Source organism: Furipterus horrens, unplaced genomic scaffold (genome assembly GCF_987537825.1).
Source record: "Furipterus horrens unplaced genomic scaffold, mFurHor1.1.pri manual_scaffold_13, whole genome shotgun sequence".
NCBI classification, from domain to species: Eukaryota; Metazoa; Chordata; class Mammalia; order Chiroptera; family Furipteridae; genus Furipterus; species Furipterus horrens.
In genome coordinates, this window is record NW_028327183.1 from 58,126,632 (window position 1) to 58,239,541 (window position 112,910).

The 112,910-nt window shown below is 46.3% G+C and overlaps 5 protein-coding genes and 2 long non-coding RNA genes across 20 annotated transcripts; 5 read left to right on the forward strand and 2 right to left on the reverse strand.

The window, feature by feature from the left end:
* Positions 1-3,017: 3,017 nt before the first annotated feature.
* LOC149995621 (uncharacterized) lies at positions 3,018-15,406 on the forward strand. The gene is made up of 4 exons (XM_090261470.1): positions 3,018-3,116; positions 5,036-5,162; positions 11,702-12,113; positions 12,366-15,406. The coding sequence occupies exons 1-4, from the start codon at positions 3,018-3,020 to the stop codon at positions 14,083-14,085; spliced, it is 2,358 nt and encodes a 785-aa protein (XP_090117596.1). The 3' UTR covers positions 14,086-15,406.
* A 7,474-nt stretch (positions 15,407-22,880) lies between these two features.
* On the reverse strand, positions 22,881-28,014 carry LOC149995622 (uncharacterized). 4 transcript variants are annotated; one of them, XR_016507797.1, is made up of 4 exons: positions 27,861-28,013; positions 27,160-27,528; positions 23,853-24,081; positions 22,881-23,444 (listed from the first exon to the last, which is right to left on the reverse strand). It is a non-coding gene; the product is annotated as an uncharacterized LOC149995622 (long non-coding RNA). The 4 variants fall into 4 exon arrangements; XR_016507796.1 differs by having other exon boundaries at positions 27,147-27,528; positions 27,861-28,012; XR_016507799.1 differs by having other exon boundaries at positions 22,882-23,444; positions 23,853-23,949; positions 27,147-27,528; positions 27,861-28,014.
* Positions 27,063-42,010, forward strand: LOC149995623 (uncharacterized). The gene is given in 5 exon segments (XM_090260777.1): positions 27,063-27,278; positions 30,471-30,539; positions 32,416-32,542; positions 40,049-41,605; positions 41,608-42,010. Coding segments are annotated over 4 exon segments (1,806 nt in total). The 5' UTR covers positions 27,063-27,278; positions 30,471-30,491; the 3' UTR covers positions 41,682-42,010.
* Positions 42,011-43,160: 1,150 nt separating this feature from the next.
* On the reverse strand, positions 43,161-44,592 carry LOC149995624 (uncharacterized). Of its 2 annotated transcripts, XR_016507800.1 has the most exons (4): positions 44,482-44,592; positions 44,281-44,389; positions 43,464-43,748; positions 43,161-43,308 (listed from the first exon to the last, which is right to left on the reverse strand). It is a non-coding gene; the product is annotated as an uncharacterized LOC149995624 (long non-coding RNA). The 2 variants fall into 2 exon arrangements; XR_016507801.1 differs by lacking the exon at positions 43,464-43,748.
* Positions 44,593-45,270: 678 nt separating this feature from the next.
* Positions 45,271-62,812, forward strand: LOC149995625 (zinc finger protein 382-like). 10 transcript variants are annotated; one of them, XR_016507806.1, is made up of 6 exons: positions 45,364-45,439; positions 46,372-46,544; positions 47,921-47,989; positions 54,924-55,089; positions 55,498-55,624; positions 61,367-62,812. XR_016507806.1 is itself a non-coding variant. In XM_090260778.1 (4 exons), the coding sequence occupies exons 1-4, from the start codon at positions 45,507-45,509 to the stop codon at positions 55,675-55,677; spliced, it is 309 nt and encodes a 102-aa protein (XP_090116904.1). In that variant the 5' UTR covers positions 45,271-45,506; the 3' UTR covers positions 55,678-55,707. The 10 variants fall into 10 exon arrangements, 1 of the variants encoding a protein (XP_090116904.1); XR_016507802.1 differs by lacking the exon at positions 46,372-46,544 and having other exon boundaries at positions 45,365-45,439; XR_016507807.1 differs by lacking the exon at positions 46,372-46,544 and having other exon boundaries at positions 45,365-45,439; positions 54,947-55,089.
* Positions 62,813-80,703: 17,891 nt separating this feature from the next.
* On the forward strand, positions 80,704-94,070 carry LOC149995626 (uncharacterized). The gene is given in 5 exon segments (XM_090260010.1): positions 80,704-80,726; positions 82,864-82,932; positions 84,904-85,030; positions 90,937-92,402; positions 92,404-94,070. Coding segments are annotated over 4 exon segments (1,902 nt in total). The 5' UTR covers positions 80,704-80,726; positions 82,864-82,884; the 3' UTR covers positions 92,665-94,070.
* A 2,603-nt stretch (positions 94,071-96,673) lies between these two features.
* LOC149995627 (uncharacterized) lies at positions 96,674-109,598 on the forward strand. The gene is made up of 4 exons (XM_090260009.1): positions 96,674-96,730; positions 99,093-99,161; positions 101,084-101,210; positions 106,717-109,598. Exons 2-4 carry the CDS (start codon positions 99,114-99,116, stop codon positions 108,189-108,191), a joined length of 1,650 nt encoding a protein of 549 aa, XP_090116135.1. The 5' UTR covers positions 96,674-96,730; positions 99,093-99,113; the 3' UTR covers positions 108,192-109,598.
* Positions 109,599-112,910: the final 3,312 nt, after the last annotated feature.

A 112,910-nucleotide genomic window follows, 5' to 3' on the forward strand; every position in this document is an offset into this window, starting at 1 on the left:
ACCTGTGGCTCTGAAAGGGGCTTCGGGGACGTGGCGCCAGTGGGTTCCAGGAGGGAGCTTCAAACGACAGCGTGGGGAGCGAGCTGAGTAGCCCGGGTGACTGCACAGCGTCCACTTGCTCCTCCAAATTACGGTACTTTGAAGGGGAGCAACAGCTCTGGAAACTGCCTCCTGTTGCGGTCTGGATGCGGATGGCTGAGTTTTTCCCTCCGTTTTCCGGAGCGGGTGGGCTTTCAGACAAGAGGCTGCTGTTGTCCCCGAGCCTCAGCGTCGGAATGAAAAACTTATTTCCTTTCTCACCAGCCTCTTCCTCTAGAGCTTCCTAATAGGGGCAGTGGGAGTGGAACCCCCTCTTTGGTTTTGTAACATTAAAGTGCACTTAATAGGAGCCGGCACCTAACGGGAAGAGCTGATACTTGTTTTCCTGCGTCTCTCACGCTTTACAACTTTTCTGCAAGTCAGCATGGCGATTAGGGTCGGTGCTGGACGCCGAACGTCTGCTGAGGGGCCGCCGCGTCTTCTCCCGCCTCCACCGAGACCCCGCCTCCTCTGGGATTCCCTCTCACCCCGCCCCTCGCTCTGCTCCCCAGCCGCCTTCGCTTCTCCCTGCACCGCCGTCTCCCACTCCCCTTCCGTGGCCGCCACCCCCTCCGCCCTCCCTGCTGCTCTGTCGTCCTCCTCCCGCTCCGCTCCACTGCGCGACCTTCCCCCGATGCCGCTGAGCTCCCCACAACCGCGGCTTCCGGACGTGAGGGCCGCGCCCGCCTCTCAGACGCACGTCACGTTACCGTCGCTGGCTCTGAGGGGAGGCTGGGATGAGAGTGATTGCGGCGCGCGAAGGCTTCTGGGAAGTGTAGTCGCCCGGTTCGCGCAGGCGCATCTGCCAAAGGGTGGGGGCGTGACCTAGAGGACGCCGGGCAATTTCGTAAGGGAGCCTCGTGGGGGATCCGGCTGCGTCGGCCGTGGGCCTGAGGAGACCTGGTGGGGCCCTGGGAGGGGGCGTGTGGATGCGGGAGGGGGTGCGGTGGTGCGGGTGACGGTGGCCAGTGTGAGTGTGTCTGTGCGTGCGGGTGCGTCTGTCCTGTCCGAGGCTCCCACTGCGTGTGCCCCTGCGCTCTGTCTGCGGGCATGGCTGCCGTGTGTGCGGTGCGTGTGGGGGACCCTCCTGCACAGGGGGCCTGGCGGAGCTGCCTCCTGCCGTCCCGAGCTCACCTGCTTCCTACCCTCAGAGCCTCACCTGGCCGTGGGGGGGGCGGGGCTGAGTAAGAGGTCAGAGACCCCGCCCCATGCTGACGGGGTGGGTTGTTGAGGGCGCGTGTGGGGTGCTCAGGGTGTGGCTCTGGGCATGTTACAGGCCTCCCAGTAACTGTGAGGTCGGGACCCTCACCAGCCTCAATATGCAGATGGGGAAACTGAGGAAGAGACTAAGTGAATCCCCCAACTCCACACCCAGGCATTCGGATTCCTGAGTCCCCACACCCACCACCTCACAGGTGGCAAATCCTTGTTTCCCCTTAGAAACAAAGGATGGAAGGAAATGTCAGAGAGCTTGGGCAAAGGAGTAGGAGCCGCTGCCACACCAGGCTCTGTATCCATGGCTTTGAGGCCACACTGGGTCTGATTCACAGGCCCCATGCACATGTCAGTTCCAGGGCCACTGAGACTTCATGGCGTCCTTTGTATTAATAACATAAAAATTAGAGTTGTGGTTGCACTGCTGTAAGGACAAGTGTAGTCCAGGCTGGATTAGATTTCGCTTTTTTCCTTATAATATGTGAAGAAATGATGACAGTTTGAAGGATACCTACAAGTGTCAGGGGCCTGAGCTGACTGCCTCCTGGGTAAGTCAGCCATGGTCGCTTCCTTGTCCTTCCGTTAGTGCCCATGTTGTTGACCTCCTGCTGTAGGGATAGGAGTCAGGAACTACAAGTTCAGATAGACTACATCAATGAAATTAAATTCTGTTTTAACCCCTGGCTGGTGTGGCATCATGGATTGGGCACCGACCTGTGAAGCAGAAGGTTGCTGGTTCAATTCCCCATTGGAACTCGTGCCTGAGTTGTGGGAATGGTCCAGGCTGCAGTTTTACAAGAGGCAACCGGTTGGTGTGTCTCTCGCTCAACAATGTTTTTCTCCCTCATTTTTCTCCCTTCCTGTTTCTCTCTAAAAGTAAATAAAATCCTTTTTAAAATTTCTACATAAAGACTCATGAAGTCATTACCCCCAGGAACATAACAGAACTGCTTGTAAGAGGGGACCTAGAATTTCACACTGGACGCCCACCATGTATCGTATATCCAGGGTTGGGTGTTGGTTTTTGGTTCTAGCAACAGTGCTATAATAAACATCATATGTTTATTGATTAGAGAGAGAGAAAAAGAGGATGAAACTTGGATCAGTTGCTTCAAACTGTCACCCCAACCCTGACCAGGGTTGAAACCCATGACCTAGGCCTGAGACATCACCAGGAACTGAACCAGATCATTTGTGTTTGGGACGATGCTCCAACCAATGAAGTCACACAACTCCAGACTTCCTACATATAGCTGAACATTGAGCCTCACAGTAACCCCAGGAGACCAGGGGTGACCCAGAAGGTAGGGGTGGTGCTGAGTGTGTTTTCTGGTTACCAGGGCCAGCAGTTAGTCAGGGGCAGAGGGTCTTATTCCTCTCTCCAAACTGTGGGACTGGCTGTGTGTGCATGTGTGTTTTGGGGGCGTGTCAGTATTTTTTTGTGGAGTGAACACCAAGCACATAGACCTGGATGTGCTCAGCCCAAGTCTAATGCCAGCCTTGTGCTTCTGGATGGATGGATGGCTCATCTTTTTGTCTTCAGTTACTTCATCTGTAACATGAGATGAGTGGAAATAGCCCCCAGCTAGTAGGGTGTCAGGAGAATTTAATCGCGGATGTTTGTAGGATGCCTCGGATGCTATGGGCCCCCTGCACGTGTTCACTATTTTGTGTGTTCATGTCCCTGTTTGCATTTGGCTCAGGGCTTGATGTGGTCTGTCACAATGCCTTTCTCTTTCTCTCCCTGTGCTCAGCTTGCCCAACCCCCAGTCACCATGGACATTGGAAGGATGGCCATCCAGCCGCTGACCAAGAAGGCCCTGGTGAGTCATGTAACACTCTCGCACCTTCTTCCTTAGGATCAAGGTTCTGTACAAGGATGACCCTCTGGATTTTTTAATAAAGAAATTATTTCCTTGTGCATGTGTCAAGGTGGCTGACCCTGTGCACCAAAAGTTTGCGGGTTCATCATCGGCTCACTGTGCATGAGGGAGGCTGTTGAGGGATGTTTCTCAGATCTTGTTTCACTCTATATCTCCTCTCTCTGAAATCAATAAATGGATCTTCAGAAAAGGGTTATAAAAGAAAAATTAATCGTTGGGCTTTCCCAAAGGATGAATGGCGCAAGGAATCAAAAAAAAAATAATATAAAATAAGCATTAACAATAAGGAACATAAGAATAGATATAAGAAATGTCCAATTAATCAAATGATAGCAGTATCTGCCATTTACAAGATCTTTCTGCATGGTAGCAAGCTGTGGATTCACACTTTTGTTACCTCATTTAGCCTTGTGATGGCTATAGAGGGTCGTGTTGTCACTAGGAGGTCCATCGAACAAACAGGCTATGGAAGGTATAGACAGTTGTCCCTAGAAACAACAGTTGAGGGGATGTGGGGCAGAGCCAGAGTTTCACTGAAGGCTCCAGAGCCCAGACTGTGAACTACTAACTATCATTACAGCTCCGATATCACGTGGTGTTGGCCCCAAGACAGAGGATACAGCGTTAGCCAGGTTCCCTGACAGACACTCATAGCACAGGAGGGTTGGCAGGCAGGTACATTCTCCTTTTGGGAAGCGTGAGCCATGGTCCATGGTCCACAACAGATTGGTTCTTCCACTTGGGCCGCAGTGCTTCCCTAACTAAGCACCACAGATGAGTAGCCTTGAACAACAGGAATCTGTCTTCCCACAATTCTGGGGCCCAGAAGTCCGAGATCAAGGTGTCAGCAGGCCAGTGCCCCATCTGAGGCACTTGACAAGGATCTGTTTCCCGCATCTCTTCCATTTTCTGGTGGTCATTTGGCTTGTGGCAGCATAACTTCCGTCCACATGTGGTGTGTCCCTGCATATGTGTCTGTGCATACAAATTTTTTGTTTTTATGAGGACATCAGTCCTGTTTCCTTAGTTACCACGTTTCTCCAGTGCGACCTCATCTTAACTGTTTCAAACTGTGATGACTATTTGCAAATCAGGTCCTAGTTCAACTCAGGAAAGCCACAAAATGTCATGAAGATACATGGCTTAGACTACAACCTGGCACAGAGCAACTGCCTAGTGAGTGACAGGTGTCATTATTGCTTTGGTGATGACCTTGTCATTATGTCATCTTGTTGTCCACCAAGAGCTGAGCCACAATCGTTTCACGCACATGGTCACCATATCTGTGTCCTCAGTGCTCCAACAGCTGTTTTAGCCTCAGATTTTGTCCCACCTGCCCCCAACCAGTAACTCCCCTCAAGGACCCTACCCCACATGACATATTCCAGGTTCCCAGAATCAATCCCCCTAGAGCTGCTGCTGCTCAGGTACCTGTCACAATGGTATTGAAAAGATTGCGGGTCTGTTACGAAGGTATCTGTCTGACAGGTGTGAGATGATAGGTCATTATAGTTTAAATTTGTAGCTCTGCTGATTAGTGATGTACACTTTTTCATGTGTGTTGGCCATGTGTATGTCCTCTTTGGAAAAGTATCTATTCAGGCCCTTTGCCTATTGTTTAAGTGGGTTGTTGGTCTTCCTGGTGAACATCACCATAGTTTAGTGGTCCATCCGAGGACCATCCAATGTACTTAAGCAGCGAGGACCTGGATTGGTCAGCTCCTTCAGACCTCTGCACCTTGTTGACACCACGTCACATGCATCCTGTGTGCCCTCTTAATCCTCTTGGCCCTTCTGAGCATGTCTCCCAACCCCCGTGAGGAGCCCCTATGGTGAGTGGTGTGCGCTTCCTCTCGCAGGGCTTGGTGGCGTTCAGGGACGTGATGGTGGACTTCACCCAGGAGGAGTGGAAGCACCTGAAGCCTGCGCAGAAGGACCTGTACAGAGACGTGATGATGGAGATCTACTGGAACCTGGTCTCTCTGGGTAAGGGACTACTTCGCCGCCTTACTCAGCACTGCCTGTCACTCAGGATGACACAGAAATAGAAAAGATGGGTAGATCTGACTAGGTAGAATGTTAAAGTTACTTGAAACTATAAATAAACTTGAGCCCTGGCCAGTGTACTCAGTGGTTTGAGCACCATGATGTCAGCCCACAGGATACTTCTTTGATTCCTGGTTATGGCTTTTGCCTTTGTTGGAGGTAGGTTCCTTAGTTTGGGGCGTGCAAGATGCAACCAATAACACATTGGTGTTTCTCTCTTTCTTACTTCCTTCCCCTCTCTCTATATTTAAATAAATACAATCTTAAGAAAAACAAAATAAAAATAAAAATATAAATATAAATAGGTGATGTAGTTGGGAACAGTATTTAGCACATGTATAACAGTGAGAGGATTATAAATATATAAAGAGCTATTAGGGAAAAACAAGAAAAAGACCAAGTGAATGATACAGAGATGGAGCCAGATTCTCAGCATGCAATTCACAGATGTAGAAATACATGAAGTTAAACTATACAAAAATATATAAACCATACTGATCGTCAAAGCGTAACAGTGAAGTCACAGAAATACAATACTTGCCCTTGAGGTACACAGAGATGAAAAGGAATATCAGGCCTGCCCAGGTGTGGCTTAGTTGGTTGGAGCATCCTCCCTTACACCACAGGGTTGCAAGTGTGATTTGCTGTCAGGGCACATACCTAGGTAGGGAGTTTGATCCCCAGTCGGGGCACATAAAGGAGGCAGCTAATGGATGTTTCTTTCTCATAAATATATCTGTCTCTCCCTCTCACTCCCCACCCACTTTCTCCCTCTCTTAAACATATCTTGGTGTGAGGTATAAAAAAATAGAGTAACAGCAGCATGTAGTATGACATTGTAGAGAAAGGGACTCTTCATTTCAGAAGCATGAAGTTGTGACAACTCTTTTTGAAGACATTTTGGTGTTATGAACCATATTTCAAACAATCCCATTGCTAGAATAGGTCATTTAAATTCGTTCCTTTCAATGACCAGAGTTTTGGAAGGAAAAACTCAAGAGCAATCCCCTAGATACTCACCTATCAGACTGTTTTAACATGTCAAGATGTGTCAACATGAAGAAAATCACGTGTTCCTCAGAGATGAGGACTCTGTAGTCAGTGATGCAGAAAGATATTTCTGAACAATATTGTTCTCAAAAAATTAACTTTCAAAGTTAGTGTACGGTCCCATTTCATGAACACCTTTTGTGGACGTTGAACTGCCCTACGTTGAACTGCAAATAGTTAAAACAAATGATTTGATGGGCTTAGACACTATATTACCTGGGAAGTCATTTGTTTTAATGAAAACTATAGATGTCCATTAGCACAACGTGTTTTGTTTTTCTTTCCTTTCACACCACCCTTCACCCTGTGGTGACCACTGTGGATTACTGTGCCCTTTCTAAAATTCTATATATAGGGACTCATGCCATGTACTCCTTTTTGTTTATCTGATTTTTACACTTGGCATCATATTTTTCAGGTTCACCCATGCTGTCTATAGAATTCAATAGTTCCCTTTTCTTTTTTCTCTTTTTTTTTTTTAACTTTTATAAAAGGATATGCTCCCCCAAGGGTATGTTTATTGATTTCAAAGAGAGCTGGGATGAGAAACATCCATCTGTTGGCCTTCCTTACAGGCCCAGAATGGGATCTGACCCACAATATTCTGATGCTCGCGGCGATAACTCCCACCAAAGGCGCTTCCTGGCTGTGGCCACAACTCACTTCTTTTCATTGCAGAATTATATTTGCTTCATGGATAGACCACCATGTGTTTATCCATTCAGTTGATGATAAACATGTGGGTTGTTTCCAGTTCTGGACTATTCCCTGGAGACACTAGATGTCCTATTTATTGAGCATGGGTTGGTCATACAATGGGCATATTTAACTTTTTCAGAAATGTCAACCTTTTTCCCAAAGCACTTGTCTCATTTTTGCTTCCACCAGCAGGCGCTGGGCATTGCATTGCTCCGTGTGCTTGTCAGAACTGAGTACGCTCAGCCTTTCTCACTGCAGCCACTGTGGTTGGTGAGTGGTCTTACCACGGCCCAGCTGGCAGCTGGTGCTGAGGGCTTTCCGGGAGCTCATTTGTCGGCGGTCTGTTCTCTTTGGTAAAGTGTCTGGTTCAAGTCTGTTGCCCTTTTTTTTCATTGTGTTGTTTGCTTCATTGTCATTCACTTTTGAATGGTCCTTACATTTTCTTTTGTTGTTCATTTTAGCTTAATGAGAGATGTGCTGTGTATCTATTTCTTTCATCTTGTGGGTTGTCTTTTCCTCGGTAGCAGCTCTTCCAATACACACATTTTTAATGTTGATGGGGTCAGCTTCTTTATTTTGTTGTTGCCTGTACTTTCAATGACAAATAGAAGGGCAGTTGCCTATTTAAAGGCCATGAAGGTTCTTACTCCTGTTTTGTCTATAGGTTTTAGAATTTAGCTCTCTGTTTAGGTCTTTGTTCCATTTTGAGTTAATTGCTGTGAATGATTTAAAAGGGGCTGACATTACTGTTTCTCTTTTCTTTTTTAGGAGGAATTGATTTTGCCTAATTTGATTGTGAAGGCACCAATATGCTTAGTTTTTATTTTGTTTTGTTTTTTAAATATTTATTTATTTTTAGAGAGAAGGGAAGGTAGGGAGAAAGAGAGGTAGTAAAACAACAATCTATAGCTGCCTCTTGGGCGCCCCCAAACGGGGACCTGACCCACTACCCAGGCCTATGCCTTGACTGGGAATCGACCCAGGGACTGGTTCACAGCCCAGTGCTCTGTCCACTGAGACACACCAGCCAGGGCCTGTTTTTCTTTCTTTTTTTTTCTTTTTTAAGTGAAAATTATTTTTTGTACATTGGGTAATAAGATCTTACAGGTTTAAGTGTACATTTGTATGATAAACGATCTGTGTATCACATTGTGTGCCCACCACCCAAAGTCACATCTTGAATCACCACGTATTGTCACTCCTTTGAATGTGCACATCTAGGTGCCCAGCACCATTTCTTGATGAGCAGAGGTTTGTAATTTGAGCAAGTCCAGTTTTTCTATTACTTTCTTTGGGTATTATACATGAGACCATAGTCAGAACACACGCTCTTCTCTGTCCCATCTGTGCAGCCATAGGACTGTTAAGTCCCCAGCTATGGCGGAGGTGCCACACATACCCTAGGATCGGTTGTAAGTTGCTCTGTCCAGCAGAGGCTTCGTGACCACAGCGGAACAAACTTTTACCCAGGACACTTTATTATGTCTGGGGGAAGGAAGGTGACTACCTCTCTAGTGGAGAAAAGCAGCCAAAATCCCTCATGTCTTTTATTGAGGAGGATATACACCAGAGATACAAGGTCAAGATTCATGAATCATCAATAGCCATTAGGTGTTTGACAGTAACAGATTACACATACCAGTACAGGGGTCGCAGTGACCAGTCTGTGTCAGGGTCTATAAAACATCTTGACCAGATGGAAGGCTTAATATACTCATTGCTAGAGATTAATTATGTTACATTACTGATAAGGAAAGCAAAGCAAGTTTTAAAATATAATGAGCATAATGAGCATCCTTTGATCCAGTTCCCATGGCTACCCTCTGAGTGTCTGTCAGTCATGTTCCACAGCCTTATGTTGAGACTTAGAGGCAGGCGTGGCCAGAAAGCTGGCGGCTCGTCATGCTCAGGCTGGGGCTACAGTTCCTTAAACCATAAGGAGTGGTTGCCCACACCTAGCGTTCCTCATACCCATGGGTCCCAAACACACGCACCATCACTATCCTCCTCTCTTCCCCTGAAAAGTTACCCTCAGCCTCCATGTCCCAGGCCACCACCTGCTCTAATACCTGCCATCACTGCCAGTTCACAGAGTCACGAAACCAGTACCATTCTCCTACCTTACATACATCTCCTACTTTTCCTCCCAGATAGTGAGTCAGAGATTGAATCATATGATGGAATATGCTGGGTGACCTTTTGAGGGGCTTCATTCTAAAGCTCCAGTTTTCCCCACTATAAAAGGGGTATCATCCTACCAGCACTTTGTTCCATGCCAGTACATGGCTAAGACCCGGTGAAGGTTTCTGAGGTGCATTCTGTGTGCCGGATACTGTGGGAGCTGGGACGGGCGAAACCCTTGTCTTCATGGAGCTCACCTCCTGCTGCATAAGCTCTCAGTGTGCAGATCCTGAAAGAGTAGTGTAATGATCTAAATATCTCTTTTCTTTTTCTTTACTTTTTTACTGTTGATGTTTTTTAAAAGATTTTGTTTATATTTAGAGAGAGGAGAAGTGGGGAAGAAATAGGGAGAGAAACATCATGTGCTTGCCTCTCACACACCACCTACTGGGGACCGAGTCCCCAACCCAGGCATGTGCCCTGACTGCGAATTGAAATGGCGACGCTTTGGTCACTGGCCGGCACTCAGTCTGCTGAGCCACACCAGCAATGGCTTTTTTTTTTTTTTTTTTTTTTTTAATAAAAAATTTAATTTTTTGTCCTGGCTGGTGAGGCTCAGTAGATTAAACATTGGCCTGTGAGGGAAGGTATGCCGGTTTGATTCCCAGTTAAGACATGCCTGGGTTGCAGGCAAGATTCTTAGTTGGGGGCACGCATTAAATAAGTAATGTGTATTTCTCTCGTGACTTGATGTTTTTCTCATCTTTCTCCCTTCTATTCTCTGTCTCTAAAAATAGTAAAATATAAAACTTTTCGTAAATCTATTTCCTTTTTTTTTTTTTAATTTATTTATTTTTAGAGAGTGTAGCGGGAGACAGAACAGAGAAACATTCATGTGTGAGAAAAACATCGACTAAGTTACCTCTCGCACGGCCCATAACTGGTTACTTGGTCTGCAACCCAGGGATGTGCTCTGACTGGAAATCCAACCTACAACCTTTCCATCTACAGGCTGGCCCTCAGTCTACTGAACCACACCAGCCAGGTCAAAGTTTCTTCTTCAAGATTGCAAACCATATAAAACAACTATTTTTTGACCATTTAACTGTTTTTATGTTCACTCTTCAGTTTATGAAGGACATTACATTACATTAATGTAGTAATGATTAATGTAGTAATGATTACATTATTGTTCAGCCGTCACAAACATACAAATCCAGATTTCTTAAATGCTGCCAACTGTCGATGTGTCATTCCTAAAGAAGAGCTCACATCCCCCTCGCCGAGGCCTGGCACCCAGGTCCTACTTTCTGTCACTATCCATTTGATGGTTCTAGTTGCATCATATGAGTGGAATTATATGCTGTCCATCATTGCGTGTGTGATTTAATTTGCTACTTCTGTTTGATGGGTGTTCTTCATCTCATTTGGAACTGGAAGTTCCAAAATCACAATTTTCACATCCAATGCATTAGGAGGCAATACCAGAGAGGGGTGCCCAGTAGTCCTTGGATTATTTCTCAGGAGAGCTGAGAGAGGGGGTCTGGGTAAGGGCATCCACTTAGGAGGTGTCAGCATAGAGAGGAATCTGAAATCCAGGATGTCAGGACTCGGGGGAGGGGTCTAAAACTCAAATGTTGTGGAGCTAGTAGGGGCTTCAATGTGGGATGGGGACAGCTGCTTACCATTCCACTTTCTTTGTTGCCTCCTAGGAAGGACGGCTCTATGTAGCTGGATCTTCACTTTTTAAATAACACTTTTGGGTAAGATTTCAGTGATTAACTGTTGGGAGGAGTCCTACCCTGGCTGGTGTTGCTCAGTGGATTAAGCACCAGCCTATGAACTACAGGGTTGCCAGTTCGATTCCTAGTCAGGGTGCATGCCTGGGTTGTGGGCTGGGTCCGTGGATTGGGGCATGCAAAAGGCAACCACACGTTGATGGTTTACTCCCTCTTTCTCCTTCACTTCTCTCCAAAAATTAATGAAATCTTAAAAAAATATATATTGGGAACAATCCTGTCCATGTAAAGAGTCCTGATAGCAGTAGTGCCTGTAGGCTGAAAACAGATATTGAGGAACCCATAGGACAGACATGGCGGAACTGGAGCAGCTATGGTCATAACGGAGGGATGATTGTACAGAGGAGGGTGAGGAGTCAGCAGCCAGGGCCAGGCCGCTCCTGAGCAGCGTAGGAAGGCAGAAACTTGGCTGTGTGTTAGGGAGACAGAGGATAACCAGGCACTTGTGAGTTGGCTCTACTTTTATTATTTCTAACTAGAGTCAATCCATGGCTGGGGGTGTGCCCTATGAGGCCTGGAAGTCAGGAGCCAGGTGCCATGAATACTCACTGGGTTTGCGAGAGTCCTGGATCTGCCTTCCTCCTCTTTCTCTCCAGGGGCCTTCCCCCAGCTCTGAGCTCCCTCTTTCACTTTGCACCCACTCCCAAGGGGACCTTTCTCGCTCTCTGCTCACCTCCTTCAACCTCACCATCTCCGCTCACTGCTTCCCTTCTCCCTGTGTCCCCACGACAAGGCTGTCCTCTTGGGAAGGTCCACCCTCTCCAAGTTGTTAACTACATGTGTGTTGTCCTCTCTTTCCCCTCCCATCAGACTTGGACATTAGACCTGACCTGAAGGAATTGGACCCACAGGAAGACGTTTGGGGAGACAGACCCTCTGTTGTTGTGGTGGTGGAAGGATCTACAAAAAATGGTGCCTGGGGTTGTGCCTATGAAGCAGCAGTGACACAGGGTGACCAGGTGGAATGGTATGGGACCGGTCTGTGGCATTTGTACACATCCCAAGCATTTGCCCCTGAATGTCATGAATTTAAGGCATTTGTCCAGCAAAGCCCCATGTCAGACACACCCAGATCAGAAGGATCAAAAACAGCAGGGATACACCCATTCACCATGCATAGGAAGAACTTAGGTGCTTCAGGCTTGAGCACGCCCTCCAAACCCACTGCAGAGAAGAAGCCCTACAAGTGTGGGGAGTGTGGCAAGCCTTTCAGTTATAACTCGTCCCAGAAGGAGCAGGATCGAATCCATACTAGGGAGAGGCCCTTCTCCTGCGTCCCATTTGGGCAGCAGTTCAGTGGGCAGTCATATGTCACCACACATCAACATGTGCACTCTGGGGAGAAGCCATACACATGTGGGGAGTGCAGCAAGGCCTTCACCCAGAACAAGTACCCAAACGCACACCAGACAACACAAACTGGGTATAAGCTGTCTAATTGCCAGGACTGTGGCAAGACCTACAAGAACAACAGGAGTCTCATTATACACCAGAGAATGCACACTGGGGAACGGCCATATACGTGCAGAGAGTGTGGCAAGGCCTTCACCCAGAAAGGGAACCTCAACCAACACCAGAGGATGCACACTTGTGTAAAGCCATATGTATGTGGTGACTGTGATAAGGCCTTCAACCACAAAGAGAGCCTCATTAATCATCAGAGGATGCACACTGGAGAAAGACCGTATGCCTGCCAGGACTGTGGCAAGGCCTTTTATGCAAACAGGAATCTCATAATACATAAAAGGACCCACACTGGGGAAAAGCCGTATGTGTGTGAGGAGTGTGGCAAGGCCTTCACCCAAAAAGGGAACCTCAACCAACACCGGAGGATGCACACCTATGTAAAGCCGTATGTGTGCGGTGACTGTGGTAAGGCCTTCAAGTGCAAAGACAGACTCATTAATCACCAGAGGACACACACTGGAGAAAGGCCATATGCCTGCGAGGACTGTGGCAAGGCCTTCTCTGACAGTAGGAATCTCATAGCGCATCAGAGGACACACAGTGGGGAAAAGCCCTATGTGTGTGAGGAGTGCGGCAAGGCCTTCGCTCAGAAAGGGAATTGCAACAAACACCAGAGGACACACACCGGGGAGAAGCTGTATGTGTGCGGTGACTGCGGTAAGGCCTTCAACCACAAAGAGAGCCTCATTAATCACAAGAGGCTGCACACTGGAGAGAGGCCGTATACCTGCCAGGACTGTGGCGAGGCCTTCCGTGACAACAGGAAACTTATAGTGCATCAGTGGTCACACACAGGAAAGATACCATATGTCTGCGGTGACTGTGGCAAGGCCTTCGTTGAGAACAGGAATCTCATAGCACATCAAAGGACGCACACCGGGGAAAAGCCATACCTGTGTGGAGAGTGTGGCAAGGCCTTCAGCCGGAAGGTGCACCTCATCTTGCACCAGAGGTTACACACCGGGGAGAAGCCGTACACGTGTAGGGACTGTGGCAAGGCCTTCAGCCAGAGAGGGAACCTGAGACTACACCAGAGGACACACAATGGAGAAAAGCCTTATGTGTGTGTTGGTTGTGGCAAGGCCTTCAGCCAAAAGAGTAGCCTCGTAATACATCAGAGGACGCACACCGGGGAGAAACCATACGCATGCCAGGACTGTGGCAAGGCCTTTCATCAGAAAGGGAAACTCATAGAGCATCAAAGAACGCACACTGGGGAAAAGCCATACCTGTGTGAAGAGTGCGGCAAGGCCTTCAGCCAGAAGGGGAACCTTGTCTTGCACCAGAGGTTACACACTGGGGAGAAGCCGTACATGTGTAAAGACTGCGGCAGGGCCTTCAGCCAGAGAGGGAACCTGAGACTACACCAGAGAACGCACACCAGGGAAAAGCCTTACATGTGCGGGGAGTATGGCAAGGCCTTCAGCCACAGGACGAGTGTCATTGTGAATCAGAGGTCATACAAAGGAGAGATGCCGTATGTGTGCAGGGACTGCGGCAAGGCCTTCAGCCAGACATGGAAATTAAAAAAACACCAGAGAAAGCACAATGCGGAGAAGCCGTACACGTGTAGGGACTGTGGCAAGGCCTTCAGCGAGAAGTGGAACTTAAATCTACACCAGATGTTGCATACTGGGGAGAAGCCGTACATGTGTGGCCAGTGTGGCAAGGCCTTCAGGCAAAACTACAGGCTCAGGAAGCATCGTTGCTTGTATACCAGTGAGTAGTAGCCCTAGAACTGCTCCATCTGCCAGAGGACCTTCAGGCCATGCTTGTACCTGTAGGAGCACCTCACTGACCACACCTTAGAGAAGCTCTACAATTGCAGCCAGTGTGCCAAAGTGTTCATCAGGAACTTCCACCCTGTCCTCTGGAGGATCCACATGGGAGACAAGCCCTATGAGTGACAAGTGCATGGAAACATGCAGCAGGACCTTCAACCTTATGTGACACCAGGGGAGGAGGCACACTTTGCAGAGGGGCATGATTCTCAGAATCCACACCCAACAAGCAAGTCCTGAGCCAAGGAACCAGTGCCAGACTTGATGTGGGAGCTTAACCATAGGACACTACCAAAGTCCTGTCCATACTGGTCTTAGGAATGTGGGCACAGGGGGACAGGCTATGCACTGCTCACCATTTGCTTCTGCTTCGTCTGCAGGGCCCCGTGGAAAGCAATACCCCCTAAAGAGTAGTATTTGGGAAGGTGTCCCGAGGGACTGTGGATTCAGGACACTAAACTGTCTAATGAGCATGGACACTGCATTCAGTGTCTGTCGGTCTCCATCTCTTTGATAGTAAAGTGGAGGAGGGGGAAGTGAAAGGTAGTGGAGGAGGTGATCTCCATGGAGACATTGTCACTCTGTTACAACACCTGGATCTAATCCAAATGTTAAGTTCTCACCATCTGTGGGGGTCCATATTTTCCTTGCACCCAGCCCCCAGATCCCCTGCAACATTATAATTTGTTGAGTGGTTCAGGGTAGGAAAATATCATTTTTTTTCATCATGAAGCAGTAACATTAATTGCATTTGAGGTAATTTCTGGTAGTGGTCTATTAATTTTTAAAAAATAATAGTGGTAATCAAGGGAGACCAATGTCCTTTTAAACACTCCTTATATGCAAAAGATATATATACAGGTTATCTTGTCAAAATGAGCATCAGCGCTTAGTGGGAGGGCATACAAATCACCCACAGGGACCCAACAATACTACCCAAGATTGGAGGCCACATGCCCCTCCCAGCCCTGCAATCTAGTCTTGGGAATGGTCAGGCCAGAAGGCAGGGCCTAGACCTTCAGCAGCAGATTCAGGGAAGGCCCCCCTCCCAGCAGGGCTGTTTTAGTTACAGGAGAAAAATCCTCTCTCATTTCACAGACTTCTGACAAACCCTGTGTGCACTGGAATTTTTGTGATAATGAAGTGCCTTCAGATCGGTAGGCGCATTATTCAATCTATGCCTCACTCACAGCATTAGTCATATTTTACTTAATGTTTCATTATTGGTGATTATACCTATCTATTTCCAATAAAAAAGAACAAACGACATCAGAATATTGCTCTGTTAACAATAAAATAATAAAGCCTTTTTAATAAAGGGGTAGTTACTACTTTGTGCAAGTTGTTCTTTTTAAAAATATTTTATTTATTTATTTTTAAATAGAGGGGAAGGAAAGAAGAAAGAGACGGAGAGGAACATGAATATGCGGTTGCTTCTAGCATGACCCCATCCTGGGACCTGGCTCACAACCCAGGCATGTGCCATGACTGGGAATCAAACCAGCAACTCTCGTTTGCAGGCCAGTACTCAATCTAGTGAGCCACACCAGCCATGGCAGTTGTTAATTCTTCGACACGCTTCTGTGAACGTCAGTAAATGGCTGCTTACTGAGGCCCCTGATGCCCCTGCTTTGGGCCCTGCTACCTTGCCACCTCCTTGCGTCACCAAAATTGTAGGGAGTGGCTGGTTATTAATACTAGAGTGTCTCCCATTCCTGTACAGTTGCTAATTTCCCGATGTGCTCAAGTGGGACAGATGTAGCGCAGTGTACTTACCACCTGACCTGAGACTGAGACCCTCCTGGTAGCTCAGTGGGTGAAACACTTCCTGGATATGCCAAGGTTTCAGAGCAATGTCTGATCGGGGTACATGCGAGAAAAGCAACGATTCCTCAAGGACTGTTATAAAATAATCAATGTCTCCCTCTCAAATAAATAAATACTTAAAACAGTGAAGTACATCTCCTTTGAGGTGATACTTGCTTGGAGTATTCACTTGGTGCCACCTAGAAAACAGATGGATGGTTCAGATCACAAATTTTATTTCTATTTTATGAGATGTCCAGTTGAAGTCATCATAATGTTTTACATTTACAAGGATCTCACTTTATTCATTTAACCCTTCAGGAAAACAGTCGTAGAATAAGTGGATGCCCTGGGTGGTGTGCTCTGGATTGATGTCGGACTGAAACCTGAAAGCTTACTGGTTTGACTCCTGGTCAGGACACATACTTGGGTTGTGGGCCGGCCCCACTATTGTAGGTGTTTAAAAGGCAACCAATTGATGTTTCTCGAAGATGTCGGTGTTTCTCTCCTCTTTCCTTCCTACCTTCTAACTAAAATAAATAAAATGTTTAAATCAATAAAAAAAATCTGTGTGCCAAGAATACTTGTAAGAGGTGGAGATTAAGGGGTGCATTATAAAAATACAGTCCCAGGAACTTATAGCCAAGATGGAGTTACAGGTAAACTCGATTCTCCCCCTTTCATAAGAGTAAGAGAAAATACAACTACCTCAAAACTAAAAACAAACAGAACTACCAGAGTTGAATTGCATGTAAGTCCAGCAAACAGATATAAAGACGGGATACTCATCCAGACTGGCAAAAAGGGCAGTTACGGGGTGGAAAGAGTGTGATGTCGCTGTGTTGGTAAAGGTGGTGGCAGCAGTAGGGCCGTGACTGTAGTCAGGTAGCTGAAAGCATAGTGACATATTATAAAAGTCAGGAAGGACACCTAATCCAAATGTTAAGTTCTCACCATCTGTGGGGGTTCATGTTTTCCCCGCACCCAGCCCCCAGGTCCCCTGCAACATTATAATTTGTTGAGTGGTTCAGGGTAGGAAAATATTTATTTTTAATCATGAAGCAGTAACATTAATTGCATTTGAGGGGACTGATCCCAGTCCCAGAACTTACTGTGCAGCTCACAGTCGCAGCGTCAGGGAAAACAAAGCCTCTTTGCTGCTGACTGAAAACCAGAGGGGTTTGAAGTGGCGGAAGGAACTGCTTCTCTCAGCAGATACTTTGTTTAGAGGCTTCCATGGTTTTAAAACCCATCCACAAACAGGCCAACAGATAGGGGCTCACCAGTCTCATACAAGAAAATGCAGAAATGCCTGAAAAAGGGGCTTGTGCTGAGCAAAGGGCATTTTTCCCTCTCAGACAAGTGCCCCCACATATACTGCCACGACTTGGTGAGGAATACCTAACCCTCCGTCCCATCCAATATGACAGGTGCAACAACTGTACCTGACACACAGAGGAAAACAAACACAGGAACCTGTCAGGTTGAGTAGACAGAAAAGTATGGCCCAAAAGGGAGCAGATCAAGGTTCCAGTGGGAGAAATAAGCAACAAGGAGAGAGCCAACCTAACAGATGCAGAGTTCAAAACACTGCTTATAATGATGCTCAGAGTTGACACACATGGTTGAGTACAGCAAACACATGAGAGAAAAAGTGAAGGCTAAACTAAGTGAAACAAAAGAAAATCTACACGATACCAGTGGTGAGGGGAAGGAAGCCAGGATTCATATGAACGATTTGGAACATAAAAAAAAATAAACAGTCAACCAGTATAGAATGAAGAAACAAGAATTGAAGAATATGAGGAGAGGCTTAGGAACTTCTGGGACAACTTTAAACATGCCAACATCCAAATAATAAGGGTGCTGGAAGGCTAAGAGGAAGAAGAAATTGAAAACATGTGAAAAAATAGTGGAGAACTTCCCTAACTTGGCTAAAGAAATAGACATAGAAGTTTAGGAAGCACAGTCCCAAACAAAGTAGACCCAAAGGGGACCACATGAAAGCACACCATACTTAAAATGCCGAAGGTTCAAAATAAGCAGAGAATCTTAAAAGCACCAAGAGAAGAAAGTTGCCTATTTAAGGAACAAGGAAGCTGGTGACACTCAAACCAGTAGGAAACAATTAACAGCTAAGAGCAATTCTGTAATTATATTCTGAATTAGGGGTGGGTCTTTGAGTCAACAGTAAAACAAAGGGAGCTGGAGACAGACCTATTACCTATTACCCCACACCTATTATCTATTACCCCTAGACAATAGCGCTAGATTGCAACTGCGGAGTATTCAATTAATGAAGAAATAGGGGAGGGACTATTTTGCATTAGGGATAAAACCACTTGGCTCTTGCTGCTTCGGCACACATGTCCCTGGCTGGCTGTGCGCCAGACTCTGAAGTCTCATGAGTTAATGCCATACTTTGCTGCTGAAGTCCTGTGTCCCAGTGTTTTATTGTCAGCGTTTCTCACAATTTGGGGGCTTCTCTAGGATCCTCCACCTCTGTGCGGAAACGGGCTCTCAGCCGAGGTGTGGAGACGCATCCTACCATTTCTGGGTGGCCCGCTCAACCCAAGACCTACCCAAACCATGCCTCTTTTGGGGACAGCAATAGAACTGACGCAGGGGATGGGTGGAAGCAAGCACCGTGGTAACCAGGCAACCTCGTGCATGGTCCAAGGTAAGAATATTCAAGTTAGCTATTGCCTTGTTGGTCATCCTCAGAGGCGGAGTGAGTGTGTGGCTGAGATGTATCTCAAGATAAGAAGCGAGTGTGGAGTCCTGATCTGTGGTTTCGTTGTCCCGCAAGGGAAACAGCCGGAGATGGATGAAACAAATCTCGTACTGTGTGCAAGAGTCCTCCAATATGGGGGTTGAGCTCACGGGGTTTCTATATAGAAAAAACTTCCAGTAAGGAGGTCTGTATACAAAGAACTTCCAATACAGGGAGTTGAGTATACAGGGCGTGGTCAAGAAACTTCCAATACAGCGGATGGGGCTCACAGGTTCATGTTCAAGAAATCCATGGTAAAGGGGGTGGGGGAGTTGAGGACACAACCAACTCAGCCACAGGAATTCAGTCAACTGAAGACAGAAATAAAGTTTGTAATCCCAGAGAAGCTAAAAGAAATGAGGCAAAGATGGACAACATAGACATTCACTCAATAGTCAGTTAGGGAGAATCTTAGAGCATTGAGGAGAGGATCTCCAGACACAGAAAAAGGAAAAACAGAAAATGGTACAATATTGCTGTCTCCTTTGGCCAAAGGAATCCATGAAGAGCCCATCTGTTTTCTGGCCCCAATATGGGTCCTAATATATTTTGGTTTGTCAAGCTTTGGTCTTGGATGTGAACAATCAGGCATCAGCCTCTAAGGAAGAGAGGGAATATGCTCTCTGCTGGTAACCACCTACCAGCAGATCCACAGGTCTCTTCCCTGTTAAAAAAAAAGGAGAAAGAGAAGGAGAAGAAGAAAAAGGCTGGGACCCTCTGTCCAGTCTCTCACTGTCCTATGGCCATGGCCAATCAGTGGCCAATTGAGCAGAGGCACCGCAGACAGACAGTACAGATAGATCAGGCCAGGAACACCTAATAGGTGCCAAACCGGTAGCTATGCCCATGGCACCCACGGCATCGGCAGAAATTTACTCTGGATTAAGAAAGGAATTAGAACAATGTAAGAAAGATCCAAAGAATTTCCTCATTTCCTCAGAGCAGCTGACATTTACCCTTAGGGAGGTCTCCATGGGCCCAGGACAAATTGGATTCTTCAGTGCTCCTTTAACAAGCACGAAAGTCAGAAACTTCAAGCAGGATATGAAGTGCTTGATAGAGGACCCCTTTGGATTGACAGAACACTTATACCAGTTCCTTGGACCCAGCATATACACTTGGACGGAATTAGTGTCCATGCTAGCCGTCCTCTTCTGTGGGTAAGAGAGAGGAATAATCAGACCGGCTGCTATGAGGATATGGAAAGGGAACATCATCCTGGTCGGGGAACTGTCTCAGCCAAACAAGTAAGAGGCCGGAGAATAGGGATCAGATCAAAGACCTTAGGAGTCTTGTCATCAGGGGAAACAAGGAATCTGTTCCTAGAGCACGGAATGTCTCCAAGGCATTTGAGATACAGCTAGAAAGAGATGAGACTCCATCAGCATTCCTACAGAGGCTCAGGGACCAGATGAGAAAGTATTCTGGTCTAGATCCAGAGAACGCTGTAGGGCAGGGTGTCTTAAAAGTCACCTTTGTAACAAAAAGATGGCCAGATGTTTGTAAGAAATTGCAAAAGGTGGAATGATAGAATGATTGAGGAACTCCTCAGCGAAGCTCAGAAAGTGTATGTTAGAAGAGGAGGAGAAGCAGAAGCTGCAGGATACCTCTGCAAATTAAGAATTTTAGCTGCCATAGACCAAGTTTGAATATAGTCCTTCACAGTGTGGGAATATTAAAAGGACTAAGATTTTCCTTCATTGTTTATTTTTTTCATACGTGATCCCTCCAGAATGTGGCCTTCTGAAGAAGTAGTGACATAAGGTTCCTTTGTATAAAACTTCTAAGACCAGTTGTTAATGAAGGTTTTGTCAACCGAGACTTTGACTGGAATATCATGCCTGAAGGAGGCATGCCTAAGCTATGGTGGTTACCAGAAAGCCCTGAGGAAGTAGAATTGACTTTTGAAGCTAATAAAATCCTTGAAGAAAAAGCCTGATACCTTCATTGGTTGTGAGGTTCATTGAAATCTTTCTAGGGAAGGAATGAAGCTTACTTCCCTAAAAGATGGCTAAAAGGAACCTTAAAGCACAATAGAAAACCTGAAGGACTTGAAAGAAGCATGGATTGTACAGGCAAGGCCAGATGGCAGGTGTGTGACTCAGCTTCTGTGCCCAGAAGTGCAGACTGAAAGTCAAGCTGAAAGTTCCTTTTCCCAGCAAAGCAGACTTAAAAGATTATATGTAATCAATTGGTGCTCTTGTTGTGTTTATGCAAACTTGCAAAATTTAAAACTGGACTTAATGTAGTCCTTTAATGACAATTAGGGTGACCTTAAGGAGAAAAACTGTGATTTGAAGAAAATCATAATGCTCGTCGTGAGTGAACATTAGACTAATGCAGCCATTTTTAAAGTTCTTTTTTTCATTTAGAAGTTGAAATAGGTTTGTAACATCATAAAGATGCTCAATTTACAGGCAAGGGGGATCTGTAAAATTGCCACTGTTAAATATTCCAGGAAAAGCCCTGTGACTGGATATCTCCAGTCTTACAGACTCAGAAACTGGTTCGTGGGTTGTTGTGTGAATTAGCCATTTTGCACAAGTTTGCTCACTGCAGGTTTATCTATTCGCCTGACAAGCCCGTGCACCCGTTCCTGCCAGGGGACCTAGTCTTACTAAAGACCTGGGAAGAGGATAAGCTCCAGCCAAGCTAGGAAGGTCCTTACCAAGTGCTTCTGATCACCAAGATGGCTGTACAGACAGCGGAAAACGAGTGGATACTTAGAGGAATGCTATTGTAAATGGAGAGAAACCTTCATTCCAGCTCTGGTTTCCCTCGTAGTAGTAACAGGCACGCTTAAGGCTTTTGGCCACTGTAGTATTCCTTGCATCAGAGGTTTAGTTCAGAGATTGAGACTGCACTACTAAACAGATGCCAGTAACTTATCAATAAAATAATCTCTTCCACCTGGAGGCTGAAGGAAATCCTTACTATGAGGCAGAGTCGGGATATCCTCATGAGGTCTGAAGAGACAAATTAGAGGTTTGAGTAGTCAAATTTCCAAAACAGAAAAGGAAATTTTAAGGAAAAAGGAAGCTGTTGACTCAAGTCAGTAGAAAATAATTAACAGCTAATATCAATTCTATAATTGAATCATGATCAGGGGGTCAGTCTTTGAGTCAACAGTAAAACAAAGGGAGCTGCTGACAGACCTATTACTGATTACCCCACACCTATTAAATATTACGCCTCACCTATTACCTGTTACTTCTAGACAATCACACTAGATTAAAGTCTCAGAGTATTCAATTAATAAAGAAATGGGGAGGGACTACTTTGCGTGAGGAATAAAAGCAGTTGGCTCTTCCCACTTTGACACCCATTCCCCTTGCTGGCTGTGTGCCCAACACTGCAGACTCGTGAATAAACGCCTCACTTTGCTGCTGAAATCCACTGTCCCAGTGCTTTATTTTGAGCATTTCTCACACCTACAAAGGGGTTCCTGTAAGACTATCACCTGATTTTTCAAAACAAACTGGCCAAGAAGGGACTAGCAAGTAGTATGCAAAGAGATGAAAAGCAAGGACCTACCACCAAGATTACTCAATCGAGCAAAGCTATCATTTGGAATGGAAGAGCAGATAAAGTGCTTCCAAGACAAGGTAAAGCTAAAGGAGCTCATCATCACCAAGCCCTTACTATATGAAATGTTAAAGGGATTTATTGAGGAACAAGATCAAAACTATGAATATTAAAATGACAATAAGCTGAACTATCAACAACAGAAGCTAAGGAACAAAAACTAACACAAATGAAGCACAACCAGAAAAGGAACATAATCATAGGTATGGGGATTATTAGGGGGTTATCAGCTGGGAGGGTGAATGGGGAGAAATGGGGAAATGGTGCAGGGATTAAGAAGCATAATTGGTAGGTACAAAATAGACAGGGGTATGTTAAGAATAGTATAACAAAGGGAGAAGTCAAAGAACATACAGGCCTGACCCATGGGCATGAATGAAGGGGTGTTGGACTGTTGAAATGAATGGGTGTACTGTGTGGAGGGGAGAAAGGGAAAAAAATGGATAATTGTAACAGCATAGCCAATAAAATATAATTTAAAAATGGAAAAAATAAGGACAACTCTAATAGCCTAAAATTTCTTTTAAATATACAAGTTAAAATATATATGTATTGCCTACCATCATGGAGACCAAATACAGAAAGCATGGGAGACAGAATTAAAGAAAAAAAATTATTTTAAATCAAAAGCTTCTCTGGTTTTAATTAGCTTTTTTTCTCTTGTTAAACAGGAGTGGGATTTTATTTGTACATTTTTTGAGGGTCCCAATCTGCTTATGAAATCTTTATACTGGGGGAAGCTGTGGGGCAGAGATTCCTTAAATGACCCATTGGGAGAACTCTATCAGTGAGGAAGTAGCTGCTCCTCTGTCTACTTCTTTCCCTTCTGCTTCATGTGTACTATAAAACAGTCATTGCATGCGATGGTGAGCCCAGCAATTAGCGAAAAGCTCTGGAAGCCCACTCTGAATGTCAGCACTGTTCCAGGTCCTTCATTATTTTGTCTATGGTGAGAGGGTCTTTTTGATTATCCAAAAATCCAGGGAACTCCTCTTCCATGAGTACTCTCAGGTCCTCGTTAAGTAGCCTTTATCCCCAGCGAATTTGTGAAATGTGAACATCATGGTTTCCATGGCGTGTTCCATTTTAGATGCATTTTGGTGAGGTCTTGGCCCAAAGCGTGGCAGGATCGCTACGCTGACTCGAAAAAAAAATTTTTTTTAAAGCTTTTATTTACTTTTAGAGGGAAAAGAAGGGAAAAGGAAAGGGACAGAAATATAAACTTGCAGTTGGCTCTCACATGCCCCCAACTGGGACCTTACCCACAACCCAGGCATGTGCCATGACTGGGAATCAAACTGGTGACTGCTTGGTTACCAGGCTGCCACTCAATCCAATAAGACATACCAGTCAAGGCAATTAAGATTTTTATTATTTCAGTTTTTTTCACCGAGTTTGAAATATCAAAACCCTCTGGGCCAACACCTTTAGAAAAGTAGGGAACAGCCAGAGTTCAGTGAGTCTAGCTGATCAAAAGCTCAAATAAGCCATGGAAAGCTTCCTCCCCCTTAGAGAGGTGTGGAAATTATCTTAGGGGAAACGGACACACCTCAATTTGTATCTTGCAATATTCAGCACATAGTGGGTATTTATGATGTCTGCGTCTTGAGTGCTGGGGGCAGCTGTGGCTTCCCTGGTGATCAGATCTTCGCGAAGAACAAATATGTCCATATGTTCAGTCATCAGTTCTACAGTGGCTGGATTTTTATGCCAGAGGCTCATTCAAACCCTGCACCACTCATGGCCAACGTGAGATGATTGCCATGTGCCTTTACCCACTAGAGTGAAACCAAAATAGCACATACGGTGTACAATGCACACAATTGATCATATTAGAAAGTAAGAATTTTTAAGAAATTTTAAGCTAAAAGGCTTTTCATCATTCAAAAAAAAAAAAAAGTCATTCAATATCGTGATTTACAGTGTTTATCATTCAAGTTACCATAAAATATATCCATGCTATATTCTTATACACAATTTTCTTCTAGGACTCGACCTTGCATCGTAAAAGCTAGAACCTTGCCAATAACTCACATGTAAATATATAGCACTTTCCTAATTTGCCCAAAGAAACCATCCAGAATCCTTTCATGTATGTCTTTTTATTTTGGGGGTACACTTTTCCCTACAGAAATGTTTTTAAAGTTCTGTGTTAATAATTTCAGGTAGGTTGTAGCAAGATCCTGCCACCATAAAAGTCAAAGATGGCTCTTAAGAATGACTGTGCAGCCTAGAGGACTCTTGCCCACTCCAGCTTCCCCACTTTTCTCTCCTATGACCGCCCTTGTCTGTGTCACTGTGCTCATCTGGAAAGTAGCTTGGTTGCTAGGACTAAATTCGTTTCTACATCTTAAGGACACATATAGCAAGGCCAGACCACTGGGAGAAGTAAAGGGCAGGATGAGGAGAGAACACCCTAGTAGATCTCCATCTGCCCTGAGCAATGGCGAAGTCAGGGAGCATTGCATTGGTAACTGAGCTACCTGGAATGTGGGAGCATCCTTCCCTGGAGTTAGATACTCTGTGACAGACAGGAGGGCTGGAGGAGGTAGCACTTCACTGAGTGGGCGAATGGGAGCAAGAGGAGTGGGTAGGGGAAAAGCCCTCCTACCCCATTCTGATTCTGAAAGAGGGTGTGACTAGAAGAAGTAAGGCACTTGCACCAAAGAGTTAACAAACAGCACAGGATGGAGGCCTAGACAGGCTGCATTTCCCTTCACAACTAAGAAGGAATACAATTACCTCAAAACTAGAGACAACCAGAAATTACAGAAAATCAAGCTGCATGGAAGTCCAACAAACAAAGATATAAAGAAATACTCAGCAGACAGGTAGAGGGGAAGAGCCGGAGCAGAGAGGATGTGGTGTGGTGGTGACAGCAATTACAGCAGCTGCAGAAAAAGGCTGATGGAAAGCACAGTCACACATTTTAAAAAGTAAGGAGACACACCTGGGTAGCACTCCCTACACCAGATCAGACCGCACATCTCATGGTCCCAGTGCAGGGGAAAAAAAAGCCTCAGTGCTTCTGATTGTGCAAACAAGTGGGGGTAGGGGCAGAATAAGAAACTGCCAGACTTTCAGTAGAGGACGCTTGTTTAAAGGACCCCTACAGTCCTATAATGTCCACAGACCCACCCACACTGAAACGACGGCCAGGGCAACAGCTAGAGAGGCGCAAGTCCCATAAGGAATGAAAAGAAGTGACAGGAAAAGGGGCAAGTGCTGAGCAAGTGGCATTGTTCCTTCTCAGACCCATCCCCCACATACAGCGCCACAAGGTGGTGAAATGGGTCGTCCATACTAACAAATATCTAAGGCTCTGCCCCATACAACATAACAGGTACCACAGCTCTACCTAAGACACAGAGGCAAACATACACAGGAGCCAGTCAGGATGAGGTGACAGAGAAGTATGGCCCAAAAGAAGGAATGGATTAAGGGTCCAGTGAAAGAACTAAGCGACGAGGAAATAGCCAACTTAAGAGATGTAGAGTTCAAAACCCTAGTGATAAAGATGCTCACAGGCTTGACAGATATGTTTAAGTACAGCAAAAGCATATGGGAAGAAATGAACACTATGCCAAATGAAACAAAGGGAAATCCAGAGAAAACCAGTGGTGAAGGGAAGGAAATAAAGGTTGAGATCAATGATTAGGAACATAAGGAAGAATAAAACAGTCAACCAGTACAGGAAGAGGAATCAGGAGTTGAAAAGACTGAGGAGAGGCTTATGAACCTCTCGGAGAACTTTTAACTGTGCCAAGATCCAAATCATAGGGGTGCCAGAAGGAGAAGAAGAGCACGGAATTGAAAGCTTAAATGAAAGAATAATGAAGGAAAACGCCCCAAATTTGGTGAAGGCAATAGACATACAAGTCCAGGAAGCACAGAGAGACACAGACAAGCTAGACTCAAGGAGGACCATACCAGGACACATCATAATTGAAATGTCAAAGGTTCAAGATAAACAGAGAATCTTAAAAGCAGCAAGAGAAAACCAGAGTTACCTACAAAGGGGTGCCTATAAGACTGTCAGCTGATTTCTCAAAAGAAACTGCAAGCAAGAAGGGATTGGCAAGAAGTATCCACAGTGATGAATATAGCAAGGACCTATGACCAAGATTACTGTATCCAGCAAAGGTATCATTTAAAATGGAAGGGCATAGGAAGTGCTTCCCAGACAAGGTAAAGCTAAAGGAGTTCATCATCACCAAGCCATTATTATTTGAAATGTTAAAGGTACTTATTTAAGAAAAAGGTGAAAATTACGAACATTAAAATGACAACGAACTCACAACTATCAACAACTGAATCTAAAAAATAAAAACAAAATCCATCTAAGTAAACCAGAATAGGAGCAGAATCATAGGTATGGGGATCATTTGGAGGGTTATCAGTTGGGAGGGTTAGGGGGAAGAAATGGGAAAATGGTGCAGGGATGAAGAAGCATAATTGGTTGGTACAAAATAGGCATAGGGAAGTTAACAAAATAGAAAAGGGTGAATGAAGCCAAAGAACTTATATGCAATACCCATGGACATGCACTAAGGGGTGTGGGATTGCTGGAGGGAAGGGGGGGTACTGGGCAGAGGGGAGCAATGGGGAAAAAGATTGGGACTACTGTAACAACATAATAAAATATATTTAAAAAAAAAGAGCCAGGATAGTGGTAGCAGCAGGAAGGAAGATTAGCCTGTGTATCGTGGGGAAGGGATTGGTCGTTGGTAGACTTGGCCCCGCCTCAGTATGCGGAAATTTGGAAGGAAATTGGACGTTCAGCCCATCCCACACCTGGAACTAATATAAACCCAGGGGAAATAAGGGTCATTCTCTTATCCACCTGGCGAACATACTGTCCAGTGAGTTGGCGGGACCTTGTGGCTAAGGAAGCGGCCTCGCAGACCTGGGCGCCTGTGGATTCCGGGAGGAAGCCTGAAACTGGACAGCGGCCGGTGCGAGCTGAGCTGCCCCGGTGAGTGCTCATCGGCACCTGAGCCTCCAAATCACGGTGCTTTTAGCAGCTCAAGAAACTGCCTCCTGTGGCGGTCCGGCTGCGGACGGCTGGGTTTTCCCCTCCGATTTCCGGAGCGGGTGGGATTTCAGACAAGAGGCTGCCGTTGTCGCGGACTGCGGCATCGAAATGAAAAACGTCTTTTCCCACCTTCCTCTGCCTGTAGAGCTTCCTAATGGGGGCGGCTGGAAGCGGAACCCCCACTTAGGTTCTGTAACGATAACGTACAATGAAAAGGGGCTGTCACGTAACGGGAAGGGCTGACACTTGTTTTCTTGCTTCTCTGCCTGGTTAAAAAACTTTTTGCCAGTCACCATGGCTCTCAAGACCCCGTGCCGGACGCCGGAAGTCTCCTGAGGGGCTGCCGCGTCTTTTCCAGCCTCCACCGGAATTCCCCTCCCCCTCCCGCCCCTACCCCTCGCTCTGCCCCGCGGCAGCCTTCACGTCTCCCTGAAACCCTGTCCCTCCGTTTCCGTGGCCGCCACCCCCTCCGCCCTCCCCGCTGCTCTGTCGTCCTCCTCCCGCTTTGCTCCACTGCGCGACCTTCCCCCGATGCCGCTGAGCTCCCCACAACCGTGCTTTCTGGACGTGAGGGCCGCGCCCGCCTGTCACGTGCCTGTCTGTCCGGCTAGCCCTGAGGGGAGGTTGCGTTGGTGGTGATGGCGACGCGCGGAGACTTCTGGGAATTGTAGTCGCCCGGTTCGCGCAGGCGCAGTCTGAACTGATGAGGTTCTGTCGTAGAGGACGCCACGAAGTTTCTTGAGGTAGACAGGTGGGGAGTCAGGCTTTGCGCTCTGAGGACCTGAGGAGACCTGGTGGGGCCCTGGGAAGCGGCGTGTGGATGCGGGAGGGGGTGCGGGTCGGAGCGGTGTGGTGCGGGTGACAGAACTGCGTGTGTACGCGCGGGGCTGATACCCGGGTAGTCGCTGTGTGTCTCCGTGTTTGTCCCCGCGTGGGTCCCGGGAGCCTCCTGGGTCTCCCTTTGCTCGTGTGTGTGTCCGCTCCTGTCTGGCCTCCCCGGGTCCCTCTGTGCCCGCGTCTGTGAGCGCGTCCGCCGTCGTGTCCGTCCGCGGGGACTGAGCCTGAGGCCCCATCCAGCCGTCCGCCGTGTCTGGTCTCCTCCTCGGGGTCTGTCTGCGCGTCTGGGGGTGAGTGTGTCTGCGCGTGCGGGTGCGTCTGTCCTGTCCGAGGCGCCCCCCGCGTGTGCCCCGCGACTCTGTCTGCGGGGGTGGCTGCCGTGTGTGCGGTGCGTGTGGGGGGCCCCCCGAGAGCGTGGGGAAGGCTGCCCTCCTGCACAGGGGGCCTGGCGGGGCTGCCCGCCTGCCGGCCCGACGGGGGGGGGGGGGGGCGCGTGGGTGGTCGCAAGGGGCGGGGCTGAGAAAGGTCAGAGACCCCGCCCCTTGCTGACGGGTTGGATCTTCAGGGCGTGTGTGGGGTGCTCAGGTTATCTTCTTAAGCATTTGTAGCCCTTTCAGTAATTCTCAGCTACGCACCCTCTCTATCTCCTTTTTAAAGATGGGGAAACTGAGGGTCAGAGACTAACTCCTACAGCTGCACAATGAGGCATCGGTTTCCAGAGCCCCTGCACTAACCACCGCACAGGTGGCAAGTCCTTGTCTCCCATTGCAAACAAAGGAAGGAAGGAAATATCAGAAAGCTTGGGAGGAGGAGCAGGAGCAGCAGCCACCCCAGGTGCTGCATCTACACCTCTGAGGCCACACGGCATTCAGCCTTCACCAGCCCTGTGCACAGGGCACTTCCAGGGCCTCTGTGCCTTCATGGCCTCCTTTTTATTAATACAGTAAGAATTAGAGTTGTGGTTGCCCTGCTATAAGGACCAGTGTAGTCCAGGCTGCATTAGATTTTGCTCTTTTTCTTATAATATAAAAACAGACAATGACATTTTTAAGGACACCTACAAGTGTGACGGTCCTGGGCCGACTGTGCCTCTTGGATAAGTTGACTTTGGTGGCTTCCTAGCCCTCCCACAAGTGCCCATGTTGACCTCCTGGTGCAGGGACCTTAGGAGTCAGAGAACACAGGTTTAGAAAGATGACATTTAATAAAATTAAAATCTTATCTTTTTAAAGCCCCGGCTGGTGTGGATTGGGCACCAACCTGTGACCCAAGGGATTGCTGGTTCGATTCCCCATTGGAGCCTTGTCCCTGATTTGTGGTCCCAGTCCACATTGGGGTTCTGCGAGCGGTGACCAGTTGGTGTGTCTTTCGCTCTGCAATTTTTTTCTCCCTCCCTTCCTTCTCCTCTCTCTCTAAAAATGAATAAATCTTTAAAAGTTTTTCTATTTAAACACCCATGAAGTCACTGCACCTGGGGACATAACAGAACTCCTGCTTGTGGAAGACTACCTTAAATTTCAGACTGGACACCCACCAGGTATCCGTATATCCGGTGTTGGGTGGCTGGCGTTTGTTTCTAGCAACAGTGCTATAGGAATCATCATTTATGTTTATTGATTTTAGAGAGAGAGGAAGAGAGGGTGCAGAGCATTGATCAGTTGCTTTCCACTGGTACCCTGACCTCTGGTGAAACCCATAACCTAGGCCTGAGCCACCACCAGGGACTGAACTAGATATTTTTTGTTTGGGATGATGCTCCAACGAATGCAATCACACAGCTCCAGGCTTCCTACATGTACCTGATAATTGAGCCTCATAGAAACCCCAGGAGATCTAGGGGTGACCCAGAGAGTAGTGATGGTGCTGGTTGTGTATTCTGGTTTCTGGGGCCAGCAGTCAGTCCAGATGAGTGGTGTCTTTTTTTTCCCTCTAACTGTGGGACTGGCTGTGTGTGCATGCGTGTATTGGGGGTGTGTCAGTATGTTATTGTGAAGTGAACACCAAGCACATGGACCTGAATGTACTTGGCCCAGTTTTAATTCCAGCCTTGTGTTCTGCATGGATGGCTTATCTTTTTGTCCTCAGTTACTTCATCTGTGACATGCGATGAGTGGACATAGCCCCCACCTTGTAGGGTGTCAGGAGGGTTAAATCTGGGGTGTTTGTGGTGTGCCTTGGATGCTATCAGCCCCCCACACATTCACTATTAATGTGTGTGCGTGTCCCTGTCTGCATTTCACTCTGTGCTAGAAGTGGTTTCTCACTGCGTCTTTCTCTTTCTTCCCCTGCGACCAGCTTGCCCTTCCCCCAGTCACCATGGGCACTGGAAGGATGGCCACCCAGCCGCTGACCAAGAAGGCCCTGGTGAGTCATGCCACCCTCTTGCACCTCCTTCATTAGCGTCAGGGTTCTGGGCTGGGATGACCCTCGATGTTTTTTTTAAAAAAGAAATTCTTTCTCTGAGCATGCGTCACAGGTGGCTGGAGTATCATCCTGTGCACCAAAAGTTGCAGGTTCATCCCTGGCTCACGGTGCATTTGGGAGGCAGTTTTTGGATGTTTCTCTTTCAAATCTTGTTTTACTCTATCCCTCCTTTTTGTGAAATCAATAAACAGATCTTCAGAAAAAGATTACAAAAGAAAAATTAAATCCTTGGTCTTTACCTAAGTATGAATGGGGCAAAGAATCAAATAAAGATAATATAAAATAAGCATTACCAATAACGAACATATAGAAGAGATTGTATGAAATGTCCAATTAATAAAAGATGGTAGTAGCTGCCATTTCAGAGATCTTCCTGCAGCAGTAGGTAGCGGTGCATTCACATATGTGTGAACTCATTTAGCCCCCTAACAACTACAAGATGGGGCGCTGTTACTACGAGGGCCATTGAACAAACAGGCTCAGGAAGGTTCATACAGTTGAACACAGAAACACAGCAAAGGGGCTGTGGGGCAGAGCCAGCATTTCATTGATGGCTCCGAAGCCTGGACTGTTAATCACTGTCTGCCTGTACAGCTCCCTCATCATGCGGTTTTGGCCCCAGGACAGAGGAGACAGTGTGAGCCCACAGATTCAGGTGCATCCTCCTCTCAGGGAGGGTGAGCTGTCGTCCATGTTCCACAAAGATTGGTTCCTCTGCTTAGACCGTGACGTTGCCATAACAAAGCACCACAGACAAGGAGTTGTGAAAAAGACGAATCATTTTTCCATAGTTCTGGGGCCCAGAAGTCCAACAACAAGTTGTTGGCAGGGTGCTTTCTCCCAGTTTCTGCTGGTCCAGTGACCAGTGGTAGCATAACTCCTATCCTCATGTGTGCTTCTCCTTCCATGACTGTCACAGTGTCCTAATTTCTCGGATTTATAAGGACATCAGTACTGTCTCCTTAGGTACCACCTTTCTCCAATGGACATCATCTTAACTCTTACAAACTGCGATGGCTATTTGCAATTCAGGTCCCATCCTGAGATGCTGGGGGTTAGCACTTCAACACAGGAATGCCACACAAATCTCATCCAGCTAACCCAGGTACATGGCTTAGACTAATACCTGGCACAGAGCAACTGCCTAGTGAGCATCAGGTGTCATTAGTGCTGTGGTGACAACATTGTCATCCTCATGTTATCTTGTGATCCACGGAGTGCTAAGCCACTATGATTTCACACACAGGGTCATTGTTCTGTGTCCTCAGTGCTCCATCTGCTTTTTAGCCTTAGATCTTGACCCTCCTGCCCCCACCCAGAATCTCCCCCTAAGGATGTAACCACAGACCACACCTTCTAGCTGCTCGGAAATCCCCTAGAGCTGTTGCTGCTCAGGCACCTGTCACAATGGTAATGACCAGATTGCAGGGATTTCTGTCTTGACAGGTATGATGTGATATTTCATTGTCAAAATTTACAGCTCTCTCATGATTACAGACATATGTTTTTTCCATATATCTGTTTGCCATGTGTATGGCCTTTTGGATAAGTGTCTATTCAGGCCCTTTGCTCTTTGTTTAAGTGGGTTCTTTGTCTTCCTGGCGAACAGCTGCATAGTTTCTTTGTCAGTCCAAGGCCCATCCAGTGTACTTAGGCACTGAGGACACGGGGTGGTCAGACCCCCTCAGAGCTCTGCACCTTGTTGACACCATGTCACATGCATCCTGTGTGCCTTTCTGATCCTCTCGGCCCTTTTGGCTGTTTCTCCCAACCTCTGTGAGGCCCTACGGTGAGTCATGTGCGCTTCCTCTTGCAGGGCTCGGTGGCGTTCCGGGATGTGATGGTGGACTTCACCCAGGAAGAGTGGCAGCAGCTGAATCCTGCGCAGAAGGACCTGTACAGAGATGTGATGATGGAGACCTACTGGAACATGGTCTCACTGGGTAAGGGGCAGCTTCATCGCATTATTCACCACCTGCCTGTCACTTTAGGATAATAGAAATAAAAAATAAAAAAGATGTACAAATCTTACTCGGTAGAATTTTCAAGTCACTCAGAAGTAAAAATAAACTTGAGCCCTGGCTAGTGTACTCACTGGTTTCAGCACCAAGCTGCCAATCCTCAAGCCACTGGTATGATTAATGCTCAAGACCCATGCTTGTTTTTCAGATAGGTTCCCCAGTTTGCGGCGTGTGAGAGGCAGCCAATAGCACATTGATCTTTCTCGCCTTCTCTTTCTTTCTCCCTTCCAACCTCTAAATATAAATAAATAAACTATTTTAAAAAGTGAATAAATGTAAAAATATAGTTGATGGTTGTTAAAGTGGGGATGAGTATTTACGACATATATAACAGACGATTATAAATATATGAAGAACTGTTAGAATATAATGAGAAAAAGACCAAGGGAATGATAGAGAGATGGACCCAGCTCATCAGCAGCAATTCCCTGATGTAGAAACACATGGAGTTAAATTTTACAAAGGATTTACAAATCATACTAATAGTCAACAGAGTACCAGTTGAGTCACAAAAACATGGGTCTTTCCCATGAGGTACACAGAGTTAAAAAGGAATATTAGGCTCGGCCTTGCTCAGTTGGTTGGAGCGTCCTCCCTTATACCGGAGTGTTGCAAGTCAGAATTCCTGTCAGGACAAACATCTAGGTTGCGAGTTGGATTCCAAGTCGGGGCACATAAAGGAGGCAAGTGATCGATGTTTCTTTCTCATTCTCTCTTCACTTCTAGTCCCCCCACCCACTTCCTTTCTCTCTTAAGAATATCTTGGGTTGAACTATTAAAAAAAAAAAAGAGAGAGACAGCTGTATGTCATACAATGTTTTAGAGGAAGGGACTCTTAATTATAGGAGCATGAAATGGTGACAACTCTTTTGGAAGACAGTTTGGTGTTATCAACCAAATTTCAAATGATTCTATTTGTATAATAGGTCACTTAAAAATTTTCCTATAAGTGAGCAGAGCTTTTCATAGGAAGAAAAATCGGAAGGAATGCCCTACATGCTCACCTACCAGACTCTCTTAATGTGTAAAGGTGTATGAACATGAAGGAAAATACAATGCTCCTCAGAAATGAACACTCTTTGTAGTCACTAACACAGAAAAATATTTCTGGACAATATTGTTCTGGAAAAACTAACATTCAAAATTAGTATATGATCCCATTACATTAAGAACTTTTGTGGACGTTGAACTACTATACGGTTAACTGTGATAAATTAAAATGAATGATTTGATGCATTTTGAGATCATATTAGTTGGGAAATCATTCATTGCATTGTGACGTAGACTACACACGTCCATTAACATGAAAAGATTTTCCTTCCTTTCCCACCACCCTCTACCCTCTGGTCATCACTGTGGTTTACTTTGTCTTTCTAGCTTTTTTTATATATGAATTTGTATGGCATGTACTCCTTTTTGTTTGTTTATCTGACTTTTTACACTTGGTCTCATAATTTTCAGGATCAGCCACAGTGTCTATAGGATTCAATAGTTCCCTTCTCTTTTTCCTTTCATTTTTCTTTTTTTTACTTCTAAATCCTCCCCCAAGTATATGTTTATTGATTTCAAAGAGAGAGAGAATGAAACATGCATCTCTTGCCTCTCATAGAGGCCCTGACTGGGGTCAGACTCACAATTTTTTTTCTTTTTTTCTGTAAGAAGGCCTTTATTTAAACTTTTTAAAATATATATGCTTTATTGATTATGCTGTTACAGTTGTCCCTATTTCTTTTCCCTTTGTTCCCCTACACCCAGTGACCCCCTCTCAAGTTGTCCCCCCCACTTAGACCATGCCCCTTGGTTGTGTGTATAGTTCTTCTCATCTTCCTGTCGACTCCACCTCTTCCTACTATGCTTCTTAATTCCTGTACCATCTCCCTCCCTTTCCCTTCTTCCCCCTCTCCACTGACATCCACCCAAAACGATCCCCATACCTATAGTTCTCTTCCCATTCTCGTTGCCTACTTAGTTTGCCTTTTTTTCAATACCCTAGCTTCTGTTGGTTGTTCTGATACAGTTTTCACTTTAATATTCATAGTTTTGATCCTCTTTCTCATAAACAAGTCCCATTAACATTTCATATAACAGTAGTTTGGATCTGATGAACTCCTTCAGTTTTACTTTGTCCTGGAAGCACTTTCTCTGCCCTTCTATTCTGAATGACAGCTTCACTGGATAGAGTAATCGTGGCTTTAGGTTTTTGCTTTTCTTTACTTTGAATATTGATTGCCTGTCCCTTCTTGCCTGCAGAGTTTCTTTTGAAAAATCAGCTGAGAGTCTTATTGGGACCCCTTTGTATGTAATTCTCTTCTTCTCTCTTGTTGCTGTTAAGATTCTCGCTTTATCTTTAATTTTTGACATTTTAATTATAATGTGTCTTGGTGTGGTTCTCCCTGAGTCCAGTTTTTTGGAACTCTCTGTGCTTCCTGAACCTGTAAGTTTATTTCCTTCCCCAAGTTAGGAAAGTTCCGCTTCATTATTTTTTCACATAATTTTTTAATTTCTAGTTCTTGTTCTTCACCTTCCGGCAACCCTATGATTCAGATGTTGGCCCACTTATAGCTGTCCCATAGGTTTCTGAGCCTCTCCTCATTTTCCTCATTTTTCGTTTCCTCTTTCTGCACTGGTTGACTGTTTGTTCCTTCCCTATGTTCCGATTTGTTGATTTGATCCCTGGTTTTCCTTCCCTCACCACTTGTTTTGTATGTTTATTCATTCATTTCAGCAGGACTAGCCTTCGTTCCTTCCCCATCTTGTTTAACACGTTGCGTTCGTATGGTCAGAATTCTTGTCATTTAATCATGTAATTTTAAACAATTAAATAAGGTTATTTAGACATTCAGTAGTAATTTTTCATTTGCTTTTTTTTATTAATTAAGCATAGTAGTGGCTTAATTCTTAATTTCCTGAAGTCATTTCATTAATATTATCCATATAACCATATTTAAATATTAAAAACTTGCCGGAACAGAGGATTAAAAGGCATTTAAATACCCCGGTACGCAACGTGTTAAGATCCACTGTTAGGTCTGTAAGCTTTCTTATAACCAGAGCTCTGAATTGTGCCTCATAAAGATTTCCTGTCTGCTGGTCCGATAGATCTTATATTTGCTGTCTGATCCCCTGCGTGATTGGCATCTCTTATCATGATCCCTGTCATGCTGACAGTTTTGTGTTTACCTTTGCTTCTTGGGCAGGGCTGTCACACCTCCTGTGATATAGGGGGTGGAGCCCCGTGCACTCCTGACTACCGGGGGACCCTTCTCACCACACTGTGGCACTTTGTGTGGGGGTAGGGATCCAAGATGGATTCCTGCTGTTCACTCTCTGCTGAGAGACCGGGAGCCTTCTCTTCTGTCCCCACACGCTCCAGTCCTTACAATCCAAGGCAATGGGGTCTGGCTTCTTTGGCGTTGGAATCGTGAGCTTACGGGTTTGGTCTGCAGCCAGGGGTGCTCCCCAGGCGCTTCTCGCCTCCCCTTAATACAGTTCTCTGTGCTTACTGCCATCCCACTGCTGTCTCCTGCACAGCTTGACCTCTCCACCCCGGCTTTGCCCCTCCTACCCATCCAGACAAGCACCACTTCTTCATAACTACATACATTTGACTTCCATGTAGCTTTATTTTCTGGTACTTCTGCTTATTTCTGGTTTTGCGGTAGTTGTATTCCTTTCTTAGTTGTGGAGGAAGATGGAGCATGTCAGTCTAGTCCTCCATCTTACCAGGAAGTCCAGACCCGCAATCTTTTGGTGCTTGAGACAATACTCCTGTCAACGATGCTTCCTGACCAGGGCTCTAACTCACTTCTTTCCATTGCAGAGTGATCTTTCTTCCTGGATAGACCACCCTGTGTTTATATATTCACTTGATGGTGAACACATGGATTGTGTCCAGTTCTGGATCTTTTTTTGTAGACACATGATGTCCTTTCTCTTGAGCATGGCTTTTTCATACCTAGGTACTTATTTAACTTTTTTAGAAATGCCAACCTTTCCCCAAAGCACTTGTCTCACTTTTGCTTCCAGCAGCAGGCGCTGGGCATTGCACTGCTCCGTGTGCTTGTCAGAACTGAATACGCTCATCCTTTCTCACTGCAGCCACTCTGGTTGGTGAGTGGTCTTACCACGGCCCAGCTGGCAGCTGGTGCTGAGGACTTCCCAGGTGCTCATTTGTCGGTGATCTGTTCTCTTTGGCGATGTGTCTGGTTCAAGTCTTTAGCCTGTTTTTTCAATTGTGTTATTTGCTTCTTTATCATTCACTTTTAAGTGTTCTTTACATTTTATTTTGTTGTTAATTTTTCATTTATGACCTTTATGAGAGATGTACTCTGTAACTATTTTTCTCATTATGTGGGTTGTCTTTTCTCTTCCTTGATGACATCATTTCTAACACACGTTTTTAATGCCAATGGGGTCCAGCTTATTTATTTTGTTGTTGCTCGTGCTTGACGACTACCTATCCAAAGTCCATGATGAGTTACTCTTGTTTTATCAATAAGTTTTAGAATTTTAGTTTTTTGTTCAGGTCTTTGTTCCATTTTGAGTTAATTGCTGTGAATGATTTAAAAGGGGCATACATCACCTTTTTAAGTGAAAATTATTGCTGATACATTGGGTAATAGGATCTTACAGGTTTAAATGTACATTTGAATGATAAATGATCTGTGTATCACATTCTATGCCCGCCACCCAAAGTCACATCTCTTTGCATCACCACATATCATCCCTACTTTGAATGTGCACATCTAGGTGCCCAGTAACATTTCTTGATGATCAGAAGTTTGTAATTAGAGGAAGTCCACTTTTTTCATTTACTTTCTTTGGGAATTGCACTTCACCATATTCACAACCCATGCTATTCTCTGTCCCCTCAGTGCAGCCACGTGCCAGTTATGTCCCTATCCTGTCTCACACTCGTGTCCGAAACACACCCACCTCACTCTTCTCCTTTCTTCCCTCTGGAAAGTCACCCTCAGCTTCCATGTCTCAGGCCACCACATACTGTGACATCTGGCATCACCCCCAAACCTCAGGGTCACGATACCAGTGTCATTTCTTACCTTACGTACTTGTCATACTTTTCCTCCTGGATAGAATAGTCATAGGAGGCCAGATAGTGACTCAGTGATTGGATCACTTGATGGAATGTGCTGGGTGACTTATTGGGAGGCTCCATTCTCAAGATTCGGTTTCCCCTATTTTAAAAGGGGTGTAATCTTACCAGCAATTCAGGCCATGCCAGCATGTGTCCGTATTCAGTCAAGGTTTATCAGGTGCCTTTTGTGTGCCGCACTCTATGGGAGCTGGGACCAGTGAGGTCCTTGCCTTCACGGAGCTCACTTTCCGCTGTGGGAGCTGCCAGTGTACAGATCCTGGGAGAGCAGAGATCTCCTTTTTTAACTTTCTTTTCCTATTATTTCTTTTTAAAGATTTTGTTTATATTTAGAGAAAGAGGAAGAGGGGGAGAAAGAAGGAGAGAAATATCAATGTGTGGTTGCCTCCCAGGCGCCCCCACCTACAGACCCGGCCCCCAACCCAGGCAAGTGCCCTGACTGGAAATTGAACCAGCGACCCTTTGGTTCACAGGCTGACTCTCAGTCCACTGATCCACACCAGCCAGGACTCATTCATTTTAAATTATAAAAAAATTGATTTTTTGGCCTGGCTTGTGAGGCTCAGTGGAATCAACACTGGCCTGCAAAGGTAAGTGTCAATGGTTTGATTCCCCACCAGGGCACATACCTGGGTTGTGAGCCACGTCCCCAGTTGGAGGTGTGCAAAAAACAAGTGATATGTGTTTCTGTTGGAAGTTGATGATCATCTCCTTGTCTTTCTGCCTTCCTTTCCCTGTCTCTAAAGATAATAAAGTAAAATAAAATTTTTTATAAATTTTCTTTTCTTTTTTTTATTATTTATTTATTTCTAGAGAGGGTGGTAGAAAGAGAGGAGAGAAACTGATGTGTGAGTGAAACATCAGTAAGTTGCCTCTCGCACAGCTCAGCACTGGGGACTTGGTCTGCAACCCAGGCAAGTGCTCTGCTGTAAATCCAACCTGAAACCTTTCCATGTACAGGATGTCCTCAGTCTCCTGAGCCACACCAACCAGGTCAAAGTTTCTTCTTAATGGTTGCAAAACATACGTAACATAACATTAGTGGTTTAACTATTTTTTAACCATTTAACTATTTTTATAAGCACAGTTCCGTGACATGAACTATAATCACATCATTGTTCAACCATCACTATGATACACATCCAGATTTCTTATTTACCCCCAACTGATAATTTGTCACCCCTAAAATGAGCTCCCATCCCCTTCCCGAAGCCCTGGCACTCAGGTCCTACTTCCCTGTATCTATCATTTGATGATTCTAGTTGCCTAGAATTATATGCTATTCGTCATCATGCGTGTGAGTTAGTTTCCTAAGTCTGTTCGGTGGGTCTTTTTTTCTTCATATCCTTTGGGACTGGAGGTTCCAAAATCACAGCTTTCATATCCAATGGGTTAGGTTGCACTACCGGTCAGGGACACCCAGTAGGCCTTGCATTATTCCTCAGCAGAGCTCAGACAGTGTTTCTTGGCAGGGGGCATCCATTTAGGAATTAGTCAGCATAGAGAGACTGAAATCCAGGCTCACAGGACTCAGGGGTGTGGACTCAAATTCAGATGTTGTGGGGACAGTGGGGGCTTAAATGCAGGTGAGGACAGCTGATTACCACTCCAACATTCTTTGTTGCCTCCTAGGAATGTGAGATTATAGTGTACAATTTTAGTGTTTAAATGTTTGGAAGAATTCTTATGTCCATGTAGAGTCCAGAACTCAGGATAGCACTAGGCTGGAAACAGATTGGGTAACCACGGGACACAGATGGGGGGACTAGAGTGGCTGTCGTCGGCAGGGAGGGATGAGTTTGCAAGAGGACGGTGAGGAGTCAGCAGCCAGGGCCAGGCCGCTCCTAAGCAGTGTAGGAAGATGGGAGCTTGGCTGGGCGGTGGGGAGACAGGGGACAACCAGCACAGCCACACATTGAGTAGGCTCCACTTCATCATTTTTCACTAGAGTCAATCCTTTGAGAAGCACAGCGGGCGGGGGGCGTGCACGACGAGGCCTGGAAGTGAGGAGCCGGGTGCTGTCAACACTCACTGGGTTTGCAGGAGCCCTGGGTATGCCTTCTTATTTCTCTTCATGGGTCTTCTCCCAGCTCTGAGGCACCTTAGCCACCTTTGCACCCACTCCCAAGGGGACCTTTCTTGCTTTCTGCTAACCCCCTTCAACCTCAGTATCTCAGCTCAGTGCTTCCCTTCTCCATGTGTCCCTATGACTGGCTGTGCCCTGCTCTCAGGCTGTGTTGTGTGTCCTGGGAAGAGCCTCCCTCTCCGCATTGTTAACTACATGTGTGTCGTCTTCTCTTTCCTCCTCCCTTCAGGCTTGGAGGCTAGACCTGACCTGAAAGAATCAGACCCACAGGAAAACATTTGGGAAGACAGACCCTCTGTTGCAGTGGTGGCGGAAGGAGCTACGAGAGATGGTGCCTGGGCTTTTGCCTATGAAGGAGCAGGGACACAGGGTGACTGGGTGGGATGGCGACGGGGGAGCCCAGGGACCTCTCTGTGGAATTTGGACATGTCCCAAACATTAGCCTCTGAATGTTATGAATTCAAGGCATATGTCCAACAAAGCCCCATGGCAGACCCAACCAGCTCAGAAGGATGGAGAGGAGCAGGGATACACCCGTTCACTATGTGTGGGAAGAACTCAGGTGCTTCAGGCATGGATTCACCTTTCAAAGCTATTGCAGAGAAGAAGCCCTATAAGTGTGGGGATTGTGGGAAGCCTTTCAGGTGTAACTCGTCCCAGAAGGAGCAGGATCGAATCCACACCAGGGAAAAACCCTTCTTGTGTGTTACCTGTGGGCAGCAGTTCAGTTGTCAGTCGTATATCACCACGAACCAGCATGTGCACACTGGAGAGAAGCCGTACGTGTGTAGGGACTGCGGTAAGTCTTTCACCCAGAAAGGGAAGCTCAAAACACACCACAGGACGCACACCGGGGAGAAACCATATGCATGCAGGGACTGTGGCAAGGCCTTCAACCAGAAACCCCACCTCATCCAACACCAGAGGACGCACAGTGGAGAGAAGCCATACTTGTGCTCTGACTGTGGCAAGGCCTTCGGCCAGAAATCCCACCTTGTCCAGCACCAGAGGACACACACTGGAGAGAGGCCATATGCCTGTCAGGACTGTGGCAAGGCCTTCTGTGAGTACAGGAACTTCATACGGCATCAAAGGACACATACCGGGGAAAAGCCATATGTGTGTGGGGAGTGTGGCAAAGCCTTCAGACACAAGATGAGCCTCGTTGTGCATCAGAGGTCACACACTGGGGAGAAGCCCTATGTGTGCGGTGAATGTGGCAAGGCCTTCACCCAGAGACCCCACCTCATCCAGCACCAGAGGACGCACACTGGTGAGAGGCCCTACACCTGCCAGATCTGTGGCAAGGCATTCCGTGAGAACAGGAATCTTATAGTGCATCACAGGACACACACCGGGGAAAAGCCGTACATGTGTGGAGAGTGTGGCAAGGCCTTCAGCCACAAGACAACCCTCATTGTTCATCAGAGGTCACACACTGGGGAAAAGTCATATTTCTGCGGTAACTGTGGCAAGGCTTTCAGGCACAAGACAAGCCTCATTGTGCATCAGAGGACACACACTGGGGAGAAGCCATATGTGTGCAGTGACTGTAGCAAGGCCTTCACTCAGAAATACCAGCTCATCCAACACCAGAGGGTGCACACTGGGAAGAGGCCTTATATCTGCCAGGACTGTGGCAGGGCCTTCCGTGAAAATATGAAACTCATAGTGCATCAAAGGACACACACTGGGGAAAAGCCGTACGTGTGTGGGGAGTGTGGCAAGGCCTACAGCCTGAAGATGAACCTCATTGTACATCAGAGGTCACACACTGGGGGAGAAACCGTAGGTGTGGTGAACGTGGCAAAGCCTTCAGCTGGAAGAAGTACCCCAGGAAACACCAGAGGAAACACTGGTGACAGGCTCTTTGCATGTGGGGACTGCAGAATGGACTTCAACTAGAAAGGGAACCACCTCATACACCAAAGGACACATGAGGGGAAGCAGTATTTGTGCCAGGACTGGCAGGACCTTCAGCAAGAATTGAATTCTCATCCACCACGAAAGGATGCACACCGGGGAGAACCCATATATATGTAAGGACTGCAACATGGACTTTGTCCAGAGCAATAGTCTCATCATACAGCACAGAACGCACACTAGAGAGAAGCTGTATGTATGGGGGACTGAGGAAGAGCTTTCAGCCAGTCTCTTATCATACATCAGAGGACGGACACCAGGAGAAGCCATACATAATATATGGCCACTGTGGTAAGTCCTTCAGGCAAAACTGCTCACTCAGGTAGCACTGTTGCTTGCACAGCAGGGAGTAGCCCTAGCAATGCTCCGTCTGCCAGAAGGGCTTCAGGCTACGCTTGTCCCTCCAGGACACGTGACTGACCACACCGTGGAGAAGCCTTCTAAGTGCGGCCAATAGGGCAAAGTGTTCATCAGAAATTTCCTCTTCCTTGTCCTCTGTAGAATCCACATGGGAGACAATCCCTATGAATGTGACAAGTGCACGGAAACCTTCAGCAGGATCTTCAACTTTATGTAACAGGGGGATGCACACTTGGCAAAGGAGGGAGAAAGAAAGGGAGAGAAACATTAACTTGTCGTTGGCTCTCACACGCCCCCAACTGGGACCTGGTACAGAACCCAGGCATGTGCCCTGACTGGGAATGAAACCAATGACCCTTTGGTCCCCAGGCTGGCACTCAATCCACTGAGGCACACCACCCAGGGAAAGAATTTTATGATAATTTCAAATTTATTCAAAGGGTTTGGAATAGGAAAACTCACTGGGCCAACAACACCTTCAGAAAAGTAGGGAAGAGCCAGAGTTCAGTTAGTCCAGCTGATCAAAAGTTCAAATCAGCCACTGAGAGCTTCCTGCCCCTTACATAGGAGTGGAAATTATATTAGGGCAAATTGACATAATATTCAGCACATAGTGGCTGTTATGTCTGTCTTGAGTGATGGGGGCAACTGAGGCTTCCCTGGTGACCAGATCTTTAAGAAGAACGTGTCCATCTGTTCAGTCAGTTCTAGAGAGGCTGGATTTTTATACCAGGGGATCATTTAAAACCTGCATCATTCGTAGCCAGACCTGATCAAATGATTGGTATGTGTCTTTACTCACGCGATCCCAAAATAGCACATAATGGGTGTACAATGTACTCAATTCTTCATATTAGAAAGTAAGACTTTTAAAAAAGTTTTAAGCCGCAAGGCTTTTCATCATTCCAAATAAAAGTCACTCAAATAATGTGATTTGAAGAGTTTATCATTCAAGTTAGTATAAAATATAACCGTACTATATTCTTCTAAACACAATATCCTTTGACTCAACCTCACAACATAAAAGCTAGAACCTTGCAAACAACTGACATTATATAGCACCCTGCCAATTTGCCAAAGTCATGGAAACCATCTGCAGATTCATTGCATGTCTTGTTTTTCATTTTGGGGGGTACATTTTTTCTCACCGATGTGTTTTTGGAACTCTTAATAATTTCAATGACGTTGTAGCCAGATCCTGCCACTCTAAAATACAAAGAAGCCTCTTAAAAATGACTGCAATTTTCCCCCTCATCTGCTCTCATCCTACGCTCCACAGGACCCAGAAAGCTGTTTGCAGAAACAGCAGGGCTCATTCCCAGCTAAATCGGTTCTTTGAAGTAGAGAGCTGTACATTCTACCTAGAGGTTTAGTCAGGAACAGCTCCACTAGTCTGACTCAGCACCAGGGACAGGTGTCCTGATGACATTCAGGAAGCTGGTCTTCTCTAGTGGGGAAGGGTTCAGTAAGACAGCTCACCAGACCTGGCTCAACAGCTTGAGATGTATCTGATAGTGGATTCAGCCAGTGCAGGGCTTAGATGAAGCAATGTCTCGGGCACCAAAGGGTTGTGGGTCACAAAAGATTGCTGTTTATCTCTCACATCTATTTCTCTGTCTGCCTTCCTCTAAAATCAGTGAACATATCTTCGGGTGAGGATTAAAAAAGAAAGGAAGAAGTCATTAATCACTACCTAAGGTGGCTGCAGTTGCATTTTGTGGTCACAGACATTCAGAGAATGCTTTTGCACTTGGCTTTGTGGGTCATGGTGTAAGATGGCCACAGCCTGGAGGTCTCTTTCCACCCCAACTCCCCGTCTTTTCTCTCTCGTGACCGCCCTTGTCTGTGTCACTGTGCTCATCTGCAAAGGAGCTTGGTTGCCAGGACTAAGTCCGTTTGTACATCTTAAGGACACAGAGAGTGAGGCCGGACCACTGGGAGAAGGAAAGAGCAGCATCAGGAGAGGCCACCTGAGCGGATCTCCATGAGCCCCAATCGATGTCGAAGTCGGGGCGGGAGGGGGGCGTTGCCCTGGAAACCAAATTTCTGCCTGGGACGTGGATTATCCTTTCCTGGAGGCAGATACTCTACCCCAGACTGTAGGGCCGTAGGAGGAAGTATTGCACTGAGTGGGCGCAGTGCGAGCAAAATGAATGGAGAAAGGAAAAGCTCTCCTACCTGTTTCTGATGGTGGTAGAAAGTGTGACTAGAAGGCAGGCACTTGCACCAGAGTTAAGAACCGGGGTAGGGGGAGGTGCTGGAAGGAAGAAGAGCCTGTCAGTCCATCCTGAGGAAAAGAAGTGATTCGTCGTGGGTACACCGCCTGTCCCTCAGCACGCAGAAATATGGAAGGTAATTGGACATTTAGATCTTTAATACCTGAAACTAATATAAACCAGGTGAAGGAAGGGCTATTCCCTTAAGCACTTGGCAAACATTCTGTCAGGTGAGATGACAGGACATTGTGGCTCTGGAAGCAGCCTCGCGGACGCCGCCGTCTGTGGGTCCCGGGAGGGAACCTGAAACCGGACAGCGGCGGGTGCGAGCTCAGCTGCCCGGGTGAGTGCTCAGCGGCACCTGCGCCTCCAAATCACGGTGCTTTGAAGGGGAGCAGCAGCTCAGGAAACTGCCTCCTGCTGCGGTCCGGCTGCGGACGGCTGGGCTTTTCCCTTGGTTTTCCGAAGTGGATGGGCTTTCAGACAAGAGCCTGCCGTTGTCGCAGACTCCGCACCATCGGTATGAAAAGCTTCTTTCCTTTCCCACCTACATCTGCCTCTAGAGCTTCCACCTGGGTGGGGTAACAACATGCACTGAGCAGGAGCCGGCACCTAACGGGACGGGCTGATACTTGTTTTCCTGCGTCTCTCACGCTTATCAAGTTTTTTCCCCTCTGCATGGCGATCAGAGTAGGTGCTGGACGGGGGACGTCTGTGGAGGGGCTGCCGCGTCTTTTCCCGCCTCCACTAAGGCCCCGCCTCCTCTGGGATTCCCCTCCCCCTCGCTCTGCTCGGGGCCGCCTTCGCTTCTCCCTGCACCACCGTCTCCCTCTCCCCTTCCGTGGGCGCCACCCCCTCCGCCCTCCCCGCTGCTCTGTCGTCCTCCTCCCGCTCCGCTCCACTCCGCGACCTTCCCCCGATCCCGCTGAGCTCCCCAGAACCGCGGCTTATCGACGTGACTACCGCGCCCCCCTCTCAGGCTCACGTCAGGTTACTGTCGCTCTGAGGGGAGGCTGGGATGAGGGTGATGGCGGCGCGGAGCCTTCTGGGAACGGTAGTCGCTCGGTCTGCGCAGGCGCAATGTGATGGCGGTCCTGTAGGGCGCCCGGCAGTTTCGTGAGGTAGCCTCGTGTGGAGTCCAGCTGCAGCCCGGCGCGGGCCTGAGGATACCTGGTGTGGGTCCAGCCAATGGGCGTGAGAAGTTGGGAGGGGGTGCAGGTCGGAGGGGGGTCGTACTGGTGATGGTGCTGCCTGTGGCTCTGCGTGCGTGTGTGTTCACGGGCGCACGCGCAGGGCTGAGACCCCGGGCCGTCGCTGTGTGTCTCCGTGTTTGTCCCCGCGCGTGTCCCGGGGCCTCCTGGGGCTCCCTTTGCTCGTGTGTGTGTCCGCTCCTGTCTGGTCTCCCCGGTCCCTCTGTGCCCGCGTCTGTGAGCGCGTCCGCCGTCGTGTCCGTCCATGGGGACTGAGCCTGAGGCCCCATCCAGGCGTCCGCCGTGTCTGGTCTCCTCCTCGGCGCCTGTCCGCGCGTCTGGGGGTGAGTGTGTCTGCGCGTGCGGGTGCGTCTGTCCTGTCCGAGGCGCCCCCCGCGTGTGCCCCTGCGCCTCTGTCTGCGGGGGTGGCTGCCGTGTGTGCGGTGCGTGTGGGGGGCCCTCCCGAGAGCGTGGGGAAGGCTGCCCTCCTGCACAGAGGGCCTGGCGGAGCTGCCCGCCTGCCGGCCCGAGCCCACCTGCTTCCTGCCCTCGGAGCCGCACCTGACCGTGGGGGGGCGGGGCGTGGGTGGTGGAAAGGGGCGGGGCTGAGAAAGGTCAGAGACCCCGCCCCATGCTGACGGGGTGGGTTGTTGAGGGCGCGTGTGGGGTGCTCAGGGCATGGCTCTGGGCATGTTATAGGCCTCCCGGTAACTGTGAGGTAGGGACCCTCACCGGCCTCAATATGCAGATGGAGAAACTGAGGAAGAGACTAAGTGAATCCCCCAACTGCTTGCCCAGGCATCCGGGTTCCTGAGTCCCCACCCCAACCACCTCATAGGTGGCAAATCCTTGTTTCCCCTTAGAAACGAAGGAAGGAAGGAAATGTCAGAGAGCTTGGGCAGAGGAGGAGGAGAAGGATCATCAGCCACCCCACCCTGTGGAGCCGCAGCTGTGAGGCTACACTGGGGTCAGCTGTTAACTTGCCCCGTGCACATGCCACTTCCAGGACCACTTTGCCTTCTTGGCCTCCTTTTAAGTAAGTTAAAAATTAGAGTTGTGATTGCACTGCTATAAGACAAAAATAGCCCATGCTTGATTATATTAAATCTTTCTCAAGAAATAATATTTTAAACAGTGCCTGCAGGTGTCATGAGCCTTTGCCCACTTGGCCTCCTGGGTATGTCAGCTCTTCGTGGCTTTCTTATCCTGCAATAAGCACCTGTGGTTTTGATATTTTGGTACAGGGATAGGAGTCAGGAACTACAAGTGCAGAAAGACTACAGTTTTAAAAATTAAATTCTGTGTAAGCCCCTCATGTGGATTTGGGGATTGGGTGTCAACTTGTGAAGTAGAAGATTGCTGCTTTGATTCCTGGTCGGTGCCTGCTGCCTGGGTTGTGGGCAGGGTCCCTGGTCAAGATGGTGCAAGAGGCAACCGGTTGTGTCTCTTGTTCACCAATGTTTCACCCCCTCTCTCCCTCACTTCCCTTCCCTCTCTAAAAATAAATAATTTTAAAATATATATATATTTAAAAACACATGAAGCACTGTACCGAGGACATGACATAACTCGTGCTTCTAGGAGGGGACTTGGAATTTCAGACTGGACCCCCAGCATCTATCTGTATATATCCAGGGTTGGTTGGTTCTTTGGTTGGTTGGTTGGTGTTTGTTTCTAGCAACAGTGCTATAATATACATTGTTCAGATGTTTAGATGTTTATTGATTTGAGAGAGAAAGAGAAATATTGATCAGTTGCTTCCCACTGGTACCTCACCCTGGGATCAGTGGTGAAACCCACATTTATGATTTGGGCCAGGAGCAGGGATTGAACCGGACCTTTTATTTCAGGACAATGCTCCAACCAATAGAGTCACACGGTTCCAGTCTCCCTACATGTATCTGATCATTGAGCCTCACAGTAGCACAGGAGATCTGGAGGAGACCCAGTGGGCGGGGGTGGTGCTGGGGTTGTTTTCTGGTGCCCGTAGCCAGCAGTCACTCTCTAGTCAGGATCAGAGAGTCCTGTTTCTCCCTCCAGGCTGTGGGACTGGCTGTGTGTGCATTTGTGTGTTGTGTGTTTCAGGAGTATCAGTGTATGGCTGTGACTTGTGCAAGAACCATGTGGACCAGGATGTACTCAGCCCAGTTCTAATCCCAGTCTTGTGTTTTTGGACACATGGCTTATTTTTTTGTCCTCAATTACTTCATCTGTGAAACGGGGTGTGTGGAAATAGCCCCCACCTCTCAAGGTGTCAGGAGGATTAAATCAGGGACGTTTGTTGAGTGTCTTGGATGCTATGGGACCCCAGCACGTGTTCACTGTTAAAATGTGTACATGTCCCTGTCTACATATGGCTGAGGTTTGACATGGTCTCTCATGGTGCTTTTCTCTTTCTCCCTCTGCACCCAGCCTGCCTGTCCCCCAGTCACCATGGGCACGGGAAGGATGGCCACCCAGCTGCTGACCCAGAAGGCCCTGGTAAGTTATGTCACCCTCTCCAACATCCTTCCTTAGGATCAGGCTTCTGGGCAGGGATGACCCTCTGCCCCCACCCCTGCCCTAAGCTCCCTCAGGGCGCAGGCCCCAGGTCCAGTCTCCTGGGGTTGTATCCCTCCACATTGCTAGAGTACTGTCTTGACACTGGCATTTTTCTACCACAGGGGACAGGATAGCTCAGCAGTGAGGTACCATACCCTGGGGCTTTCAGAAAACACCACTGAGAACTTGGGAAGTGGTGGCTTAAACATATTCGATGAAGTGTGACAGAGGCCCTGGGCAGGATATGCTAGAGGGAGGCCTTCAGATATAGGCAGACAGCACTAAATGCCCAAGGGAATAATGGGGGATGGAAGGGGGCCGCTTGTCAGGACGGCCTTATGAATGTCTCTGGCTGTGGCCTTGATGTTTTATGATGTGTTAGTAGGTGGCTATTTGTGCTGTTTTTCTCCAACTTTCCTTCAATGGATGAAATATTTTACGATAAAAAAATATACAGGTGTAGCTGAGTCGTTTAGAGGATCATCTTGATATGCAAAGTTGTGGGTTCCATCCCTATAGTCAGGGCACATATGGGAAGCAATCAGTGAATCCTCACTGAGTGGAACAACCTCTCTTTCTCTCTCTCTCAAATCTATAAATTACATATATGTATATATATAAATGGGGGTAAGTCTATTTTTTATCATCACTAGAGGATATGTTTGTTGAGTTTTAGGGAAAGAAGAACAGAAAGGGAAATACAAATGTGAGTGAAACATTTATTTGTTGCCTCCTAGTCATACTCCAAACTGGGATCAAACCCGCAATCTTGGTTTACGGAACAATGCTCCAACCAATTGAAAAACCCGGTCATGGCTGGGAAAAAATCTTTGCTGTGCATTTTGTATTAATTTTTTCTTTCTTTTTTTTCATTATGAAAGGGGAAGATGCTGTGTAAAGATTTTATTCATTTTTTTAGAATGAGGTGAACTGAGGGAGAAGGAGGAAGAGAAACATCTTTGTGGGAAACAATGAGTTGCCTCCCGCATGCCCCCTACTGGGGACCTGGCCCACAACCCAGGCATGTGCCCTGACTGGAAATCAAACAGGAAACCTTTTGGTTCACAGGCCAATCAATGCTCAGACCACTGAGCCACAGCAGCCAGGGATTTGTGTTTTCTTCCCCGGGCGATTCCTTGTAGAGGAAGGTTGGGGTGGGTATCTTAAGGCCTTTCCGAAGTCTTCATAGTTACGGGTTGGGACAGTTTATTCTCCCAGCACGTTGTAGCAGGGGCTGCCATTGATTCACATTAATGGTTGTTGGGTACCTATTCTGCTCATTGAATATAAATAACAGGTGGTATAAACTATCTTTGTGGGAAGTGACAACTGATATCACATTTCCTCTTCAGTAACTTGGTTTATGGTGTTAGTGAGGCTTGCTGCTTAGAAAATATTTTTTTGCCACTTACATACACGAGCAAATTATCCTGTGCTCTGTTGATCCTCAGGGATCTTAGTATTCTTGAAGGTTTTTATTTTTTTAGGATTTTCTTTCATTTTAAGGAGAAGGGAATGGAGGGAGAAATAGAGGCAGTGAAACATTGACCAGCTGCTGCCTGTATGACCCCCATTTAGAGACCGCACCCTCACATTTTCATTGTACAAATAATGCTCCAGCTAGCTGAGTCACTCCACCAGGGCTGGACATTTCTTATGAAGGGAGTCACACAAGCTAAGGAGTTTTGAATCTGGCTGCATTCCTTGAGCATCACGTTTTTGCTGTTCATCTATGTGGTACCAGGTATTCTTTCTCATGGCTGTATACTATTTCATTATACAAGTAGGCCTGGCATTTGTACATTATTCAGGTGGTGTACATTTGGGTTGTTTCCACTTTTTGGTGGTTATTAGTAATGGTGCTGTGAAATTCATGTGCAGCTTTTTGGTTGAGCTTCTCATTTCTCTTGGGTGTAGGAGCGGCAATTAACGGGTCCTTTGATGACAGTATATTGAACCATTTAAGGAACCATTCGACTCTTCTCCAACACGGCTCCACCATGATGTCTCCACCTTTATCTTCTCTGTGATGGCTGCCTTGGTTTCCTTTCTTACCAACATTCTTTATGATTTCTGACGTTTGTCATTTTTGTGTGGTTGGGATTGAGGACTTAATTTATTTTTCTGTTAATGTAATTAATTACATTCTTTAAAAAAAAAAGATTTTATTTATTTATTTTTAAAGAGAGGGGAAGGGAGGGAGAAAGAGGGAGAGTAACTTCAATGTGTCTGTTGTGTGCCCCCAGCCAGGGCCGGGGCCTGAAACCCAGACATGTGCTATGACTGGAAATCGAACCAGCAATCTCTTGGTTCACAGAGCAGCGCTCAGTCCACTGAGCCACACCACCTAGGGCCATTCTTATTTTTTTTTAAATAACAGAACATGACCTGGCTGGGTGCTCAGCTGGTTATAGCATCATCTTGTACACCAAATGATTGTGGTTCTGATTCATGGTCTGCGTATGTGTGTGAGGCAATCAGATTGATGTTACTCTCTCTCTCTCTCTCTGGCCCTGCATTCCTCTCCCTCTAAAATCAATAAATATATTCTTGACTGAAGATTTTAAAAAATAGAGTCTGATTTCACTCTTGGAACTGGGTTAGGCTTTTCCTGGGGTGAAGTTGTTTCTGCCATTAGCCACGAATCTAAAACAGAAGCGGCCCAGGTGAGTGGCCTCAGACACAATCACACAGAGCACTCAGGGTTTTGGCATATTTTGTAGGAAGCCCCATGTTTAGGGGAATCTCCAGACCCTTCTGAGGCAGGGGGCCGGGAGTCTAACTTCCACACCGTTCTGTATAGTATCGACTCCCAGATGCCCAGGACCTTCTCTGTTGTTCAGCTCGTCCCAGCCCAGGCTCGGTGCATGGAGCCTGCTCAGTAAAAATTGCATTAAATGAGTTGAATCTGGCGGGTAGACTTAGGAAAAATTTTGGGGAGGAGTTATATTTTAAAAATTAAAATGAAATAAGCACAAGAAAGGACACAAGAGGAAACTTGGGGAGGTGATAGAGGAAAAGACCCATTTTTCACTTTCACCAGTATATTTATTGATTTGGATATTTTGAGTCTGTCAGATATTTCCCACTATTGTCTTCTAGGGGGTAGAGGCCAGGGGTGCCTCCTAACATCATCCAATGCGTAAGACACCCCACAGCAAGGAATGATTTGGCCAAAATGTCAATAGTACGTAGAAACTTCACAAACCAATTTTGATGTCCTCGATCAGTTAGAGCACCTTCCTCGTACACTGCATGATTCTTCTTTTGCATTTTAGTTCCATTTTTACCTCTCATGAAATAATAAATCATAATACACTGGAAATGTTACATATTTTCTTCCATCTTCCTTATTAAAATTGAGACACAAAAATTCACCAAGTTTGATAAGTTTTTTATAAAATTCATGCTTATATGACAGCTGTCACAATACAATCTAACAAACTTGTTTCAAATGATGATAAAGACAACTAAGTGCTATTAGAGCCACCCTAAGGAAAAAATGTAAGGGACATTTCGGTCAATGCAATACTTCCCAATTTATCAAATTGTATACCTCTAATAGATGCAGCTTTTCGTATACCAATCATACCTCAATAAAGTTTTTTTTTTTATAATATTTTCTTTCTTATTTTTAAGTATATTTTATTGATTATGCTGTTACAATTGTCCCAGTTTTTTTTCCCTTTATCCCCTCTTTCCGGTACCCCACTTCTCTCCAGCAATCCCACTCCCCTTAGTTCATGTCCATGGATCGTGCATGTAAGTTCTTTGGCTTCACCCTTTTCTATATTATTCTTAACTTCCCCCTGTCTATTTTGTACCAACCAATTATTCTTCTTAATCCCTGCACCATTTCCCCATTTCTCCTCCTTCCCCCTTCCGCTGATAACCATCTAAATGGTCCCCATACCTATGATTCTGTTCTTGTTCTCGTTGTTATGTTAGTTTCTTTTTATTTTTGTCTTTTTATTCAGTTTTTGGTAGTTTTGAGTTTGTTGGCATTTAATGTTCATAGTTTTCATTTTCTTTTTCTTACATAAGTTTTTTAAACATTTCATATACTAGGGGCTTGGTGATGATGAATTCCTTTAGCTTTACCTTGTCTGGGAAGTACTTTATCTGCCCTTCCATTCTAAATGATAGCTTTGTTAGATAGAGGAACCTTGGTTGTAGGTCCTTGCTTTTCATCATATTGAATACTTCTTGCCAGTCCCTTGTTGTCTGCAAAGTTTCTTTTGAGAAAGCATCTGACAGTCTTCTGGGAACTCCTCTGTAGGTAACTCTCTTTGTTTCTTTTGCTCCTTTTAAGATTTTCTCTTTATCTTTAAACATTGGCATTTTAATTATGATGTGCCTTGCTGTAGTCCTCTTTGAGTCTAATTTGTTTGAAACTCTGTGTGCTTTCTGGACTTGTATGTCTGTTTCTTTCGCCAAATTAGGGAAGTTTTCCTTCATTATTTTTTTACATAAGTTTTCAGTTTCATGCTCTTTCTTTTCTCCTTCTGTCACCCCTATGATTTGGATGTTGGTATGTTTAAAGTTGTCCCAGAGGTTTCTAAGCTTCTCTTCAATATTGCAGTTCTTATTTCTTTATTGTGTACTGGTTGACAATTTATTTCTTTGTTATGTTCTAAATGATTGATTTGAACCCTGGCTTTCTTCTCTTCTCCATTGGTTTCTTGTGGATTTTCCTTTCTTTGTTTCACTTAGTGTAGCCTTCATTCTTCCCCTCTGCATTAGCTGTACTCAAGCATGTCTGCTAAGTGTGTGAGCATCGTTATCACCAGTATTTTGAACTCTGTGTGTGTTAGGTTGGCTGTCTCCTCATCACTGAATTCTCCCACTGGAACCGTGATCTGCTTCCTCTTTTGGACTATACTTCAGTGTGTCCTCAACCTGACAGTCTGTTGTGTTTGCCTGTGTCTTAGGTAGAGCTATTGCACCTGTTACCTTGTAGGGGCAGATCCTCAGGTATTCGTCAGTGTGGAGGCTGCCCATTTCACCATGTTGTGACACTGAATGTGGGAGAGGGGTCTGAGAGGGAACAGTGCCACTTGCTCTGCACTTGACCCTTTTTGTGGCACTTCTCCAACTTCGATATGGAATTGGCACCCCTCCAGTTGTTGACCTGGTTGGGTTCCCAGTTTGGGTGGATTTGCGTATATTCTAGGATGATGGGGGCCCTCTATACAAATGAATTCTGCTGAGAGACCAGTAGTTTCTTCCGCCTCTCCAATGCCCAGTGGTTTTCACAATGAGAAGCAATGAGGTTTTATTTATCCCCGGTGCTGGAACCGTGAGCTGCCTGGTCTTGTCTGCGGCTGGAAGTGCTTCCCAGGTTTCTCTCCCTACTTTTATAATGTGTGACTGTGCTTTCTGCCAGCCAGATACAGCCACTGCGTTGCTGCCACAAGTGTCTTCTCTGTCCCAGTCTGCTTCTCCGACCTGTTTGGATGAATGTTTCCTCTATGTCTTTGTTTGTTGGACTTTCATGCAGTTCGGTTTTCTAATAGTTCTTCTTTTTTTTTAGTTTTAAGGTAGTTGTAGTCTTATTGTTGTGGAGGGTGGTGAAACGTGTCTACCTGCGCCTCCCTCTTGGCCAGAAGTTCTAAAGTGGTTAAAAAAAAAAATTATTGACCTGGGAACGTGGCACAGGTGGTTGGATCATCGTCCTGTGCTCCAAAAGTTAGTGGGTTCACTCCCTAGCTGAGGTTGCATTTGGCAGGAAGTTCATGGATGTTTCTGTCTGACATCAGTTTTCACTCTCATACTCTTTCACTTTCAAATCAATGAACACATGTTCAGAAAAGGATTACAAAAGAAAAAAATGATTCCCTGGTCTTCCCTAAGGATGAATGATGCAAAGAATCAAATAAAAATAACATGAAATAAGCAATAATAAGGAACACATAGAAGAGATACATGAAATGTCCAATTAATCAAATGATAATAGCAGTAACTTCCATTTCCGAGATCTTCCTGCAGCGGTACCAGGCTGTGGATTCACATACATGTGACCTCATTTAGCCTCGTAACAGCTACAGAGAGGGTGTTGTTACTAAGAGGTCCATTGAACAGACAGGCTCAGGAAGGTTTAGAAAGTTGTCCGCGGATACATAGCTGAATGGATGTGGGGCAGAGCCAGAATTTCATTGCTGGCTCCCAAGCCCAGACTATGAATTAGTGACTGCCTGTACAGCTCCCTCATCACATGCTGGTGGCCCCAGGGCAGAGGAGACAGCATGAGCCCAGGTTCTTTGGCAGCACTCTGAGTACAGAAGGATTGGCCGGCAGGTGTATCCTCCTCTCAGGGAGGTTGGGCCATGGTCCATAGTCCACGACAGATTGGTTCCTCTGCTTGGGCGGTGGGGCTGCCTTAACAAAGCACCACAGATGGGGAGGCTTTCACAACAGGAATTATTTTCCCACAATTCTGGGGCCCAGAAGTCTGAGACCAATACATCACAAGGCTCTGTGCCCTCCCAGTTTCTACTGGTCCTGTGACTCATGACTCAATAACTCCCTCACATGGCGTGTCCCTGTGTGTGTGTCTCTGCATCCAAATTTCTCCTTTTTATAAGAACATCAGTCCCGTCTCCTTAGGTACCACCCTTCTCCATCGTGACCTCACCTTAACTCTTTCAAACTCTAATGACAATTTGTAAATCAGGTCCTATCCTGAGGTGCTGGGGGTTAGCAATGCAGCACAGGAACTCAAGACAAATCTCAACAAGGTACATAGCTTAGACTAAAACCTGGTACAGAGCACCTGCCTAGTGAGTGACAGGTGTCTTTAACTGCTGTGGTGACGACTTTTCATCCTTATGTCATATTGTCCACCGAGTGCTGAGCAACGATAATTTCATGACAGGGTCACCATATCTGTGTCCTCAGTGCTCCGTCTGCTGTTCAAGCCTCAGTTTTTTACCTACCTGCTCCCACCTGGAATCTTCCCCTAAGGATGTAACCACAGACCACACCTTCCAGCTTCCCGGAAACCTTCTAGAGCTGCTGCTGCTCAGGCACCTGTCACGATGGTATTGACCAGATTGCAAGGATTTCTGTCTGATGGGTGTGATGTGACATTTCATTGTGATCAAAATTTGCAGCTGTCTCATGATTAGTGACACATTTTTTATATGTCTATTGGCCATGTGTATGTCCTCATTGGAGTAGTGTCTATTCAGGCCCTTTGCCCATTGTTTATTTGGGTTGTTTGTCTTCCTGGTGAACAGCCCCATAGTTTACTTGTTCATCCGAGAACCATCCAGTGTGCTTAGGCAGCGAGGTCAGAGTGGTCAGGCCCTTCAGAGCTCTGCACCCTGCAGACACCATGTCACATGCATCCTGTGTGCCTTCCTGATCTTCTTGGTCTTTCTGTCCATGTCTCCTGTCCTCTGTGAGGAGGGCCGTGTGGGGTGAGTGGTGTGCGCTTCCCCTCGCAGGGCTCGGTGACGTTCAGGGACGTGATGGTGGACTTCACCCAGGAGGAGTGGCAGCAGCTGAAGCCTGCGCAGAAGGACCTGTACAGAGACGTGATGATGGAGATCTACTGGAACCTGGTCTCTCTGGGTAAGGGGCTGCTTTGCCGAGTTACTCACCACCTGCCTATCACTTCAGGATAAGACACAAATAAAAAAGATGCACAGATCTGACTCGGTAGGACATTGAAATTATTTGAAGCTAAAAATAAAGTTGATAGGTGATGAAGTAGAGAGGAGTATTTACCGCATATATAACAGTCAGATGGTTAGAAATATATAAAGAGCTCTTAAGAGAAGACCAGGAAATAACTGAATCTATGATAGATGGACCCAGATTATCATCGTGCAGTTCACAAATATAGAAATGCATGGATTTAAACTTGAAAAAAGATTTATAAACCTGCACTGGCTGGTGTGCCTTAGTGGATTGAACGCCAGCTTGGGAACCAGAAGGGTGTCAGTTCGATTCCTGCTCATTACACGTGCCTGGGTTGTGGTCCAGATTTCCCAGCTGGAGGCAAGCGAGTGGCAACCGATCAATGTTTCTCTCTCATAGTGATGTTTTTCTCTGTTTCTTTCTCCTTCCCTGCCTCTTTCTAAAAAATAACTGAAAACTAAATTTAAAAAATTGATAAACCTTACTAATATTCAAAAAGTACCACTTTAATCACAGAAATACATTTCTTGCCCATGAGGTACCCAGAGATAAAAAAAAATACCAGCCGGGCTGGGTGTGGCTCATTTGGTTGGATTGTCATCCCCTACACCTAAAGGTTGTGAGTTAAATATCTAGTCAGGGCACATAAGGGAAGGAACTGATCAATGTTTCTCTTTCATTGTTTTCTCTTTCTCTGTCTCTCTCTCCCTCCCACCAACTTCCTTCCTTTCTAAGCTTACCCTTGAGTGAGTATTAAAAAAAAGTAACAGCCGTATGTAGTATGAAGGTGTAGGAAAAGGGACTCTTTATTTTAGGAGCATGAAGTTGGGACTACTCATTTGGAAGACAGTTGTTGTTATCAACCAAATTTCAGACGATTCCATTTCTAGAATAGATCCTTTAAAATTTTCCCACCGTGGCTGGTATGGTTCAGTGAATTGAGCGCCTGCCTGTGAACCAAAGGGTCACTGATTCAATTCCCAGTCAGGGCACAGGCCTGGGTTGTGGGCCAGGTCCCCAGTTGGGGGCTCACAAAAGGCAACCACATATTGATGTTTCCATCCCTCTCCCTTCCTCCCCCTCTTTAAAAATAAATGAATAAAATCTTAAAAAAAAATTTCCCTATAAGTGTGCAGAGTTTTTCACAGGAAGAAAAATTAAGAAAAATGCCCTAGATGCTCACCTGCCAGACTGTTCAAACGTATCAGGGTGTATCAATATGATGAGAATTATGATGCTCGTCAAAGATGAGCACTCTTGTGGTCACCGACATAGAAAGCTATTCCTCGACAATATTGTCAGAAAACACTCTTAACTCTCAGAATGAGTGTACAGGCCCATTTCATTAATAGTTTGACCAGGTGGGATGGCTACAGGGCAGGGGGGAGCCCAGGGACCTGTCTGTGGCATTTGGACATGTCCCAAGCATTTGCTCCTGAATGTTGTGAATTTAAGGCATTTGTCCAGCGAATCCTCATGTCAGACCCACCCAGATCTGAAGGACGGAGAGAAACAGGGATACACCCATTCACCGTGTGTGGGAAGAACTTGGGTGCTTCAGGCCTGGGCACGCCCTCCAAACCCATTGCAGAAAAGAAACCCTATAGGTGTGGGGAGTGTGGGAAGCCTTTCAGCTATAACTCATCCCAGAAGGAGCAGCATCGAATCCACACCTGGGATAAGTCCGTCTCCTTCATCATGTATGGGCAGCACTTCAGTTGTTAGTCATATATCACCACCCACCAGCACGTGCACATCAGGGAGAAGCTCTACACATGCGGGGACTGCGGCAAGGCCTTCACCCAGAAAGGGAAGCTCAAAACACAGTAAAGGACGTATATTGGGGAGCAGCCATATGCCTGCCTGGATTGTAGCAAGGCTGCCTGTGAGAATAGGAGCCTCCTACTGCATCAAAGGATGCACACGGGGGAAAAGCCATACGTGTGCAGACTGGCAAGGCCTTCAGCCAGAAACCCAGCCTCATCAAACACCAGAGGATGCACACTGGGGAGAGGCTGTATGCCTCCCAAGACTGTGGCAAGGCCTTCTGTGAGAATAGGAAACTCATACTGCATCAAAGGATGAGTACCAGGGAAAAGTCATATGTGTGTGGGGACCGTGGCAAGACCTTCAACCAGAAACATAACCTCAATAATCACCAGAGGACGCACACCGGGGAGAAATAACCCATCCTGGGACTGTGACAAGGATTTCATCCAGAAACCCCACCTTGTCCATCACCAGAGGACACACACTGGGGAGAAACCATATGCATGCCAGGACTGTGGCAAGCTCTTCCATGAGAACATGAAACAAACAGTGCATCAAAGGATGTACACCAGGGAAAAGTACGTGTGTAGGGAGTGTGGCAAGGCCTTTAGGCTGAGGATGAGCCTCATTGTACATCAGAGGTCACACACTGGGGAGAAGTCATATTTGTGTGGTGACTGTGGCAAGGCCTTCAGGCACAAGACGAGCCTCATCTGGCACCAGAGGATGCACACCCCGGAGAAGCCATATGTGTGTGGTGGTTGTGGCAAGGTTTGCACCCAGAAAGAGTGGCTCATTACACACCAGAGAAAGCACACCAGGGAGTAGCCCTAGCAGTGCTCCATCTGCCTAAAGAGGTTCATGGCACACTCATCACTGTAGGATCACCTGACTGACCACACCGTGGAGAAGCCCTGTAAGTGTGGCACGTTGGGCAGAGTGTTCATCTGGAACTTCTTCCTGCCTGTCCTCTGGAGGATCCACATGGGAGATGAGCCCTATGAGTGTGACAAGTGCATGGGAACCTTCACCAGGATCTTCAACTGTATGTGACACCAGGGGAGGAGGCACACTTGGCAGAGGGGCATGATTCTCAGAATCCACACCTGACAAGTGAGTCCTGAGCCCATGCACCAGTTCCAGACTTGACATGAGAGCTCAGTGGTAGGACGCTGCCTAAGTCCTCCCCACACTTGTCCTTCCAATGTGGGTGTCAGGGTCAGGCCACACAGTGCTCACCATTTGGTTCTATTACATCTGCTGGGCCCTATGGAAAGCAAGACCTATAGGTCTAGTATCTGGGAGCATGTCCAGAGGCACTGTGCCTACGGCCTGAGTAAACAGTCTTAGAAGCTTCACCAACGCATTCAGGGTCTATGGGTCCCCATCTCTTCAATAGTAAAGTGGAGGAGGGGCAGTGAAAGGAATCCGGGGAGGTGGGCTCCATGGGGACATTTTCACTTTGTAATACAACTTTGCTCTAGTCCAGATGTCACCTTGTCACCATCTGTGAGTGTCCATGTTTTCCCCACTCCCAGCCCCCAGGTTCCCTGCACAGTAGTTTGTTGAGTGCTTCATGTTGGGAAAAATCTTTTTTTTTCAGTATTACGCAGTAACAATAATTGCATTTGAAGTCATAGTTTCTGATAATGGTCTGTTAATTTTTATAAAATAAAAGTTGTAATTAAGGGAAACCAATGTCCTTTTAAAAACTCCTCAGTTGCAAAAGGTACACATACAGGTTGTCTGGTCAAAATGAGTATTAACACTGTGGGGTGGGAGTACAAGCACCCCACAGGTACCCAGCAAGCCTGCCCAAGCTATGAGGCCACCTGCCCCTTCCAGCCCTGCATTCCGGACTTAGGAATGGTCAGACCAGATGGCAGGGCATAGACAGCAGCAGAGATCAGGGAAGGCCTCCCCCTCCCAGCAAGACTGTTTCAGTTACAGGAGAAAAATCCTCTCTCAATTCAGAGGTTGGCCCCACCCACCCCATGCAGCTGGAATTCTTGTGAAAATAAACTGCATTCGGTCAGGCACACACATTATCCAATCTATGTCTCACCCACAGCCTTAGTCATGTTTACTTAATATTTCATTATTGATGGTGATAGCAATCTATTACCAATAATAAACAGCAAACGAAATCAGAATGTTGCTCTATTAACAATACTATATAATGCATTTATTAATAAATGGGTAGTTACTACTTTGTACAAGTTCATTTTTTTAAAAAGATTTTATTTATTTATTTTTAAAAAGAGGGGAAAGGAAGAAGAAAGAGTAAAAGGAACATGAATATGTGGTTGCCTCTAGCGTGCCCCCATCCTGGAAACTGGCTCGCCACGCTGGCACGTGCCCTGATGGGGAATCGAACCAGTGACACTTGTTTGCGGGCCGGGAGTCAATCCGGTGAACCATACCAGCCGTGACAGTTGTTAATTCTTTGAGCTGCTGCTGTGAATGTTGGTAAATGGCTGCTGACGGAGGCCCCTGACGCCCCTGCCTTAGCCCTGCTGCCTTTCCTCCTCCTTGCATCACCAAAATGGTAGTGAGCTGCTGGTAATTAATAGTAGACTGTCTCCCACTTGTGTATAGTTGCTAATTTACTGATATGCTACAATGGGACAGATGGGAGCGCAGGGTACCATATTTTTTGTTCCATAAGACACAATTTTCCCCCCCAAAAGTGGGGAGCAATATTTGTGCTTCTTATGGAGCAAATATTGCGTTACAGACCATGATGTGTATTACCTGACCTGTCATCGGTGGCGACAGCTGTTAGAAGAGGAAGCGGTGGACCCATGTGGTACCCCTGGAAATGCTTAAATGTCCCACTTTCCTGCTGAATCTCAGGGCATCTGGTCAGTTCTCGTCCGCCTCTGCCCATCACTGAGGATCTGGGAGAGTCCAGAGAGCCACCTGACACTCCCAGCTACAACCACTGACCTGTCAAATCAGCTGAGGCTAATAATGGGTATGAAGCACAGTGCCAATTGCCCATTGTCTTTGACACTGGGTGGGGTCTGTGTCAGTAGAACCGCTTCCAGTCACCAATCACTGTGTCTCAAGCTCTGCCAATCATGAGAGGCAGGTGGGTGGAGCTGAAGTAACATGTTCTCAGCTGACTACTGGCTCCCTTAGATGCTACAGCTGTCTTGTCTTCCTCCATACTGTTTCCAGTGCACACCAGGTTTCTGTGTGAGGAGGCCAGCAGTAACTGGGTGAGCAGCCATAAATGCTGAAGTTTGTAGAATACAAAGGGAGTTATGATGTGGTCACTATTCTATTGGTAACACAGGCACTGAGGGGATTAAGGGGTATCACTAGCCATAACAGGCACTGGGGGTAGTCCACCAGAACCTGTAACTAGGATAGTGATACTTTCAATGACTGTTACAATTAGTGATACCTCTTAACTCCTCAGTGCCTGTTATTAAAGGACCCACCTTAGAGAGTACCTCCATGCCATGCACGAGTGATTTCCCACCTGCAGACTACAGTGCTTATGGACCCAATGTCCTTTAAAAAAGTGTCTCTCTAATGGTCCATTCACATGACTTTATCTGTTTACGGATCCGAAAAAACATTGATGACGTCTGTGTTGCATCCATTTTTTTGGCAGACCCATTGACTATGGAAACAAAATAGTTGTATGGATGGTGCCTAAGATAGTGTCCTCCAATAAAATGCCCACCTTATAAACTGTCCCCTATAAAGGTAAAACCTTTAATGTGTCCCTCATAATAGTACATCAGCAGCAGATCCACCTGCATAACAGTATGTCAGCAGCAGATTCCCCTATAAATGTGTGTCATTCCCTGATGTTCTCAGCTATAGTGCTCTCATAACAATGAAGGACACATTACTGACAGTTATTTTCATTACTGTATTTTCTTGCAGAAAAATACCACCTCCTCATGCTACATACAAGGATGTCAAAGCAGAAAAGACTAGCATATAAAATTCCTTTTAAACTGGAGGTAGTAAAATATGCTAAGGAACATGGAAATAGAGCAGCAGAGAGACATTTTGGGCCACCTCCAACTGAAAAAATGATAAGAGAGTGGAGGAAACAGGAGGATCAGCTGCAAAAAGAAGATAAAAGTAAGCACACTTTTCGTGGGCATGCTGCAAAGTGGCCACAGCTAGACATGGACATGAAAGAATGGATCACACGTCACCGGAATAATGGCTTCTCAGTCTCTACAAAAATGATAATATATGAAGCCAAACGCATTGCTGTAGAGAAAGGTATTCAAGATTTTACTGGATCACCATCATGGTGTTACAGATTTATGAGGCGATGTGGTCTTGCTATGCGCACCAAAACTAGAATTACACAAAAAATGCCAAAAAAATATGAATCTAAGATTCTGTCTTTTCATAAATTTGTAATTGATGCTAGGAAGAAAAATGATTTTGAAATTGGCCAGATTGGGAATATGGATGAAGTCCCGCTAAACTTTCATGGTCCATCTAATAAGACTGTTGATCTGAAAGGTGCCAAAACCATAACCGTGAAAACCTCAGGACATGAGAAAACCCATTACACGATTGTGTTGTCCTGCTGTGCAGACGGCACCAAATTGCCACCGATGTTAATTTTCAAAAGGAGAAACTTTCCAAAAGAAGTGATTCCACAAGGAATTGTTGTGCATGTTCATAAGAAAGGATGGATGGATGAGAATGGGATGAGAGTATGGGTTGAAAAGGTGTGGTCCAAACACCCTGGAGGGCTTCTGAAAAAACCTGTCTTATTAGTGCTTGTCCACTTTAGAGCACATATTAGCGAAACTACAAAAAAGAGCTTTAAGGAAGTGAAGACTCATCTAGCTGTAATTCCTCGGGGTCTTACCAGCCAGTTACAATCTCTCCACGTTTCAATCAACAAACCATTTAAAGTCTTTATGCGAGAAGAGTGGAACAAATGGATGGCTGCTGGTAATTGTGATCTGACACCTACTGGACGAATGAAGAGGCCCACTATCACTCAAGTTTGTGAGTGGGTGAAAACATCATGGCACTCAGTGGAGGATGAAACTGTTGTACAGTCATTCAAAAAATGTGGCATTAGCAATGCCTTAGATGGAACTGCAGATAGTATCATATATAAAGATAACGAAGAAAGTGATATCAGTAATTGTGAGCAACTTAGCTTCATAAATTCTGACACTAGTGATGATGAGTTCTTGGGGTTCCCAGAAAACTAGAAAAGTACTTGAACCTTAAAGTCTCTCCTCATTTGTTAATTACAGTGATGATGGTTCTTAGTACCACTGTTGACTGCTGTTCACTTTACATGATTGAAATATTATTCTGTGTTATTTTATTAAATATTTTAGTATACCATTTGATTCAGAATACTTTTTTTCTTATTTTCCTCTTCTAAACCTAGGTGCGTCTTATAGTGCAAAAAATATGGTACTTGAGACCGGAACCTTCCTGGTGGCTCAGTTGGTGAAACACTTCACACATGTCCATTAGGACAAAGTGTTTTTCTTCCTCACACCACCTTCCATCTTCTATTGACCACTGTGCATTATTGTGCCTTTTCTAGAATTTTATATATACAGACTCATATGGCATGTACCTCTTTTTTTTGTTTATCTGACTTTTACACTTGGCATCATAATTTTGAAGTTCACCCATGGTGTCCATAGGATTCAATAGTTTCCTTCTCTTTTTTTCTTTTTATTTTATTTTATTTTATTTTATTTTATAAAAGGATGTGCTTCCCCAAGGATATGTTTATTGATTTGAAAGAAAGAGAAAATGAAAAATATCAATCTGTTGCCTCCCATACAGACCCCAACCTGGAATCTGACCCACAATATTCTGGTGCTCGTGACGATGCTCCCGTCAATGGCACTTCCTGGCCGTGGCCACAACTCAGTTCTTTACATTGCAGAGTGATCTTCTGCTTCATAAATAGACCACCATGTGTTTATCTGTTTTCTTGATATTGAACACATGGGTTGTGTCCAGTTCTGGATATTTTTCTGTAGACACATGATGTCCTTTCTGCTGAGCATGTCTGGGTCATACCTAGATACTTATGTAACTTTTTCAGAAGCTGCCAACCTTTTTCCAAAGCAGTTGTCTCATTTTTACTTCCACCAGCAGGCGCTGGGCATTGCGTTGCTCCGTGTGCTTGTCAGAACTGAATACACTCAGCTGTTCTCACTGCAGCCACTGTGGTTGGTGAGCGGTCTTACCACGGCCCATAGGCAGCTGGTGCTGAGGACTTTCCAGGTGGTCATTTACCATCATCAGTCGTTCTCTTTGGTGAAGTGTCTGGTTCAAGTCTGTTCCCTGTTTTTTTCATTGTGCTGTTTGCTTCCTTATTATTCAATTTTGAATGGTCCTTACATTTTCTTTTGTTGTTAATTTTAGCTTAATGAGAGATGTGCTTTGTAACTATTTCTCCCATTCTGTGATTGATCTTTTCTCTTCCTCAATGGTATCATTTCCTACACACGTTTTTAATGTTGATAGGGTCCAACTTATTTATTTTGTTGTTTCCTGTGCTTTCAGTGACAAATAGAATAACAATTGCCTATTTAAAGGCCATGAAGGTTTTCACTCCTCTTTTGTCTACAAGTTTTACAATTTTAGCTCTTTGTTTAGGTGTTTGCTGCATTTTGAGTTAATTGCTGTGAATGATGTAAAAGAGGGCTGACATCACTTTATTTTTAAGTGAAATTTATTGGGGTGACATTGGATAATACAATCAGAGAGGTTTCAAGTGTACATCTCTTGATAAATTATCTGTATATTACATTGTATTTCCGTCACCCAAAGTCACATCACCATGGAGCACCATGTATCTTCGCTCTTTTGAATGCATACCCAGGTGCCCAGCACCATTTCTTGATGAGCAGAAGTTTGTAACTTGAGAAAGTCCAGTTTTTCAATTACTTTCTTTGGGGATTGCACTTCAGACCATATTTGCAACCCAGGCTTTTCTCTGTCTTGTCTCTGCAGCCACACACCAGTTATGTCCCCAGCGTGTCTCACACCCATGGGTCCCAAACACACCCACAATCACTCTTCTCCTTTCTCTCCTCTGGAAAGTTTCCCTCAGCCTCCATGTGCCAAGCCACCACCTGCTCTGACATCCGGCATCACCCTCAGTCATCAGAGTCACGAAACCAGTACCATTCTCCTATCTTATGTACTTGTCCTACTTTTCCTCCCAGATAGGATAGTTACAGGAGGCCAGATAGTGACTCAGGGATTGGATCATGTGATGGAATGTGCTGGGTGACCTTTTGAGGGGCTCCATTCTCAAGCTCCAGTTTTCCCCACTATAAAAGGGGTATAACCTTACCAGCACTTCGTTCATTGCCAGCACATGGTTAAGACCCGGTGAAGGTTTCTCAGGTGCATTTTGTGTGCAGGATACTGTGGGAGCTGGGATGAGCAAGGCCCTGTCTTCACGAAGTTCACGTCCTGCTGCAGAAGCTCTCAGTGTGCAGATCCGGAAAGAGCAGTGTAACGAGCTAAATATCTCCTTTTCTTTGTTTACTTTAACTTTTTATGTTTTTTAAAATATTTTATTTATATTTAGAGAGACGGAAAGTGGGGAAGAAAGAGGGAGAGAAGGATCACTGTGTGGTTGCCTCTCACACGCCGCCTACTTGGGACATGGTCCCCAACCCAGGCTCTTACCCTGACTGGGAATCGAAAGGGCAACCCTTTGGTTGCATGCGGCACTCAGTCTGTTGGGGCACAGCAGCCAGGGCTTTCTTTTCTTTTAATTATAAAAATTTTTATTTTTGTTCCTGGCTGGATTGAACAGTGGCCTGCAAAGGGAGGGGCCGCCAGTTCGATTCCCAGTCAAGATACATGCCTGGATTGCAGGCCAGGTCCCCAGTGGGGGCGCGCAGTAGGTAAGCAATATGTTTCTCTCGCTACTCAATGTTTCTCTCCTTCTCTTTCTCCCTTTTCCCTCTCTCTAAAAATAATAAAATAAAACGAATTATTTTGTAAATTTATTTTGTTATTTAAAATATATTTATTTATATTTATATATTTATTTTTTGATTCATTGAACTACAGATGGGCACTTAGGCTGTTTCTAGCACTTGGCTATTGTAAATAGCGCTGCTATGAACATAGGGGATCATAGGTTCTTTTGAGATGTTGTTTCGGGATTGCTGGATCAAAATGCAGTTTCATTTTTAGTTTTTTGAGGAAATTCCATAATGTTTTCCATAGTGGCTCCCTTTTCTCCATACCCTCACCAGTGCTTATTTGCTGATTTGTTGATGATGGCCATTCTGACCGCTGTGAAGTGGTATCTCATTGTGGTTTTTGTTTGCATCTCTCTGGTGGCTATTGATGTTGAGCATCCTTTCATGTGCCTGTGGGCCCTCTGTATGTCCTCTTTAGAGAAGTGTCTGTTCAGGTCCTTTGCCCATTTTTTAATTGGGCTGTCTCTCTTCCTGGTGGTGTTGAGTCATATAAGTTGTTTATGTATTTTGGAGATCAATCCCTTGTCTGAGGTATCACTGGCAAATATGTTGGTGAAAAGTTTGGTTCCCTTTTTATCTCGCTGATGTTTTCTTTTGCTGAGCAGAAACTCTTTAGTTTCATGTAGACCCATTTGTTTATGCTTTCCTTTATTTGCCTTGCCTTAGGAGATATATTGGTGAAAATATTGCTATGTGGGATATCTGAAATTTTCCTGCCTATGTTTTCCTCTAGGACTTTTATGTTGTCACGCTTACATTTAAGTCTTTGATCCATCTTGAGTTTATTCTGATATGTGGTATAAGTCGCTGATCTAGTTTCATATTTTGCCCATCCATGTCCAGTTCTCCCAACACCATTTGTTGAAGAGGATCTTTTCACTCCATTTTATGTTTCTTCTCCCTTCATCAAATGTTAGTTGACCATATACACCTCGGTTTATTTGGGGGCTCTCTATTCTGTTCCATTTATCTATATGTCTGTTTTTATACCAGTAACAGACTGTTTTGATTACAGTGGCCTTGTAATATAGTTTTCTATCAGGTATTGTGATTCCTCCTACTGTGTTCTTCTTCCTCAAGATTGCTGTGGCTATTTGGGGTCTTTTTTGTTTCCATATAATTTTTTGAAGTATTTGTTCTAGGAGTGTGAAATATCTCATTGGTATTGTAATAAAGATTGCATTAAATTTATAAATTGCTTTGGGTAGTATGGCCATTTTAATGATGTTGTTCTTCCCATCCATGAACATGGTATATGCTTCCACTTATTTGTATCTTTCTTAATTTCTTTCTTCAGTGTTATGTAGTTTTTTGAGTACAGGTCTTTTACCTCCTTGGTTAAGTTTAATCCTATGTACTTTATTTTTCTTGTTGGTATAGTAAATGGGATTTTTTTCTAGTTTCTGTCTCTTATATTTTATTGTTGGTGTACAAAAATAGCTTTGATTTCTGTGAAGGGAAGGGCTGCCGGTTTGATTTTCTGTCAAGACACATGCATGGGTTGCAGACCAGGTCCCCAGGTGGGGGCGTGCAATAGGTGACTGATTTCTGTTTCTCTCGCGACTCGATGTTTCTCTCCTTCTTTTTCTCCCTTCTTTTCCCTCTCTCTAAAAATAATAAAAATGTAATAAAATTTTCTTTAAATTTATTTCATTTATTTTTTTGATATTTATTTATTTTTAGAGAGGGTGGCAGGGTAAACAGAAGAAAGAAACATTGATGTGCGAGAGAAACATCGATTAAGTTGCCTGTTGAATAGCCCTTAACTGGTTACTTGGTCTGCAACCCAGGGATGTGCTCTGACTGGAAATTCAACCTGCAACCTTTCCATCTACAGGCTGGCCCTCAGTCTGCTGAGCCACACCAGCCAGGTCAAAGTTTCTTCTTCAAGATCGCAAAACATACATAACATAACTATTTTTGGACTGATTAGTTATTTTTACGTTCACGGTTCCGTGTCATGAAGGACAATCACATTATTGTTCAACCATCACTAACATACAAATCTAGATTTCTTAAATGCCCCCAACTGTCAGTGTGTCACCTCTAAAGAAGAGCTCCCAACCCCCTCGCCGAGCCCTGGCACCCGCCTCCTACTTTCTGTCACTATCCACTTGATGATTCTAGTTGCATCATAAGAGTGGAATTATATGCTAGCCATCATTGTGTATGTGACTTAGTTTCCTAAGTCTGTTTGATGGGTCTTTTTTTCTTCATCTCATTTGGAAATGGAGGTTCCAAAATCAAAATTTTCACATCCAATGTGTTAGGTTGAAATTCCGGAGAGGGGCACCTAGTAGTCGTTGGATTATTTTTCAGCAAGCTCGGAGAAGGGATCTGGGCGGGGGTATCCATTTAGGACGTGTCAGCATAGAGAGGAGTCAGAAATACGGGCTCTCAGGACTCAGGCGAGGGGTCTCAAATTCAAATGTTGTGGATCCAGTAGGGGCTTTCTTTGTTGCCTCCTAGGTAGGAGTGCTCTGTGTGGCCAGATCTTCACTTTTTTAAATAACATTTTTGTTTAACATTTCAGTGTTTAAATGTTGGGAGGAATCCTTCCTGGTCGGTGTGGCTCAGTGGATTAAGTGCCCGCCTGTGAACCAGAGGGTCGCCGGTTCAATTCCCAGTCAGGGTGCATGCCTGAGTTGTGGGCTGGGTCCCTGGTTGGGGACACGCGAGAAGCAAGCACACATTGATGTTTCTCTCCCTCTTTCTGCTTCACTTCTCTAAAAATCAATGGAATCTTTAAAAAAAAAAAAATGTTGGGAGGTATCCTGTCCATGTAATGGTCCTGAGATCTGTAGTGTCCCTAGGCTGAAAACAGATATTGAGGAACCCACAGGACACACATGGGGGTAATGGAGCAGCTGTGGTCATCAGGGAGGGACAATTGTACAAGATTAGGGTGAGGAGTCAGCAGCCAGGGCCAGGCCGCTCCTGAGCAGCGTAGGAAGGCGGGAGCTTGGCTAGGCGGTGGGGAGACAGAGGACAGCCATCCACTTGTGAGTTGGCTCTACTTTATCATTTCTAACTAGAGTCAATCCTTGACTGGGGGCATGCCCGACAAGGCCTGGAAGCGAGCCGGGGCCGTGAACAGTCACTGGGTTTGTGAGAGCTCTGGATCTGCCTTCCTCCTCTTTCTACCCAGAGGTCTTCCCCTGTCCACGTTTTTACCCCCTCTCAAGGGACCTTTATTGCTCTCTGCTCACCTCCCTCAACCTCACCGTCTCCGCTCACTGCTTCCCTTCTCCCTGTGTCCCCTCGACAGGCTGTCCCCTGCTCTCAGGCTGTACCTTGTGTCTTGGGAAGGTCCTCCCTCCCCACGTTGTTAACTACATGTGTATCGTCCTCTCTTTCCCCTCCCATCAGACTTGGAGACTAGACCTGATCTGAAGGAATCGGACCCACAGGAAGACATTTTGGAAGACAGACCCTTTGTTGCAGCAATGGTAGAAGGATCTAGAAGCAATGGTGCCTGCGGTTGTTCCTATGAAGGAGCAGGTACACAGAGTGATCAGGTGGGATGGCGACAGGGGAGCCTAGAGATCAGTCTCTGGCATTTGGACACGTCCCAAGCATTTGCCCCTGAATGTTGTGAATTTAAGGCATTTGTCCAGCAAAGCCCCATGTCGGACCCACTCAGATCAGAAGGATTGAGAAGACCAGGAATACACCTGTTCACCATGTGTAGGAAGAACTTAGGTGCTTCAGGCTTGGGCACGCCCTCCAAACCCACTGCAGAGAAGAAGCCCTACAAGTGTGGGGAGTGTGGCAAGCCTTTCAGTTATAACTCATCCCAGAAGGAGCAGAATCAAATCCATACTAGGGAGAGGCCCTTCTCCTGCGTCCAGTGTGGGCAGCAGTGTAGTGGGCAGTCATATGTCACCACACACCAACATGGGCACACTGGGGAGAAGCCATACACGTGTGGGGAGTGTGGCAAGGCCTTCAGCCGGAATAAGTACCTGAATGCACACCAGACGATACACACTGGGTATAAGCCATATACCTGCCAGGACTGTAGCAAGGCCTACAAGAAGAACAGGAGCCTCATTGTAAATCAGAGAACGCACACTGGGGAACGGCCATACATGTGCAGGGAGTGCGGCAAGGCCTATACCCAGAAAGGTACGCTCAACTCACACCAGAAGACACACACCAGGGAGAAGCCATATGTGTGCAGTGACTGTGGTAAGGCCTTCAAACACAAAGAGAGCCTCATCAGTCACCAGAGGACGCACACTGGAGAAAGGCCGTATGCCTGTCAGGACTGTGGCAGGGCCTTCTATGTAAAGAGGTTTATCACAATACATAAGAGGACGCACACCAGGGAAAAGCCATATGTGTGTGAGGAGTGTGGCAAGGCCTTCACTCAGGGAGCTGCAAGAAACACCAGAGGACGCACACAGGGGAGAAGCCATATGTGTGCAGTGACTGTGGTAAGGCTTTCACCCACGAATGCTGCCTCGTTATTCACCAGAGGATGCACACTGGAGAAAGGCCATACGCCGGTCAGGACTGCGGCGAGGCGTTCCATGACAACAGGAAACTCATACTTCATCAGTTGTCACATACCAGGAAGATGCCACGTGTGCAGAACCGGCAAGAACTTCATGGAGAACAGGAATCTCAAGCGCATCAAAGGATGTGCACTGGGGAAAAGCCTTACATGTGTGGGGAGTATGTCAAGGCATCCCAGAAGATGAGCCTCATTGCGCATCAGATGTCACACACCGGGGACATACCGTACATGTGTAGGATCTATGTCGAGGCCTTTAGCCAGAGAGGGAGCCTGAGACTACACCAGAGGACACAGAATGGGGGAAGCCTCATGTGTGTGGTGATTTTGGCAAGGCCTTCAGCCACAACAATAGCCTTGGAATACATCAGAGGATACACACCAGGGAGAAGCCGTACATGTGTGGCCAGTGTGGCAAGGCCTTCAGGCAAAACTACAGGCTCAGGAAGCACTGTTGCTTGCATACCAGAGAATATCCCTGGAACTGCTCCCTCTGCCAGAAGAGCTTTAGGCCACGCTTGTACCTGTAGGAGTACCTGATTGACCACACCATGGACAAGCTCTATAATTGCAGCCAGTGTGCCAAAGCGTTCATCAGGGACTTCCACCCTGTCCTCTGGAGGATCCACATGGGAGACAAGTCCTATGAGTGTGACAAGTGCATGGAAACCTACAGCAGGATCTTCCACCTTATATGACACCAGAGGACAATGCACACTTGACACAGGGGCATGATTCTCAGAATCCGCACACAACAAACAAGTCCGGAGCTGAGTAACCAGTGCCAGACTTGATATGGGAGCTTAACCATAGGACACTACCGAAGCCCTGCCCACACGGGTCTTAGGAATGTGGGCACAGGGGGGCAGGCTATGCAGTGTTCGGCATTTGCTTCTGCTGCATCTGCAGGGCCCCATGGAAAGAAATACCCCCTAAAGTGTAGTATTTGGGAGCTTATCCAGAGGGACCGTGGATTCAGGTCACTAAACTGTCTCATGAGCATGGACACTGCATTCAGTGTCTGTCGGTCTCCATCTCTTTGATAGTAAAGTGGAGAAGAGTGAGGTGAAAGGTAGTGGAGGAGTTGAGCTCCATGGAGACATTGTCACTGTCACAACACTTGGATCTAGTCTAGCTATCAAGTTGTCACTATTTGTGGGTGTCTGTATTTTCCCAACACCCAGCCCCCAGGTTCCCTGCAACATTATAATTTGTTGAGTAGTTCATAATAGAAAAAAATATTTTTTTCCTCCATCATTAAGCAGTAACAGTAATTGCATTTGAAGTCGTAATTTCTGATAGTGGTCTATTTTTTAAAAATAATAGTGGTAATCATGGGAGACCAGTGTCCTTTTAAACACTCCTCCTATGCAAAAGGTACTTATACAGGTTATCCTCTCAAAATGAGCGTTAATGCTTGGCGGGAGGGCGTACAAATCACCCACAGGAACCCAACAAGCCTGCCCAAGATTGGAGGCCACTTGCCCCTCCCACCCGTGCATTCCGGACTTGGGAATGGTCAGACCAGAAGGCAGGGCAGAGATCAGGGAAGCCCTCCCAGCAGGACTGTTTGAGTTACAGGAGAAAAATCCTCTCTCACTTCAGTCTTTTCCCACAAACCCTGTGTGGGCTGGAATTTTTGTGAAAATGAATTGCCTTCAGGCAGGCGGGCACATTATCCAATGTATGCCTTACTCAGCCTTAGTAATGTTTTACTTACTATTTTATTATTGGTGATGGTAGCAGTCTATTTCCAATAATAAACAGAAAACAGCATCAGAATATTGCCCTGTTAACAATAAAATAATACATGAAGCCTTTTTAATAAAGGGGTAGTTACTACTTTGTTCAAGTTGTTTTTTTTTTTAAGATTTTACTTATTTATTTTAAAATAGAGGGGAAGGAAAGGAGAAAGAGACGGAGAGGAACATGAATATGCGGTTGCTTCTAGCATGACCCCATCCTGGGACCTGGCTCACAACCCAGGCATGTGCCATGGCTGGGAATCAAACCAGCAACTCTTTCGTTTGCAGGCCGGTACTCAATCCAGTGAGCCACACCAGCTATTGCAGTTGTTAATTCTTTGAGATGCTTCTGTGAATGTAGGTAAATGGCTGCTGACTGAGGCCCCTGAAGACCCTGCCTTGGGCCCTGCTGCCTTGCCACCTCCTTGCATCACCAAAATTGTAGCAAGCGGCAGGTGATAAGTACTAGACTATAGACACGTAGAGTGTCAACAATTTCTGTACAGTTGCTAATTTCCCGATGTGCTCAAGTGGGACAGATGGAGCGCAGTGTACTTACCACCTGACCTGAGACTGGGACCCTCCTAATAGCTCAGTGGGTGAAACACTTCCTAGTTATGCCAAGGTTTCAGGGCGATCTCTGACCAGGGCACATGCAGAAAAGTAACGATTCCCCAAGGACTGTTATAAAATAATCAATGTCTTCCTCTCAGATAAATAAATACTTTAAAAAGTCAAGTAATCTTCTTTGAGGTGATCCTTGCTCAGGGTATTTGCTTGGTGCCACCTAGAAAACGGCTGGTTCAGATCATAAATTTTATTTATATTTTATGAGATGTCCCATATTAGTCATTGAAATATTTTACATTTACAAGCATCACACTTTATTCACTTGACCTTTCAGGAAAACAATCATAGAATATCTGGATGCCCTGGGTGCTGTGCTCAGTGGATTGAGCGTCAAACTGCAACCTGAAAGCTTTCTGGTTTTACTCCTGGTCAGGATACATACTTGGTTGTGGGCCTGATCCACTATTGCAGGTGTGTAAAAGGCAACCAATTGATGTTTCTCTCAGATGTCTGTGTTTCTCTCCTTCTCTTCTTACTCTCTGACTAAAATGAATAAAATGTCTAACTCAACAAAAAACTATCTGTTATGTACCAAGAATACTTGTAAGAGGTGGAGATTAAGGGGTGCATTATAAAAATACAGTCCCAAGGACTTCCAGGCAAGATGGAATTATGGGTAAACCCGATTCTCCACCCGCCATAAGAGTAAGAGAAAATACAACTACCTCAAGACTAAAGAAAACCAGAACTACCATAGAATTAAATTGCATGGAAGTCCAGCAAAAAAAAAGATATAAAGAAGCAATACTAATCCAGACTGGCAGAAAGGGCAGTTACGGGGTAGAGAGGACACTGTGTTGCTGTGGTGGTAGAGGTGGTGGCAGCAGCAAGGCTGTGGCTGTGGTCAGGTAGCTGAAAGCATTATAAAAGTCAGGAAGAAAACCTGGGGAGTGATCCCAGTCCCAGACCAAACTGTGCAGCTCATGGATTCAGCACAGGGAAAACAAAGCCTACTTCCTTCTGACTGAAAACCAGAGGGGTTTGGAGTGGCAGAAGAAACTGCTTCTCTCAGCAGAGTCTTTGTTTAGAGGCTTACACGATTCTAGAACCCATCCACAAACAGGGCAACAGATATGGGCTCACCAGACTCATACAAGAAGATGCAGAAATGCCTGGAAAAGGGGCATGTGCTAAGCAAGCGGCATTGTTCCTTCTCAAACAATTCCCCTCACATATATTGCCACAATTTGGTGAAACAGGTCGCCCGGCAGTGAGGAATATGTGAGGCTCCATCTCAACATAACAGGTAAAACAGCTGTACCTGACACACAGAGGAAAACAAACACAGGAGCCTGTCAGGTTGAGTAGACAGAAAAGTATGGCCCAAAAGGGAGCAGATCAAGGTTCCAGTGGGAGAACTAAGCAACAAGGAGATAGCCAACCTAACAAGAGAAGGAGTTCAAAACAGTGCTAATAATGATGCTCGGAGTTGACACACATGATTGAGTACAGCAAACACATAAGGGAAGAAATGAAGGCTAAGCTAAGTGAAACAAAAGAAAATCTACACGATACCAGTGGTGAGGGGAAGGAAGCCAGGATTCATATGAACGATTTGGAACATAAAGAAAAACAGTCAACCAGTATAGAATGAAGAAACAAGAATTGAAGAATATGAGGAGAGGCTTAGGAACTTCTGGGACAACTTTAAACATGCCAACATCCAAATAATAAGGGTGCTGGAAGGCGAAGAGGAAGAAGAAGAAATTGAAAACATGTGAAAAAATAGTGGAGAACTTCCCTAACTTGGCTAAAGAAATAGACATAGAAGTTCAGGAAGCACAGTCCCAAACAAGATAGACCCAAAGGGGACCACATGAAAGCACACCATACTTAAAATGCCGAAGGTTCAAAATAAGCAGAGAATCTTAAAAGCACCAAGAGAAGAAAGTTGCCTATTTAAGGAACAAGGAAGCTGGTGACACTCAAACCAGTAGGAAATAATTAACAGCTAAGAGCAATTCTGTAATTATATTCTGAATTAGGGGTGGGTCTTTGAGTCAACAGTAAAACAAAGGGAGCTGGAGACAGACCTATTACCTATTACCCCACACCTATTATCTATTACCCCTAGACAATAGCACTAGATTGCAACTGCGGAGTATTCAATTAATGAAGAAATAGGGGAGGGACTATTTTGCATTAGGGATAAAACCACTTGGCTCTTGCTGCTTCGGCACACATGTCCCTGGCTGGCTGTGCCCTGGACTCTGCAGTCTCATGAGTTAATGCCATATTTTGCTGCTGAAGTCCTGTGTCCCAGTGTTTTATTGTCAGCGTTTCTCACAATTTGGGGGCTTCTCTAGGATCCTCCACCTCTGTGCGGAAACGGGCTCTCAGCCGAGGTGTGGAGACGCGTCCTACCATTTCTGGGTGGCCCGCTCAACCCAAGACCTACCCAAACCATGCCTCTTTTGGGGACAGCAATAGAACTGACGCAGGGGATGGGTGGAAGCAAGCACCGTGGTAACCAGGCAACCTCGTGCATGGTCCAAGGTAAGAATATTCAAGTTAGCTATTGCCTTGTTGGTCATCCTCAGAGGCGGAGTGAGTGTGTGGCTGAGATGTATCTCAAGATAAGAAGCGAGTACGGAGTCCTGATCTGTGGTTTCGTTGTCCCGCAAGGGAAACAGCCGGAGATGGATGAAGCAAATCTCGTACTGTGTGCAAGAGTCCTCCAATACGGGGGTTGAGCTCACGGGGTTTCTATATAGAAAAAACTTCCAGTAAGGAGGTCTGTATACAAAGAACTTCCAATACAGGGAGTTGAGTATACAGGGCGTGGTCAAGAAACTTCCAATACAGCGGATGGGGCTCACAGGTTCATGTTCAAGAAATCCATGGTAAAGGGGGTGGGGGAGTTGAGGACACAATCAACTCAGCCACAGGAATTCAGTCAACTGAAGACAGAAATAAAGTTTGTAATCCCAGAGAAGCTAAAAGAAATGAGGCAAAGATGGACAACATAGACATTCACTCAATAGTCAGTTAGGGAGAATCTTAGAGCATTGAGGAGAGGATCTCCAGACACAGAAAAAGGAAAAGCAGAAAATGGTACAATATTGCTGTCTCCTTTGGCCAAAGGAATCCATGAAGAGCCCATCTGTTTTCTGGCCCCAATATGGGTCCTAATATATTTTGGTTTGTCAAGCTTTGGTCTTGGATGTGAACAATCAGGCATCAGCCTCTAAGGAAGAGAGGGAATATGCTCTCTGCTGGTAACCACCTACCAGCAGATCCACAGGTCTCTTCCCTGTTAAAAAAAAGGAGAAAGAGGAGAAGAAGAAAAAGGCTGGGACCCTCTGTCCAGTCTCTCACTGTCCTATGGCCATGGCCAATCAGTGGCCAATTGAGCAGAGGCACCGCAGACAGACAGTACAGATAGATCAGGCCAGGAACACCTAATAGGTGCCAAACCGGTAGCTATGCCCATGGCACCCATGGCATCGGCAGAAATTTACTCTGGATTAAGAAAGGAATTAGAACAATGTAAGAAAGATCCAAAGAATTTCCTCATTTCCTCAGAGCAGCTGACATTTACCCTTAGGGAGGTCTCCATGGGCCCAGGACAAATTGGATTCTTCAGTGCTCCTTTAACAAGCACGAAAGTCAGAAACTTCAAGCAGGATATGAAGTGCTTGATAGAGGACCCCTTTGGATTGACAGAACACTTATACCAGTTCCTTGGATTCATCATATACACAGACTGAATTAATGTCCATGCTAGCCATCCTCTTCTGTGGGTAAGACAGAGGAATAATCATACAGGCTGCTATGAGGATATGGGAAAGGGAACATCATCCTGGTCGGGGAGCTGTCCCGGCCAAACAAGTAAGAGGCCGGAGAATAGGGATTAGATCAAAGACCTTAGGAGTCTTGTCATCAGGGGAAACAAGGAATGTCTCCAAGGCATTTGAGATACAGCTAGAAAGAGATGAGACTCCATCAGCATTCCTACAGAGGCTCAGGGACCAGATGAGAAAGTATTCTGGTCTAGATCCAGAAAATGCTGTAGGGCAGGGTGTCTTAAAAGTCACCTTTGTAACAAAAAGATGGCCAGATGTATGTAAGAAATTGCAAAAGGTGGAATGATAGAATGATTGAGGAACTCCTCAGCGAAGCTCAGAAAGTGTATGTTAGAAGAGGAGGAGAAGCAGAAGCTGCAGGATACCTCTGCAAATTAAGAATTTTAGCTGCCAGAGACCAAGTTTGATTGAATATAGTCCCTCACAGTGTGGGAATATTAAAAGGACTAAGATTTTACTTAACACTCTATATTTTTTCCTTACCTGATCCCTCCAGAATGTGGCCTTCTGAAGAAGTAGTGACATAAGGTTCTTTTGTATAAAACTAGTAAGACCATTTGTTAATGAAGGTTTTGTCAACTGAGACTTTGACTGGAATGTCATGCCTGAAGGAGGCATACCTCGGCTTTGGTAGTTACCAGAAAGCCCTGAGGAAGTAGAATTGACTTTTGAAGCTAATAAAAGCCAAGGAGGAAAAAACCTGGTACCCTGGTTGGTTGTGTGATTTGTGGAAATCTATCTAGGGAAGGAACGAAGCTTGCTTCCCAGAAAGATGGCTAAAAGAAACCTTAAGGCACAATAGGAAACCTGAAGGATTTGGAAGATGCATGGGTTTTACAGGCAAGGCCAGATGGCAGGTGTGTGGCTCAGCTTCTGTGCCCAGAAATGCAGACTGAAAGTCAACCTGAAGGTTACTTTTTCCAGCAAAGCAGACTTAAAAAGACTATATGTAATCAATTACTGCGCTTATTATATTTAGGCACACAGGGAAAATTTAAAGCTGGACTTAATGCAGTCCTTTAATGATAATTAGGGTGACCTTAAGGAGAAAAATTGCAATATGAGGAAAATCACAATGCTCATTAATGGACATTAGACTAGTGTAGCTGTTTTTAAAGTTTGTTTTCATTTAGAAGTTTGAAAATAGGTTTGTAACATCATAAAGATCCTCAATTTACAGGCAAGGAGGATCTGTAAAATTGCCACTGTTAAATATCATCCCAGTAAAGGCTATGTGACTGGATGTCTCCACAGTCTTACAGACTCAAGAGACTGGTTTGTGGGTTGTTGTGTGAATTAGCCATTTTGCACAGGTTTGCTCATTGCAGGTTTATCTGTCCGCCTGACAAGCCCCTGCAGGCTTTAGGCCAATGTAGTATTCTTTGCATCAGAGGTTTAGTTCAGAGATTGAGACCGTAGTACTAAATAGATACCAGTAACTTATCAGTGAAATAATCTCTTCCACGTGGAGGCCGAAGGAAATCCTTGCTATGAGGTATAGTTGGGAAATCCTCATGAGGTTTGAAGGGACGAATTAGAGGTTTGAGTAGTCAAATTTCCAAGAGATGGGGAAATTTTAAGGAAAAAGGAAGCTGTTGACTCAAACCAGTAGGAAGCAATTAACAGCTAAGACCAATTCTGTAATTGAATTGTGAATTGAGGGTTGGTGTTTGAGTCAACACATATTACATATAACTCCCCAACTATTAACTATTACTCCTAGACAATCACACTAAATTGTAACCCCAGAGTATTCAGTTAATGAAGAAATGGGGAGGGACTACTTTGCGTTAAGGATAAAAGAGGCCTGACCCATGGACATGAACAAAGAGGTGTGAGACTGTTGAAATGAATGGGTGTACTGGGTGCAGGGGAGAAAGAGAAAAATATTTGGACAACTGTAACAGCACAGTCAATAAAATATAATTTAAACACCAAAAAAAGTACAGTCCCCATAACCCATGCACATGAGGAGAAGTGTGGAGTTGACTGTGGGGGAGGGAAATGGGGAAAAATAAGGACAACTGTAATAGCATAATATTTCTTTTAAATATAAAAGTTAAAAAATATATAGCACCTACCATCATGGAGACCAAATTATGGAAAGCAAGGAAGACAGTATTAAAGAAAAAAAATTTTTTTTAACTTTTATTTATTTTTAGAGGGGAAAGGAGGGAGAAGGAAAGGGATAGAAATATAAACTTGTGGTTGGCTCTCACACGCCCCCGACTGAGACCTGAACCACAACCCAGGCAAGTGCCATGACTGGAAATCAAACGGGTGACCATTTGGTTCAAAGGGTGACATTCAATCCAATGACACATACCAGCCATACAAGAAAGATTTTTATTAATATTCAAATTTTTTCAGAGAGTGAAATACCAAAACCCACTGGGCCAACTCCTTTAGAAAAGTAGGGAACAGCCAGAGTTCCGTGGTTCTAACTGATCAAAAGTTCAAATCATCCACTGAGAGCTTCCTGCCCCTCAGACAGGTGTGGAAATCATCTTAGGGGAGATGGATGCACCTCAAGTGTATCTTGCAATATTCAGCACATAGTGGGTTATGATGTCATGTGTTGAGTGATGGGGGCAGCTGTGACTACCCTAGTGTCCAGATCTTTGGGAAGAACAAACATATATATCCATCTGTTCAGTCATCAGTTCTAGAGTGGCTGGATTTTTATGCCAGAGGCTCATTCAAACCCTACACAACTCATGGCCAACATTGTGAAATGCTTGGCATGTGTCTTTACTCACTAAAATGATACCAAAATAGCACAAATGGTGTACAATATACACAATTGGTCATATTAGGAAGTAAGAATTTTTAAGAAATTTTAAAATACAAGGCTTTTTGTCAGTCCCCCCAAAATGCCACTCAAATATCGCGATTTCCAGTGTTTATCATTCAAGTTACCATAAAATATATCCATGCTGTATTCTTATAAATACACAATATCCTTCTTAGACTCCACCTCGCAATGTAGAAGATAGAACCTTGCCAATAACTCACATGTACTATATAGTACTTCCGCAATTTGCCCAAGGAAACCATCTCCAGAATACTTGCACATATGTCTTGTTTTTTGGGGGGCGGGGGTGGTGGTGGTGGTGGTACGTTTTTTCCTACAGAAATGTTTTTAAAATTCTGTGTTAATAATTTGTGAGGTTGTACTCAGATCCTGCCACCATAAAAGACAAAGATGCCTCTTATAAATGACTGTGCAGTCTGGAGGACTCTTGCTCACTCCAGCTCCCCGATTATTCTCTCATGTGACCGCCCTTGTCTGTGTCACTGTGCTCATCTAGAAAGTGGCTGGGTTGCTAGAACTAAACCCGTTCATAGATCTTAAGGACACAGAGAGCGAGGCTAGACCACTGGGAGAAGGAAAGGACAGGATCAGGAGAGGCGACTGGAGGGAAGGGGAATACTGGGCAGAGGGGAGTAAAAGGGGGAAAAAAATTGGGACTACTGTAACAACATAATCACTAAAATATACTAAAAAGAAATAAAAAATAAAAAAAACAGAACCCGGCAGTGGTAGCACCAGGAAGGAAGATTGGCTTGTCACTCTATACTGGGGAAAAGAAGCGATTGGTCGATTGGTCTTTGGTAGACTTGGCCCCGCCTCAGCAGGCGGAAATTTCAAAGGTAATTGGGCGTTCAGACCTCCCACACCTGAACTAATATAAGCCCAGGTGAAGGAAGGATCATTCTCTTACCCACCTGGAAACATACTGTCCGGTGAGTTGGCGAGACCTTGAGGCTCTGGAAGGGGCCTCGCGGTCACGGGCGCCTGAGGGTCCGGGAGGGAGCCTGAACCCGGACAGAGGCCGGTGCGAGCTGAGCTGCCCGGGTGACAGCTCACGAGCCACCTGCGCCTCCAAATCACGGTGCTTTGAAGGGGAGCAGCAGCTCCGGGAACTGCCTCCTGTTGCGGTCGGGCTGGGTTTTTCCCTCGGTTTTCCGGAGGGGATGGGATTTCAGACAAGAGCCTGCCGTTGTCGCGGACCCTCAGCGTCGGAATGAAAACCTCCTTTCCTTCCCATCGGCCTGTGTCTCTAGAGCTTCCTAATGTGGGCGCGGGAAGCAGATCCCCCACTTTGGTTCTGTAACAACGTGCACTGAACAGGGGCTGGCACCTAACAGGACGGGCTGATATTTTTTTTTCGTCTCTGCCCGGATTAAAATGTTTTGCAAGTCACCATGGCTGTCAGGACCCAGGCTGGACGCAGGACGTCTGCTAAGGGGCTGCCGCTTCTTTTCCCGCCTCCTCTTGAACCCCCTCCCCCCCTCTGACCTCCTCCCTCTCCCCTCCCCTCTCGCTCTGCTCCGCGGCCGCCTTCACTTCTCCCTGCTCCACTGTGCAACCTGCCCCTGATGCCGCTGAGCGGCCGAGAACCCCGCCTGCTGCACGTGAGGGCCGCGCCCGCCTAGCAGGCTCGGGCCGGTTAGCTCCGCTCCCTCTGAGGGGCGATGGCCGCGCGCGGAGCCTTCTGGGAAGTGTAGTAGCCCGGCTCGCGCAGGCGCAGTCTGAACTGTTGCGGTTGTGTCCTAGTGGATGCCGGGCGGTTTCTTGAGGTAGACAGGTGGGACGTCCGGCTTTGCTCTCTGAGGGCCTGAGGAGACCTCGTGGGGCCCTGGGAAGCGGCGTGTGGATGCGGGAGGGGGTGCGACTGAGGGTGCTGCGCAGGCGCGCGCGGAGCGCGTCTGTCCTGTCCGAGGCTCCCCCCGCGTGTGCACCTGCGCCTCTGTCTGCGGGCGTGGCTGCCGTGTGTGCGGTGCGTGTGGGGGACCCTCCCGAGAGCGTGGGGAAGGCTGCCCTCCTGCACAGAGGGCCTTGCGGAGCTGCCCGCCTGCCGGCCCGAGCCCACGGGCTTCCTGCCCTCAGAGCCTCACCTGGCCCTGGGGGGGGGGGGGGGGGCGGGGCTGAGAAAGAGGTCAGAGACCCCGCCCCTTGCTGACGGGGTAGGTTGTTCAGGGCGTGTATGGGGTGCTCAGGGTATGGCTCTGGGCATTTGTAGGTCTTTTAAGTAATTCTCAGCTAGGCACCCTCACTATCTCCTTTTTAAAGATGGGGAAACTGAGGCTCGGAGACTAAGTGAATCTCACAGCTGCACGCTGAGGCATCAGTTTCCAGAGCCTCTGCACTAGCCACCGCGTAGGTGTCAAATCCTTGTTTCCCCTTAGAAACAAGGAAGGAAGGAAATGTCAGAAACTTGGACAGAGGAAGAGCAGGAGCAGTAGCATCAGCCACCCCAGGCTCTGCATCTACAGATCTGAGGCCACACAGGGTTCAATTGTCACCAGCCCCGTGCTCATGGCACTTCCAGGACCACTGTGCCTTCACTGCCTCCTTTTTATTAATACAGTAAAAAGTAGAGTTGTGGTTGCCCTGCTATAAGGACAAATTAGTTAGGCTGGATTAGATTTCGCTTTTTATCTTATAATATGAAAACAAATGAGATTTTCTAAGACACTTATAAGTGTGAGGGTCCTGGGCGGACTGTGCCTCCTGGGTAACTAGGCTCTGGTGGCTTCCTTGTCCTCCCCCAATTGCCATGTTGTTGACCTCCTGGTGCAGGGATAGGAGTCAGAGACCAAAGGTTCAGAAAGACGACATTTGTAAAAATTAGTCTGTTTTAAGCCCCAGCTGGTGTGGATTGGGCACCGACCTGTGACCCAGAGGATTGCTGGTTCGATTCCCCATTGGAGCCTTGTCCCTGATTTGTGGGACCAGTGCATGTTGGGGTTCTCCTACAGGCAACCAGTTGGTGTGTCTTTCGCTCAGTAATGTTTTTTCTCCCTCCCTTCTTTCCCCTCTCTATCAAAATAAATAAACTTTAAAAAATTTTTTGTTTAAAAACTCATGAAGTCACTGCACCTGGGGACATAACAGAACTCCTGCTTGTGGAAGACTACCTTAAATTTCAGACTTGACACCCACCAGGTATCTGTATATCCAGTGTTGGGTGGCTGGGGTTTGTTTTTAGCAACAGTGCTATAGGAATCATCATTTATATGTTTACTTATTTGAGAGAGAGAGAGGAAGAAAGGGTGCAGAGCACTGATCAATTGTTTCCCACTGGTACCCTGATCTCTGGTCAGCGGTGAAACTCACAACCTAGGCCTGAGCCACCACCAGGGACTGAACCAGATCCTTTGTGTTTGGGACGATGCTCCAAGCAATGCAGTCACACAGCTCCAGGCTTCCTACATGTACCTGATCATTGAGCCTCATAGAAACCCCAGGAGATCTAGGGATGACCCAGAGAGTGGGGGTGGTGCTGGGTGTGTATTCTGTTTCCCGGGGCCAGCAGTCAATCTGGGTGAGTGGTGTCTTTTCCTCCCTCTAACTGTGGGACTGGCTGTGTGTGCATGCGTGTATTGGGGGCGTGTCAGTATGTTATTGTGAAGTGAACACCAAGCACATGGACTTGAATGTACTTGGCCCAGTTTTAATTCCAGCCTTGTGTTCTGCATGGATGGCTTATCTTTTTGTCCTCAGTTACTTCATCTGTGACATGCGATGAGTGGACATAGCCCCCACCTTGTAGGGTGTCAGGAGGGTTAAATCTGGGGTGTTTGTGGTGTGCCTTGGATGCTATCAGCCCCCCACACGTTCACTATTAATGTGTGTGCGTGTCCCTGTCTGCATTTCACTCTGTGCTAGAAGTGGTTTCTCACTGTGTCTTTCTCTTTCTTCCCCTGATACCAGCTTGCCCTTCCCCCAGTCACCATGGGCACTGGAAGGATGGCCACCCAGCCGCTGACCAAGAAGGCCCTGGTGAGTCATGTCACCCTCTTGCACCTGGGCTGGGATGACCCTCGATGTTTTTTTTAAAAAAGAAATTCTTTCTCTGAGCATGCGTCACAGATGGCTGGAGTATCATCCTGTGCACCAAAAGTTGCAGGTTCATCCCTGGCTCACAGTGCATTTGGGAGGCAGTTTTTGGATGTTTCTCTTTCAAATCTTGTTTTACTCTATCCCTCCTTTCTGTGAAATCAATAAACAGATCTTCAGAAAAAGATTACAAAAGAAAAATTAATCCTTGGTCTTTACCTAAGTATGAATGGGGCAAAGAATCAAATAAAAATGATATAAAGTAAGATTAACAGTAACAAACATGTAGAAGAGATTGTATGAAATGTCCAATTAATAAAAGATGGTAGTAGCTGCCATTTCAGAGATCTTCCTGCAGCAGTAGGTAGCGGTGCATTCACATATGTGTGAACTCATTTAGCCCCCTAACAACTACAAGATGGGGCGCTGTTACTACGAGGGCCATTGAACAAACAGGCTCAGGAAGGTTCATACAGTTGAACACAGAAACACAGCAAAGGGGCTGTGGGGCAGAGCCAGCTTTTCATTGATGGCTCCGAAGCCTGGACTGTTAATCACTGTCTGCCTGTACAGCTCCCTCATCATGCGGTTTTGGCCCCAGGACAGAGGAGACAGTGTGAGCCCACATTCTCTGACGGGAACTCAGAGCACAGATTCAGGTGCATCCTCCTCTCAGGGAGGGTGAGCTGTCGTCCATGTTCCAGAAAGATTGGTTCCTCTGCTTGGACCATGATGTTGCCATAACAAAGCACCACAGACAGGGAGGTGTGAATAAGGGGAATCATTTTCCCATAGTTCTGTGGCCCAGAAGTCCAAGATCAAGGTGTTGGCAGAGTGCTGTGCCCTCTGAGGCACCAGGGAAGGGTCTGTTCCCAAGGTTTCTCCCAGTTTCTGCTGCTCTAGTGGCTAATGATAGAATAACTCCCATCCTCATGTTGTGTGTCCTTCCATGACTGTCACAGTGTCCTAATTTCTCGGATTTATAAGGACATCAGTACTATCTCCTTAGGTACCACCTTTCTCCAATGGACGTCATCTTAACTCTTTCAAACTGCGATGGCTATTTGCAAATCAGGTCCCATCCTGAGATGCTGGGGGTTAGCACTTCAATACAGGAATGCCACACAAATCTCATCCAGGTAACCCATGTACATGGCTTAGACTAAAACCTGGCTCAGAGCAACTGCCTAATGAGCATCAGGTGTCATTAGTGCTATGGTGACAACATTGTCATCCTCATGTCACCTTGTGATCCACGGAGTGCTGAGCCAAAATCATTTCATGCATACGGTCACCGTGTCTGTGTCCTCTGCTCCGTCTGCTTTTTAGCCTCAGATCTTGACCCTCCTGCCCCCACCCAGAATCTCCCCCTAAGGATGTAACCACAGACCACACCTTCCAGCTTCCCAGAAATCCCCTAGAGCTGCCGCTGCTCAGACACCTGTCACGAAGGTAATGACCAGATTGCAGAGAATTCTCTTGACAGGCATGATGTGATATTTCATTGTAAAAATTTGCAGCTATCTCGTGATTACGGATGTATGTTTTTTCATATGTCTCTTGGCCATGTGTATGCCCTTTTTGAGAAGTGTTTATTGAGGCCCTTTGCCATTGTTTAAGTGGGTTGTTTGTCTTCCTGGCGAACAGCCCCATAGTTTCTTTGTCAGTCCAAGGCCCATCCAGTGTACTTAGGCAGTGAGGACACTGATTGGTAAGGCACTCCAAAGCTCTGAACCTTGGTGACACCACGTTACATGCGTCCTGTGTGCCTTCCAGATCTTCTCTGTGCTTCTGTCCGCATCACCATTTTGCATGCATCCTGTGTGCCTTCCTAATGCTCTTGGGCCTTCTGGCCCCATCTCCTGACCCCTGTGAGGAGCCCCTACTATGAGTGGTGTGCGCTTCCTCTTGCAGGGCTCTGTGGCGTTCCGGGATGTGATGGTGGACTTCACCCAGGAGGAGTGGCAGCAGCTGAAGCCTGCGCAGAAGGACCTGTACAGAGACGTGATGATGGAGATCTACTGGAACCTGGTCTCACTGGGTAAGAGGCAGCTCCACTACATTATTCAGCACCTGCTGTTACTCAGGATGACAGAGAAATGGAAAAGAAGGACATATCTAACTAGGTAGATTAGTTACTAGAAAATGAGTTCAAGTTACTTGAAACTAAAAGTAAACCTGAGTCCTGGCTAGTGTGCTCAGTGGTTTGAGCACCAGGTTGCCAACCTACAAATCACCTGTTTGATTAATGGTCAAGACCCATGCTTGGTTTGCAGATAGGTTCCCCAGTTTGGGGTATGTGAGAGGCAACCAATAGCACATTGATGTTTCTCTCCTTTTCTTTCTTCCTCCCTTCCCATTTATAAATATAAATAAAATCTTTTAAAAAGCAAATAAATATAAAAATATCATTGATGGTTGAAGAAGTGGGGAAGACACATATTAAAGGCAGAGGATTATAAGTATATGAAGAACTGTTAAAGTAAAATGTGAAAAAGAACAAGTGAATGATAGATGGGCCCAGTTTATCAGCATGCAATACACAGTTGTAGAAACACATGGATTTAAACATTACAAAGGATTTATAAACCATACGGATAGTCAAAAGAGTACCAATTGAGTCACAGAAACATAGTTCTTACCCATGAGGTACACAGAGTTAAAAAGGAATATTAGGCTCGGCCTTGCTCAGTTGGTTGGAGTGTCCTCCCTTACCCCGGAATGCTACAAGTCCGAATTCCTGACAGGACACATATCTAGGTTGCAAGTTTGATCCCAAGTCGGGGCAAATAAGGGAGGCAACTGATTGATATTTCACTCTCATGAACATTTGTGTCTTATTCTCTCTCCACCTCTATGTCCTCACCCACTTCCTCCCTCTCTAAGAATATCTTGGGTTGATCGATTAAAAAAACAACCAAAAAAAAGTAACAGCTGTATGTAGTACAATGTTGTAGAGAAAAGGACTCTTCATTATAGGAGCATGAAGTGGTGACAACTGTTTTGGAAAACTGTTTGGTGTTATCAACCAAATTTCAAATGATTCCATTTGTATAATAGGTCGTTTAAAAATTTTCCTGTAAGTGTGCAGAGCTTTTCATGGGAATAAAAATCAGGACGAATGCCCTACATGCTCACCTACCAGACTCTTAATGTGTCAAGGTGTATGAACATGAAGGAAAATATAACACTCCTCAGAGATGAGAATTCTTTGTAGTTACTGACACTGAAAAATATTTCTGGACAATATTGTTCTGGAAAACCTAACATTCAGAATTAGTATATGGTCCCATTTCATTAACAACTTTTGTGGACATTGAACTACCACTATTCGATTAACTGTGATTAGTTAAAATGAATGATTTGATGCACTTTTGACACCATATTACCTGGGAAATCATTCGTTGTGATATAGACTACACACGTCCATTAGCACAAAACCTTTTCTTTTTCCTTTCACACCACCCTCCACCCTCCGGTAACCACTGTGGTTTACTGTGCCTTTCCTAGCATTTTTTATGTATGGATTCATATGGCATGTCCTCCTTTTTTGTTTGTTTATTTGACTTTTTACACTTGGCCTCATAATTTTGAGGTTCACCCACAGTGTCTGTAGGATTCAATACTTCCCTTCTCTTTTTTCTTTCTTTTTTTTTCCCACTTCTAAATCCTCCCCCAACGGTATGTTTATTGATTTGAAAGAGAGAGAGAATGTGAAACACAATATGTTGCCTCTCCTAAAGGCCCCAACCTGAGATCAGACCCGCAGTCTCCTCATGCTCACAACAGTGCTCCCGTCAATGGCGCTTCCTGGCCGGGGCCATAACTCACTTCTTTTCATTGCAGAGTGATCTTTGCTTCATGTATAGACCACCATGTGTTTATCCATTCACTTGATGGTGAACACTTGAGTTGTGCCCAGTACTGATTATTTTTCTGTAGACACATGATGTCCTTTCTGTTGAGAATGCTTGGGTCATACCTAGGTATTAACTTCCAGAAATGCCACCCTTTTTCCCAAAGCACTTGTCCCATTATTACTTCCACCAGTAGGCACTGTGCATTGCATTGCTCCGTGTGCTTGTCAGAACTGAGTACGCTCAGCCTTTCTCACTGCAGCCACTCTGGTTAGTGAGCGGTCTTACCACAGCCCAGCTGACCGCTGGTGCTTGGGGCTTTCCAGGAGCTCATTTGTCGGAGGTCTGTTCTCTTCGGTGAAGTGTCTGATTCAAGTCTTTAGCCTGTTTTTTTTTGTTGTGTTGTTTGCTTCCTTATCATTTACTTTTGAATGTTCTTTACATTTTCTTTTGTTGTTAATTTTTTTTTTTTTAAGATTTTATTTACTCATTTTTAGAGAGAGAGGAAGGCAGGGAGAGAGGGAGGAAGAAACATCAATTTGCGGTTGCCTCTCACACACCCCCAACTGGGGACCTGGCCCGAAACCCAGGCATGTGCCCCGACTGGGAATCGAACCGGCAACCCTTTGTTTCATAGGCCAGCGCTCAATCCACTGAGCCACACCAGCCAGGCTGTTGTTAATTTTTGATTTAAGTCCTTTATGAGAGATGTGCTGTGTAACTATTTCTCACATTCTGTGGGTTGTCTTTTTCCCTCCTCAATGTCATCATTTCTAACAGACATTTTTATTTATGTTTTATTTAAGATTTTTATTTATTTTTAGAGAGAAGGGAAGGGAAGGAGAAAGAGAGGGAGAGAAATCAATGTGTGGTTGCCTCTTGCACCCGCAATTGGGGACCTGGTCTATAAGCCAGGCATGTGCCCGGACTGGGAATCGAACCGGTGACCCTTCGGTTTGCAGGTCGGCGCTCAATCCACTGACCCACACCAGCCAGGCTAACACACATGTTTTTAATGCTGATGGGGTCCGACTTATTTATTTTGTTGTTGCCTGTGCTTTCGTGACTTATCGGAGGTACAATTGCCTATCCAAACTCTGATGATTTACTCATGTTTTATCTAAAAGTTTTAGAATTTTATGTTTTTTTTTTTAGGTATTTTTTTCATTTTGAGTTAATTGCTGTGAATGATTTAAAAGGCGTGACATCACTTTTTTTTAAGTAAAAATTATTGTGGATACATTTTGGGGAAATCCATCTTATGGGTTTAAGTGTACATTTGTATGGTAAATGATCTGTGTATTACATTGTATCCCCGACACCCAAAGTCACATCTCTTTGCATCACCACATATCATCCCTCCTTCCAATGTGCATATCCAGCTGACCGGCACCGTTTCTTGATGAGCAGAAGTTTTTAATTTGAGCAAGTCCAGTTTTTCATTTATTTTCTGTGGGGATTGCACTTCAGACCATACTCACAACCCAGGCTCTTCTCTGTCCCCACAGTCCAGCTACAGGCCAGTTATGTCCCCAGCGTGTCTCACACCCATGGGCCCCCAACACACCTACCGTCACTCTCCTGCTTTCTTCCCCTGGAAAGTTACCCTCAGCCTCCATGTCCCAGGCCACCACCTGCTCTGACATCTGGCGTCACCCCCAGACCTCGGGGTCACGAAACCAGTATAATCTCTTACCTTACGTACTTGTCATACTTTTCCTCCGGGATAGAATAGTCACAGGAGGCCAGATAGTGACTCAGGGATTGGATCACGTCATGGAATGTGTTGGGTGACTTATTGGGAGGCTCCATTCTCAAGATTCGGTTTCCCCAATTTTAAAAGAAGTGTAATCTTACCAGCAATTCAGGCCATGCCAGCATATGTCTGACCCTTAGTGAAGGTTTATCAGGTGCCTTCTGTGTGCCGCACTCTATGGGAGCTGGGACCGGTGAGGTCCTTGCCTTCACGGAGCTCACTTTCTGCTGCGGGACCTGCCAATGTACAGATCCGGGTAGAGCAGTGAAATGAATTAAATCTCTCCTTTTTAAACTTTTTCCTATTATTTCTTTTTAAAGATTTTGTTTATATTTAGAGAGAAAGGAAGGGGGCAGAAGAGGGATAGAAATATCAATGTGCAGTTGCGTCCCAGGTGCCCACCTGCAGACCCGGCCCCCAACCCAGGCATGTGCCCTGACTGGGAATCGAACTGTCGACCCTTTGGTTCATAGGCCAGCAGTCAATCCACTGATCCACACCTGGCAGGGCTCACTCCTTTTAAAATATAAAACATATATATTTTTTTGTCCTGGCTTGTGAGGCTCTGTGGAATCAACGCTGGCCTGCAAAGGTAAGGGTCGACGGTCTGATTCCCCACCAGTGCACATGCCTGGGTTGCGAGCCACGTCCCCAGTTGGAGGCGTGCAACAAGCAAGTGATCTGTGTTGCTGTCGGAAGTTGATGATTCTCTCCTCCTTCTGCCTTCCTTTACCAGTCTCTAAAATTAATAAAATAAAATAAAATTTTAAATAAATTTTATTCTATTTCTTTTTATTATTTGTTTATTTCTAGAGAGGGTGGTGGGAGAAAGAGAGGAGAGAAACACTGAGGTGCGAGAGAAACATCAGTAAGTTGCCTCTCGTACAGCTCAGCACTGGGGACTTGCCCTGCAACCCCGGAAAGTGCTCTGACTGGGAATCCAACCTGCTACCTTTCCATCTACAGACTGGCTCGCAGTCTGTAGAGCTACACCAGCCAGGTCAAAGTTTCTTCTTAAAGGCTGCAAAACATACATAACATAACTATTTTTTGACCGTTTATCTATTTTTACAAGCAGTTCCGTGACATTAAGTACAATCACATTGTAGTTCAACCATCATCATGATACACATTGATTTCTTATTTCTCCCCAACTCACAATATGCCACCCCTAAAATGAGCTCCCATTCTCCTCCCCAAGCCCTGGAACTTGGGTCCTACTTTCTATATCTGTCATTTGATGATTCTAGTTGCCTAGAATATATGCTAATGGTCATCCTGTGTGTGATTTAGTCTGCTAAGTCTGTTTCATGGGTCTTTTTTTCTTTGTATCCTTTGGGACTGGAGGTTCCAAAATCACAGTTTTCACATCCCATGTGCTAGGTTGCACTATCAGTCAGAGGCACCCAGTAGGCCCCTGCATTATTCCTCAGCATAGGGTGTCGTGGCAGTGAGCATCCGTTTAGGAATTAGTCAGCATAGAGAGACTGAAATCCAGGCTCTCAAGACTCGAGGGTGGGGACTCAGACTCAATTCTTGTGGGGACAGTGTTGGCTTAAATGCGGAATTCGGACAGCTGATTACCACTCATACATTCTTTGTTGTCTCCTAGGAATGTGGGCTTTGTCAGGCTGGATCTTTACTCTTTTAATGAGATTTTTGTGTACGATATCATTGTTTTTTAAATATTGGGAAGAATCGTGATGGCCATGTAGAGTCCAGAAATCAGGACAGCACATAGGCTGGAAACAGAGATTGAGTACCCATGGGACACAGACGGGGGAACTAGAGTGGCTGTGGTCACCAGGGAGGGATGAGTGTGCAAGAGGAGGGCGAGGGGTCAGCAGCCAGGGCCAGGCCGCTCCTGAGCAGCGTAGGAAGGCGGGAGCTTGGCTGGGCGGTGGGGAGACGGGGAACAACCAGCACAGCCACACGTGAGTTGGCTCCACTTCATTTCTCACTAGAGTCAATCCTTTGAGAAGCACAGCGGGCGGGGGGCGTGCACGACGAGGCCTGGAAGCGAAGAGCCGGGTGCTGTGAACACTCACTGGGTTTGTAGGAGCCCTGGATCTGCCTTCTCCTTTTTTCTCTCCAGGGATCCTCCCCCAGCTCTGAGCTTCCCTGGCCGCCTTTGCACCCACTCCCAAGGGGCCCTTTCTCGCTCTCTGCTCACCTCCCTCAACCTCAACGTCTCAGCTCACTGCTTCCCTTCTCCCTGTGTCCCCACGACAGGCTGTGCCCTGCTCTCAGGCTGTGCCGTGTGTCCTGGGAAGGTCCTCCCTCCCCACATTGTTAACTACATGTGTGCCATCCTTTCTTTCGCCCTCCCCTCAGACTTGGAGACTAGACCTGGCCTGAAAGAATTGGACCCATGGGAAGACGCTTGGGCAGACAGACCCTCTGTTGCAGTGGTGGCGGAAGGAGCTACGAGGGATGGTGCCTGGGTTTGTGCCTATGAAGGAGCGGGGACACAGGGTGACCGGGCGGGATGGCGACAGGGGAGCACAGGGCCCCATTTGTGGCATTTGGACATGACCCAAGCATTAGCCCCTGAATGTCGTGAATTTAATGCATTTGTCCAGCAAAGCTCCATGTCAGACCCAACGAGATCAGAAGGACGGAGAGGAGCAGGGATACACCCGTTCACCACGTGTGGGAACAACTTAGGTGCTTCAGGCCTGGGCACACCCTCCAAACCCATTGCAGAGAAGAAGCCCTACAAGTGCGGGCATTGTGGGAAGGCTTTCAGGTATAACTCATCCTGGAAGGAGCAGGATCAAATTCACACCAAGGAGAAACCCTTCTTGTGCATGACCTGTGGGCAGCAGTTCAGTTGTCAGTCGTATGTCACCACCCAACAGCCCGTGCACACCGGGGAAAAGCCGTACGTGTGCAGGGACTGCGGCAAGGCCTTCACCCAGAAACCCTACCTCATCCAGCACCAGAAGACGCACAGTGGAGAGAGGCCCTACATGTGCTCTGACTGTGGCAAGGCCTTTGGCCAAAAAGGCCACCTTGTCCAGCACCAGAGGACACACACTGGAGAGAAGCCATATGCTTGCCAGGACTGTGGCAAGGCCTTCTGTGAGTACAGGAATCTCACTGTGCATCAAAGGACACACACCGGGGAAAAGCCATACGTGTGTGGGGAGTGTGGCAAAGCCTTCAGTCACAAAATGAGCCTCATTGTGCATCAGAGAATACACACTGGGGAGAAGCCCTATGTCTGTGGTGACTGTGGTAAGGCCTTCACCCAGAGACCCCACCTCATCCAGCACCGAAGGGTGCACACTGGTGAAAGGCCATACACCTGCCAGATCTGTGGCAAGGCCTTCCGTGAGAACAGGAATCTCATAGTGCATCAAAGGACGCATACGGGGGAAAAGCCGTACATGTGTGGAGAGTGTGGCAAGGCCTTCAGCCACAAGACAACCCTCATTGTTCATCAGAGGTCACACACTGGGGAAAAGTCATATTTATGCGGTAACTGTGGCAAGGCTTTCAGGCACAAGACAAGCCTCATCGTGCATCAGAGGTCACACAGTGGGGAGAAGCCATATGTGTGTGATGACTGTGGCAAGGCCTTCACCCAAAAATACCACCTCATGCAGCACCACATGAGGGTGCACACTGGGAAGAGGCCTTATATCTGCCAGGACTGTGGCAGGGCCTTCCGTGAGAACATGAAACTCTTGGTGCATCAAAGGACACACACTGGGGAAAGGCCATTCGTGTGTGGGGAGTGTGGCAAAGCCTACAGCCTGAAGATGAACCTCATTGTACATCAGAGGTCACACACCGGGGGAGAAACTGTATGTGTGCAGTGAACGTGGCAAGGTTAACAACCAGAACAGGAACTTCATTTTTCATGAGAGCACACACACCGGGGAGAAGCCTTACATGTGCCTGGACTGTGGCAAGGCCTTCAGATGGAAGGAGTCCCTCAGGAAACACCAGAGGAAACACACTGGTGATAAGACTCTGTGCATGTGGGGACTGCAGAATGGACTTCAGCTAGAAAGGGAAACTCATCATACACCAGAGGACACAGGCTGGGGGTAAGCAGTATTTGTGCCAGGACTGTGGCAGGGCCTTCAGCAAGAATTGAATCCTCATCCACCACAAGAGGATGCACACTGGGGAGAATCCATATGTGTGTAGGGACCGTGGCAAGGACTTTGTCCAGAGCAAGTCTTATCATACACCACAGCATGCACACTAGAGAGAAGCTGTATGTATGGGGGAATGTGGAAAGGCTTTCAGCCAGAGTCTTATCATACACCCGAGGATGGACACCGGGACAAGCCATACATGTGGGGCCACTGTGGTAAGTCCTTCAGGCAAAACTGCTCACTCAGGTAGCACCACTGCTTGCATAGCAGGGAGTAGCCCTAGCAGTGCTCAGTCTGCCAGAAGGGCTTCAGGCTACACTTGTCCCTCTAGGACATGTGACTGACCAAACCGTGGAGAAGCCTTCTAAGTGTGGCCAATAGGGCAAAGTGTTCAGCAAAAACTTCCTCTTCCCTGTCCTCTGTAGAATCTACATGGAAAACCAGCCCTATGAATGTGACAAATGCACGAAAACCTTAAGGAGGATCTTCAACCTTATGTGACAACAGGGGGATGCACACTTGGCAAAGAAGGGAGAAGAAAAGGAGAGAAACATAAACTTGTGGTTGGCTCTCACATGCTCCCAGCTGGGACCTGGATCCAACCCAGGCATGTGCCCTGACTGGGAATGAAACCAGTGACCCTTTGGTTCCCAGGCTGGCACTCAGTCCACTGAGCCACACCACCCAGGGAAAGAATGAATTTTATGATAATTTCAAATTTACTTAGAGGGTTTGGAATATGAAAACTCACCGGGCCAACAACACCTTTAGAAAAGTAGGAAAGAGCCAGAGTTCAGTGGGTCTACCTGATCAAAAGTTCAAATCAGCCACTGAGAGCTTCTTGCCCCTTACACAGGAGTGGAAATTATATTAGGGCAAATGGACACACATTCAGCATAGAGTGGCTGTTATTATATTTGTGTGTTGAGTGATGGGCACAGCTGTGGGTGCCCTGGTGACCAGATCTTTGGGAAAAACAAACATGTCCATCTGTTCCATCATCAGTTCTAGAGTGGCTAGAATGTTATACCAGGGGATCATTCAAAACCTGCACAATTTATGGCCTAATCTGATCAGATGATTGGCATGTGTCTTTACCCACTGTGATTCCAAAATAGCACATACGGTGTACAATGTACACAATTGATTCTATTAGGAAGTAAGACTTTTTAAGACATTTTAAGCTGCAAGGCTTTTCATCATTCCAAATAAAAATGTCACTCAAATAATGTGATTTTAAGGGTTTATCATTCAAGTTAGTATAAAATATAGACATGCTGTATTCTTATAAATACACAATATTATTCTTTGACTCAGCCTCACAACATAAAAGCTAGGACCTTGCAAATAACTGACATACAACTATATAACACTCCCCCAATTTCGAAAGCGAAGGAAATCATTTATTGATTCATTACAAGTCGGTTTTCTTTTTCACTTTGGAGGGTACATTTTTTCCCACAGATGTGTTTTTGAAACTAAGTAATTTCACATAGGTTGTAGCCAGATCCTGCCACTCTAAAATACAAAGATGCCTCTTAAAAATGACTGCAGTTTTCCCCCTCATCTGCTTTCATCCCATGCTCCCCAGGACCCAGAAAGCTGTTTGCAGACACAGCAGGGCTAATTCCAGGTGGATGAGTTCTTTAAAAAAATGGTAGAGAGCTGTGCATTGTACCTAGAGCAGAGGTATTCAACCTGTGAGTCGCCACCCCTTTGGGGGTCGAACGACCCCAAAGGGTCACCTAAGAACATCGGAAAACATAATTACATATTGTTTTTGTGATTAATCACTATACTTTAATTATGTTCAATTTGTAACAATGAATATACATCCTGCATATCATATATTTACATTACAATTCATAAAGGTAGCAAAATTACAGTTATGAAGTAGCAATGAAAATAATTTTATGGTTGGGGGTCACCACAACATAAGCAACTGTATTAAAGGGTCGTGGCATTAGAAAGGTTGAGAACCACTGACCTAGAGGTTTCCTCATGGACAGCTCCATTGGTCTGATTCAGCACCAGGGAGAGGTGTCCTGATGACATTCAGCAAGATGGTCTTCTTGGGGGCAGGGGGCGAGCGTTCAGTAAGACAGCTCACCAGGGCTGGCTCAACACCTTTAATAGATCTATCTGAAAGGGGGTTCAGCCGTGGTAGGGCTTAGATGAAGCAATGTCCCATATACTAAAACGTGTTGCATTGCAAAGGATCGATGTTTCTCACATCGATTTCTCTAAATGCCTTCCTCTCAAAAATGAGCATCTCTTCGGGTGAGGATTAAAAGTCATTAATCACCACTTAAGGGGGCTGCAGTAGCATTTCTGTGGTCACTGAGACATTCAGAGAATACTTTTGCACTTGGCTTTGTGGGTTATGGTGTAAGAGGGCCCCAGCCTGAGGCCTTTTTCCATCCCAGCTCCCCCATTTTTCTCTCCCATGACCGCCCTTGTCTGCATCACTGCTCATCTGGAAAGTAGCTTGGTTGCCAGGACTAAACCCGTTTGTACATCTTAAGGACATAGATAATGAGGTCGGACCACTGGGAAAAGGAAAAGGCAGGATCAGGAGACGCAACCTGAGCAGATCTTCATCTGCCCTGATCAATGGCGAAGTGGGCGGGGCATGGAGGTGGGGTGGCGGTGTTCTACCTGGAAAGAGGAACATCCTTTTCTTGGGAGGCATATACTCTGATTCAGATTAGAGGTCAGCAGGAGGAAGTATTGCACTGAGCTGGAGCAGTGCGAGGACGAGGAATAGAGAGGAGAAAAGCCCTCTTACCCCTTTCTGATCCTGATTGGGGCTGGGATCAGAGGGAGGAAGGCACTTGCTCAAAAGTGGTCAGCATAGGGCAGGGGGAGGTGCTGGAAGGAAGACTAGGCTGTCAGTCCATCCTGAGTAAAACAAGTGATTGGTCGTGGGTACACCGCACCACCCTCAGCACGCGGAAATTTGGAAGGTAATTGGACATTCAGATCTCTCACACCTGAAACTAATATAAACCCAGGTGAAGGAAGGGCCATAGTATTACCCACCTGGCAAACAGATTGTCGAGTTGGTGGGACCTTGTGTCTCAGGAAGCGGCCTCACGGACCTGGCCGTGTGTGGGTCCCGGGAGGAAGCCAGAAACCGGACAGCGGCGGGTACGAGCTGAGCTGTGCGGTGAGTGCTCAGCGGCACCTGCGGCTCCAAATCACGGTGCTTTGAAGGGGAGCAGCAGCTCCGGAAACTGCCTCCTGCTGCGGTCCGGCTGCGGACGGCTGGGTTTTTCCCTGGTTTTCCGGAGGGGATGGGCTTTCAGACAAGAGCCTGCCGTTGTCGCGGACCCTCGACGTCGGAATGAAAACCCTCTTTTCTTTCCCACCGGCCTGTGTCTCTAGAGCTTCCTAATGGGGGCGGCGGGAAGCGGATCCACCGCTTAGGTTCTGTAACGAAAACACGCCCAGAACAGGAGCCGGCACCTAACGGGACGGGCTGACACTTGATTTCTTCCGTCTCTCACGCTTTACAACCTTTCTGCCTGCCAGCATGGCGATTAGGGTCGGTGCTGGACGCCGGACGTCTGCTGAGGGGCCGCAGCGTCTTCTCCCGCCTCCACCGAGGCCCCGCCTCCTCTGGGATTCCCCTCCCCCTCGCTGTGCTCCGCAGGCGCCTTCGCTTCTCCCTGCACCGCCGTCTCCCTCTCCCCTTCCGTGGCCGCCACCCCCTCCGCCCTCCCCGCTGCTCTGTCGTCCTCCTCCCGCTCCGTTCCTCTGCGCGACCTTCCCCCGATGCCGCTGAGCTCCCCACAACCGCGCCTCTGGACGTGAGGGCTGCGCCGGCCTATCAGGCTCACGTCTGTCCGGTTAGCGGCGTTTGCTTTGACGCGGAGGCTGGGGTGCAGATGTTGGCAGCGCGCGGGGCCTCCTGGGATTTGTAGTCCTCCGATTCGCGCAGGCGCAGGCGAAAGAGGGCGTGTGTACTAGTGGACGACCGTCAGTTTCTTGAGGTGGACCTGTGGGGAGTCTCGGTGAGACTTGAGAGGTTCTGAGGAGACTTTGGTAGGGCTCCGGGGAGGGGGTGCGGGACGGAGCGCGGTGGAGCGGGTGAGGGTGCTGCTTGGGGCTGTGCGTGTGCGTGCGGTGCTGAGACCCCGGCGGTCGCTGAGTGTGTCTCCGTGTTTGTCCCCACGCGTGTCCCGGGGGCCTCCTGGGTCTCCCTTTGCTCGTGTGTGTGTCCGCTCCTGTCTGGTCTTCCCGGTCCCTCTGTGAGCGCGTCCGCCGTCGTGTCCGTCCGCGGGGACTGAGCCTGAGGCCCCATCCAGGCGTCCGCAGTGTCTGGTCTCCTCGGCGCCTGTCTGCGCGTCTGGGGGTGAGTGTGTCTGCGCGTGCGGGTGCGTCTGTCCTGTCCGAGGCTCCCCCCGCGTGTGCCCCTGCGCCTCTGTCTGCGGGGGTGGCTGCCGTGTGTGCGGTGCGTGTGGGGGGCCCCCCCGAGAGCGTGGGGAAGGCTGCCCTCCTGCACAGGGGGCCTGGCGGGGCTGCCCGCCTGCCGGCCGGAGCCCACCTGCTTCCTGCCCTCCGAGCCGCACTTGGTCCTCGGGGGAGCGGGGCAGAGACCCCGCCCCTTGCTGACGGGGTGGGTTGTTGAGGGCGTGTGTGGGGTGCTCAGGGTATGGCTCTGGGCATGTTACAGGCCTCCCGGTAACTGAGGTCGGGACCCTCACCAGCCTCAATATGCAGGTGGCGAAACTGAGGCTCAGAGACTAACTGAATCCCGCAACTCCACACCCAGGCATCTGGTTTCCTGGCACACACAATAACTACCTCACAAGTGGCAAATTCTTGTTTCCCCGTGGAAACAAAGGACGGAAGGAATTGTCAGAAAGTTTGGGCGGACGAGGAGGAACAGGAGCATGAGCCACCCCACGCTGTGCAGCCACAGCTCTGAGGCCACACTGGGGTCAATTAACACCTGCCCTGTGCACATGCCACTTCCAGGGCCACTGTGCCTTTATGGCCTCCTATTTATTAATAAAGTAAAAATTAGAATTGTGTATGCACTGCTACAAAGACAAGTGTAGTCCAGGGCGGATTAGATTTGACCTTTTGTTTAATAATATCAAAACAAATGATGACATTTTCAAGGACACCTGCAAGTGTGAGGGTCCTGGGCTGACTGTGCCTCCTGGGTACGTCACATTTGGTTTCTTCCTTGTCCTCCCATAAGCGCCATGTTGTTGACCTCCTGTGCAGGGACAGGAGTCAGAGATCACAAGTTCAGAAAGACTGCATTTGTAAAAATTAAACTCAGTTTTAAACCCTGGCTGGTGTGGCTTCATGGATTGGGTAACGACTTGTGAACTGGAAGGTCGCTGGTTCGATTCCTGGTTGGAGCCTGGTGCCTGAGTTGTGGACAGAGTCCAGGTTGGGTTGTTCAGAGGCAACCAGTTGGTGTGTCTCTTGCTCAACCATGTTTTTCTCTCTTTCTTCCCCTATCTAAAACTAAATGAATAAATCTTTTTTTGAATTTGTATTTAAAAACTCATGAAGTCACTGCACTCAGGGACATACAGAACTCCTGCTTGTGGGTGGCGACCTGGAATTTCAGACTGGATGCCAACCATGTATCCATATATCCAGGGTTGGGTGGTAGGTATTTGTTTCTAGCAACAGTGCTATAGGAATCATCATATATATGTTTATTGATTTTAGAGAGAGAAGAAGAGAGAGTGAATCATTCATCAGTTCCTTCTCCCTGGCACCCCAACCTCTAATCATGGGTGAAACTTACTACCTAGGCCTGAGCCACAACCAGGGACTGAACCAGATCCTTTGTGTTTGGGATGATGCTCCAACCAATGAAGTCAGAGCTTCAGGCTTCCTACATGTACCTGATCATTGAGCCTCAGAGTAACCCCAGGAGTTCTAGGGGTAACCCAGAGGGTGGGGGGGATGCTGTGTGTGTGTGCTGGTTTTTGGGGTCAGCAGTCAGTACCAGGGTGGGGGCAGAGGGTCTTGTTCCACCCTCCAAACTGTGGGACTGGCTGTGTCCGCATGCGTGTGTTGGTGGAGTGTCAGTATGTTTTTGAGAGGCAAACACCAAGCACCTGGACTCAGATGTACTCAGCCCAGTTCTAATCCCAGCCTTGTGTTCTGGGTGCGTGCCTTATCTTTTTGTGCTCAATTACTTCATCCCTGAAATGGGATGAGTGGAAATAGTCCCCTCCTCATAAGATGTCAGGTTTAAATCAGGGATGTTTGTTGAGTCCCATTAATGCTATGGGGCCCCCGCATGTGTTCACTAATAACGTGTGTGTGTGCCCCTGTCTGCTTTTGGCTAAGGGCTTCACATGGTCTCTCACAGTGCCTTTCTCTCTCTTTCCCTGTGCCCAGCTTACCTGTCCCCCAGTCACCATGGTCACTGGAAGGATGGACACCCAGCCGCTGACCAAGAAGGTCCTGGTGAGTCATGTCAGCCTCTCGTACCTCCTTCTGCAGGATCAAGGTTCTGGGCAGGGATGACCCTCTGGTTTTTTTAAAAAAGAAATTATTGCCCTGGGCATGTGTCGCAGGAGGCTCTATAATCATCCTATGCACCAAAAGTTTGCAGGTTCGATCCCTGGCTCACGGTGCATTGGATAGGCAGTTGATGGATGTTTCTCTGTCACATCTTGTTTTACTCTAGCTCTGCTTGTTTTTCTGAATTCAATAAACTGATCTCAGAAAAGGATTACAAGGAAAAATTAATCCCTGGTCTTTTTCTAAGGATGAATAGTGCAAAGAATTAAATAAAAGTAATATAAAATAAGCATTAACAATAAGGAGCATATAGAAGAGATATATAAAATGTTCAATTAATCAATCTATAATAGTTGCTGCCATTTCCGAGATCTTCCTGCAGCAATAGCAAGGTGAGGATTCACACATGTGTGACTTCATTTAGCCTTTTAACACCTACAGAGGGGGCGTTTTTACTAGGAGTTCCATTGAACAAACAGGCTCAGGAAGGTTTAGACAGTTATTCACAGAAACACAGCTGAGGGGATGTGGGGTAGAGTCAGAGTTTCGTTTAAGGCTCCTGAACCCAGACTATGAACCACTGACTGCCTGTACTGCTCAGTCATCAGGTAGTGGTGTCCCCAAGACAGAGGAGACAGTGTGAGTCCAGGTTCCCTGGCGGGCACTTGTAGCACAGAACTATTGGCCGGCAGATTCATCCTCCTCTTCAGGGAATGTGAGCTATGGTCCATGGTCCACAGCAGATTGGTTCCTCTGCTTGGGCCGCAGTTCTGCCATAATAAAGAGCTACAGACAGGGAAGGTTGAACAACAGGAATCATTTTCCCACGGCTCTGCGGCCCGGAAGTCCGAGATCAATGAGTAGGCAGGTGCTATCCCTTCTGAGGCACCATGAAAGGATCTGTTCCCAAGGTCTCTCCAAGTTTCTGATGGTCCTGTGGCTCATAGCGACATACTCCTGTACTCACGTGGCATGTTCCTACATGCGTGTCTCTGCGTCCTAACTCGTTTTTATAAGGACGTCAGTCTTGTCTCCTTAGGTACCACCTTTCTCCAGTGTGACCTCATCTTAACTGTTTCAAACTGCGATGGTTATTTGCAAATCAAGTCCCACTTCAACTCAGGAAAGCCACACAAATCTCAACCAGGTACACGGCTTAGACTGAAACCTGGCACAGAACAACTGCCTAGTGAGTGACAGGTGTCATTATTGCTTCGGTGTTGACCTTGTCATCATAATGTCATCTCATTGTCCACCAAGAGCTGAGCCACATCATTTCACACGCAGGGTCACCATATATCTGTCCTCAGCACTCCAGCTGCTGTTTAAGCCTCGGGTCCTGACCCACCTGCCCCCACCCAGTAACTTCCCTCAAGGACCCACTTAAGCCCACACATTCCAGCTTCCTGGAAACCCCCTAGAGCTGCCATTGCTCAGGCACCTATCACGATGGTATTGACCAGGCTGAGTCCATTACAGGAGTATCTGTCTGACAGGTGTGAGATGATATTTCATTTTGGTTTAAATTTGCAACTCCTGATTAGTGATGTACATTTTTTCATATGTCTCTTGGTCACTTGTATGTCCACTTTTGAGAAATGTCTATTGAAGCCCTTTGCCCATTTTTTCATTGGGTTGTTTTTCTTCCTGGCGGACAGCTCGTAGTTTATTTATCCATCCAAGGCCCATCCAGTGCACTTAGGCAGTGAGGACACAGCGTGGTCAGACGCTTCAGAGCTTTGCACCTTGTCGACACCATGTCACATGCATCCTGTGTGCCTTCCTGATCCTCTCGGCCCTTCTGGTCGCGACTCCCGACACTGCGAGGAGGCCCTGCGGTGAGTGGTGTGCGCTTCCTCTCACAGGGCTCAGTGACGTTCAGTGATGTGATGGTGGACTTCACCCAGGAGGAGTGGCAGCAGCTGAAGCCTGCGCAGAAAGACCTGTACAGAGATGTGATGATGGAGACCTACTGGAACCTGGTCTCACTAGGTAAGGGGCAGCTTCACCACATTATTCACCACCTGCCTGTCACTCAGGATGACACAGCAATAGCAAAGATGGACAGATCTGACTAGGTAGAGCATTGAAGTTATTTGAAACTAAAGTTGAACGTCAGTCCTGGCTAGTGTTCTTAGTGGGTTGAGTACCAGGCTACTAGTGACCCAAGGTCACTAGTTCAATTCCCAGCCAAGGCCCATGCCTCTATTGCCAGTAGGTTTCCTAGTTTGGGGTGTGCAAGAGACAACCAACCGCACATTGATGTTTCTCTCCTTCTCTTTCTTACTCCATTCCCGTGTCTATACATATAAATTTTAAAAATCTTTAAAGAAAAGAAAATAAATATAAAAGTAATGTTGATGGGTGATGCAGTAGGGAACAGTAATTACCACATGTATAGCAGTCAGAGGGTTATAAATATATTAAAAACTGGTAGGGAAAGGCAAGAAAGAGACCAAGCGAATGATAGAGAGATGGACCCAGGTTATCAGCCTGCAACTCACTAGTGTCGAAATACATGAAGTTAAACTTTACACAAGGTTAATAAACCATACTGATAGTGAAAAGAGTAGCAATTGAGTCACAGAAATACAACATTTGCCCATGAGGTACACAGAAATGAAAAGGAATACCAGGCCTGGCCAGGTGTGGCTCAGTTGGTTGGATCATTCTCTCTTACAACAAAAGGTTGCAAGTCCGATTTCCTGTCAGGGCACATATCTAGGATTTAAGTTTGATCCCCAGTCAGGAAACATAAGGGAGGCAACTGGCCAATGATTCTTTCTCGTCAATGTTTCTCTTTTTTCTCTCTTCCCCTCTCACTTCTTATCCACTTACTCCCTGTGTAAGCATAGCTGGGGTGAGGTATAACAATAAAAAAAGAGAAACAGCCATATGTATTATGAAGTTGTAGAGAAAGGGACTCTTCATTATAGGAGCATGTACTTGTGAGAACTCTTTTGGAAAAGGGTTTGGTGTTATCAACCAAATTTCAAATGATTCCATTTGTAGAATAGGTCATTTAAAAATTTTCCTATAAGTGAGCAGAGATTTTCATAGGAAGAAAGAGCAGGAGAAATGTCCAGATTTTCCAAATTATCAGGGTATATCATTATGAAGGAAATCACGATGCTCCTCAGAGATGAGCACTCTTTGTAGTCACTGATACAGAAAGATATTTCTGGACGATATTTTCCAGATAAACTAACTTCCAGAATTAGTGTATGGTCCCATTTCATTAACAGCTCTTATGGATGTTTAACTACCCTACAATTAACTGCAGATAGTTAAAACAAATGATTTGATGAACTTTGACATCATATTATCCAGGAAATCATTCATTGTGATATAAACTACACACATTTATAGCAGAAAAGTTTTTCTTTCCTTACCCACCACCCTCCACCCTGTGGTGACCGCTGTGGATTACTGTGCCTTTTCTAGAATTTTATATGTATGGACTCATATGACATGTCCTCCTTTTTTTTGTTGTTGTTTATTTGATTTTTACACTTGGCACCTCATTTTTGAGTTTCACCCATGATGTCTAGAGGATTCAATAGTTCCCTTCTCTTTTTCCTTTTTTCTTTCCTTACTTTGAAAAAAGGATATGCTCCCCCAAGGATATATTTATTGATTTGAAAGAGACAGAATGAGAAACATCAATTTGTTGCCTCCCGTACAAGCCCTGACTGGGATCTGAGTCACAACTTTTGATGCTCGGGACGATGCTCCCTGGCTGTGGACATGACTCACTTACCTTCATTGCAGTTTTCTTCTGCTTTATGGATAGACCGCCATGTGTTTATCCATTCACTTGATGATGAGCAAATGGGTTATACCTAGGTATTTATTTAACATTTTCAGGAACTGTCGACCTTTTTCCCAAAGCACTTGTCTCATTTTTGCTTCCACCAGCAGGCGCTGGGCATTGCATTGCTCCTTGTGCTTTTCAGAACTGAATATGCTCGGCCTTTCTCACTGCAGCCACTCTGGTTGGTAAGCAGTCTTACCACGGCCCAGCTCGCCGCTGGTGCTGAGGACTTTCCAGGTGCTCATTTGCCACCGGTCTGGTCTCTTTGATTAAGTGTCTGGTTCAAGTCTTTTGCCTGATTTTTTCGTTGTGCAGTGTAACTATTTATCCCATCCTACGCGTAGTCTTTTCTCTTGGTCAATGGCATCATTTCCAACACACACTTGTTTAATGCTGATCGTGTCCAAGGTACTTATTTTATTGTCGCCTGTGCATTCGGTGACATATCACAGGGACAATTGCCTATTTAAAGACCATGAAGATTTTTACTCCTGTTTTGTCTGCAAGATTTAGAATTTTAGCTCTTTTTTTAGGTCTTTTTCCATTTTGAGTTAATTGCTGTGAATGATTTAAAAGGGGCTGACATCACTTTTTTTTTTAAAGTGAATATTATTGCAGTTACGTTGGGTAATAGGATCTTATAGGTTTAAGTGTACATTTGTATGATAGATGATCTGTGTATCACATTGTGTGCCCAGCACCCGAAGTCACATCTCCTTGTATCACCACTTATCGTCGCTCCTTTGAGTGTGTGTATCTAGGTGCCCGGCACCATTTCTTGATGAGCAGAAGTTTGTAATTTGAGCAAGTCCAGTTTTTCAATTGCTTTCTGTGGGGATTGCACTTCAGACCATACTCACAACCCAGGCTCTTCTCTGTCCCAGCAGTCCAGCTACAGGCCATTTATGTCCCCAGCGTATCTCACACCCACAGTCACCCTCCTGCTTTCTTCCTCTGGAAAGTTACCCTCAGCCTCCATGTCCCAGGCCACCACCTGCTCTGACATCCGGTGTCACCCTCAGACCTCGGGGTCACGAAACCAGTATCATTTCCTACCTTTCGTACTTGTCATTACTTTTCCTCCAGGATAGAATAGTCACAGGAGGCCAGATAGTGACTCAGGGATTGGATCACATGATGGAATGTGTTGGGTGACCTTTTGGGGGGCTCCATTCTTAAGCTTCAGTTTTCCTAACTGTAAAAGGGGTGCAATCTTACTATCACTTCGTACCATACCGGCACGTGCCAACACTTGGTTAAGGTTTTATCATGTGCATTCTGTGTTTTGGACACTGGGAGCTGGGATGGGCGAGGCCCTTGCGTTGATGGAACTTACCTCCCGCTACAGAAGCTGCCAGTGTACAGGTCCCGGAAGAGCAGTGTAATGAGCTAAATCTCTCTTTCTCTCTCTCTTTTTCTTTTTTTTTATTTTTAAAGATTTTGTTTATATTTAGAGAGAGGGGAAATGTGGAATAAAGAGGAAGAGAAACATCAATGTGTGCTGGCTCTCTCGTGCTGCCAACTGGGACCCGGCCTACAACCCAGGCATGTGCCCTGACTAGGAATCAAACCAGCGAGCCTTTGATCATAGTCCTGCACTCAGTCCACCGAGCCACACCAGCCTGGGCTCTGTTGTTTTTTTAATTATAAAAAATTTTATTTTTTGTCCAGGCTTCTATGGCTCAGAGGATTTAATGCTGGCCTGTGAATTTGAGGGTCACCAGTCGACTCCCAGTCAGGACACTGGCTGGGTTGCAGGTCAGGTCCCAAGTTGGGGGTGCGCAATGGGCAAGCGAGCTGTGTTTCTCTTGCAACTCGGTGTATTTCTCTCCCTTTCTGCCTTCCTTTCCCTCTCTCTAAAAATAATAAAAATTTTTATAAATTTATTTTCTTTTTTTTTAAATTTATTTGTTTTTTATTTATTTATTTTTAGAGAGAGGGGAAAGGAGAAAGAGAGGGAGAGAAACATCACTGTATGGTTGCCTCTCACTCGCGCCCCCAATTGGGGACCTGACGTGCATCTTAGTCATGTGCCCTGACTCTGAATCGAACCAGCGACACTTGGCTCATAGGCCGATGCTCAATCCACTGAGCCACAGCAGCCAGGGCCCGAGTTCCTTTTTTTTTTTTTTTTTTTTTTTTTTTTTATTTATTTTTAAAGTGATGGATGGAGAAAGAAAGGAGAGAAACACTGATGTGCGAGAGAACTGTCAATAAGTTGCCTCTCGCACAGCTCAGCACTGGGGACTTGATCTGCAGCCCAGGGAAGTGCTCTGACTAGGAATCCAACCTGCAACCTTTCCATGTACAGTCTGGCCCTCAGTCTGCTGAGCCACAACAGCCAGGTCAAACTTTCTTTTTCATGGCTGCAAATCATACATAACATAACGTTAATAGTTTAACTATTTACTGACCGTTTAATTATTCTTACGTGCACAGTTTGGTGTCATTAAGTACGATCACATTATTGTTTAGCCATCACCACCATCCACCTCCAGATTTCTTAATCACCCCAAACTGACAATCTGTCACCCCCAAAGAAGAGCTCCCATCCCTTTCCCCTGCCCTGACACTCAGGTCCTACTTTCTGTCTATCAATTTAATGATTCTAGTTTCCTCTTACGAATTATATGTGTGTTTGCTAAGTGTGTTTAATGGGTCTTTTTTTCCTCATATCATTTGGAACTGGAGGTTCCGAAATCACAAGTTTCACATCCAGTGCCTTAGGTTGCAATTCCAGAGAGGGGATTTGCAGTATTCTTTCGATTATTTCTCAGCAGAGCTCAGGGAAGAGGGGGTCTGGCTGGGGACATCCATTTAGGAGATGTTAGCATATAGAGGAATCTGAATTCTCAGCTCTCAGGACTCAAGAAAGGGGTCTCAAACTTAGATGTTGTGGGGTCATTGGGGGCTTAGATGCGTGATAGTGACAGGTGCTTACCATTCCTGATTTCTTTGTTAACTTCTAGGAAGGAGGGCTCTTTGAGGCTGGATCATTTTAAATGAGATTTTGGTTTAACATTTCAGTGTTTAAATGTTGGGAGGAATCCTGATGTCCCATGTAGAGTCCAGAAATCTGGACAGCCCCCAGGCTGGAAACAGAGATTGAAGAACCTACAGGGCACATGCGGGGACCAGAGTAGCTGTGGTCAGCAGGGAGGGACGAGTGTGCAAGAGGAGGGCGAGGGGTCAGCAGCCAGGGCCAGGCCGCTCCTGAGCAGCGTAGGAAGGCAGGAGCTTGGCTGGGCAGTGGGGAGACAGGGGACAAACAGCACAGCCACACGTGAGTCGGCTCCACTTTATCATTTCTCACTAGAGTCAATCCTTTGAGAAGCACAGCGGGCGGGGGATGTGCACGACGAGGCCTGGAAGTGAGGAGCTGTGTGCCGTGAACACTCACTGGGTTTGCGGGAGCCTCGGATCTGCCTTCCTCCTCTTTCTCTCCTGGGATCTTCCCCCAGCTCTGAACTTCCCTGACCGCCTTTGCACCCACTCCCAAGGGGCCCTTTCTCGCTCTCTGCTCACCTCCCTCAACCTCACCATCTCCGCTCACTGCTTCCCTTCTCCGTGTCCCCGTGACATGCTGTACCCTGCTCTGAGGTTGTGCCGTGTGTCCTGCGGAGGTCCTCCCTCCCCATGTTGTTAACTACATGTGTGTCTTCATCTCTTTCCCCCTCCCTTCAGGTTTTGGGACTAGACCTGACCTGAAAGAATCAGTCCCACCAGAGGACGTTTGGTCAGACAAACCCTCTGTTACGGTGGTGGTAGAAGGAGCTACAATGGATGGTGCCTGGGGTTGTGCCTATGAAGGAGCGGGGACACAAGGTAACCGGGTTGGATGGCAACAGGGGAGCCCAGGGACCTGTCTGTTGCGTTCAGATATGTACCAAGCATTAGCCTCTGAATGTCGTGAATTTAAGGCATTTGTCCAGCAAAGCCACAAGATGCACTCGCCCAGATCTGAAGGATGGAGAGGAGGAGGGATACATCCATTCACCATGTGTGGGAAGAACTTAGGTGCTTCAGGCCTGGACACGCCCTCCAAACACATTGCAGAGAAGAAAGCCTACATGTGCGGGGATTGTGGCAAACCTTTAAGCTATAATTTGTCTCAGAAAGAGCAGTATAGAATCCACACTGCGGAGAAGCCCTTGTGCTTCACTTGTGGGCAGCAGTTTAGTTGGCCATCGTATGTCACCACCCACCAGCATATGCATACCGGGCAGAAGCTGTACACATGTGGGGAGTGTGGCAAGGCCTTCACCCAGAAAGGGAATCTCAACAAACACCAGAGGACACATCTCGGGGAAAAGCCTCATGTGTGCAGGGAGTGCGGCAAGGCCTTCATCCGGAAATCCCACCTCATCCAACACCAGAGGACGCACACTGGGGAGAGACCATATGTGTGCGGTGACTGTGGCAAGACCTTCATCCAGAAAGCCCACCTCACCCAGCACCAGAGGACGCACACCGGGGATAAGCCATACGTGTGCATGGACTGCGGCAAGGCCTTCACCATGAATAGGAGCCTCATCGTGCACCAGAGGAAGCACAGTGGGGATAAGCCATACGTGTGCATGGACTGTGGCAAGGCCTTCACCATGAACAGGAGTCTCATAGTGCACCAGAGGAGACACACCGGGGATAAGCCATACGTGTGCGGGAAGTGTGGCAAGGCCTTCACCCAGAAAAGGAAACTTAACACACACCATAGGACTCACTGTGGGGAGAAGCCATACGTGTGCATGGACTGTGGCAAGACCTTCACCCTTAACGGGAGCCTCATAGTTCACCAGAGGACGCATACTGGGGAAAAGCCGTACGTGTGTGGGGAGTGTGGCAAGGCCTTAAGCCGGAAGATGAGCCTCATTGTGCATCAGAGGTCACACACTGGGGAGAAGCCGTATGTGTGTGGTTGTTGTGGCAAGGCCTTCAGCCAGAACAGGAACCTCTTAATTCATCAGAGGTCACACACTGGGGAGAAGCCTTATGTGTGCGGGGATTGTGGCAAGGCCTTTATCCGGTATGAGTACCTCAGCAAACACAAGAGGACGCACACTGGGGAGAAACCCTATGTGTGTGGTGATTGTGGCAAGGCGTTCACCCGGAAAGAGTACCTCATCACACACCAGAGGAAGCACACTGGAGAGCAGCCCTAGCAAAGCTCCATCTTCCAGAGGAGCTTCATGGCATGCACGTCCCTGTAAGAGTTCCTGACTGACCACACCATGGAAAAGCCATATAAGTGCAGCCAGCAGGGCAAAACATTCATTAGGAACTTCTTCCTCCCTGTCCTCCGGAGGATCCACACGAGAGACAAGCCCTATGAGTGTGGTAAGTGCACGGAAACCTTCAGAAGCATCTTTGAACTTAGGTGACACCAGAGAGGGATGCACACTTAGCAGACAAGCAGTGATATTCTCAGAATCCAGACCCGACAGGTGATTCCTTATCCATGCACCAGTGCCAGACTTGAGATGGGATCTCACCAGTAGGATTCTACCAAAGTCCTCCCCACACTGGTCGTAGGAATGTGGGTATAGGCAACAAGCCACACAGTGCTCACCATTTGCTTCTAATGCATTCACACGGCCCTGTGGAAAGCAAGACCCCCCTATAGGTCTAGTATCTGGGGCTCCGTCCAGAGGAACTGTGCCTACAGACCTAGTAAACTGTCTTATGAGGTTGGACACTGCATTCAGTGTCTGTGAGTCTCCATCTCTTCAATAGTAAAGTGAAGGAGGAGGGGGAAGGTGAAAGGAATGTGGGAAGGTGGGCTTCATGGGGACCTTGTCACTTTGTAACACCACTTGGATCAAGTCCAGATGTTAGGTTGTCACCATCTGTGGGTGTCCATGTTTTTCCCAATCCCAGCCCCCAGGTTTCATTCAACAGTAGAGTTTGTTGATTGGTTCATGATGGGAAAAAAATCTTTTTTTTCAAGCATTAAGCAGTAACAGTAATTGCATTTGACGTTGTATTTTATGATAGTGGTCTCTTAATTTTTCTTAACCAGAAGTTGTAATTAAGGGAGACCAATGTCCTCTTATACACTCCTCAGGTGCAAAACGTACATATACAGGTTGTCCTGTCAAAATGAGTAACAACACTTGTGGGGTATAAGAACGAGTACCCCACAGGTACCCAGCAAGCCTGCCCAAGGTGTGAGACCACCTGCCCTTCCCAGCCCTGTATTCCTTTTTGGGAATGGTCAGGTCACAAGGTAAGGCATAGATCGTCAGTAGCAGAGATCAGGGAAGGACCCACTCCCAGCATGGCTGTTTCAGGTATAGGAGAAAAATCCTCTCTCTCACTTCAAGACTGTCTCCACCCACCCCATGTGGGCTGGAATTCTTATGAAAATAAAGCTCTTTTGTTCGGGTGGGCGCATTATCCAATCTATGCCTCATTCATAGCCCTAGTCATGTTTGACTTAATATTTCATTACTGATGAAGATAGCAATCTATTACCAATAAATAGCAAATGATATTAGAATGCTGCTCTATTCACAATAAAATTATACATAAATCACTTATTAATAAATGTGTAGTTACTACTTTGTACAACTTGTTAAATTTTTTAAAGATTTTATTCATTTTTATAAAGAGAGGAGAGAAGAAGAGAGGGAGAGAAACATGAATATTTGGTTGCCTCTAGCATCCCTCCAACTTGGGACCTGCCTGGCACCCCAGGCATGTTCCCTGACTGGAAATCGAACCAGGAACCCTTTGGTTCGCAGGCTGGTACACAGTTCAATGAGCCACACCAGCCAGAGCAGTTGTTAATTCTTTGACATGCTTTCGGAAATGTTGGCACATGGCTCTTGCCTGAGGCTCCTGAAGCCCCCGCCTTGGGCCCTGCTTCCTTGCCCCTCCTTGCATCATCAAATGGTAGAGAGCTGGTTGTGATTAGTACTAGAGTGGCTCCCACTTCATTGCAGTTGCTAATTTACTGATACGGTGGCGGTGGCAGTGGCAGTGATAGCAGGAAGGTCATGGCTGTCTTCGGCCAGTGGAAAGCACAGTTACACAGTAGAGAAGCCAGGAGGGACACCTGGGGAGTGATCCCAGCCTCAGACTAGCTGCGCAGGTCAGGGTTCCAGCGATTGGGAAGACAAAGCCTCACTGCTTCTCACCGTGCAAACCAGTGGGATTTGGATCAGTGGAAGAGACTGCCAGTCTCTGTAGAGTCTTTGTTTAGAGGGCCCACATGTTTCTAGAACCCACGCAATCTGGGAACCACAATGAGGGCGACAGAGGCACAGCAGTTTCATATGGGAAGAGGGAGAAATGCCTGTAAAAGGGACAAGTGCTGCACAGCACCATTCCCTTCCTGCACAAACTGCCACAATGTGGTGAAACGCACCGCCCTACAGTGACGAATATCTAAGGCTCCACTACTTACAACATAACAGATGCAATAGATCTACCTAAGAAACTGACAAACACAGGAGCCTGTCAAGTTGAGGAGAAAGAGAAATATGGCCCAAAAGATTAAGCACATCAAGGTTCCACTGGGAGAACTTAGCAATGAAGAGATAGCCAGCCTGACAGATGCAGAATTCAAAACACTGCTGAAATGATGGTCACAGACTTGACACACATGGTTGATTACAGCAAATGCATAAGGGAAGAAATAAAGGCTGACCTCCATGAATCGAAAGAAAATCCACATGAAACCAATGGTGATGGAAAGGAAGCCGGGTTTCAAATGAATTATTTGGAACATAAGTAAAAATAAACAGTCAACCAATACAGAATGAAGAAACAAGAATTGGAGAATATGAGGAGAGGTTTACGAACTTCTGGGACTACTTTAAACATGCCAACATCCGAATAATATGAGTGCTGGAAGGAGAAGAGGAAGAACAAAAAATTGTAAACTCATGTGAAAAAATAATGAAGGAAAACTTCCTTAATTTGAGGAAAGAAACAGACACACAAGTCCAGGAAGCACAGAGAGTCCAAACAAGCTAGACCCAAAGAGGACCACACAAAAGCAAATCATAATTAAAAATGCCGAATGTAAAAAATGAGCAGAGAATCTTAAAAGCACCAAGAGAAGAGAGTTACCTACAGTGGGGTTCCTATAACACTATCGGCTGATTTCTCCATAGAAACTTTGCAGGCAAAATGGGACTGGCAAAAAGTATTCAAAGTGATGAAAAGCAAGGACCTACAACCAAGATTATCCAGCAAAGCTATCATTTAGATGGAAGGGCAGATGAAGTGCTTCCCAGAAAAGGTAAAGCTACAGGAGTTCATCACCAAGCCCTTAGTATATGAAATGTTAAAGAGACTTATTGAAGAAAAAGAAGATAAAAACTATGAACATTAAAATGACAGGAAACACAACTATCGACAACAGAACCTCTAAAAAACAAACAAATGAAGCAAACAGGAATACAAACAGTCATAGGTATGGGGATCATTTGGAGGGTTATCAGCTGGGAAGGGGAATGGGGAGAAATGGGGAAATGGTTCAGAGATTAAGAAGCATAATTGTTAGGTACAAAATAGACAGGGATGTTAAGAATAATATAGGAAAGGGTGAAGCCAAGGAACATACAGGCACGACCATGGACATGAATGCAGGGGTGTGGGACTTTTGGAGGGAAGGGTGTTACTGGGTGGAGGGGAACAGGAAAAACATTAGGACAACTGTAAAAGCAAAATCAATAAAATATTAAAAAAAAAAAGTACAGTCCCCATTTCCCATGGACGTGAACAACAGTGTGGAGTTGACTGTGAGGAAGGGCGATGGGGAAACAGGACAACTGTAATAGCATAAAATTTTTTCTTAAATATACAAGTTAAAAAAAAAGAAACATACACGTCCCTACCACCACGGAGACCAACTTACAGATAGCAAGGGAGACAATATTAAAGAAAAAATATTTTTAAAGGTTTTATTTATTTTTAGACGGGAAAGGATGGAGAAAGAAAGGGAGAAAAACATTCATGTGTGCTTGGCTCTCACACACCTCCAACTGGGACCTGGCCCACAACCCACGCACATGCCATGACCAAAAATCAAAGTAGTGACCCTTTGGTTCACAAGCTGGCACTTAATCCACTGAGCCACAGCATCCAGGGAAAGAAAGATTTTTATCATAATTTAAAGTTGCTTCAGAGAGTTTGGAATACCAAAACCCACTGGGCCAACACCACCTTTAGAAAAGTAGGGAAGAGCCAGAGTTCCATGGGTCTAGCTCATAAAAAGCTCAAATCAGCCACTGAGAGCTTTCTGCCCCTTAGATAGGTGTGGAAATTATCTTAGGGGGAATGGACACATCTCAAGTGTATCAATATCCAGCACATAGTGGGTGTTATGATGTCTGTGTCTTGAGTGGTGGAGGTAGCTGTGGCTTCCGTGGTGACTAGATCTTTGGGAAGAACATACATGTCCATCTGTTCTAGAGTTGCTGGATTTTAATACCTGGGGCTCATTCAAAACCTGCACAATTCATGGCCAGACCTGATGACATGATTGGCATATGTCTTTACCCAGTAGCGTCATACCAAAATAGCATACACGGTGTACAATGTACACAGTTGGTCATATTAGAAAGTAAGAATTTTAAGAAATTTTATGCTGCAAGGCTTTTTGTCATTCCAAAAAAAAAAAAAAAAAAAATGCCGCTCAAATATTGTGATTTCCAGTGTTTATCATTCAAGTTACCATAAAATATATATCCATGCTGTATTCTTATAAATACACAATATCCTTCTTTGACTTCACCTCACAACATAAAAGTTAGAACTTTGCCAATAACTCACATGTTACTATATAACACTCCCACAATTTTCCCAAGCCAAAAAAACTATCTCCCGAATCCTTGCACTTCTGTCTTGTTTTTCATTTGGGGGGGGGCTGC

Excerpts from the sequence above, each read along its gene's own strand:
- LOC149995625 (XM_090260778.1), top strand. The coding sequence starts at position 45,507 with ATGGGCGTGAGAAGTTGGGAGGGGGTGCAG. Across the intron at positions 47,990-48,725 it reads TGCTGACCCAGAAGGCCCTG|GGAAAGAAGAACAGAAAGGG; the intron begins GTAAGTTATGTC and ends GTTGAGTTTTAG. Across the intron at positions 48,756-55,497 it reads ACAGAAAGGGAAATACAAAT|GGCTCGGTGACGTTCAGGGA; the intron begins GTGAGTGAAACA and ends TTCCCCTCGCAG.
- LOC149995621 (XM_090261470.1), top strand. The coding sequence starts at position 3,018 with ATGCCTTTCTCTTTCTCTCCCTGTGCTCAGCTTGCCCAACCCCCAGTC. Across the intron at positions 3,117-5,035 it reads CGCTGACCAAGAAGGCCCTG|GGCTTGGTGGCGTTCAGGGA; the intron begins GTGAGTCATGTA and ends TTCCTCTCGCAG. Across the intron at positions 12,114-12,365 it reads AAGCCTTTCAGTTATAACTC|GAGTCTCATTATACACCAGA; the intron begins GTCCCAGAAGGA and ends CAAGAACAACAG.
- LOC149995627 (XM_090260009.1), top strand. The coding sequence starts at position 99,114 with ATGGTCACTGGAAGGATGGACACCCAGCCGCTGACCAAGAAGGTCCTG. Across the intron at positions 99,162-101,083 it reads CGCTGACCAAGAAGGTCCTG|GGCTCAGTGACGTTCAGTGA; the intron begins GTGAGTCATGTC and ends TTCCTCTCACAG. Across the intron at positions 101,211-106,716 it reads CTGGAACCTGGTCTCACTAG|GTTTTGGGACTAGACCTGAC; the intron begins GTAAGGGGCAGC and ends CCCTCCCTTCAG.